At 39.3% G+C, this 135,683-nt stretch overlaps 2 protein-coding genes across 3 annotated transcripts; one reads left to right on the forward strand and one right to left on the reverse strand.

Annotated features, from left to right (window-relative positions):
* Positions 1–7,673: 7,673 nt before the first annotated feature.
* On the forward strand, positions 7,674–32,986 carry LOC150076705 (uncharacterized). Of its 2 annotated transcripts, none has more exons than XM_090386225.1 (2): positions 7,674–7,726; positions 31,765–32,986. In XM_090386225.1, exon 2 carries the CDS (start codon positions 31,783–31,785, stop codon positions 32,731–32,733), a length of 951 nt encoding a protein of 316 aa, XP_090242351.1. In that variant the 5' UTR covers positions 7,674–7,726; positions 31,765–31,782; the 3' UTR covers positions 32,734–32,986. The 2 variants fall into 2 exon arrangements, with proteins under 2 accessions (XP_090242351.1, XP_090242350.1); XM_090386224.1 differs by lacking the exon at positions 7,674–7,726 and adding an exon at positions 17,916–18,008.
* A 71-nt stretch (positions 32,987–33,057) lies between these two features.
* On the reverse strand, positions 33,058–104,813 carry LOC150076706 (regulator of G protein signaling 7-like). Its single transcript, XM_090386907.1, has 16 exons — positions 104,611–104,813; positions 78,011–78,153; positions 57,732–57,828; positions 57,086–57,136; positions 55,959–56,065; positions 47,394–47,442; positions 46,989–47,053; positions 46,746–46,822; positions 46,406–46,487; positions 44,957–45,040; positions 40,484–40,545; positions 40,165–40,278; positions 38,729–38,932; positions 37,193–37,411; positions 36,796–37,008; positions 33,058–34,508 (listed from the first exon to the last, which is right to left on the reverse strand). Exons 2-16 carry the CDS (start codon positions 78,077–78,079, stop codon positions 34,346–34,348), a joined length of 1,656 nt encoding a protein of 551 aa, XP_090243033.1. The 5' UTR covers positions 78,080–78,153; positions 104,611–104,813; the 3' UTR covers positions 33,058–34,345.
* Between the last annotated feature and the right edge of the window lie 30,870 nt (positions 104,814–135,683).

Here is a 135,683-nt window from a genome sequence, read left to right on the forward strand (position 1 = left end):
ATCTTCATGCAGAATTTGACAAATCCTCACCTTAATCATATCGAAATCAAAATGATGACTGATGAGTTTCACGTGAATTGTTTCCTTATTCATATGCAATACATCCTCCATCATTTTGAGGGACAAACAACGATCCTATCTTTTACAACATTTTCCCGAATTTTTGCAACTCTCTATTCTCATTTCCGAGTAGTGGTCATCACGATCATCCTCACGTCCGTCTTTGAGATGCTTATACGATTCAAACACACTTAACGAATTTTTAATATTTTACTTTAACCGTGCTACAACAACAACGAAAACTTCCCGGAACCAGATATTAAAAAAGCAATAAATATAAGCGAAAGTTCCCATCATGTTAAAACCCTGGTTATAGTTTCTGTCAATTAAAGTCTAATTTAAACAACGTTTAGCTTCGTTTCTGATTTTTAAAAATTGGGTTTATAATTTTCCACGTTATTTATTTTTTATTTTATTATTATATTTTTCCGATCAAACGGAATTCCACTAACGAGCTGTGCATAGCGTGCATGTCATGGATTGGCCCTAGATCAATGGTTGTTAATGTAATTGCCAAATGGAAACGTTTATTTCCATTTGGAAATTTCAATTTGGATATGCTTGGATAGACATGAAGGAACTCAAAAGGGTGGTATAAATAGATCCCATCAATTCTAATCAAATACATACTGTCAATCAGGAATTCAGGGAGATGACTGGAACTGTTTAGTAAAAGGATGGTATGTAGGGATCTGCATGTGCTTAGATTTTGCAGAACTTCAGCAGTGGTGGAGGGCAAAGGATCAGAGGCCTGTTCCATGAATCTCATAGGGGAGTGCCCAGAATTCGTAGTATTACCACTGAGTTGCACAGTGTATTTGCATTGATTTGTCTAGTGCATAACTGATCGTAATTGTTATGGAACAGAGAATCGTACCATATGTTTTTTGAGTCTGAAATGCATACGAAAACATAAGAACAAGGTGTAACAGTGTAGTGCATCAAATGTGGCCAGTTTGGGACTGGCAGATAACTGTAAAACGTTATTTATCAGATTGTGTTGTCCCAACAGCGAAGTTTGTTTGGTAGAGGTTCTCTCACAGTCTGTAGTTTCTCATAGTTTGCTATTGGACCTTGTCATTGATACAGTTCTTTGCTATTGCCAAGAATTTAGACCTGGATGAAATAATCCAAAGATTTGATGCTGTAAAGGCTGGGACGAGTTAATCTTTGAAGTTTTAGAAGTTTCACCTCAAAGAGGACAAAAGCGACAAAGCAAAGTTGACTGAGGATCCCACAACTCTTTGATCCGACTTCTTTTAGAAAATATACTAAAGAGCTGTCAAAAATTGATCAAGGGTCAATTATACCTGCAGGTAATCGATTTCGTCCTGTCGGATGATAGCACGGTCCTTCCTTCAGGTTTGCAGCCACCTCAGGTCTCATGGATAGCAATGTGGCTGAGGTAGTCGATCTCAGGCGACGGTTGCATGGTTTTTTCTCCCGAAACTCGGCTTTTTCGTCAAGCAAACAAAAAATGGACCACAGAACATACGCAATATTGCTTTAGTCGCTGATTCTCCTAAAACCCTACTAAAACAACAAAGAGCAGCTTCGGCTGTGGAAAGAGAGAGAGAGAGAGAGAGAGAGAGAGAGAGAGAGAGAGAGAGAGAGGTCTGTGTGCTAGGCAACCCAGGATTTTAGCATTTTTTTTTTTTTTAGCATTAGTATTAGTAGAGGCATTTGATGCAAGAAAGCAAGCTTATGCAACATCAGCCAAAAAATATAAATAAATAAATAAATAAATAAAGTAAAATAAATAAATAAAAAATAACCACTTCCACTTCACCCCTCTGTTCGTTCGAAATACCTGTCCAGCTGAGCCTTAAAATTATTTAGGCTATCAACTTCCACGACAAGGGATGGAAGTCTGTTCCACCAACCAACCACCCGCTGGCTAAAGGCAAATTTCCTCACGTCTATCCTACATCTGTCTTTTCTCAATTTGAATTTATGCCCTCTCAGGTGATTATTCTGAGCAAGAGGAACAATCCCATCAGCATTGAGCATGCTCAAACCATTCAAGGCTTTGTACACCTCTATCAGATCACCTAGCTGGTGCCTAGTCTCCAGAAACTGTAATTTGCAAAACTTAAGCCTTTCTTCGTAAGAGCACTCCTTTGTTCCATTCACTAATCTTGTTGCCCTTCTCTGTACTCGTTCCAGCAGCTCTACATCCTTCTTGAAATGAGGCCTCCAGACCTGTATACAGTACTCTAGGTGTGGCCTGACCATTGCCTTATACAAGGGAATAATCACCTCCTTATCTCTGCTAGAAAAATTCCTATATATCATTGACAATACACCATGAGCTACTCTTGCAGCCCGTCTGCACTGCTCAGAGAACTTCATATCTGCCTGCACAACCACCCCCAGGTCCCTTTCATTCTCTACCACTGTCAGTGTAGTACCACAGAGTTGATACGTTGCTCTGGGGTTGCTGTTTCCCATGTGTAGTACTTTACATTTGTCAATGTTAAACTTCATTTGCCACCTCGAAGCCCATCTGCTCAACCTTTCCAGATCCTGTTGCAGCAGCATAGTGTCAGTAGTGTCCTTGACAACCCTGCCAACCTTCGTATCGTCTGCAAACTTGGACATTAAGCTTGATATACCATCATCAATATCATTTATAAATACAGAAAACAATAAAGGACCCAATACTGAACCCTGAGGGACTCCACTAATAACATTAGTCCACGACGAGCAGTGTCCATTGATTACCACTCTCTGTCTTTTCCCCCTCAACCACCCCTTTATCCATAGCAGCAATTTGCCTCCAATGCCACACTGCTCCAACTTGTGCAGCAGTCTTCCATGTGCAACAGTATCAAAAGCCTTTCTAAGATCCAAGAATATAATATCAAAGTTATTCCCTGCATCCAGTTCTTTTGTGATTGCATCATAGTATCCAATCAAATTGGTCAGGCAAGACTTCCCCTTAACAAAACCATGCTGTGTCCGAGCTATAACTGAAGTCTTGTCTAGATGATGCTGCAGTGGTTCTTTAACCAGTGCCTCCATTAATTTTCCGGGAACAGAAGTTAAACTCACAGGTCTATAATTACTTGTGTCAGCCTTTGATCCTCCCTTGTGAATTGGGGTCACATTTGCACATCTCCAGTCTATGGGTACCTCCCCTGAGTCCAAGGAAGCTCTCATAATTATGGCTAAGGGTTTGCTTACTTCCTCTGCTGCCTCCTTTAATATAACTGGATAGATTCCATCCATCCCCAGGTGCCTTTCTTGTGTTTATCTTCAACAATTTCTCCTCCACTTTACTCTCAGTTATTACAAGATTCTCTAGCTTACTGCTAGAGTTGAATACACCTCTGGCATTCCCCTCGCTGAATAACTCGCTGAATGATTTATTTATCCTCTCAGCTTATCACAGAGGAAGACCCTTTCACTAAATGCATATTTTAAAAAATGAGAGATTCAATCCATAAATTCAACCCTTCGACATCAAATTTGACTCTCTTGTATCAATTAAGTTGCGTATTTTACTTTTTTTATCATTTGTATCTTAACTTCTGTCCAACAGTGTGCTATATAGATTATGAAAATCTCGAAATATTGGATGAGTTATTAGGATTATCTGGTATTCCACTAAGTGAACAATGCGTGTTAGATCACAAGTAATAGTAGATGCCTTGGTATGTCTCCCAGCTGGGTCAGTAGGCCAACAGTAGGAACACAGCAGCCAGTTGGAGATAGGAACATTAAACATGAAGCATTTTATGGCTTATGGTTAATTTTCTATGAGTGACTTGCCAACAGTTTCGCAGATAAGAAAATACTCATTGGGGCAGATGAAATGGGAGATGCAGTGAACATAATTTGTTATAAACATTAAATTGGTCTTTGTAAATAAACACTCAGTCCGTGTCAATTCGAATACGTGTTCGTTGCGTAGTTTTACTTAATCAACCTCTTTTTAATAGTATTTTTTAAAACTTATTTCTATTTAAAAGCATAATTGAAATGAAGTAATGATAACTGACACGAAGAATTGGCATGCTAAGCCTAGAGCAAGATGGGGAAGAGAAAATACTTCGAAGTAAACAGGTTTCTGTTTGCGGAGTGGCTCATTAGCCAGTGAAAGAAATGCGCAGTCATATAATCCCCCTCCTCAACCTCCCCCATTATGCGACGGACGTGCAAGATATAATTTGCCTTCTACAGCTAAATCCTGCATGGCCCACTAACTTCCAGAGCATTAGCCCTGTTTTCTAACTCCGTTGTAATTTGCTGGCAGTTGTAAAGTTATTGGAACTCGCCGAATGTACCAGGGATGGGGAAAGAAAAAGTGCATTCTTGGTGATATTTTGGTTACCGAAGTGTAAAAAAAAACTTGGAGAAGGCATTGCTGAATCACCTTTTACGGGTGATTAACCACAGATACTATGACGTTGTGGCACTTTCTAAACTACGAAACAAAAATGAAACAAAATAGTATTGCCCAATAGCTCATTAATTTTTGCAGAAATCAATCAACAACCAACACTTGCTTATCTGGAAAAAATACTCGTGTCAGTTCAAGAGACATGTTTTATTAGTAGTATTAGTATTAAAGTAGAATAATGAGGCAAACAAGGGAACTTATTTTGCGCCTACCAAAAAATAAATAAATGAAACAAAACTCGTATTATTTCCATAGTTAAATAACCAATTCTTTCTTGAACTTTACCAAACCCTCTGCTTCAAATTCAGTCTAATAGATAGGGATCATGACCTCCTTCTCTACTTGCAAATTCTGATAAATCATAGATGGAAATCTATGATTCATCATCTGCTCTTCTTGCCGCCTGTTTATAATATTCCTGGAACTTGATGTCTGTATAGTAATCGTAAAATATTTCTCATTCCAAACAACCTCTAATTCCTCTCCCTCTTAACTATAAACTACTCCTGGGCTTCTATTCCCCAAGTGCAGCACTTTGCATTTTGCAGCATTAAATGTCAGCTGCCATTTTCCACCCCTTGTAGTCAGTCCAAATCCTTTCAAACCAGTTGTCTCTGATAGTTCCCTCCCAATCTTTAAGCCATCAGCAGACTTTGGCAGCTTCCCTTGTATTCCCTCATCAATATCATTTAGGAAGATCCGAGCACTGATCCCCGAGAGACTCCACTTGCTATTCTAGTCCACTCTGAAGAATACCTATTTTTAAACCTATCCTTCAAGCAATCCTTAATTTACTGATGAATCTTCTCCTTTACCCCGAGCTGCATTACATCTTTTGGTACGGTTCTCAAGCGTCAGAGTACAGTAAGTAATGCACACGCACGCACATGGATCATGGTTCAACCTCTTGTGACTGCCACTTCTATGATCTAGTGATCGTTCAGGAGTATTAAAAGAACACTTAAATGTGTATTACATTGAGTCCATGGTTCTAAATTAAAATACTACAACTCGAACCTTTGGGGACTCTATGACCCCAAAGATCGTTTTGCCATTTCATTATCATCATTTAGCTCCACCATTCAGACTAATAAAACAGTAGATCTGCTCCCATTTTTTAAACAGACCAGAATTTTCTTTTCTTTTAGTTCTTCCGATTTTACTGGGTTATTGGAAACACATTCAAGGAACTGCTGATTTCTCTCCTTGCTACTGACATTACACGTGGAAGCCAACACCCATAATGACAGGCACATCGTTATTTCTGTGCGCGTGACCCTCCATTAGGTTTCTTTCTGCACGTGTCCATCCCTGTCCAAGGAACTGGCATTTCCTCGTGTTTCCCACGCATTTATGTTTTGATTTTCTTCTTTTCGGAGCAGTCTTCAGTGACCCAGTTACGCGAAGACCTTTCATACGGTGTGTACAGAGAAACAAGATGCTTCGGATAACCTACTACACACATACATACATACATACAATAATAATAATAACAAAAAAAACATAAACCCCTTTGAGTCTTCCCCACTAGATCTTGATACAATTACGTCTGACTGCGAAGAACCGGTTGGAGTGATTACTTAGCCAGGAAGAGGAGTGTCCACTATTCGCGCACCATACAACAGGCCGGCCCTGTTCTCTAATTTCAGGCTTTGCATCTCGGCCAGATGATGTGAATGAATGCCGTGACCTCGCTCTACACCCTGTTATTATTCCGAATCATCCGCAGAGCGAAAGTAAAAGGCAGTGACCGCGTAGGTGCGTAAACACAGCTTTCTGCTGACTTTCCTGTACTTCACGTTTCATGCTGTTCTAACCTCGTCAGTAGCAGGGACTGGCAGTTGAGACAAGAATAGAAAAGTAGTCAGAAATTGACAAATATTATTGAAATAAACACGATGATGTAACTGCTGCACGAGCTGTTGGGGAAATCGTCTGCATCCCGATGGACCAAATGACCAAATTAGTACTCGCGTTCCCCTCCCAAATCCCCCCATCCACATTTTTCGATGATGTACTCATCATTAGTGAAAATAAATTGCAGATTTTGTGGTTCCATTGTATCATGCATGACCGTTTCGCTTTTATGAACTGGAACCGCTCTCGGTCAGTATTCATTGGAGGATATGCGTTTCACAGATCATCTGGTAGACAAGTTTCAGTCGAGCTTACTCTTGACAAGTGATGCACTCAAGAAGAAGTTCCGATATACGCTCAAGTGTGTTGGGCCAGTGGCACGCAGTTTATGCAACGCTGAGTTTATCACTCGGTGCAAGTGTCCGATTGGCTGAGCAGAGACTGATCCATGACTCTGTACCATCAGCGGTATCAGTGAAAGTGTCATTTGGACATCTTTCTTCGAAAAAACACAGAAGCAAAAGTAACCAGAAACATAATTATGACCCGCATCAACAATCAACACTCATAATTGGCTACTGCTTTCATTAATGTAAAATATAAATACAAGAAAGCAGTTCTCGTCAGAGGGAAAGAAAGAAATAGAATATTGAGAGTGGAAATAGCTCTATCCTGTTGGACAATATGCTAGCGGTATTTAAAAAAACAAAACAGTGATCACTGGAAGTTTAATGCTGAGCAACATGGCATCTTTTAAAATTGTTATGATCACCATCCACCCCACACCGGGTGGAAAAGAAGTTAGAATCCCCATCAAGGACGAGAGGAATTTTTATGAGTCTTTCTCACAAAATGATTGAGTTACTCAGTTTAGGGGAGGGTAGCATGGTTTTTTTCTTCTAGTAACTTGGGGTTTTTCATCCAGAAAACAGCAAATCGACCACAGAACACAGCAATTCCAGAATGGATGACCGTGGATTAGAATGGGAAAGAGACAAGAAATTTACCGAGACGTTGCATCTTTATTGGATTAAGGGCGCGAACCCATGAGCATCCATTGGACCCTTGTTCATCCTCCTGTAGCACGTTGCTGGAAAGTGTTTGCCGCCAGATTATAGTGACCGATCGTGGCCCAGTGGCCTACACTTGGCCCGACGAAGCCACGTGACAGAATCCGCCGCTGTCCCGCTAGTGTGCCGTAGCCAGCAGGCAAGCGCTGCTTTAAGTGGGTTAAGAGAATACCTGGGACGACGAGGAGGGGTTTCGCACAACTCGTTTCTGGATGATTCGGGGAGAACTGCGCATGCGTTTAACACAAAAGGAGAAGCGAGGAAGAACCAGGAAGGTGGAAGAGCAGATGAGTGCTCTCTGTAGACTGTGAAGGTTCGAACCCAGGAAACAGAGGTAAGTGGAAAGATTTTGTATAAATATATCGTTAGAATAATTTTGGAGTTAAAGTGTGAGAGAGTAAAGGGCTTTAGTTGATGTATGTACAATGTGGGAGGTGGAAAGTTGCAAATCAATCCTTATTTTATAAATTAAGGGAAATCAATGATGCTACCTGAACCACTGATTATTATGGATAATCCACTGGTTATTATGGAATTTAATGAAAGCCTATTGCAAATATAATCCGAGATAAGTTGATAAAACTAACAATCAATGGAATTCGATGCAATTTAATAGTATTTGAGTGGATTGACAGAAATTTCTGAATAAGCAAAATATAAAACGATAATTCGCTCATGCGGACGGACATACTTCAAGGTAATAGACGTTTATGTATTTTCGAAATACACCTGAAAAGTGTTAGCGAACTGAGAAAGGGGAATCATAAAATATTTTCATCAGTTGCCGTGTTAAATCATTGTTCGCCCTAGTTGGTAGCTGGTAGAATCCCTATCCTCCTGACACCTAGTGGAAAAGACCTAAGTTCGAGTATCGTCGATGATGTGAAGAATTTTTGTGCGCCTTTTTCACAACGTGGCCGAGTTAGTCGGTCTCAGGGGAGGTTTTCTTGCATTTTTTTCTCCTGGAAAGTCGGGTTTTTCATGCAGAAAACAGTATACACGAAGCAATATGGCCTTAGTCGCTGATGCTCCTAAAACCTACAACAACAACAACAACATCATCATTATTCATAGGGCAGAACTGGCTAATTGCAGCACAACGATCCTGGCCCGGTTGGACTTTTCTTTACCTTAAGTTGATTTTATTCTATCGTCAAAGAAGGGAAGGGATAGTGAACGTAAAATGTGCCACTGCGTGGGGCACTTTATTATTTTCGAGAAAGGAAACAAGGTTCTTGGTAGCTACAGGACACTTACAGCAAAGTAGGCCTGAAAAGAACCCCAGGATATAACGGTAGATAAATATCACCCGCTATAAGGAAACTCCAGGACCCCTTAATGCATCTATGAGAGCTATAATTTAAAGGAACTGACAAGTAGAATTCCTCTCTACAGCTGACTGTAGGAAATGCTTTCATACAGAATCTGCCTGGTCGATCTTATCTGAAGTGGAGTTACGATTTGCTTCCTGAAATTATTGCTCAAATAATTCATTTTAAACCCTTTTGATCTTTGGCTACATAACTTTTTGAATACTGAATATAAATAAAATTAAACAGCGTCTTTTTGATAAACAAAGCAGTTTATAAATTTAAAATAGATCTATTTTTATCAAAATTAGTCTCAAAATTTAAAATGTGGGCCCACATGACCTTTGCTATGTTCAGTTCAGGATCTGCAACCTTTCAAAAGTGGAATGTTAAATGCATTCTGTGTTTAGTTTCATGTGCTAGTAATTTTTTTAATCAAAAGGTCTGAATATAAGAAAACGATCTATTCTTATCTCAGGATTCAGAAAGTAATTGAATCTATGATTTAGATGGATGATAATTACAGAAAGAAATGATTTCAGTCTACTTTAATCAGTTTCCAATTCGAATCCTCTAAGTTATTTTTGGGATTGTTATTTTCCGATTGTAAAACCTTGCACTTCTCAGCAATAAAACGCAGTTGCAACTTAAGTAGCCATCCCCGAAGCCCGTCCAAAAGTTCCTGGAGGAGTGCTGTTTGTCACTGGTCATTAATCACTTTCCCAATCTTCGGGTTACCTGCAAATTTTGACGTCACTCCTTGTATTCCTTCATCGATATCATTTAAGATTATCAAAAACAGGAACGGACTACCTGACGGACTGCGCTCCTAACTTTATCCCATCCGTACCATAGCAATCAATTACAACACATTGCCTCCTCTCGCTTGACCATCCCATGTCCCCATCAAGGTTCAAATGTTCAGTTAGAGACATGGGTGGTATTGTGCTATTCTCCATGCTATTCTCGCTTTAGACCAACTAAATCACAGCCATGTGAAAAAGGCCCATAGAAATTCCTCCATCATCGATGGGACTCGAACTCAGTCTTTTCCAGTCGGTGTAGGGAAGACCACGATCCTACCAACTATGTACCCACGAGGCCTTCCAGTACAATACGTGAACCAACACCTCTCTTACCTCTCCAGTACTTGGTTACTAATACAGTATAAAATTTGATACTTTTCTTCTGAGAATTTTCATTTATTATTTGAAACCCACAAGTTAAAAAAAAAGTCATCTATTGAAACATATTTTTCAAAACTCCTGGAAAGATTTACTGGACATCTCAGTTCGAAGACAGTTTTTTTAAAGCTGTTTGTTGTCCAACAACTTTAGGATTGTCGAACGTTTTTCCATGATGCCGATACGATGTAACCCAAGTACTTTTCAAATCCCTCTTCTCCACTTCGACTATTGAAGCCGCTATAGGTTGGCGTCAATACTTTTGACAGAAAGTAATCTTGTCACTTGTCCAACGACTTTTTTTATTGACTTTTGCATCGATCCAGGTATAGCCTTCAAAAAATGCCTCAAATTCTTAGCGAACTTGCATGCTGAGGTTCAAAAGTTCTTGGTTTCAGTGGTACTTCAAGAACGCTCGATTTTACAGTGATGGCAGAAAGGAGTTTATCGGAGCAGATAATGTTGCCTTCCTGCAGAGGGTGATTCAAAAGACCCGAAACCATTGTATACTTTCATTGTAAAGTTTTATTTTGCCGTTTCGTCCTTTGAAGGAACTGTTAGATTTTTTTAATTTCTGATTCGATAGCTTTTAATCCTTCGTGTGAGAGTTGTAAGTATATATACCAAGTCCAAGCAACTCCACTCCAGAGATAAAAATCTGTGAAATTTAAACTAAGAATCGTTCAGTGCATAGATTTTGAAAATGGCTCCTGGAGAAACTACACTCATAATGCATTCGTAAACAAAGTTATTATTATTTTCTTTATTTTTTCTATTTTTCATCCAGCGACTGTACTGATACCAGGTGTGGTGTGGTTTTTATGTCCCGTTACCATTTAGGAAAGTCAGAAACTCTGACTTTCCTTCAGGTGTTCAGGATCGTGGCTTTCTAGAGTTCCATGTAAGGGTTCTCTGGGAGGCCTAACTACCCGCATGGTGCCAAAGAGTGGCACCATGCGGGTAGTTAGTACAGTGATCGGGATGGTTGTTACTTGTTGCATCCTTGGAGATGTATTTCATCATTACTTGTGGCGTCCTTGGTGATGTATTTCCTGGTCGTGGATGGCATGCATCAGTTGTTCGGTTTCGGGGAGGAGCGTCCTGCTGGTGTGCCATGCGTAGGAAGACTTCTCATGTACTGTATGCAGTGGTAATTGAGATCATTGAGTATCTGCTATGGAGTGCCTTCTTTGCTCATTTTTCTGCCTTTGTTTCTTCCGTGAGTGAGGGGTGTCTCATCGTTGAGGTTGAGCGGTGTGTGCCACTTGTCTATTTCCCTTATGGCTTGGTAGATTGGTGCTGCGTTTTTCTGGAAATAATCCTTCACAATTTTAATCGCTTTATTCCGTTATTCGATGAGGTCTGTAAAACCCTTTCTTCCTTCTTTACGGGCTATGGTCAGTTTCATAACAGTCGTCTTCGAGTGGTGTTGGAGGCTTTTGGTCATCATTGTCCAGGTCCTTCTCGTGATCTCTCCAAGCTAAGTCTTAGTGCACTCTATGATTCCGAAGGAATACTTTAATATTGGAACTGCATAGGTGTTTATGGCTTTGAATGTGTTCCTCCATTTAGCTTTGCTTTTAGGAGGTTTCTGAGTCTGTGATGGTACTTCTCGGTCAGGCGAGCCTTGATCTTCTGAGTTCTACATGTTCAACTTGCACCATCCCCAGGTACTTCTAGGTTTCTCCCTCTGTCATGGCTTCTATCTGTTTACTTATATTGAACTCGTAGTTTCGTCCGAGTAGATTTCCGTAACGCAATCTGGGGATTTTTCTAGTTGTCCAGTTCGAATTCCATCCTAATGTCAGTGATGAACTCTTCGTTGGTGATCCGGAGTAGCTGTTGGAGTTTTTTCTCGGTTGCTGCGTAGAGCTTGATATCGTCCATGTAAATCAGATCGGAAAGGGTGTACATGTTCCCCTTTCTTCTTTAAGGGTATATCCGTATTTGTTAGTATTAAGCGTGATGGTGGACGGCTAGACAGAAAGACGGTGGACACAGCGCATCTCCCTGACGGCGCATCTCCTGATGGGAATCAGTTTGGTTGTGATGTTCCGCACCTTGACGGTGGTCTTTCATTTCGCCATGGTTGCTTATAGGAAGTTTGTCACTGTTGGGTTGACTTTGTAGATAATCAGCGTCTCTGTCAGCCAGCTATGGAGTACGGAGTCGAAGGCCTTACGATAATCGATGTAGAACTCGTTTACAGGTTGAGATGCTTCTTGTAGGTTTGCTCCATAGCTGCAACATTGATGTTCAGTTGCTCCTTGCATTGTTTGCTCATTTGAGTTAAAGTTCTGTTGTTCAGCCATAATGTTCTGGCTCTCTAAGTGGTCCGACATCTTCTGTGCTCTGCCTGAGGTCAGGATCTTGTACACTGTTTTTGCTCCATATTTCACGGAAAAAAGCACCACAAACCCGGGGAAGTACAAACCGATCAGGTGATCGGTTTGTAGTGTTTTTATCCTTAGCCTTCAGAGAGGTGATGCTTGAGTCAGAGACTGAGGAACTGTATCAGGGTTCCTTATCATCTGGGGGATCTGCTCCACTATGTGCTATGCTTGCAGCTGGAATTCTTGTACGTTTTTCGATGTTACCTATTACTACTGTTAGCCAGTTGAACTTCCTGTGACTTTCTGATCGACGATGTATTTCTTCCTCGTGAATCTCTCATTCTGTCATCTCTTCTATGTCATTGATTTTATTCTGTTCTAAAGTCTATCCACTCTTGTGACTAACTTCGCTGTTCCACAGGTTGTCCCTTAGCTCTTCGAGTGCCTTCTGGGCTTAGGGTTCATTGCCCTCCGTCTTCTCTTGTCCGATATTTCTGTAGAAGGCTCGCTGCTTTTCATCAAACGTTTCGTTGGTTGTTTTCCTCTGAGTACTCTCCCTATACCAGCAAAGTATCTTGCTGAGTGAAAGGAGTTCCACTTGAGGGTGTTCAGGTATCCTTTGATCCTCTTATTACAGATCTCGTGTTTGCAGTGGATGTGGTCATTCTTGAGGATAGTCGTCACTTTTCTGACTAGCCTCTTGCCTTTTTTACCTCGTTGGTACTGGGTCAGTTGGTTTATTTTCACTCTGTTGATTTATTTTCACTTATTTCCACAAAGACGTATGGTGTATGTCTTTGTGGGGTTTATTCCCTCGAATTCTGCTAGAGGCTTCCTTCCTGTGTGGTCACGAGTGCAGTTTTGTAGAAAGCACTTCCAGTTGGTTGGACTGAATGGTCTTGCTCTTCCCTTGTGGTAACCATACAGGGGACAATGCCACCTGCTCCACTGTCTTCTTCGGGAGGACTGTCGCCTACCTTTCGAACCACCCCTTCAAAGGCCTGAACGCGAGTCATTGTATCTTGTGCCACACTCGATGTAGTATGTTCAATATTTCTACTTGTCTGCTTCATCTAGCTATGGAGAGAGATCTATTTAGCTTTGGATTTATGCATCCAATGGAAGATGGTAGTTATTGGGAGCGGACAACCAGATGACACTACTCTATACTTCTTCAATAACTTCGACCTTGGGTAAGCAGGTCCGGTGAAGCAACTTTCGCTATTTTTTTTCGCCTCCGAATTCTAACTCAGGTACATCATATTGGTGGTCCAATGTCGAAAGAAAGATCGGGCCATCATTATTATTTATTCCTGAGCGGTAGCACAGTGGCATTATCATCATCCTTTCCACACCGGGTGGAAAAGGCCGAGATTCGAATCCCGTCAATGACACCAGAACTTTTATGGACTTTTCCATTCCGTGGCTGAGTTAGTCGGTTTGAGGCGTAGATAGCAATGGTTTCACCCCGGGAAACTCGGATTTTTGTCCAGAAATTCAGGAAAACTGTCAAGAGAACACACAATTGACGAATATAATAAATACTTTTGGGTAGTTGAACTAATGTTCTGGGTGACCATTGTGTGACATTTATTTATTTTTATTTATTCAGTAATTAAATTACATTGGATCCGACACAGTATTAATACGCTAGGAGGCAACTATAAAAATTATGCAAAAAAAGCATAAATGTGGAAACATGTCTTATGCATGCAACACGCCACAGAATCTGTTATAAATATGCACACTGGACTTCGAATAGACAATTACAAAAGTGGGCATGCAAGATGACACGTTCAACAGAATTACAACGTGGAATGATGGATGCAACATAAGCAATCGCTCTGTATGAGACATCGCAGTCACTGTGGGGATCCCTAGGTCAACGGTTAGAGAAGTCATATGCAAATGGCAGAGGAATGGGACTGGATCTGCCAAAAAACGGCCCGATAAACCCCGAAAACTAACAGAACGAGAGAATTCTGCGAACTGTGCACGCAAATCGTAATTTGCCATTGTCTCAAGCCACACACACACACACACACACCCTCTGTGAGAATATTGAGACTAATGTCAGCGACGTTAGTCCCAATACGAAGAACACTTCATGATATGGGTTACAATGGTCGTGCAGCTGTTTACAAGCCGTTGATCACCTCAACAAATGCTAGACACCGATTAACATAGTGTAAGGAGCGCGAATCCTGTATATAGAGCAGTGGAAAATAGTCCTATGGACAGACGAGTCGAGGTTCGCACTCTACCAGTTTAATGGCCATTCCTGGGTGTGGCGAATGCCAGGGGAACAGTTCCTTCCTGATTGTATCTTCCCAACAATGAAGTTTGGGACTGCTTTTCATGGTTTGGCTTGTGGATGTTGGCTTGTGGTCATTATCGACAAAACCATTAATGCTGTGCAATACCAGGACAGCCTGGACAATTATGCACTTCCAACATTATGCCAATACTTCGGGGAAGGCTCATACCTGTATCAAAAAGACAACGCTCCATGACATACTGCTCGGGTCGTAACAGAGCGGTTTGAGGACATGGGTGTGGAAAAGTTGGATTGGCCAGCCCAGAGTCTGATCTGAACACTATCGAGCATCTGTGGAATGTATTGGATCGTCGGGTACGTGCACGTCGAGTTCGCCAAAGAACAAGGCCGAATTGATGGCTGCGTTAAAGGCCGAGTTGAGGAATATATCACCTGATATTTATAAAAAGCTGGTTGAGAGTATGCCGCGGAGATTGAAGGCCGTCATAAAAGCAAAAGGTTTCAGCACAAAATATTAAATGATTTTGTGCTGAAACTGTGCAATAAAAGTTCTTTTTTGTCTAAAGGCAGGTGTCCGGATATTAATGGTAGGGCAGTGTATATCTCTTAATGCGTACGAAACATACAAATCTACCATATTCAAATATCATTCGGCAAGAGTTGTTTTAGAGCAGCTGTAGAGAGCTGGATTTGTCGAAAACCAACAGTCTGCATCCACAATGGATTGCTCACCGATGTCATTTATCAACGACATCGGCTAGCAATTATCAGTTCACCGATGCCATTGAAAAATCTGATTGTGTTGGCCACATATTACCCAAACAGTTTTTCTGATCAAGGGAACAGACGTATTTGCCTTGATTGCCGGTCTGTGATTTTTTATGTTGGTCTTAGATAGTATGATGGGTCTATGAATGTCCAGCGGATCTAATCTTTCGGTTATACGTTTAACGAGAGTGACTATGTTCTGGATGATAATAATAATCCATGGAGTTATTTTCCAGAGTAAAAGTAAAGCCATCTTGGAGATGGAGAGGGAATTTCCATTTATTCAAACAATCTCAGTATTCAATATTCCAACCCATCTGTACTGTCAAATATGTTGGTGCGGTCGATTCACAGATCTCTGGGACATAAAGGCAACCTATGTAACTCTAAATATATGTTTCAATTAATTTTATACATATTTCGGAATCCAACTTGGTCCGAGCAATCCAAAGAGCAACAAGAAATTTTATTCTTTGCTTCCCTAAAACAATATTGGAAGGAAAGTTTTCCATCCCTTACCAAGTCGAGGTCTTTGTTAGAATCAACGTTCCAAATCAAGACGCCACTTATAGTAAAAAGCTAGAGAATTCTTCCTATTCCTTTTAGTCGAGGCCCTCAGCCCAGATTTCGATGGACCTCTTTATATCTCAATTCACTTAATAACTTCTGACGTCCGAAATTTTTGTCACCGCATTCTGGAAGACTGGTGAGTGACTATCTTAACATAGAACTAGTATATGTTCATCTGACAATAGTAGAAGATGAAAAAGAAATAGTGTTCCCTCTCATCTCTCCCTTCTGACATAACCAAATACATTTATATCAAAGGTTGCCATATGAATCAGTTCCTATCTATTATGGTAACTATCGACACCAGAGAAACATTTACGCACTCTAATCATTGGCTGCCATCTTAAATTTTCCATACATCCATCTGAAGTTCCAGTTTGCTTCAATATTCCTCCAAATATCTAATTTTCCCATTATCTGTTCATTTTTTTAAGTCTCTGTTGTATTTTTTCACCTTTTATTTACTTTCCTTTTATTTCGCAATCATTTTTTTCTTTCTATGTGCCGCCATCTGGTCTGTCCCATATTCCATTGTGACTCTAACGTCTTTGGGTTGAACAACCGCTAATGCGTACATGGTGTCGAGATTAATTCTGTTCTGGTAGCGTAGAATTTATTGAGGACAGAGTTTTAAAAGAAAAACTGTCAAGGAGATAAGAGAGCGAATCGTCAAACACCCCTGACAGTCTTTGATTCGAGAACTTTTCGCCCTGCCTCTGGGATTGAGTAGCGGAACGTGCCTCTCAGCACAAATTGGCGATCGCTGCGACTGGCAGTTCTGCTTCTTCCCTTTGTGAATGGGAAAATATGCATCAAGGAAAAAAAAAGGGAGTAAAGAAAGGTGTTCGTAGAAATCCTTCTCCGCCTTAAAAATTCCATCAAAGCCTAACATTGTATTCGCCAGAAAATTCAAAAACAATTTCAGGAAGACAAAACAAAATCTTTTATGCAAATAAAGGGACCAAAATGGTCACAGCTCCAGGCAGTGAAAACGCTTTTGTAGATTACAAGGTGTTGTCGTTGTAATTCAGAGAAGCGTAACCCTTCGGGGTTAGAGCCACAAGGATTTCTTCGGATTTTGAGACAAAGACGTAATTAAAGAACCTTCAAAAGATTTCTCCGAAGATAAACTTAATTAACATGCCAAAAACTCTTCGTCTCTTTCATTCATGTAGGAATATTTATTTTGCATAGATTCCACTTGCCAATCTGAATTTTCAGCACACATTATGTGAAATAAGAAAGAATTCAGTTAAAAATAAAGAAATCAGAAAGAATTCAGGAAACATTTCGAAACTCGGGTGTCTGCTCTTGCGCTGAGGCCACCTAATTACCCACCGATGAAGTTTATTGAAGTATGGATTGAAGTCTGGATATGTTTTTCATATTTTTCTAAAGTCATAATCAGTATTTCGATAGGTCAAGCAACATTTGTCCTTAGCCAGAACAAATGTTGCTTGACCGATAAATCTCCAGTTGACGATTCTGGATTGTCCATTATTTAAAATTTTGACCTACACTTTCTAACAAGATTGTTTGAAGAAAGATATAAACAGTTCTGAAACGTAAACAACTCCTACGTTGATGGAATTTCAAAAACTCGTTTATGAAGTCACGTGCTGTTTTTTTCATGCATCTGTTTCTAACGCACGCAACAGTCCCTCGTTCAGTGACGTCGGAATTTGACCTGACGAGTATCCACACCAAAATCAACACTTGCGCCTATGGTCTTCAGCTTCCGCGTTGATTACCTGCCAAGAATTCAACATTATCCCCTTCTGCGTACCCCCCTTTCCTTGCTGTATAGTTTCATCACCCCCGTATTTACCCTTTAATTCTTCAACATTCCGAAATGAAGGCCATTAGTTCATGCGCCGTCACTCTCCAATGGTTCAGGGTCATTTTTACGGATGGTTGGCGTTTCGCCAAAAAAGTTTCTACCGTCAATCTGTAAGAAAACCACATTAAGAACAGTTCCGATTAAAATATGTGAGCGCACTACAAGCAGTTTCCAATCACTGGATGGGAGATGACGTTAAAGCGCGTGACAGTGATTTCTCTACTCGAAAGCATCCTTCCGTGGAGGAAGTCACTCACCATGGTTTCTTCCCAAGATCCGTTTTGTAAGCCACGAAATTGCAGAGAGTTTAGCCACCACTTGACTGACAAATTGGTAAGTTTATTTTGAACGATAGATTCGTTTTGACATTCCTTTAAGGAAAATTTTACTGCCACATATACGAAACCCGCATTTTATTTAAATGGTCACAGACAGGGATGGGGCAGTGTTGATGACCCAAATAGCATCTGGTTTGAAGTTAGTAGCAAACTTGAAAACGCGGCTATATGTTGGGTTGTACTCAATTGTCGTGCTAACATGTCTGATAGCAGTAACTATCCCAGATCCTTGTATTTATAAGCAATTTTCTGTATTAGTTATTGGGAGTCCATTACCCTGTAATATTAGTGGGACCTTGACCTGGTCGGTCTTTAGTTTTAATAAAGCCGAAGTTAATATACTGATATGAAATCCAGTCGTTACCTGGTAACAGTATACTTATAATCATTCTCATAATAACACGTTGTTATTAGAAACTCCATCTTCTTCATTAAAAATGGTATGGTGCATTGACACTTAAATGAATATTTCCTTGGGAAAGTGTCCTGTCTGAATTCAAGAGGATTGGGCATCCTCGTTCATTACTTTGCTGATTGTTATGATCTTCTAAACCATTCAAGTTATGAGGGATGGAATTTTGTTGGGTTGACAACGACTTCGTATTATTTTATTCTTTATACCAAACAGGAACTGAATCCCATATAAAATTCGTGGACACAGAAAAATACATTATGTAAAATTAACAGTCTCTACATGTTTCTGGTTGGAAGAGATTATATCTCTTAATGTACACATTAAGTCTTGTGTAAGAAATATACACCTGTTGTCTTGCAAGGTCAAACAGTGCAACTTCTCCTTAATAATTTTGTAAAACTTGAGATCATCGATGGAGGCTGACACAACCCTGTCCGTGTTTTCCACATAATAAAATAAATCATTAATTTATAAATTGAATAGGATTTGACCAAGAAATGATCCATGGGGGGACCTATTCCATTCCTTTTCTGAATCTTTGAAATGTAATATCAACCAGAGCCATATTATTTTTCGAAAGGAATTATCACACACTCAGACTGGTGTGAGTTGACACATGATGCAATGCAGAAATTAATTTTCAGAACGCCATTATTCAGGCACATGCACAACATATCTTCCAATAATAGCCGTAGAACTTCTTTGTGGAAATGCTGATTGCCAGTTTGGTTTAGTGAAACAAATTTTTGAAGAAGGACGTCATCAATGTCCAAAAACACATTGATGTTTTTGGACATTGATGACTTGATGTTTTTGGACATTGATGACTTGATGTTTTTGGACATTGAGGACAAAAACATCAATGTGTTTTTGGACATTGATGACTCTTAACCTGCTCACGCACGCCAACGTGGATATAGGGTAAATCCTCGGGGTTGGAGGAGGATGAAACAGGTGCAGTACTCTGAAGTCTCAGTCCCAGGGAGGGCTAAGTATCTGCAACATTAATTCTTGCATCCGGATTTCCTGAACTCTAGGAACGTCCCCGACTGAATGTGAAATACTTTCTGGTTAAGAGCAACATAGCTGTGGTTTCTCAGTATGTGTATTATTCGAATACGGCTTCAAGTAATTTCTGCCTTCAAGGGTAGGAGGATCGCCGTCCTTCCTGATGGAAAGGACCTGAGTTCGAGTCCCATTGATGATGTGAGGAGTTTTTATGGGCCTTTTTCACAACGTGGCTGAGTTAGTCGGTCTCAGGAGAGAGTAGCATGATTTTTTCTCCCGAAAAAAACCATGCTACTCTCGAGAAAAACTCGAGCATGGTTTTTTTTTCTCCCGGAAAAAACCATGTTTCAAATACGATTCATGAAAAATTACAGGACACGCTGAAGGCAAGGCTCATAAAAGACTGAGCCCACCGGAACGTTTGTTTCGTTATATGCATCAGTAGATATTGTTCCAGCTCGTTGAAATTTTAATAAAATTGTTCCAGTTGAATGTTTTATTTCATCCATTACTTCATCCTCTAAAGTTCAATAAGCGCTGAAAGTGAAAGTTTGAAAAGACCAAGAAATGATATTGGAAACAGATTTCTCCACACCATCTTTTTTATATGGGACCTTAATCAAACTCAGTATTTCTCAAGAGTAACTTTAATTTGGTAGTTATAGCGAATTGTTTCTACATAACGCAAATATATATTTTTAAAAATTTTAAACTAATCACTACCGGTTATGATTTAATGACACAAAAGACATTTCAACACCACATGTTGATAATATTCTGTTATACTGGGCTAATGAAATAAATAAATGCTGCTTCTTTTTCGATGTTATTGCAGGTAACATTTATTGTTCTGGCAATGGTGTCGCTAATTAGATGGACTCTCAAAGAGTGAATTGCACTGCATATGAAAGGTTCCATGTGTAACGCTTAAGTAGGTCATTTTTTTTGTTCATCTATTCTACCAGGTGGCTTGCCAATTTGTTCTCTGATCGATATCCCACGTGGGTAACACAGTTGGTATCGCATTCCTCCCCAACCGGGTGGGAAAGAACTAAGTTCAAATCTCTTCTATGACACGCGGAATTTTAATGTAATTGCTTCTAATTCCATTTTTAATGGAACTCTGTCACAACGTTGTGACAGAGTTCCATTAAAAACGGTATTACAAGTACTGTGCGCGAGTTGAAGGCTGAAAAGATTACAGAAGATATTTGTTGAACATCAGACTTGAATTTATGTACATTGTAATTATTAGGAAATACCTGTGAAGGGAAGTTTTCAGAAACGGAAGTTGAAGGAATAAATGGAGATAAAGAAGAAGAAAGGTTGGTTTTGTGAAATAAGTTGCACAACAAAAGGATTACTGGAAGGTTGTGGTACATGTTTGGACTGATTTGGGAGAGAGTGAGAGAGAGAGAGAGATCGAATTATAGAAACCAATTCAAAAGAACAGTGCCCATGAAAGTATCTTTAGAAGAGACATATAGCAGAAACAGGACCTCTATGAGACAGAGAGAATGGAGAGACTTTGTAAGAGATGGGCCATTAATTTACGTAATTGTCCTCTTTTTTATGGAGTCTAGAAGCCTGAGAGAGAGGTCATGGAGACACCGCTTCAGATACGAAGAAAAAACCATGGTAGGGCGGATTTGAGATTTGTTCAGAGTGAGAAGTTGTTTAGAAAAGAGTGGGAGAAAGAACTCCACCCCTGGGGAGAACACCAACAGTAATGGAGAAGTTAGAAGACAGAAAGCCATCTACGATCAATCGAAATGAGCGGTTAGAGGAAAAAAATGGACACTAATTACAAAAAACAGCCGGATATCCATAAAATATAAAATTATTTAGAGCAGTCGAAAATCCATAAAGTAGGAAATGTTACTTAGAAACTTTATGCCAAATTCGATTAAAAGCCTTTGAAATATTAAGAACATCTGCTGCATATTCATTAAAATTTTCTATTGAATTTGTCCATAGATGGTTATATAAGCCAATATATCACCAGTGGATCGACACTAGCTGAGTCCATATTGGTGATCATTAATCAGATGGAAGGTTTCAAGCTAATTTAGGAGTTGGCGGTTAATAGATTTCTCCATCACTTTGGAAAGAGTAGAAGTAAGTGCAATGGGACGATAATTCAATGGGAGGGATTTGTCAACCCTTTTGAAGAACTGGCTGGATATGAGCAAATTTCCAAACAGAAGTAAGCTCAGGAATACAGATTTTAAGTACAAGCGGAGTAATACCATCAGGGCCCGAAGTTTTCTTGCGTCAACATTGTTCAAAATTCTTCTGACATCCTCTTGATGGAAGACCACTGGAGGCATTGAATGGGATATACTAAGAATGGTGGGAGGTGGCTTACCAAAATCGTCAATACTAGAGTTAGAAGAAAAGTAGGATGCCAGCAGGTCCGCTTTATTTTTAGCTGAGAAGGCAATAGGACCATTAGGTTTGTACATAGGTGTAAATTCAGATGGGGTAAAGTTGCAGCCAATAGCTTTGACAAGAGACCAGAATGCTCGACTACCTTATGGACAAGAACCATGCCCGTTCAAAATCTTTTTTGGACTGATTAATAACTGCTTTACGATTGTTGGAATCTTTGGTGTAGGCAGAAAATGAAGCTAGAGATTTGTATGCAAGTCAATTGCGATATGTAGCATTCTTATCTAGCCTTAGCACATTTATTGGAAAACCATGGTTTAGATAACGGTTTAAATTTGGAGTGTGGAATAATGTATTTCATATGCATAGGAATAATTTCGTTGGTTGGTTGGGTTGGTGTTTAATGGCGCATTGGAAACTGAGGCCATAATGCGCCACCTTTGCTTGTCGTAAGGTTTTAGGTGCATCAGCAACTTAGACCATATTTCATCGTTTAATTTCACCAAGATAAAGAAAAATAGAAATTTCGCAGAACATCCCATTTTGTATTCTTTTAATCCAAAGAACACGGGGCTGAGAATGTCCATGAGACAAAGTCTTTATTGGAGACGAGACCATCACTAAGTTCAGATTTGAGGTACCCTAGAGGACCACTCACATCGACTGCGTACTTCGAAGGGTTGCTTGTGAGAAAAATATCAAGAGTGTTGGCTGCTTTTTTAAGATTAGGATTGCTGATGTCTGATTAGGATTGCTTAAGAAGGAAACACTACAAAAATTCAATATTTTTATTAATAAAAATGTCTTTGACGTAAATTTATAAAATCTTTGGTGGAAGAGAATTGTTATTATTCAGTTATGCTTTTTATCAACCATAATTCATGAAATCATTACTACCCAAAAAACTGAGAGCCCAGTGTATAATTTGGACGTTTTATAATGTGCATGATTATCTCTAATAGTCAACTATCACAACAAGCTTTGAACAAGCTATCTATTTGATTATCTCTTTACTTACCGAACGAAATTTTCTTCTTGTTTTATTCCTTTTTGACTATTCTATGGAAGAATTCGTCTTCGTGTGGCCTAATAGCTTATCATCACGAGTGACCCAAATCTTTCTATACATTTTCTGAAATTCGCAACTTATAGAAACTTAAAATTAATAAAAAAAAACACGTATCTTGTGGCCTCCCCGTCTTGAACTCAGCGTTGGTCCTGGAGTATTACTGGTCTTGAAAACCGTTTTAGTTTAAGGTCGTCATAAAAAAATATACCGCGTAGAAGTCTTTGTTTAGTGCCACTCTTCGTATATCAAAATGATCTATAACCTAAGAAGTTTTAAGGACAAGGAAAACTGAGGTCGGAAGATAGACATGGCAGACTAGGATCTATGCCTCAAGGTTAACCTTGATCTTAAAACAGGCCGGTCAGCTGGCGCTGAGAACACTAAAGTCGTGATAAGAATGAACAGGCAGCTCAATACATAATAATGCCTAAAGCTCTAAAGATATGACTCGATGTCGTCAAGATGCTCCATATTAAACAAACAAGAGAAGAGCATTTGTAGACAGACTTGCTCTACTGATTAGTAACTGTTTCTTGCTTAATAGTGAAGCCAATACAAAATTTTAAGAAATTCTAAACGAAACACATGTTTGAAATATAATTAAGTTCCATAGGAAATACTGTAGTATATTGGGATTGAATCTTTATTCATTTCTTCTATTCTTTTACTACTTCTTAAGATAAATGCCCTCAAACATTTTAGGAAATTCAGCCCTCCACGATATATGGGTTCTCCACGTCTATTACGATATGGTAACTGATCGATTTGGCTTATTTATGGATTATTGGGTGCCTTGCGCGATGTACCACGTCTCACACCAGTGAACGTCGGACTAGATCAAGCGAACTCTCACATTCATTCACCTGGAAAAGTTTAATCCTTCTCAGTAGTTTGTGAATCTCTGTAACACGACTTTCATTGTGTTACTCAAATCTCAGCGATTAATGATATAAGAGCATTAACAAAAAACAAGACAATTAAAGGGAAATAAGACCACTAAATAATGGCATGCCTCCAACTTTATTTCACTAATATTCTATAATTTTTAAATTTACAAGACGTGAAAACATAACAGGGGCAGAATAACCTCTAAAAAATCGGCAAAATATACAATGATATTTTTAGAATAACCAGAACTTATCAAATTATGGGGCCAGAAAAAACAAAAAATAAAATTAATTACTACAATCAGATCAATACCATTGACAACTGATTATTCTTTTTTATTTAATTATGCTAAATATAATTTAATTTTATGAGTTATTTTCATATGGATCTAAATTCATATCCATTATTTTCATATTCTTTTTAGCGTTATATCAAGAAATAATTGTCTAGTTCTTCCTTGAACTTTTGCAAACTACCCTCTTCCATAACAACGGATGGAAGTTTGTTCCAATAATCAACCACCCGCTGTCTGAAGACAAACTTCCGCATATCTATTTTTTACAACCATCCTGCCTCAATTTGAATTTGTGCCCCCTCATCTGCATAGCCTGAGCAAGAAGTAGAATCTCATCAACACTGAGTTTGCTCAAGCCATTCAAAGCTTTAAACACCTCAACCTGATCACATTTCAGGTGTCTGGTCTCCAGACGCTGCAATTTGCAAAACTGAAGCCTTTCTTGGTAAGAGCACCTCTTTATTCCGCTTACCAATCTCGTTGCCCATCACTGCACTGAGGTCTCCAGACTTGTAAGCCGTACTCAAAATGTGACTTGCCAATGCCTTATGCTTATACAATGGGATAATCACCTTTTTATCCCTGCTAGCAAAATTCCTGTATATCACTGAAATACCCTCTTGAGCTGTCCTGTCTGTACTGTCAGAGAACTTCATATCAGACTGCACAATTACTCTCAGGTCCTTTTCATCTTCGACTCTCCTGGTCTATTGATTAGTAACTGTTTCTTTCTTTACTAGTGAAGCCAATACAAAGTTTTAAGGAATTCTATACAAAGCGAATGTTTGAAATATAATTAAATTCCATTTATGAGTGTAGTAGCACAGAGCTGATACGGTATCCTGGGATTATTGCTACCCATATGCAGTATTTTGCATTTGTCAATAATAAACTTCAATTGCTTCTTCTCAGCCCATCTGCCTAGTTTTTCTAGATCTTGTTGCAGCAGCATACCTTCATCGCTTTAACTACCTGCCAACCTTTATATCAAATGCAAACTTAGACATTAAGCCTGATACTCTCATCAGTATCATTAATAAATACAGAAAACAACAATGGACACAGCACCGACCCCTGTGGGATTCCACTAACAACATTAGCCCACGAAGAGTAGGGGCCATTGATAACCACTCTGTCTTCTCTCGTACAACCGTCCCTCTATCCGCCAGCACTTAAATCTGTATGGAGTGTAATTTGCCTTTAATTTCTTAAACAATTAGAGGTTATTCTCAGACGTTTTATCGAACTCCTTCTCTACCACTTCCTCAGTGACTATAAAAAAGACAGCAGAAGTGATAAATTATGGTGGTATGATTTACATAAAGTTTTTAATTTTCTTTACATTATTACCCGTTAATTTGATTACACATTGATCTGATTATACATTATTACACGTTAATTTGATTCCACATTTCTTATTTGTTAAGGTTAGAAGATACCCATCTAATTTAAGAGGAGCTAATATACATTTGTGTTCAAAGAAAGTGCATCACCTAGGAATTTCACATTTCTAACCCTTTTTCGCGACGGTGTGTTACATTAATGACTAGCATCACAAATAGAAATATAAACAAATATTTTTAAAGATATTTATTAATAGTTAAGGTAAAGCTAAGTAATATTTGACAGGTGCTCTCAAAATATTACAAAATGTGCATTTGCATCCTTTATACAACAGTTTTGGTAAACACGACAGTTATGGCTGAAATGTTATCAGAAGCCCTCAATTTTCTTCAGTTTATCATTTTAAATGGAAAACAAAATGAAAAGTTCACCAGGTACAAACTAATATTTAGTTGAACCGCCTCTGGCCCTGATGACAACAGCACACCGTCGAAGCATTGACAAGATCAATTTCTGAAGATAATCAACTGATAGTTCGTGGTTCCAAACACGAATTATAGTTTCCTGAAGTTCACAAAGGGTTTTCGGTTTCTTTCTGGCAACTGCAGATTCCACACGATGCCAACAGTTCTCTATAGGATTCAGGTCCGGGCTGTTTCCTGGTCAACTAATGGACCGTTCTTCCAACCATTTTTTCACCTGTAACAAATGTAAACACATTACTGTCAAACCTCAGAAATGAAGCTAAAGTACTACAGAAGTGCCTACTTTCAATTTTCGCCCGATGACAAGGAGCAGAGTCGTCCTGAAAGATGCAGTTATTTGGCAGGTTGAAGTGGTCTGTAATGGTTGGCAGCAATTTTCTTTCCAATATAGCCAGGTAACCATTGGCATTTACGGAACCTTTTATAAACTGCAGGTGACCTACTCCGTGATACGAAATGCACCCCCATATCATTTGGCTGGTAAGGAATTTCACTGTAGACATCATACAGTCTGGATGATATTCTTCACCATGTCTACAGCGAATCGTTTGTCTCCCATTAGAGCCATGCAGGTTGAATTTCTTCTCATCCGAGAAAATAACTGACTTCCACTGCTCGGGGGTCCATTTGACATGCTTCTTACACCAAATTAATCGGGCCCTTTTTCATTTTTTGTGTGAGGAGGGGCTTCTTCTTAGGACGCGTGTCAATCTTATCTGATGCAATCTGTAAGAAATATTACCATATACTTTCGTTATTCGGACGACAATTACAATTTTAAGGGGTGATGCACTTTCTTTGAACACCAGTGTATATAAGTTTGAGAAAATCTTCGATGAGTTGTAGATTGAGAACAGTTGCTAGAATCATAAGTAAATTTTTAATATTAAAAGTAATATTTAAATATAAATTATATAAAATTTCATTAATTTCTAAAATCATATAGTTAAATTCTAAAATTATAACCTAGGCTGCAGTATAATTCTATAATTTATAAGTAAATATAATTTTATAAAATTATGAATAATTTTTTATTATTTAACATTTAAAATTTATCTGTTAATTGTTCGAATGTCGTGTGGTGGCGTGCTAGTATCAAACGTTCAGTGCAAACGTAGCGAAGAATTCCTATTGGAATATCGTTTATAATTTGATTTCTTTAGAAAAATAATAGGTAGGATAACATTATTTATTTTCAGTTGTTTACCTTTTTCCATATAAATTAAACTTACTTAAATACGTAAATAATGAAACAGATTTTATAAATATGCTAATATTTTCCATAACAGTGATTAATTACTTCATCTGGTAAGCTAGAAGTAGGCTTAGGTACATTTGTAAACAAACTTGGCATACGTAGAAATTAAACAGCCCCTTAACATGTTTGGTAAAATTCTATTTTGTGAATTGTATTATAGATAATAAATTGTATTTATTATCTGTTTTATTAACAAAGTGCTTACGAAAATTAGGAAATGGAAGTACAGTATAAAAATTGGAAAACGGGATTTTATTGGTCATCGATTCTTGTTCAAAGTACGTTGTCTGTTATTAAACTTCGTGAAATGATGCCACGAAAACTTCTAAGCTTTTTCATCAAAGTCTGAGCACTGAACTATGGGAAGGCAATCGAATATTTCCAGAACAATTGCAAAATAATGCTTTGGCGTGTGTACGCTAGCAAGCATATCCTTTACAGGATTAAAATGTTCCCAGAATGTTGCTTGTATTAAAAGGAAAGGAAAGCCTTGGTAGCCTTGTCTAGGAAAGGCTACCAGATAGTTCTTGCTCACAAAAACTGAAAGGACCAATCGCTTACTGCTATTCCCGGCGACCTGCAGGTGTGTTTGAATTTGCAAATAACTGTTATATGACGAGCAATAAATAAAATTAAGTTAAAATTGTTGTCATGTGGATTCGAACCACATGACCACAAATTCATGAACTCTTGCGTTGGCCACTCGGCTGCGTCATTACACCAAGTTGAAAAATAATGTAGACACTATTACTGTTATCAGAGTTTCATTTCTTGGAGAACAGCCAAACTCCTAGACTTGTTGTGTTACTATAATATTCCTGAATTTCTTCAAATCAAATAAATAGTACATAAATTCCTCTAGATACTCCAAGCTTCCCTACTTAGTTGCCATCTTCATGCTGCTGTATGACCTTGACCCGGTCAACTGCGTATTTTTATAGTTTTTGGCATTTTATACACATGAATGGTAATGAATACAGATGACGTATCCAACCAGTCATATATACACCTTTCCTATAGGTTCTCAGTTATTTCTAGACGGCTTTTCTTTTGTGATATGAGTTCCTGGAGCGATTCCATTGGGAGATACTCGGAGATGTAGCAGAAATTAACTGCTAATCTTGAAACAAAGGTTCACAAGTTGAATCCATGCCTTTAGGACCTCCTTGCCGTTAAGGAAGTTGGTGGAATCCTCTCCAGTAGATTTAGAGTTTCTGTAATCGTTTATTAGCCGATTACCGCAGCGATAAACTGATCTCTGTGTAAACTGACGCTGCCTAGAACGCGTGTGCTGTTTCGAGCATGCGCGATGTCGAGAGACAGAGGTTACGAGCAATGTTTTCATAGTGAGCGTTCTGTTGATTCTCTGAGGATTTTAAGAAAAAAAACCTCTGAGGACAGCTTTCGTAAAAGAAGTAACTTGGAAGATTGATTGAGAAACATTTGAACAAATCTTATCCATGCCTCCCTTGAAGAATAGAACAAGGTGTTGGAATTATATTTGTTCTTTCAAGTGTCCCGGAATCTAAGAAATTTTCTCTCCTCACCTCCCACTAGTTCATATTGATGGGGAGTGTAATTTCAGGGCAAAAGGCTGTAGCCACCGCACCAACCCTGACCCCATTCCTCAGTGTTGGAATGTCAGAAAGTGGGAGTGTAGGAAGTCGGTCATACGGAAATGGGGAGGGTGTTATAAAGGAGTAGGTCAACTTAAAGATCTACGAAGTGATTTAGAAAGTGGCATTTTTATCTTTTAAACAATACGCCCAGCAAAGGTGTTTGGAGTCCTTCGCTGAACAGTCGCCGATGTCGTGATCGAAGACTTAAACGTTGGACAGTCCAGGCACTTCGATGGCGCAATACGACAAGCATTAACGGGAAATTGATTAACGAAAGCGGACTTAATTGCCTGCTCGGTGGACCTTGACATGGTTCAACTGTCCTTGAAGCAGGTAAGATATTGATACTGGGATGAGGTTGCGTTCGGAGTACCTCCTTCACAATGTGTGTTGTTACATCACAGTCAGGCACAGTCGGATTGTTTTCGTTTGGTATGAACTCCACTCAGATCATTAGGGGATTCAGTTATTGTAAAACAAACCATTCCAATATCTGTGGTAATATTAAATTACAAAAATGTGGCTCAGTAATATTAATGGATCGAAACATTTAACATACTGACGCAAGAACCTATCTTCCTCTGCCTCCCATAGGTCACCGGGGGGGGGGGGTTAATGGGTAGAAGGAAAGGATTTGATCTCACTCAACTCCAGTGGTTCCCAAACTTAATTTCAGCACCTTCCCATAATTCTAACATCGAGAAAAAAGTTGGGAAGGATTTTGACCATTAATTTTGTTTTCTGGATAAAGAGATACTCGATAGCAGTTCAGAGAATGAGAAAGGAAATTTCTTTGGACTTGTGCGCATGCGTGTGTTACTCGACTAAGCGGGAAGAAGTGTAAACTAGTTCTGCTGAGAAAGAAATCTTGAATAGGGTTTATTGCGCCTGTAAGGAAGGAGCGACCCAGAGACAGCACTAGCCATATTAATTGATCAAAAACAAAAAGAAAAGAAAAAAATCGCGGCATGGTTTGATTGTTTTCGTGCCTTGTTGAATTGGTGTTCGCACCTCATTAAAAGGACATAATGGCCTTTTTAAAGTGACAAGCACGACAGCTGCACTCACTATCCGACAAGATCTGGCCCTCACTTATTTACACACAATAAAATTACCAGGACAACTAATCTGAATACGTCGCAAAAAACAGGAGCACGGCTCGATCTCAATCTTTGGTAGTTGCACGAAGATGGAATCCATCCAGCTGTATTGGTATGATAATGTGAAAACTCCTGTAAGCTGCAACAGCGCCTCCTGGAGCGAGGTGACAAAGGCAAACACACAAAACTATCGTATATTCCCATATAAGTCAACCTTAATGCCGGTTATAAAATTCTAAATTTGAATTAAAAGCATGTTGTTGTTGTTGTTGTTGTAGCGTTTAGGAGCATCAACGGCTAGGGTCATATTGTCTCGTGTATACTGTCTGTAGATTGCCTGTGTTCTGTGGTCAATTTTCTATTTTGCTGGATGAAAAAGCCGAGTTTCCAGGAAAAAAACATCATGCAACCCTCACCTGAGACTAACTAACTCAGCCATGTTGTGAAAAAGGCCCATAAAAATTCCTGACGTCATATATGTATCGTCTTAAATTATTACATATATGTAATTTCCACAAATATAAATAAAATTTCTGTTTATACTCCGGGACGACCAAACCAGAAGAGTTCACAAGATAGAGAGAATGCAAGAAACAGCACCGTATAGAGGTCACGCAAGCTTGAACCACGGTCACTTAAGCACTTGTGCTCAGTATCCTCACGTGTGACCACTCGGCTACTGGAATTCCTCTGACAAGAATTAAATGGTTCGGAATATAAAAAGAAATATATTTTTTTTACAAATCAGGTTGCTGTTCACCCAAATTTCATTCTGCCCTTCACAACAAGTCCAGGTAACTTTCTGCAAACACTCACCATCATTTCCTACCAACCGGTCTGAAATAGTGTTACTGGCACACGTGAGTACAGTGTGCATCCCGAGGCTGCAGCTCACCCATTGAGCTACTTGAAACATCGGTGGGGATCTTATCTGTGACCTTGACATCACTGAAGGTCGCATTTCTTTGATGTTACCTTAAATGCTGTCATCGATACATATATTAAGGAGCATAAGGTCTTGGAAAGAACTGTATTTCCAACTTAACTGATTCTGCCATCTATTGGCAGCTTGGCAAATTGACTGAGAACATACTCAGTCAATTTGCCAAGCTGTCAATATCCAGTTTATTCATCCGATGAAAACAGCGTAAAAAAAAATCAGTTCCTCTCAGAAAAATTTTGTCCCCGGTGAACATTTTCTTAATGGGAAATCTGTAAGCATTTCCACGTGGCTTTTCAATTACTAATGACGCTGCAACCTCAGTATAGCGCATTTTGCTGCTTTATATTAACACTTTTATATTTTCCATCGAGCATTTCATCTTGTGGCCAATAAATAATAAAATTTCGGATTTTATCCCGTGGTGACCACATAAGGTCCAAGAAGTTCACAAAATAGAGGTACAAAACCATTACCGTATTTAGCAATCACGCGAGCTTGAACCACGGTCACTTACTGAAAGCACCTACACTTCTGTACTCTTGTGTTGACCACTCGGCTATAGTATGAGTACCGGCTCTGATTAGTGCCTCTTCCAAGGGTCCCAACACGTTGGGACCTGGGTATCCTGGACAACAATCCACCTCACAGTTTCTTTTCCTATTTTTATACCTTGTCTGATTGCTAGCTTCACTCAGTTCCTCAGCTGCCCTGAAATCAGAAATCAGTCATCAATTAATATGACTTTTCTTGAAACTGTAGATGGCTACCATTCTTGCAAGGTCAAGTTTTCATGGCAGAAAAAAAATAAATTCTGATTTTTAAAATAATTGTTTCGGTGTATATCTGAAGTAGTATATCTATAGTTTAAAAACTTTATTTAGTGAATAATTCTAAAAATTAGAACTCAGAGTAATTAAGTGTTTTATTTCTTTACAGGACAATTTCTTGCCGACAATGGTGGAGATGAGAAAAGTAGTTTCTCCTGATGACCTTCTCTCCTTCCGGGGCCGTCCGTCTGTCTATTTTCCTGCTGTAATGGTGGAAGACGATGTCACCACTTCCTTCCCAAAGAGGATGACATCTGGTGTTGGCGTCGGAAAGGTGATCTGTGGAATGGTGTTAGGAATTCTAGCCTGCTTGGCGATGCACGTGCACGCTGCACCCATGTGGGTTTACGGTGGTATCTGGAGCAGCCTGTTGGTGCTTATGACTGGGATTGCGTGTCTGATGACCGTTAAACATCCCCAAAAGACGTGGTTACTCTCCGTTCTCCTTTTCATATCTGTAGTGGGTTTCTTCAATGCAGGTCTTTTGGCGACCTTCTGCGGTCTTGGGCTCGTTCGGGCCGATATTGAAGGCTTTGGGGGAGTGCTAACGTGGCGAAAGATGGACAGTTTCTCCACATTCAGTGGCCAAGTTGCTCTGTTGGTTGTGTCCACTGCAGACTGCCTCCTCAGCCTCGCATGCTGTGTCATCGCCAGCCGTCAGTTGTGTTACTGCTCCACTCCCTCTCTATCGCTGCTGCCAAAAAACCACCAGTGCCTCTTCCGCTGTCTAAACCAGCATCTAGATCCTTATCCTTCCAAGGTGCCGAAGATCTTGATGTGCCGTCCACAAGGAACGTTGCGGTCCCCCGACATTAAACCTCTTCCAATAATGGGTTCCGTGACTTCGTCGACTTCTGTGCCCTCCAACCTGCCCTTGGTGAAAGCTGATATGGAGGAACTAAGAAAAGCTAAAGATTTTCTTTCTGGAAAAGATTATCTTCCACCTCCTATAACTCCAGTACCCAGCGAAAATGCACCATCGGATATAGATGATAGCTACCTGGCTCTGGACAAGCAGCTGGCAGAAGAATACATCGATAAATCCTTCTGCTCTGATCGAGTTCAGGACCTCACATAGGACCACAGATGTATTCACCCAAAAGTGTAAATATCGAGTCACTACAGTGACAGACCATGTCTTGGTAGATAAGGCACTTTACAAGGATTGTACATAGATCCCGATGTATATAGACACACAGACACTGATGTATATAGGAAACATGTATAGACAAATCTCTGAATGGGTAACTTTTTTTTTCTTCCTTTTTTTTTGCAAAATTAATGCATTGTGTCATGTGTACTGTTATATCATTAAATTCTTAGTTGTGATATTTTGAAATTTGACTTATAGGATAGGCGTGCGTGCTTATGTTGATAAAGAGAGAGAGATAAATTACACATCTGAAACATCTGAACAGACAAATTTATTCACATGCCAAATATAACCCCTTCTGTCTCATTTGCTATCTACAAAGTTTAGGAGGCTGCTGCCACCTAACGGTGATGTTATGAATAAACAGCCGATTGGAAGGCACTAGAAGCAAGCACTAACAGGACGGCAACAGCTGCATCTAGAAGCCAAGTACAGTCTAACCTCTTGACCCTCACTGTACAAAGGGACAAAAAATTTAATAGGGTGTCACCTTTTAATGGAGGAGGGAACTTCAGCTAAGCAGATTTTCGGAGCAATGTCAACTGCAAAAATACAACTAAAGGAATTGGAGACTAGCGCTACCTACTGATTTAAAGATGTACTGCTAAAGTTTGTGATGTACAATGGGCTCTAGGTGACATTGATTACATCCCTCACATTTAATCCCCAAAACAACCAATTCCTCGCTTATCTCGTCCTCCCTGTGATAAAATTCCTTTAATTTGGTTTAAAAATGCAAATGGTGTAGAAAATTGTATTATAAACTTCATGTTTTCGAGATTTGGAGATTGTTGGCTCAGCTTACTGCACAGACCGGACTTGTCTTGCTTTGAAAATTATTGTTGGAATCTTAGACTTTCAACAGGAGGAAATCCTCTTGTTCAGTTTCCTCTTGATAAAGGTAAAATCAGGATCAAAAATCCATTACTTTGATATCTACCATCTCCAGATCTGGAGATCCGATACTTTGATGGAAATGGAATTCGATGTGATTTCCGGGCATTGGTTCTTTAAAACAGGAAACCCGTAAAAGGGACATTATGCCGAGCAATCCATTCTTTTGAAGTTATTCGTTCAGTGGCAAAAACCCACAGTTGCTTAGTTTTACTTTTAGAGAAAATGGTTCTCCATTGAACTACCAAATTCCTGTCCGAGAAGGCTGGGTTTACCACCGCTCTATATTGTTATTTATATCTTCTTTCAGTTCAAGATCAGCAGTGAGTTAGGGACGAATATTTCTATGTATATACAGGCGATAGCAAGCTGCACGTGTTATGGCACCTGTAAGTTTTAGGGTGCGGTACAGAGTGCCACGTGGCAGTTAGTGCTATAAAGAATAGGGAGCTTGTATTTCACAATCTTTACCATCCTACAGAAACAGTCAGCTCATTAAAGAACTGTCTTTGAGGGGATTATCAGTTGGGGAACAGCTTCAGGGATTATTAACAAAAGACACGAATTTAAAACTGCCGGCACGAATATCAATACGGTGGTCCCTCGTTTATAGGAAGTCCTCTGGAACTTCGCCAGCCAATCTTTACTTGCTTGACGACTTAGCCACCAGAAGCCTAGGGACCGGGAGGGACAGGCTCTTTCCTAGGTCGCCATCGTCGCTTCCTCCACGACTCAGGCAAGGAACTTGAAGAGTGGTGGATTTCTGGTGAGATAAGTCCTCACGAGACACTCCTGGAGACGATCTCCTGGAACAAAAATACAATGAATGACTTTCCTCAATCATTTCAAAGAATCATTATTAGTAATTGGTGGTTACAATTCTGGAACACATATTTATGACATTATTTGACAATGGAAATATAATTGCAAGTAAAGATGAAAAGAAACAAGTGAAGAAAGTATATTGTTAACAGGAGATTTTTTTTTTTTCCAAGAAAGGTTCAATATAATCTAGAACAGAATACTGATAATTCTGAAAATTACCAACAAATGCTGAAAACACAGAACACCACAGTTTTGAAACTTTAATCACTTTTCTTGGGGATATTTTATGTCTCCGGCATTGTAAACTGCTGTTCTGTGACAAATTCCATTATGGAAAGAAATCTGTTGGAGAAACAGCAACCATGTTTGAATAAAATACGAATTCGTCGAGTACCAGATATGCAAAATCATTAAATACAGTGAAATCAAAAGCTAAGGAACAAACGAAAACTTAAATATATCAAAAATATTTTAATAGGATCATGTCAAAATGTAAGTGAGACATTTGTCGTGATGAATATCAGTGGATATTAGCGAAAAAACTGGATATATTTTTCCATTTTAAATTACAGTTATGCAAATGAGTTCACAATCAGCTCAAAATAGTTCGTTGATAATCCGCAGGAGCATGCCCTGACAAGCTATGTGATCTCTGTGGACAGCAACACAGAAGTGATATCAACTCATTGTGCTGAGATTTGACTATTCTGTTTGCGCTATACTCCCTATCCGAGGTATTGGTACACTATGTGAGGATATGCATCATGGTCCATTAAAAAAGTCTGGACTAATTGCTTTTTAAAAAGAATCTCATCTGGATACCTTACATCCTGAGGGTTTCTCGCGGTCCTGAGGTCGTGCTGGCTTTCGAGATTTCTGGTCCAGTAAATATATTGTCGACTCCTACTCAACCAATTCTGCAACTTCATAAATTCTCAATCCTCAAAATTTGAATTTTGAGGATTCAGAATTCATGAAGACACAATCAAGGCTAGTAACTCCATTACACTAATCAAGGATGATATCCTCCACAACATCTTGATCACAGAAGACGACTGAAACTCAGTAGAAGAATATGAACAATGACTCCACTAATGATCCTGATGACATACCAACCTTATTTTGGAAAAAAGACTGTCACTACTTTTAATCCAATCATACTTCATATTTTCATCTTATCTCGCACACGTCGAGTACCCATATCATTTCAAACAGGTTAATTGATCAGAATCAGATTGACAATGAAAGTCTGTAACTCATTACGGACTTTCCATGAAATATTGATTCTAATTTGCTTCTATCTCTCTGCTAGTATACATCTGAAGCTCTTAACAATCGGTTTCAACTGGCTATGTTTATTATTATTATAATTAGCCATATGGTGCAAGGAAGCCTGAGGCTTTTGCTGCACCAGCCAAAAAAGTTTTTTGAGTTACCCTTGAGAGAGAGAGAGAGAGTATTATCCAGAAGTAGAAGGGAATCACCAAGAAAGAGATGAATGATGATAACCAGCTCAGGACCCTGGGTGTGCCAAGTCCATACTCACCAGATGACATATCTAAAGTGTTTGATAAAGTACCTCATGGACAGCTAATTAAACCCTAAAATTAAATCCTCACAACTAATAACTAATTCACGATTAATCCAGTGGTAACAGAAACCTTGAGGAAACTTTTCTCTAGAAATGAGAAATTTGATGTCCTTCTAAAAATCACTAGCAAAGCATCCAAAACACTTGAATTCATCAAAAGGAACACGTACAAGCTTAAAATCTAGATATGCTTGGTAGTAACCACAATCACTGCCAATATCCTTCTGTCATTTTATATTTGATATAAAATCCTTATATCAAAAGTTTATTTAACAAAATAAAAAGTCCAAATGAGTCTTTTCTGCTATCATCTAAAACTTCGAAGAACCAAAAGAATTGTTGTTGACATCACCTTCCATGCAAAGGCAATCAATGGAATCTACGTAGCAACTGATATCCTGAGCAAAATCAAATTCCAAGACAGATCAGGAACGATGAAAGTCTGGTTTTATTCGTTCTCATCTGAATTCAGTGATTCGTAGTAATGGACCAGTCTCACTATAAGATGTATTTGTTGGTATACAAATACATCTTATTGTGAGAATGGTCAAAACAGGCTTACAAAAAACTAACTGAAAACAAAACTTCGATTAGTTCACAAATATCGTTTTGGATTCTCACAAGAGTTTCGATGATTGGTTGCGATGAAATAAACTAGAGGTACATTAGTCCCTTACCTGCTTAGAATGAGGCCTCCGACTGTCGGTATCCCGAGGTCATGTAGGTCACTCGTGCTGTGCGAGTGCCGGCTCGAAATCGAAGGTTCGTCTAGCTCGAGACTGCGCGTCATATGAGACAGATCTACGGAGCTCCCAGAAAGATTGGAACGTCTTTTGTCTTCGGTGGAAGTGGAACAAAACTTCTTTTTGCTGGCCCCGAAGTTGAAGAATCTGAAACACAAATGGGGTGAACAATCAACCATTCTGAAGTGTAACGTCACCGTCTGCCTAACCTTTTACAGGATTGACAGGATCTTAGCCTTAACACCGACTGAATAAGATTGTACGCTTAGCCGGAAGATGGCGTTGTTGTAGCAAGATCTAACTTAGTGCATCTGCGAGTAACATTTCTTACCGTTTCTTCTGGGATGGCTGTAGAGCACTGAGCACGAGGCTTCGGTAATGTTCGGAGCGAAGAAATCGAGGGTAGGTATCCTTTTCCATGAGGGAAAACACGTGCTGCTGGGCCATATCGAAGGTGTACCGGGACGGGTTTTGCATTCTCTCTTGTGTCACCTCCACCGTCTTGCTGTCGAGATTCACCTCACAGGGGGCGCCACCTACGACGAATTCGCTGTAAAGAAAATAAAGTCGGCACCGCATTACATTACTGGCGAAATTACAGCCGAATTAATCAATATACGTCATAATGATGAGGTATATTAAATTACGTCATAAAGATGATGTGTGTTCAGTTACGTCACAATGATGAAGTATATTAAATACGTCGTGATGATGACGTGTGTTCAAAATACGTCATAATGATGACGTGTGTTAAATTACGTCATAATGAGGAAGTATATTTTTTCGAAAACCAAAAAAAGCACACATGGGTTATCAAAATATGGAATAATGTGTTGATTAATTATATTTATTTTATAATTTCATCCATATAGCACAGCAAGCAAGTCCTAATACTATGAACTTTGCCAATAATAAGATATTTATAAATGATTAATGATTATAAATAAAATATTTATAGTTCTTTATTTGCGATCGATCAACTGGTGACCCTTGGGTCAGTAAAATGCAATCGAGCTGGAAAAAATATCTAAAATGATTTTAATTATATCTACTACATACGAAAAAGTATGGAATGTTATTAATTTTTTTTTTGTTAAGTCGTTTAAACAGAAAATGAAAAATAAAAGGCCTACAGCAGAGCCCTGTGGGGCACCTTTAGTAAGATTAAAACTATTGGAGGCCTTGCCATTATTAAGATCTAACTATTTTTAGCAGAGGCCTTCCTTGGAACCGCACAATTCGAATTTCATTACGAGTCTATTATACACCATAGAATGGAATGCGTTGGAATAATTGGAAACCATTCCATTCAAAAGAAAAAATATATATTAAAGTAGCACGAGTTTTTCGACGAGAGAATCAAGCAAATTTTGGCATCATACTTGCTGCAGATGTCTGACAGAACAGGGTTAGCTCGTAAATCAACATGGATGACGTTCTTGGAGAAGGTTTTCTCTGAGCTTAAGTACCAATAACCATGCAATACGAATCTTAATTTACAATAACCATTGGAAAGGTGCCAGTTATGCTTGCCTTTTCTCTCATGCTCTCGCGTGACTTGGGGAAATGCGTCACACCGAATACCACTTCACGAGCGTAGTGGCCTTTAGCAGGTCTATAAAAATCACTGCGCTACATGAAAAGCATTTTTTCCAGCGAAGAAGGGGTGTGTCTGCTCAGGTCGGTTTAGATTTACACAAGGTTAAACTATGGCTCCATTGATATGTTAATTCAGTAGACATTCTGTAGTAATCCCGTTAAAAGCCCAGTACATAAAAAAGGTGTTCCAAGGTCGCTTCGTCTGTAGCAGGTGCTCCCACCCAAGGTAGAAGGGGGAAAGGGGAAGGAATTCATCAAAGGTACCTACCTGTAGATTTCTTTCACTTTTTGTTCTATGTTTCGCTGTGATCCTCGACGTAGTTCTTGCACTGCCCGCCAGAAGAGGATATTCTCGTGACTGTACTCCTTCCGCAGGTAGAGCTCAAATTCTTGCTGCCCTCGTGGATCTGCCAACAACTCTTCAAGACACAAGACCCAACGCCGAACCCTCTGTTCTGTGGGTGTCTGAACCCTGAAAACACAAATACGACACACAAGTTCCGATTACAAAAACAGCAAGCAGTTTAAACATTATGTCGTATTATTTTGGGTTTTTAAAATAAATAATCAAGGTACACCAGAATATCAAATTCCATTTAAAATTTACCGAATTATGGGATCTTAAAAAAAGAAACATGGTTGCGACTTAACTTTAGACACATTGTACATAGACTGGCCAAAAAAATACGAACCTTTGTAGAAAAAACCGCTTCCATTGGTGTCGAGAACGTTGTGATTGGACAGTGGAACAATAGAAGAAAGTCATGTGGTCAGATGAATCATGATGCACTTTGTTTTGCACTGCTAGTAGGCAGAGAGTGTGGCGAGAACATCGCTAAGCGATGCACCCTGCTTGCCTTGTTAAGACAACCCAAGCATCTGAAGGTGGTATCATGGTCTGTGCCACCAAACATGGAATGTTTTGCTGGCATAGACTGGGTCGGTTGATATCGGTGGAGGGTCGAATGTCATCCAAGAGTATCTGAATTTTGTATCCCATCTGCTGCACCCTGCGATGTTACACTTTTATCCCGAAGGTGGTGGTGGTGGTGGTGGTGGTCACTTTATGGATGACGATGCAGCAGCGTATCGTGCAAGAATGGTTTGGAAAACATGACACGGATTTGTACCATCTTCCCTGGCCCCAAATTCCCCTGATCTCAGTCCTATTGAGAACGTTTGGGATATGACGGAGAGAGCTATTCGGCAACGCAGTCCTCTTCCCTCAGCTTTGCCCGAGCTGTGCGATATTTTGCTGGAAGAATGGTTACAATTAGACCAAAAAGGTATTAACACACCTTATAGACTCCATGCCACGTAACACACTTCCTGTTATTATAAACAAAGGCGGCCCGATTCGATATTGAATAAAGGTTAGTATATTTTTGGCCAGTATGTGTATTAGGAAGGAGCCTCCGTAGCCGAGTGGTCGGTAGCCACTCGGCTACGGGGTTCAAGCCCCTGACTGCTAAATACGATCGATCTGGCAACCCGCACTGGACCAGCGTGGCAGATTATGGTCCATTTCCCTCAACATGAATTGTTGAGGAGGCTTCCATCCTGCAGTGGGTTGATAATGGCTGCAGTTTACCTTTACCTTACTGGCCGTATTATCTAGTATAGAGGAATTAGCTTATTGAACAAGACAACTGCAGACACACGCGCAGAAAGCCAAAAAAAATTGCTGCTGTAAAAAAAACTTACATCTTTCCGTTAAGTGTCCAAAACAAGACGTCTTCGGATATCCAGGGGTTGGACGGCTGCACTCCCGAAAGGAAAGCATCGAAGTCTGCATATTCCTGGCAGTGGGCAATGAGGCTGCAAAGACATGGGTTAAACTTACTTAGAAAAAAACGTCTAAGAAACTTAGACTTCTGTTGTTATAAGGGCTCAAACCCATTTATTCAGCAAACGTTTACACGCGGATTAGAGACCACACATTCTGTACTGAAGCATTTGGAACGAAAGAAAAAGAAAATAAGAAAAGAAATTTAAGAATGGTTTTATTCAAGAAAACACTCACCTGTCCGTAATCTGGGACACCTTGACCCTTGGTTTGGAAATTAGTTGCGTTAGAATACGTATCTGAAAAGTAAATGAACCTGCAGTAACTAGAAGATTACTGTAACTTTAGCAAAGAAATAATTATTTACCAATTAATTAAACAAATAATGCATTTCCTCTTTCCACGAGCGGAAACTCTTCTAGAAAGGGTTCAAATAATTACAACCACATTGGCGAGGGGTGGCTTAGGGGTGGACTGCAAAGCTTGGCAGACCACATATTGGAGTGGATCTCAATAAGGTCCTGAAAAGATCGGTAAAATGAATGGTGGTATATTTTTGCTGATAGGAGAGATTAGTTTCAGAGGGCAGAAATATAAAATCTTAGGGAGGTAACAAAAGACTGGATCTCATGAAACTGCCTTTGGTCAGCGTGTGTAGTGTAAATTACCGCTGGGTAATTATCAAGATTACGTATTTCTAAAATTCCACAGCGTCAGCCCAGCTACTTAAAAATACTGAACCTAAAAATATACCAGATGGTAATAATTACCACCCAGTTAGCGCAATAGTTTGGTTTAGATTCTATAATGTATACCAGCTGGTACCGTTTCTTCAAATTGGATATTCGTGATATTTCGGTACGGTTTTATGGGAGAGTAAGGGGGAATTGATCTGTTACGCTCTGAAGATTCAAAAACACTTTTTATTTATTCTAAAGGGAATAGATAAAAAGTTTTAGAAAGAATTTGAAAGTTTTAGTATTTTTTGTTTGTGTTACTTAAAACTTTCGTAAAAAAGCCAATTCCTTTCATTTCAATTCATTTTTTAACTCTAAAAATTAATTTAACTGGATGAATGGGTCAAATTTTACTTTCTCTTTCAAGAAATTTTGCATTCTTGAGTAAACTAGTATGATAAACAAAGCCGAGTGAATGAACCTTGTACAGCAACTAATTAGCGCTTCGTTTTGTTGGTATGAAGATTGCATGCGCATGATCAATGAACCTCAGATGAGTGAAGTGAGAGGTTTCAAGCCCAGAAACATTCCCTCGGTCCAATGGAGCTTGCCATCACTTCCAAACTACGAAAATTAAATTATGAAATTAAAAAATTAGCATAATTAGGAAGTTCTACAGAAAACGGATATGCCAGAGGCCCTCGTAATACTTGGCGTAGATAGTCGACACGTTTTTTTTTTTTTTTTTTTTTTTGGAATTTCTCAAAAAAATTCCTTCAGCTTAAATGTCAGACTCCTATGTTATAAATAAATATCGGTTTTATAATTAAATATAATGCGAAATTCTGGAACTGTTAAAAATGATCATAAATTAAAATAAACTTAATAAAAAATCTTATGAAAACACAAAAAGGCATTAGAAACTACTACTTACCAAGCGCGGATTGAAGGCTGAATAGGTGAAAGAAGATACTTGCTGACATTAGACTTGAATTCCAATAGATTTTAATTTTCAGGAAATACGTACACTGAGTGATCACTGAATTATGACCACCTATATAATACTTCGTAGGGTCCTCCTTTTGCCCGCAGTACAGCAGCTATCGACGTGGGCCGTGGCATTGCTTCAACAAGATGTCGGAAGGGTTCGGGAGGTAGGGCCAAACAAGCTGTGTGTAATGCGGTCAGTAATGCGCGTATGGAGGTGATTGGTGTATCTAGACTCCTGATATGCCTTTCTATAGTGTCCCACAAGTGCTCTAAGGGATTGATATCGGAGGAGTTCGGAGGACAATCGATATGGTGGAAGTCAGAACTGTGTTCCTCAAACCATTCCTGCAGAACAAGTGTCCAATGGCTCGGCATATTGTCACCTTGGAAGACACCATCGCCATTCGGGAAAAAGTGTAACATAGCGGGGTGTATACAGTCAGCAAGCAGTTGACGATAGCGGAGACCACTGATTCGTTCTTCCCATTTTGACGCCAGTCCTGGTACACTTTTAACTGCGGCTGCTCTCGAGCACCCCACCAATTCAGCCGTTTGCTACGTAGCTCGACTAACTGCCCACTCTCGTACTTCACGTAGTCAACAGTCGCATTCAGTTTTCATAGGAGTGGTGATAATTCAGTGATCACTCAGTGTACTTGGTGGTTGTTCCAGAAAACGGAAGTTGAAAGGATAAATGAGGAAAAAGAAAAGATGATTCTGTGAGTTTGAAGTTGGACAATAAAAAGGATGCTAACTGGTAGCGGCACCTGTTCGGACTAGCTTGGAAAAGACACGGGGAACTATAGAACCTAGCCCATGGAAATAGCTATGGAAAAGGAATGCAGAAGAAACAGGGGGGGGGGGTCTATGAGACGGAGAGTGGAGAGACTTTAGAGATTGGTCATTAATTAACCTAACTGCGCTCTTTTGAATAGAAACTTGAAGCTGGAGAGAGGTTTGGGGGGGAAAACCCCGCCAAGATGTTCCATAGGGCAGATTTGCGATTTGTAGATTGAGTAGCTGTTTAGAAGAAAAATAACGCCGAAAGCGATGTAGAAAACACATTTTTTTAGATGCAGAGGAATCAGTATTTGTGATGGCGCTTATGCCAAGAGAGATTAGAAGTTAAGTAATCCCGAATCGAGGTATCTGACCTTGTTTAGATATCTTTGTCATTGAAGATAAGTAGGAACAGGAGAATCGTTTTTGTGAGATATAAGACAGGACTGAGTTTTAGAAGGATTGAAATTTGTAGATAGGTACCCATCAATATGATGGATACCCACCTACAGAAAACAGTCTCCAATCTATAAGTGGAAGTTTATTAAGAAGACATTCATGCCAAACACAATCAAATGCCTTTGAAATGTCAAGTGTAACTACTGAGTTCCACCAAAGTTTTCCATTGAATTTGTCCATAGATGGGTAATATCAGTTAGATGTCGCCAGTGGATTTAAACTGACAGAATCATATTGCCGATCATTGATCAGTTGTAAGTTTTCTAGACAGTTTAGGAGTTGAAGTTAATGGATTTCTACATCACTTTAGAAAGAGCAGAAGTAAATTAAATCGGAAGATAATTGGATGGGAGGAATTTGTGACCATTTTTGTTTTTTTGGAATGGGGTGAATATGAGAAAATTTCCAAGCAGAGGGAAAAACACCAATAGAATAAGAAAGTGAAAAAATTCCACACAGAACAGGAGTAAGCTTAGGAATACAGGCTTTTAGAACAGGTGGAGAAATACTGTCAGAATCAAGAGCTTTTTTGGTGTCAAGGCTGTTCAAAATTCTTCTAACGTCGTTTTGACGGAAGACCACCGTAGGCATTGAGTGGAGTGTACTGGAAATGGTAACAGGTACTTTACCATGATCATCAATACAAGAGTTAGAAGAATAGTAGGATCTTAGTAGGTCTACTTGATATTTAGCTGAGGTAGCAATAAAACCATCAGGTTTAACAGAGGAGGAAATGCAGATGGACAGAAATTGTGGCCAATAGCTCTGTCAAGAGACCTCAATGCTTGACTACCGTACAAGAGGAAGCAAGTTTGACCTCCAACAAGTTCCAACAATACCAAGACGTCCAACAAGAAGCAAGAAGCAAGTACTTGTCTAACAAGAATAAAGTTTTATACTCTTTGCCTGTTAAAAATCTTTTCTGGACTGATTATTCTGGACTGATAATGGTTATTCCTTTGGTGTAGAAGTAAACTGAACCCGCAGATTTGGATGCAAGTCAATTACGATAGTCTTATCTTGAACATCCTTGGTACATTTATTGGAAAACTAAGGTTTATTTAAAGCACAAGATTTTATGGTATAGTGTGGAATAAAGGATTTCATCCTTAAAGAATAGTTTCACTAATACGATCCAAGCAAACATTGACATCAGAAGATTTAAAACAATAATCCAATCAAGGAAAAGAAGAAAAGAAAATTTTGCGATAATCCCATTTTTCATTCTTGAGTTTCTAAGAGAGAAAGTCGAGGAGTTTCAAGTAATTAGTCGGGTTGTGAGAACGACAGAGACCACAGATCAATTTGACGGAATAGGGTAGAGAAACTTTAAGACAGAGAAGATCGAAAAAAAGAAATTACTAATCTCTGACAGGGAATATCCGGGCGGACAATAAGTACAATTTTGAAGAAAAAGTAATCATATAGCGAATAATTCTGACAACTGAGATGAGCAGTGGTCGAACTGGACGCAAAACATTTCAGCACTGCAAGCCTCCAAAAGCAAAGTGGTGGTATTGCACCAATTGATGATAGTCATCGTATTTCAGGAAATGCACACGGTGGTTATAATCAGGGTTACTAAAGTCCCACAATCGTGAAGGTGAGAGCAAAAGATTTGGTTGTCGCAGAACGACCACACTTCGCCAAAATTCGGTTCACTTGATTCAAGTTTTGAATATCAGTTCCATTAGCGTTTTAGACTCCCATGTAGCAAGCCCATGCAGTAAAATCCCGTTATAACGCAATACTTTAATTAGTCATTCTTTAAAACATGTTTGGTTAAAAAAAAAGAAGCCCTCACCTCCCGTTTAAGATCTTCTTTCGTTTTTCTTTTCACCTTCCGATGTGCATGTGGCGTCCTCTCTAGGCAGCTAACAGAACCAGGCTGTGAAAAGAGAGAGATTGGTTAATTTGCGAAATTCACACACACAATCATTTCACGATAATTTATATTTAGCCCTTTAGAAAAATTTGTGGAGCCATCCCAAATTTCATTAAATTTGAGCAAACAGAGATCCAACACTTATTTTTTGTTTTCCGTATACAAAGTGTGGCTAAAATGAAACGAGAATCATTTATTACCAATGCCTTACTGCTGCTTTAAGTGATAACAAGAGATGAATCCTGGGTCTTTCAGTATGATCCACAAACCAAACTTCAAAGCATACAGTGGCAAACACCCCTCCTCTCGTTTAAAGAAAACAAGATTGTTTCGTTCGAAGATCAAGTCTATGCTTGTTGTTTTCTTTGATTAACGTGGTATAGTTCATCATGAATTTGTCCTGCCAACTCCGACTGTTAATCAGACACTCTACATTGAGATTTTAGGGAGACTTCGTGAAAAAATTCGAAAGACCCGCCCAATTTATGGTCGGACAAATGGTTTTTCATCATGACAATGCGCCCTGCTGTTCCTCTGTCGCAGTGAGAGAGTTTTTAACAAAAAACAAGATCGCAACATTGGAGCACCCGCCTTATTCTTCAGATCTAGCGCCGTGCGACTGTTTTCTGTTCTCAAGAATTAAAATCCACCTGAAAGGAAAATGATTTTAGGACTTAGCAGACATTCAGAAGAACACAACAGCAATTAAAGGCAGTATCTTCCGAGGACTTCCACTGCTGTTTTAGTCCTGGAAATCGCGACTGGAGAGTACTCTGAGGGAGCTAAACATTGAAATTGTTGTATATAAAATAATAAATGATTTAAAAAAAAAAATCTTGTTTCTTTTTAGCCGCACCTATCGCAGAGGATGTACGTGAGAGTTTCGCTTTTTTGTTATGAGTTTACTATATATATATAAATCATGAATTATTACTACTTCCTTATATTAATCACAGCAGAAACCACTCCGTTGTGAGGTTCGTGTACTAAAGTGAAAGCATCAATTTTTATATATTATTAGTTACTTAATGAACAATTATCATTAACAAGATAATTATTAATATTTCACTTCTATTAATCACATGAAACATTTTTAAAAATCTAAAATATTTTATATTTCTTCGCCTGAAATATAATGCACTACTACATTAACTAGGTTATTTTTGATTCAATTAAGGCGGAAATCCGCAGCCAGTGGTCAGAGGATTTTATGAAGTCTGCTGGATAATTGCACAATTATTGCAATAATGATTACATTTTTAAATATATTGCAATTATCTTTGAACTAATACATGCTATGGAGTTCATGAAGATCTTTGTTGCAAAATATTGAATTCTTGGATAGATCTAAATCTGAATTCAACTTACTGGTGGTCTGTGGACCCTCCAATAGGCTCTCTCCTGACTATCGAGGACAATTTTGTCTCCTTTCCTTCGGTCCCGGGCCAAGCTGAAAAATATTGTCGGAAATTAATATCAGAACTACTGTCATATTATCAAACATTATCAAAAATATTGAAAACACTCAGTTCAGGAGGAGGGTTAAAAGGAAGGAATAGTCGTGAACACATAGGAATTCACTTTCAAGTCAGAAGACTGCACAGGGACTATTCTGGATTAGACGCTAATCTCTGACCTATCACAAACACTGTTATATCGGCTACAGAGACATTACAGGCAATTTAAAATACACATAGCAGTCACTTACTTAGCCTGTTCTTCGGCCTGCAAACAGATAAACTCCCATTTATGACAAAGCAACTTCTTTAAACGAGCTAGTGCATCCTGGAAGAATAAATAAAACAGGAGCATATAAACTCAAGCGGTGAATTAAATGAAAAATAATTTGTTTATTGTTTCCAAATGATAATAATGACTTCCATGGAAAACTGATCCCGGATAAAATGGCATAATTATTTACAAATTATCCAGGAAGTATTTCGATACTTACCTGTTCATATTCCTCCAGTGCATGCTTTTGCTTGTTCTTCAACGCCCTCTTTACCAGATAAATAGCTAAAAACACCACAAATTGCAATTAATTAGTGGTGTATACTGTTGACTTAAGATCTACAGAAGTAAAGCAATCTATTAAGTAACCAATACATAAAGTTGGCCATCATCCAACACACGGTGGTGGCAGTGATGGATGGGCCCTCTAGAACTGAGTATTTACATTATCTCCCCGCAGCTAGTCATCAGAGAACAATTTCCACCTATCTGAAGCACACCTACATTGCCTTGAACTCCAGTGAAGAATATCCATCCTACACTACCCTTACAGATTTCTAGTTTACCGTTATCCCCAAAAACAATCACTCCCCACCCATTTAACAAAGGGAGTGGAGATACTTACCATAGTCTGTGTTGTCAGGCTGGTGATGAGACGGCCAGAAATATGGACACTGCAAAAGAAAAAGAGAAAATTGTTAATTTTTTTCAATTGTCTCAACGAATAAACGCATGAAAGCACCAACAAAATCTTTATGCACCCCATTAATGCGCATGGGTGGACTGTGAAAAATCCAAGAACAGTCAAACATACATGCACATAACTTAATAACGTATTGAGTAGTGCAAAAGCGCCATTTTAAAACCTTTGGCATCTCTCATATTGGAAAATATCTCTACTGGAGAAGCGTTGTTTATTCGAAGGTACGCGACTAGGCAACTCCTGAAGAATTTCAGTATTTGAGATGTTATAATAATAATGCCATTTTTGCAAACTTTATCTGCATTCCGTTTGTATTTACTGCGTATTAAAATAATGCTTTTACACCCAATCCAATGCACGTTATTGATTTGTTTAGAGCATTACTGATGTGTTTAGCCTAGCAACAAGAAACAGGCCTTCTATACAACTCACCGATTTTCAGAAAGGTTCAGATATCTTTTAACCATCGGTCTCCCGGTGAGCAGCTGCTCTAGTTTTTATCACTGCTTTGCTCTCTGTGTGATGACGTATAAAACTAGTCGATAAAATATGGAACAAGTTTGGAGAAATTTTAACATTATTATCATAACTCAATTTCTCCCTTGAGGCGAAACCCATTGGGGCAGCCATTGGTAGAATTTGTGTTAAATGCTTAGGTATAGATTGGTCTTCCATGGGCATGAGGTTCAAAATTCACAGGGCATTCACCCAGAAAGTTTATATTCAAAATGCTTTACTATTACATTCGAAATTTATTTAAATATCAGATTCACGTATTTGCCTAACTTTCAGAACATTACAATTTGAGTTCTAATCAAAGGTGCAATACTGTGGCAAACTGGTTGCTTCGGTGGCTGTAGACTTCAGTAGCACTAGAACTGTAGTTCGAACCCAGAGGTTTGGGTAAATGTTGTTATGTATTACAGTCAGCAGACTGAAGTAGAGTAGTCTTTGTCGGGATGGTTATAACTTATAAAATGACTTTCACAGTTTGGGTGCATCAATTAAAGGTAGACCAAACCTTAGAATTCAACGGCAATATTATATTTATTTTTTAACCTCCAAAAAGAAGGATATGCTCCAATCCGTACATTATGTTTGGGTTAAGTTGCTTTTAGGTAACTAGCGATACAACTAAGACACAGGATACCAGTAAGCGCGTCTGTACATTATATGTATTATAAATTAAGTCGCGAGTGACTTAATCTTTGCGTAAAACGGGTTCTTCAAGTCCAAGTTTGAGTGTATGTTTCGGGATTAAAAGCTTGAAGTGTTTTATCATAACGTATAACAATTTTAAAATATAAACCAATCTGTAATTATTAATAATAATAATAATTATTATTATTATTATTATTAAATCTCTGATTATTATATATTAAATGTTTGATTGCTACTTTCTGGAGTTCCTTGTAGGTGTTCTCCACGAGACCTATTGCTGCTAGGCTACTATGTAGAGTCTTTGGTACAATACCGGTGGTTGACACGATGATTGGGATGGTTGATACTTCTTCCATTATGCCACATCTCCTTGATCTCATGTCTCAGGTTCGTGTACTTCCTAATTTTTTTTCGCATGGGTTTTCTGGACATTGCTAGTGTTGGGCACCGCTACCTACCTACACCGCTATGTAGGTAGGTAGGCTACCTACCTACGTTCAGGTAGGTAGCCTTTTCCATCTTGTCCACAAGGGTTGTCAGGTCTGTTGTGCGGGATGGTCTTATCCGTTATTATGGCGCGGTCCCAGTACAGCTTGTGGGTTCGGGTCTCTAGTACTGCCTGATGTTCGTACTTGTAGTATGGTACACTTTCTTTGGTCAACTGGTACTTCCTCGCTAGCTTCTGATGTACTATCCTGGCTACTTGGTCGTGTCTATGAGTGTACTCAGTCTGGGTGATCACCTTGCACCCCGCGGTGATGTGTTGGATCGTTTTTGAGGCCAGGTGGCATCGTCGACATGTGTCATCTGATATTCCGGGCTCCTTTGCGATGTATTTTCTATAGTTTCTGGTGTTGGTTACCTGGTCTTGGATGGCCAGCATGAATCCTTCAGTCTCGGGGAAGAGCGTCCCGCTTGTGAGCTATGCATTGGAAGCAATGTTATCGATGTGATCTTGATGGAGGTCATTGTAGTGTCTGCCATGGAGTGTCTTCTTTGCCCATCTTTCTAATTTCGTTTCTTGTACCGTCTGGGCGGGAGGGGTTTCCTCGCTTAGGTTGAGTGGGGTATACCACTTATCTATCTTCCTTATGGCCTGGTGGAGTGATGCTGTGTTGTTCTCGAAGTAATCCTTCAGGTTAACTATCGATGTTTTCTGTTATTCTATCAGGTCTATCAGGCCCCTTCCTCCCTCTTTCCGAGGTATTGTTATTCTCTCCACTGCTAACTTCGGGTGGTGGATATCGGGTGGTGTTGGCGACTCTTGGTCATCATTGTCCTTGTCTTTCGCATGATATGTTCTAGCTCGGTGTTAATCCAATCTATGACCCCGAATGTGTATGTTAGTACTGGAGCTGCATAGGTGTTTATGGCTTTAACTGTGTTCCCTTTGGGTGTTCATGATCGACTCTGTTTTACTTCTTTTTCTTGAACCTCCCACTCTCTCATCTCTTGTATGTCCTTCGTTTTCTTCCGTTCTACAATTTTGCTTTCAGCAGGCTTCTGAGTCTCTGATGATATTTTTCGGTCAGGCACTTCTTGATTTCCTTGTGTTCTAACTGCTCAGCCTGCATCATCCCTAGGTATTTGTAGGTCTCTACTTCTGTCATAGCTTCGATCTCCTTACCAGTCAGCAGTTGGTAGTTTCGGCCCACTAATTTTCCCTGGTGCAGTGTGTGGGTCTTGCATTTTTCTAGACCAAATTTCATCCTGATGTCCTTGCTGAATTCTTCGGTGATCCAGAGTAGTTGCTGGAGTTGCTGTGTAGAGCTTGATATCATCCATGTACATCAGGTGGGTGAGGGTGTACAGGTTCTTTCTTCCTTCTTTGAGGTTATATCCATACTTGCTGCCGTTGAGCATGGTGGATAGTGGGTTGAGTGCTAGACAGGACCATAGTGGGCTCAGAGCATCTTCCTGAAAGATTCCTCTTCTAATGGGGATTGGCCTGGTTGTGATGTTCTCGACCTTAATAGTGGTACTCCATTTCGCCATTGTTGCTCCTAGGAAGTTTGTCACTATCGGATTGACCTTGTAGATCTGCAGGGTCTATTAGCCAGCTATGAGGTACGGAGTCGAAGGCCTAGCGGTAATCGATGTAGGCCGTGTATAGGTTGCTGTGCTTCTTGTAGGCTTGCTCCATAACTGCGGCATCTATGGTTAATTGCTCCTTGCATCCTTTGCTCCTCCGCTTGCATCCTTTCTGCTATTCGGCCATTATGTTCTGACTCTCTAAGTGGTCTGATATCTTCTTAGTTATGCAGCTGGTCAGAATCTTATACATCGTTGGGAAGCATGTGATTGGCCTGTATTTCGCCGGGTTTCTTGTATCTTCATCTTTAGGCTTCAGATATGTGACTCCTCCAGTGAGAAACTTCGGGATTGTCTCCGGGTGCCTTATCATTCGAGCGAACTGCTCTGCTAGGTGCTTGTGTGTGCAGGTGAGCTTCTTGTACCAGTAGTTGTGGATGTTATCAATTCCCGGGGTTCGCCAGTTGTGGGTGTTCCTGATCGACTGTTTTACTTCTTTTTCTTGAACCTCCAACTCTCTCATCTCTTGTATGTCCTTCGTTTTCTTCCGTTCTACTTCTATCCAGGGTGCTCTGCTGTTATGTCTTACTTCACTGCTCCAGATATTTCCTCAGAATTGTTCCATCGTCTTCTTCTCGGGGGATTCGTTTCCTGCTTTCGCATCTTCACCCAGTTTCCTGTAGAAGGCTCTTTGGTCCTCATCGAAAATTTGGCTGTTTATTTTCCTCTGGGAGCTCTCTTTGTATCGGTGTAGCCTCTTGCTGAGTGCGAGGAGGTTCTGCTTCAATGTGTCCAAGTATTCTCCTATTCTCTGATTTCTGGTGTCATGTTTGCTGTGGATGCTGTCTCTCTCTTGAGGATGCTCTTCACCTTTCCAATCAATTTCTTACTTCTTTTTCCCTGGGTCAACTGACCTATCTGGACTCTTAATTCTTCTATCTTCTGCTGAAGTCTGCTTTCCCAAGCTGGCGGCTCCTTCTGTTTTCGGTTCTTCTGCTGCTGGTCTCTCGTTTCTTTTCCATTAATCCTAGTGGCTGCTATGGCAGCATAGTATACGGCTGTGTGAATAGCCTCCAGCGCTGCACCATTGTTGTCAAGGTAATGTGGCAATATTTGCCGATTGAGGTGGTCTGTTACTCTCCACGGGAATTTATTTGGCCTCTGCTTAGGTATCACGTGGGTTCTTGTGGGGTCCATTCCTTCGAATTCTGTTATCGCCTTCTTCCACTCGTCTTCTATTCTGGATAACATGACTTCGTCTCTTTCCACTTCGGCTACTGGGTTGTATTTCTTCTTGCTGTTCATCCTCTGGTTCCATGGTATGCCTCTGGTTCCATCATATTGATCATATTCCTTGTGCTTTGTAGCAGATCACTGCCACCCTGCTTGATTTTTTCCATGATGGCAGGAGCTATTTGGTTCTTCGTGACGATGGTCCTTCTTTGATCTGCTAATCGTTGTTCGGTGACGTGAATATCCGCGTATCGTTCCAACCACTTGGTATATAATAGCGATCTGTACATTGTCATATCGGTCTCTAGCCTGGTTATTTCATAGTATGCTCGCATGATGTATGTATTCATTTCAATGCTCCACTTCATGCGTTGCGTTTTCTTCCTTCCTGGGTGATCACTTGTATAGTTGCACAGGAAACACTTCCAGTTGGTGGGGGCTGGATGGTCTTTCCCTTCTCCTGTGGTAGCTTTATGGGGGAGGCGCATGATACTTTATCCTACGCCACCCTCGATTGCAGTATGAATAATATTTATCTGCGACATCATCCATCTATGGAGGTGGACTTGTTTTAGCTTCCGCTTATGTCCAGTGGTTTATTTATTTAGTTAGTTCTCGGGAATGACACCAGAAGGCGCCAATACCTGCCTCAGCTGTCACTCCGACCTTGGGGAAGGTAAGTTCAATGGGGTAACTTTCGCGATGTTTTTTTTTTATTATTATATTATTTTATTATATTTTATTATATTATTTTATTATATTTCTATTATATTATTTTATTATATTTTTATTAATATATTATTTTATTATTATTACTGTTGTGCGGGATTGTCCTAGCTGTTATTATGGCGCGGTCCCAGTACAGCTTGTTGGTTGGGGTCTCTAGTACTGCCTGGGGTTCGTACTTGTAGTATGGTACACTTTCTTCGATCAACTGGTATTCCACCTGTAGGATAGTCAGAGAGTTCTTGGTAGCAATACCAGTCACGAGGTGAAACCCCCAATCAGGGAGAAATAATATAAGAGCAATAATAATAATTCAGGAAGTCCCACAACTGGCAAACACCAGGAATAAAACACATCCAACATTCACAACTGCTGGTGCAAAAAATTCAGCTTCACACACAAAAAATTCAGCTTCACACACGGGCACACAGCACAGCAGTTCGCTCAGATAATAAGACATCCTCACACAGTCCCAGAGTCTCACTCAAGGAATCACCTACCTGAAAGCTAAGGACAAAGTCACCCCAAACTCAACAGAGTACACATGAATCACTTGTCTCCAACAATGCATAAGATTCTGACCAGCTGCATAATTAAGAAGACATCAGACCATTCGGAGAGTCAGAACATGATGGCCGAACAGCAAAAGGGATGTAAGCAGATATCTTATCGATGCAAGGAGCAATTGACCATTGACTACACGACCTACTCGACTACCCCAAGACCTTCGACTCCGTGCCCCATGGCTATCTGAGAGATACACTGAAGTTCAACAAAGTCAACCTGACACTGACACACTTCCTAGAAGCAACTATGATAAATGGAGGACCAACATCATGATCGAGAACATGAAGACCAGACCAATACCCATCAGAAGAGAAATCTTACAGGGAGATGCCCTGAGTCTACTATGGTTCTGTCTAGCACTTAGCCCACTGTCTACTATGCTCAATAACAGCAAGTGCAGATATACCCTAAAAGTTGGGAGGAAAAACATTTACACCCTCTCTCGCCTGATGTATATGGATGACATCAAACTCTACGTCGTAACTGAGAATAAACTCCAACAGTTACTCCAGATCACCGAAGAGTTCAGCACTGTATTGGGATCCAATCTGGCTTAGACAAATGCAAGGCCCATGGATTTTATCAAGGATATCTAGTTGGACAAAATTACCAGCTGAAGACCAGTGAAGAGGCTGAAGTCTCTTCACCGGTGAGAGGGAGCGACAGAGGGAACGACATACAAATATCTGAGGATGATGCACACCTATCAGTTAGAACACATCAAGTCCTCCTGACTGAGAAATACCACCAGAGGCTGAGAAGCCTGATAAAATCAAAGCTGAATGTTGGAAACATTGTCACGGGCATAAACACTTAAGCAGTGCTAGTACTAATGCACTCCTTCGGGATCATGGATTGGACCAACACCGAGATGGAGATTATGAGATCGACTAGGATAATGATGGCCAAGTGTACCTAATACCACCCGTAGTCAGCCATCAAGAGACTGACCTCAGCCCATAAAGAAAGGAAGGGAAGGAGATTGTCTGACCTCATTGAGCAAGAGAAAGAGGCAATAAGAACCTGAGGGATTACTTACAGGAAAACATATCACCAATCTACCAAGCCATAAGAAAAATAGACAAATGGCACGCAACACTCAACCTCAACAAGGAGACCACACTGACCCAGACAGAAGAAACAAAGACAGAAAGATGGGAGAATGAGATAATCTGTGGCAGACACTACAATGCCTCTATAAGACTACATAGATAAAATGGCTTACAACGCTTGGCTTACGAAAGGAAAGCTTTTCCCCGAGATCACAGAATTCATGCTGGTCATCCAAGATCAGGTAATCAACACTAGAAACTCCAGGAAGTACGTTGACAAGGATCTCGAAATAACAGATGATAAATTTCGTCGATACCACCTGATCCCAGAGACAATCCAGCACATCACCGCAGGATGCAGGGTGATCACCCAGACACAACCACGTGGCCAGGCTAATCAGAAGCTAGCGCAAAAATACAACAAACAGATCAAAGAAAGTTTACCTTATTACAAGTACTAGCCTCATGCCATACTAGAGACCTCTACTCACAGACTATACTGGGACCGTGCCATAATAACGGACAAGATGATCCCGCACAACACATCAGACATAACACTCATCAATAAGAAGGAAATGGCTACCTATCTGATTGACATAGCGTTGCCCAACACCAGAAATCTTCAGAAAACATACGAGAAAAAGATCAGAAAGTACTGAGACTTACAGAAAGTCAAAGATATGTGGCATATGGAACAAGTAATGACCATGACCATCCTGATCACCGTGTCAGCCACCGGCATGGTGCCAAAGAGCCTCAAAAAGAACAGCAATAGGCCTCCCAGAGAACATTTAGTCACATCGAACTCCCATAAACAGCGATGCTGAGCCCCTGTGGGACAGTAAGAAAGTTCTTCGACCAACAATAATAATAGTAACCGAACACAACCAACCACCCCATGCACTTGCTGGGAAAAAAACCATAAAGAAGAAAAAGTTGTTATTTTTTTTTTAATAATAATAATAATTGATTTTTGATTTTGTTGGAACCAGATTGTTTCATCTGGTATGTGGAATTTAGCTGTTTGAATAAGTTTAAAGGACACATAGTTAGAAGGGATGGGCAAATAATTTTTTTTGCTATATACTGGTGCTTCCTTGTATGTCTTTGCCATCACTAATACTAATAATTATAATATTTATTTAGTATTGCAGAAAATGTTTGAAAAGTCAAAAATCAATGGTCAAAAATGGAAAATTTTTATATGAATACGGCTACTCTCAAATTTGTAAATCGGACGCTGCAGAAATAATTCATTCGCTTAAGTTTCCAATGATCCCACAGGGAGATATTATGCATATTCTAAGAAGTTCTGACTCTTACAGTGGGGAATAATCACGAGGGAGCAACGAACCCTTTTCGTTGTAAAGAGGTATCGGGTACAGTTCATTCATCGAGACGAGATTGTGTTTGTTGAAAATCCATGGAAACAGTATCGCCTTGAGACAGCTGAGGGATTGGTCGGTTGTTTCGTATATCGAGTGAGGCTACAACAGTCACGCAAAGATACGCCTACATGGCTGATGACAAATCCTCAGAAGTCCGAGCATTAACAGAGAGCATGTACAGTACAGTTAGGTTTTCCCCCAAGAGATAACTAATGGCGAAATGGGGATAGAGTATGGACTCCCCCAACTAATGTAGAATACTAAATGGCTTTTCGTATGCATGCACAAACAAGGAAAGGTCACAGGATCCAATACATAATGGTACTTGCCTGAAAGCGGTAGAGGGCACTGTCATCACGGATGGTTAGAGACTTGGTGTCTCCCACAGGAAAGAAATATCCATGCTGGCAGAGTAGGTTGCCCAGATGGATCGCCTCTGCAAGAAGAACAACACACACTTAAGCCCCAAATTTAACCTCCCTCCCAATAAATTCTACAATAGAACAATATTCATTATATGCGATTAGATTCGAGGAAATTTAGTATTTCTTACGTTCAGTGTAAGAATTGATGAGGGCAGCAGTTTGTTTGTTTGTTTGTTATTTGGTTTTTAGGAGCATTAGCAACTAAGGCCATATTGCTCCGGGATATGCAGTGGTCATTCCCTGACCTTTCCGCATCCTCCGTATTTGGTGGTGACGGGCTCGAACCCCGGTCTAATCAAGAAGCGTGTGCTACGCACTGCTGCTCCTTCCCACCTGGCTACGGAGGCGCTGAGGGCAGCAGTGATGACTAACGTCATCACTGCTGACGTCAGTCATCACAAAAATAAAATATTATTTTTATAGTGAGATATCATTGTTAAGATCCTGAACATAATTTCAGGGCATGCTACCTGCTTTGGGGATGGCCTAAGGACAATGAGCATTTACTTTGAAACCACCTTTCATTTACCAAGCGACAACTCCTCGCTGCTTAACCAAATTACTTTCAAGAAAAACTATTTAAAATCATAAGCTTAATAATTATTAAAATAGTAAAGATCTCAAGATGTCTTCGTATATATGGCAAATATAAGCCTCTAATGACCAAACTGGGGTACCTATAAAAAAACAGGCTCAAGAAATGCAGACCTCGACAGAGACCACAAATCGAACCTGATGACGAATTACTAACGTAAAGACGTTCTTTGCCTGAAGCTATCGCAAAGTACTTCCATCAGGTCTGCGACGTTAATGTTTGCAGTTTATTGGATGTTCGATAGAAAAGCAAAAATCGAAATGCCAACTTTTCTCTATCGCCAGCAGGTCCTCCCTTTATGTGTGTGTGTGTGTGTGTTTCCCGAAGGCGCGTGGATACTTTTAAGGACATAAAATTTTTAACGCTTTTTCCACATCAGAAGCTCACTTTCTGTTAAAGAAACCAGTCAAACTGTCAAAAGAAACTAGTTGCTCACCTGCTTCTTCGATGTCCAACCGTTCCATCAGCCATTCTACCAAGTCGTACGCTGGAAAGAAACAAAATATTGAAGTTTCAATTCAATTCACTATAACCGGATATTATTTATCCAATTTTTATTTATTTATGTATTTATTTATTTATGTTTACATTTGATATCTCATATTCATGTGCTACACAAAAATTCATATAAGAAAATTCTCCAGAAATATAATTTTCCGTTATTATTATTATTATTTATTTATTTTTAAGTAATCAGTGTTGAAATAGTAGAGGGCGCTCCATTAACAATATACAGTATATCGTCTTTCCAAACTAAGATATTAGGGCAAATTAGACTTTTAATTTTGGTAAATATTATAATTTTCTATAGTACTTTATTAAATATTTGTTACATATACTTAAGTAACTAATTATTTATTTAATATACTATTAACCTGTAGTAATTATTAATAAATATTAATATTGTTGCCATAATTAATAAAATAAAATGTAAATAAAAGGGCAAAGACATTAGATTCCTTTATTTATAAACGATTTTCGAAAATCTGTGAATTTTTTTTAGAAATATGATATCATAGTCAATGGAGTGATTAAAATTTATTTAAAAACTTTTCTTACTTATTATTTTAAACGTATCTTACCCAAGAAGGCACATGGAATGGAAGTTAGAAAAAGCTTCTGACTCCTTACAGGTACTCCCGTATCTGGATCTTGCATATCGCGTATCAGCAGCTCCATCTGAAGGATAAAATTGAAACTAGTAATAATTTTTATTATTGTACGAAAATAAATATTTAAGCATGAAGCCAAAGCGCAGGAATTAAAAATGCAGCTAGTGTTTTTATTTATTATTATTTTTTTTAAATTTCTTATCCAGCCTAACTTATATTTTTAATTACATTTTCAGTTGTGTTCAAAGTTTTTTTAGTTTAATAATAAGTTATTTTTGGTTACTGCAAAGCGCAGAAGTTGTGTCGTACTAAGTGGACTAAAAGCTAACTGCAATCACCCTGACGACATTTCCGATGAAGTACGTACTGGGCTTCCTTCCGACATTCGCATGTCACTAATCCAGAACGAGTTTATCGTGTTAAAATAACGTCACGAATGGACGGAATTGTGGTAAATTATGTAAAGGTTTCTCAATAATTTAACACGCACGGTCATGTCATGTGACACAAACGACTGCTTCTATTATTTTTAGGAAAATCTCTTCAAAGTTACTTTACTTAAGTTTAATGAAATGGTTGCTACAAAAGTGTAATTTTAAGATATCCTGTATTAATTACAAGATATTAGAATATTTCATAGAAAAAATAAATAAATTTTTATAATATAATTTGATATGATTATAATATGATATGAAATAAATGTAGAATTTTGGTTATATTATATTTGGAGTCTCGAGGGAATTTTTTTCCATCGAGAGGAGTACCACAGGGATCATATCATCTCTTGGGCCTCTTTTATTCACCATCGTTGTCAATGATCTACCGCAAGATCTTGTTTTGCCGACGTTGTTGAACTATATTCACATATCAATAGTGAAGATGATGTGGTTAGCCTTTGCTCTCAACTCTTTTGCTGATTGGGTTGCTTTGAATGGGCTGGAGGTTAACAATAGGAAATGCAGCTCTATTTCATTTTCAGCTTCGAGGAAAACTAAGATTTTAGTTAACCACTATTGTATTAATGGATGTGGGTTTGATAAACATGTTAGAAATATATTAAACCCAGCGAAAAAACAAATTGGCTTCATTAAACAGCAGGCGTACAGATTTCAAGATCCTCAGTTCTCTGTGCTCCTATTCAAAACAACTGTATTTCCTGTACTGGAATTTGCTTCTCCTATATGGAATCTGCACTATGCGTACTTGACATTTTCGAAGTTTTGGCTTGAAGATCAACAATTTCAAGTTTCAAGTTGGGATTGTAGTTTTCAGCCATAGAAGAAAATTGATTCTCAAAGAAGCTTATGCCTTTTTCTGGGATCTTATATCAGCAAATCGACTTTCAAACTTGTCAAAAAGTAATTGTAATAACGAGAGACAACGATTCTTTGGAAATATATATTTCTACAGCTCGGTACAACATTCAAAGTGAACTAAATTGACTTGCTCAATTTGGGATTTAAATAATTACAAGATATTCTGAAATGATTTGATATCACCATACAAATCAGAGACCAATTTTCCTTCCCCTTGTAGTTTTAAATTAAGAGCATTTAAATAAATAGAAATATCTGTAAGATTGTAACATCAAACAACCATCCATATTTCCTTTATTGGTTTCCCTTTTTCTGTCAGAAAAATATCAAAATCATGATGCAATAGAAACGATATAACACTTTGCCATGACTAAGCCATCTCACTGCACAATGTAAAATTACATATTCGCATTCAGCTTCAATTTCTGAAGGAAACTGTTGAAACATAGGGTGATTAAGGCCATGTTATCTTATAAAATTTATAGTTGAAATAACCACATTCATAACGTGTTGGAGATTCAATACTTTCCCACAGAGCGCTTCCTGATGCACAATGCAGTGAATTACAATCGGAGGTCCAGCTCCGATATCTATCGGTTATTCTACCCATAATCCCAATGTTTTTACCAATCATATTTTCACACCGTCAGTTGTGACTCCTACCAGGTTTTTAATATTTAATCATAACTTTTCAATAGATTGGCAAAAAGTTTCAAAAATATTTTCACCTTAGTTGTTCCGTGTGTACTCTGTACACCAACTGAATCTTCAACTGGTACAAAATTATTATTAATTCCACATATGAAGATAAGGAGTTGGGCTGTGTCATTTAGACCAGTATCGTCATCCAGTGCCACACAAAATATTTCATTTGTTTCATGTTTTCCAAAAGTTCTTCGAACAAATTCTTTCCAGTTTCTTCTACCCTTCGCAAAATTGTTTGTCGAGACAAATTAATGCCTTCTATCATTGTTCGTTTCTCCGGACAAATTTCTTCCACAACTTTAACAAACAACGTTTAACAAATTCACCATCACAGAACTGTTTACTTTCAAAAGCGATCAAATGTGCAACTTGATAACTGGCACTTACAGCAGATAAATTTCTTGACTAATATGTTTTCAGTATGTTTTCTTAATTCGTTTTGTAACTTTGAAATCTTTTCTTTACACAACACTCCTTTAAATTGATCATAAGAGTTATGTTGGGAATCAGTGTCGTTTTAAATTCTATTCTTTAAAAACTGACAGTCTTCTTACACACCAAACACACTGCTTTTTCATCGTACTCAATGAAGAAATAGTCCTCAGTCCATCTTTGCTTAAAAACACGATACTCCAAATCGACTTTCCTCTTTTGGAAAATTGATACGTACATAACTGTATTTAGCAATGCACTGGACTACATGTACACACTTGACACAGTGAGCTCGACGCTTGCATGCTTGTACACCCATTGGCGCGACTCTTAAAATATTGTTTTAGTTCACTTTCCGCGTGGGCCATATAAAAATTATTCGAGGGCCGTGGGTTGGACACCACTGTTCTATGCCATATTGATCTTTACGCTCCAGCGGTGGCTACTAGACAGAAGACTAAATTCCACATCGGTAACTCTAGATTAGAGATATCCAGGAACTCCTTCTTCAAAAGAACATTGCCACTAATGAACAAATTTAATCTGGATATGGCTGTGAACAGGAAAGAGTTTCACAGAACTATTTGCAGTAGGTTGACTGGCTGACGGATGAGTTCTGGGTCAATGATCTCCTCATTAATTCGTGTGTATGTGATGATGTCTCCTGCAGTTAACCGCTCTCTGCGATTTTCTTCATGGCACTGGACTTGATGTCATGAATACCTTTTATATTTCCTTAAATTGGATTTTTTCCCGTTTGAAGAACTTTCATTGTACAAAGTGTTATTCTACTATTTATTTTTATGGTTTGTACAATCTCTGTTCTGTTACCATTTTCTGCTCTGTTGTACACTTTAACTGGGCACATGCCTGTTGTGCATATTATATGTTAAAAAATAAAATAGCCCAAAGCACTCGGCCAATCACTAGCCTCTGTATATCTGTGGAACTATTCACAAATTGTGCAACGCGAATACTATCCCTTTTATATAACGTTTCGTTAAGACATTATTATATGAGTTTGCTTGTTTGTTTAAAATTAGCACTGAGGAAGCTAAGGCCATAAGGTGTCGATATATAATGTGTGTAAATTATAGTTATAATGCGCAGTCTATAGTTGGCTTGCTGGATGAAAAACCCCAGTTTCCTGAAAAATCCATATGCGTATTGTATACAATAAAGCATGAATTCATAAAATTAATTATCGTTTAAATTTTATGTAATATTAGTGTGAGTTAAAGAAGTGTTCCTTACTTCAAATTTTAATTTTTAATTCTAAGATTTACTGCTGTCTGTAAACAGCTACTTCATTTCAATGTACTAGAGCAGATCCTACGAAGGTAAAAAAAAAAAGGAAGGGGGGGCCGGTTTGGTACACGCAATAGCACGCACCAGGATGACCTTAGAGCTTTACTGATGTCACTAAGCTATCTTTTAGCACGTCTTGACGGAACAAAAGCACGCTCAGATAACACACACACGCGCGCGCGGGCGCAGTGGTGCTTCTAAAGTAGAAATAGATGACACAGAAAGCCCACACAACGATCTCGTGTTCTTCACATCGGCTTCATAAATAAAGAACAGATTCAAAGTAGGCTTTCGGATCTGATCGTGCATTCATGACAGTCGTAAGGGACTGCCGAAGAGAAGGAATAAAAGAGAATAGCTAAGAAATTATTAAGGAACTTTTCCAGAGGCCGAAAAAGGATGGAGTCTAACACGGAAGTATCTCTCCTTCACCGTGGAAGTCATCTAAGTGTAGTTATTGTTTACGTTGCTAACAACACCAAGGAGGCCAACTCGCGCGTGCCACACTCGGCCAATCAATAGCCTCATTCTATTGCAACTGTATTAAAGAATTCATCTCGATGACGTCATAATAATGGCGTTATGTCACCGCCTCTTGACGTTGATGCACATGTTTAGAATGTGATGTTGTCGCTTAAGGAGAAACCGAAAGTCCCTGTGAATCTGCCGGACCCACCTCGCAAGGGTCTTTAGGGATAGCTATTTATATGATCGTCTCTTTAAGAACTTCAACGCCCTGATGACATTTTCTGTCTACGATGAAGGGAGTTTCTCGTGTGAGAATTGTTTTTCATGTTCGTCCCCATGGCAACTGACACCAGAATGTACTGTAGTACATAAGTTATGAACGCACTCATCAAACCCGGCCCTTCACCAGTGTTTTGATGACTATACGTTACACTTCATTAACAGCCCCCTCCATCCAGTGAGGGGGGACTGGTAATGATGTGTCGCGAATTTTTAAGCTCCAGAGAATGTCAGTGGCCTGAGACCATAACCAGATTTTGCTCAAAAGAAACCAGCACGAACAAATTATCTCTTCCTCCTCCGATTTTGTATTCCTTTTGTAGACGTTTGAGGCAGGTAAGGATTAGCAAATCCTACACGATTGGGAATCAATAATCACAGAAGCACCGGGTGGAAAAGACCTGAGTTCGAATTCCGTGGATGACGGGAGGAATTTTTATGGGCCTTTTTCACAGCATGGCTGAGTTAGTCGGTCTCAGGCGAGGAAAGCGTGTTTTTTTCTCCCTGAAACTCGGATTTTCCGTCCAGCAAACAGAAAATCGACATCAGAACACACGCAATTTACAGACAACAAACACGGAGCAATATAGCCTTAGTCACTGATGCTCCTAAAACGCTATTACAACAACAACAGTCATCACGTCTTCTACCCCTTCGTCGATGCCGTTTATGAAAATCAGAATTAACAGCGGTCCATGATCTGATCTTTTGGGAACCCCACTTCTGAATTTACACCAATCTGAAGAATATCCATTAAGCAAAACCCTCTGCTTTGTGCCTTGCAGTCACTCTGTGATCTATCTTAGAATCTTATCAATAATCCGATCATGTTTCAGCTTAAGCAGTAAGCTCTCATGGGAGACTGTGTCAAACCGTGCTAAAATTAAAATAAACTATGTCGAAATTGATCCCTATATCCAGCTCATGAGTAACTTTATCAAATAACCTTACCAGATTATTTAAACATGATTTCCCCTTTAAAAAATCATGTGGTATATCTATTTCAAATTGTCATTTATATCTAATATCCATGGATTTCACTCTTAAACATTCCCTCCCAGATTTTCCCTACCACTGAAGTCAAATAACCGATTGATAGTTATCGACTTCTCTCTTACTCCTTCAAGTGCTGGCGATATGTTGGCACTTCTACAATACAAAGGAATTTCTGCCGAGTCCAAATTACAGGGTATATACCGTAAACTCCAGGAGCCTTACATGCCTTAATACTCGAATTTTTTTTCTAATAAACAGTCATCTGTAATTTCAACATCACTAATTGAAAATGGTCACTCGCACATTTTTATTTATTATTTTTTATTATTAAGCTAACCCATCATCAGCAGTCCATCAAGTATATACACTGGTGTGCAAAATTTAAGGACCAGTCAAGTTTTCACTCGTAGCTTCTCACAGGAGTGGCCTAGATATGGGAAAAGCATACCAAAGGAACCTCGTGAGGTACAAAAATTATGAAGGAAACAACACCGACACAATAACGGAAACAAAATGGTACAGAGGGACTTTATTCAAAAATGGCAACATAGCACTGGCTGCCATGATACAGATGCATCACTGCCAAAGATGGAATACAGAGAAGAGCTGGTCTTCAGTGGAGATATAGCCACCCCTAATTTCGATGGGGCTTTGCACCGCCTGTCCATACTTAGAACAATGTTGTTGATAAGTTCTTGCGGTAACATCGCCCATTCCCCTGTCAGCGCCATCTTCAGCTGGTGAACATTTTCTGGTGGGAGTGAACGTGCCGCTAGGCGTCTCCCCAGAGCGTCCTATATGTGGTCGATGAGATTTTTATCGGCGGAGGAACGGGCAGGCCAATCCATACGAAAAATGTCCTCACTTTTCAAAAGCATATCAACAGCTGCAGTGCGATGGGGTGTGGCGTTATTATCCATGAACACGAACTCGGGGATAATGAAACTTCGGAACAGACGCACATGGGGAAGGATTACCTCAGTACGGTAGCGTGCACCGGTTATAGTACCGCCTTCCAGTATCTGGAGTTGTGTACGGCCATCCAAGATAACACCTCCCCAGACGAGAACACCTCGACCACCATATCGATCCCTTCCAGTGATGTTTGCGGGGTGATACCGTGTGCCAACCTCTCGCCAGATCTGCTGATGTGCAGAATCGCTGCTGAGACTGAATATACTCTCATCAGTAATGAATACATTAAGTAAAGATTTTGTAGTTGTAACCTTTAGAAATAGTGTTGATCCTTAAGTTTTGCACACCAGTGTATGATCACTAAATCAGAATGAAGTCCAAGCTGAAACTCTTGGCAACACACTACTCAACAGAGGAGATGCAACTAGGTGAACAGCAGATATTGGCAGTTGAGAAAGGTAGAGCAGAGCAGACTTCACCAGTAATCAGAATAGTACTCGCAAAGCCATTTCTCAGCTTAAAAGGTTTTTCGTTATAAAGATGCGAAGTACCTATTCAATTCGTCAGAAACATCAGCTGGGTTAGCTAACACTTTCCCACACTCAGTTTAAAAGGGTCCGATCCGATTCGTTTTCTTCTTCTTTGTATTCATATACATGAAAAACTCTTGTTTTCCCCATTCTTTGCCCTCTTAGCCAGGGCTTATCCCTGGCTAAGAGGGATATTAATATACAGGGCTTATATTTTCTTAATATAACACGAGAGGATGCCGAGATGAAGAAATACGGAGCTGGCCGGTTTAATAGAGCAGAAAAAGATTAAAAGGGTCTGAGAGGGGTTAATAAAATGAATGAAGGCGGAATTTTCACTGTTATAAAGAACTCCAGAACTAGGGGCTAAATTGAAATTACAGGGGAAGAGCTTTAGACTAGATTGTAGGAAGTTTTCTTTCAGCCAGCGAGTTGTTGATTACTGGAAAAAGTGTTTCCGCAGGTAGTTCAGACTGACAGATACAAAAAATTCAAAGGTCAACTGGATAGTTACCTGCATGAGTGGGGAAGTGAATAATTTGAACACCGATTAACAAAGAAAAAAGAATGAACTACAGTATTTTGGTTTAGATTAAACCAAAATTTAGGTCGCATCTTTATAACGATTATTCACCATTATGAGATAATTAATCAATTGAGGCTACTTGCACTTTCCAGAAATTCCACACCAGGATAGCATAAACAGACCTGAAGATCTAAAACAGTGAATTCCCGAAAAGTAGCCAGAATTTATAAAAATTCTGGATTTAAAATTCTGAATTTAAAAATTAATTAATTATTGCACAATTGGTTTGGATTGTTTTGAATTTGCTCCGATCTAACTCAGGCCATGGTAATGTATTTGTTTATTTTTAATCGCTCATGCAAGCTAGTCGCTGAATCATTAATTCTCGTGTTGGTAAGAGACAAAGAACATTTATACCACAGACAACAAAAACAAAGTATTAGCATTACTAGTGGTGCCCTCACGAGTAGTTCTTCTTCTTCTGGCGTTATAACCCAGGGTGGGTCTTAGTCTTCTCAATGACGTTAGTAAGTAAGCCCTCCCAGAAGTCAAACTTCTCCAACCTCAGGAGTAGTACGTACAAATAATCACCATTCTTCCATGCTAGAAAAAGCCCGGGTTCCAATCTCGTCAATAAAACGAATGACTCTTTATGGGCATTTTTTTCACAGCGTGTCTGAGCTAGTCGGTCGAATGCAACTATTGTATGATTTCAATTTTCAGAAAATCGGGGCGTTTTTTCATCACTGAAACCTATCGAAGAATACACACAATTACAGACAAATTATACTGATGCCTCATAGCTTTAGTTGCTTTGGTGCTTATACAGAATCAGTCAAAAATAATAATAAATAAAATAAAATACCCACCAACGTCATCTGTTCATCCTTCTATAATTTGTACAATCCTTTCTTTTTCAGAACCATCTCTGCAGGATTGGGGTTTAAAAAAGGGAATTCTCAGAATTCTATTACACAGTTTTTATTCCAGTCGCCACATGTGCAGCCAGCATATGGTTTCACAGACCCAAACTTATCACAGTTTAAATCAAACTAAACAGTGTCCAGCGGACCATTTTGCTAGCTCCTCTGAGATCTTGAGAATGTTTCAACTACATCCTTACTAGCTACTACAAAGGTTTAGCATACTATATTCGTAATGGATATCCTCTAACATTTCTGATTGATCTATAATCCTACTGCCAATCCAAAGAATGAAAAAGCGAAATGTTGGATTGAGCAACATGAAAGATGGCAAGCGAGATGGAATTCCTCGACCAAAGGAGCAGCAACCAAATGTTTTATACCTGATATTAAATTCACTATGACAAAAAAAGTAATCAGTTTTGGTATTACCCAAGCCTTCTTACATCAAACATATTAACTGGCCATGATTCTTTGAAGGCTCGTCTTCCTTAAGTTCATTCAAGCTACATCAATTTCGTGGCTTATCCTTTTGCCGTGTTTACCAAGATTTAAGACAAACATTACAGTACATAATTTTGTTCCTGGAAATGAAAGATATTGTATTGCAAATAAAAAAAATACATTCTTATGCACTTCTCAGCTCTACAGGAATTTGGTACACAAGTTTTTAACAGGCGATGTGGATTATTGAATTGACTTCTGGACTTACTATTTTGGAGACTACTTTTACAACCTGACTTCAAACCCTCCTATTTTGAAGTTCAGTTCTATTTACTTGGGTTTCATTATTTCCTTAGGGTAGTCAACTTTTATTATTATTATTATTATCTCTTTTTTAAAATTTTATTTCTTTTCTGGTGATCGCTGCTTCCCAATGGCAAAGTGGTCAGAAACAACACAGCAGCACACGCACACACTGCACAAAGATAGCACTAAACTGATTTTTGGCCATTTTTCAAGAGTTTTCTGTATCATCGACAACCATGGCGGAGTTGGACTAAGATTTAGGAGCCGCCCTACATAAGGCACAACACATGTCTATAATTTAAATTAAATTTATTCCAGCTACTCGCTTTAGCATTAGTTGAGGCACATGATGCAAGACAGTAAGCTTATTGAGAATCAGCCAAAAAAAAAAAAAAAAAACACCATTCCCATTTCAGCCATCCGGTCACTGCAAATGTTTGTCTAGTTCAGTTTTAAATTTATTTAAACTATAAACTTCCACAACAACAACAACAGATGGAAGTTGGAAGTCTGTTCCAGCAATCAATTACTCGCTGGCTAAAGGCAAAGCTCCGCATTCTATAACTGTCTATACTATTCTATAACTATCTTTCTTCAATTTGAATTTATGCCCCCTCAGGTTCTTAGTTTGTGCAAGCAGAAAAATCTTGTCAGCATTGAGCCTGCTCAAACCATTCAAGGCCTTATACACCTCAATCAGATCACCTCGAAGTGCCTAGTCTTCAGATGCTGCAACTTGCACAACTTAAGCCTTTCTTCATAATCGTACCCCTTTGTTCCTCTCACCAATCTTGTTGCCTTTCTCTGTATCCGTTCTAGCAACTCTACATCTTCGTAAAATGAGGCCCATAGACCTGTACGTACGCAGTACTCAAGGTGTGGCCTGACCATTGCCTTATACAAAAGAATAATTACCTCCTTGTCTTCGCTGGCAAAATTCCTATATATCATTGACAAGACTCCATGACCTGCTCTGGCAGTCCATCTGCACTGCTCAGAGAACTTCATATCCGACTGAACAATTACCCCCAGGTCTTTTTCATTCTGCACTTCCCTGAGTGTCGTACCATAGGGTTGATACGTTTCTTTTGGGTTACTGCTATCCATATTCAGTACTTTCCGTTTGTCAATGTTAAACTTCAGTTGCCACTACTCAGCCCATCTGCCTAACTTTTCTAGATCCTGTTGCAGTAGCACACTGCCATTACTGTCATTAACAACCCTGCCAACCTTTGTATCATCTACAAACTTCGACATTAAGTCTGATATACCGTCATCGATATCATTGATAAATACACAAGACAACAATGGGCCCAGCACCGAATTCCGAGGGACTCCACTAATAACATTAGTCCACGTAGAGCAGTGTCCATTTATTTCCACTCTCTGCCGTCTTCCACTCAACCATCCCTTTATCCATTGTAGCAACTTGCCCTTAATACCATACTGCTCCAATTTGTACAGTAGTCTTCCATGCGCAACAGTGTAAAAAGCTTTCCTGAAATCCAAGTATATAATGTCAAAATTATTTTTTGCATCAATTTCCTTTGTAACCACATCATAGTATCCTATAAAATTTTGAGATAAGACCTCCCCTTAACAGACCAATGCTGTGTCTGAACTATTACCGCAGTCTTGTCTATGTGATCTTGCAACACTTATATAACCAGTGACGCCATTATTTTCCTCGGAACAGAAGTTAAACTAACAGGTCTATAATTATTTGTGTCACGCTTTGAACCCCTTTGTGAACTGGGGATATATTTGTAGATTTCCAGTCCATGGGTACCTTCCATGAATCTAAGGATGCTTTCATAATTATAGGTAAGAATTTGCTTACTTCCCTCGCTGCCTCCTTCAATATAACTGGATAGATTCCATCCATCCCAGATGCCTTTTTTTATATTTAACGTTGACAATTTCTCCTTCACTTCGCTCTCCGTTATTACAAAATAATTTAGCTCCCTGTTAGAGTTTAGTAAACTTCTGTCCTCTCTTTCCTTACAGAATTCCTCATGTGTGAATGTAGATGCAAAATACTCATTCAGTTTGTCAGCTATCTGAACAGGATCATCAACGGTCGAACCACCAATATTAAGACGACCAATCTGATTCATCACCTTCCTTCTAGACTTTACACAAGTAAAGAAGTCTTTGTTGTTTTACTTTGCATCCTTTGCCAAGGATTTCTTGTAATCAGCCTTCGCTTGCCTAAGAACCTCCTTCGTGATTTTATTACCGATTATCTTATATCTGCCATAGGTTTCTGTATCACCTGATAATTTATAAGCATCCCATGCATTTTTCTTCTCTGCCATGAGCCTCATTAGTTCATCTGACATCCATTTAGGTCTAAATCTTGAACAGTATTTCATAGTTTGTATGAAAAGCCAAGTAGCTTCCAAGATTATTTCCTTGAAGGCTTCCCATTTTGAATTCGCTGTTTTTAACATCATCAGTTGATCCAATTTTTAGAATTTAAAAACTGTTTGAGACCACTGTAATCACCTTTACGAAAGCAAAAACCGTTCCGTTTACCCTTGATGGCAGTTACATCTTTAATTAAATCCTACATCAGTATACTATGATCACTGACACCTAGTGGTTCCTTTATCTGCAAATTCTTAATGCGTCAATAATCACTGCTGATAATCAGATCAAGAGTATTACTCCCTCTGGTTGCCTCTCGAACTTGCTGCTGTAGAAAACAGTCATACAATAAATCCACAAAAGTCTTGCTAGTGTGCAAGAGATCAACAATCAAGTTCCAGTCAATATCTGGAAAATTAAAATCCCCCATTACAAGACATTCTGATTTACTGGCCCACTATTTCTCTGCAAAACTGTTCGTTATACTCATCAGAGTCATTAGGCCTATAACACACTCCTACTTTCATTTTCACAGTGTTTATCACACCAAACTGACTCAACCTTGCACTGTCCACCCATGTCAACTGGATGTACCTGATGGAAGTTTGTTCCAACAATCAGTTACACTTTCTCTGAAAACAAATTTCCATACATCTATCTTGCAACCATCCTTTTTCGGCTTAAGTTTATGTCCCTTGTGTGTGTGCGTTGCTGGAAAAAGAGTAAGGATGCCATTAATATTTACCCAGTACATTTAAAGCTTTAAAGGGCTCAGTATTTCTAGCAGGTGCGTTGGTACAGTATGCTTTAATTTATTCTTCCCAACAACCGCTTCAGATCTTCAAGCTGCAGATCTGAAGCCTTTCTTGAGAAGAGTAAACTTTTGTATCCCGACATCAGTGAGCAAAAAGCAAAAGTAAACTTTGGGTTTTGCTCACTAATGTTGTTGCCCTTCTGTGCACCCATTCCAACGTATCCACATCCTTCCTAAAATTAGGCTTCCACACTTGAATACAATACTGAAGATGTACCTAATCATTTCCCTATACAACGGAGTAATTGTCTTGTTGTCCTTGCTGGAAAAATTCCGTATATCATTTAAGATATTTCTATAAACAAATCCATAGATAGAACCCTATGAGCTGCCCTATCAGCTTGTCTGCACCGATCGGAGAACTTCTATGTCATTACCTACAGATCTTTTTAGTTCTCCTCTATCTTCAATATGGTACCACAGAGTTGGTACATTGTAAGTCCGTCATAGTAGTCAATCAGATTATTAGTATTTGCCATATAGTGGATGGAAGACGCAGGCTTTTTCTACACACGCCAATACAAATAAAAATTTAAAAAAATTAAAATTGATAATAATAACCAACGATAATAACAAAAAATCTCTATGCTTGAACACAGTATTCCAAGTGTGGTCTTACAGTTGTCTTATACAGTGAGATTATGATCTCCCTATCTCTCAACTCCCAGATACCTTCCTACCCCTATTGTTTTGGGGATTGATATTTTCAAAATGCAAGGCCTTACATTTCGCTACATTAAAACATAGCTGCCATATTTTTCTAACCATCCTCGAAGCCTCTTCTAGTCTTCAAAGATCACTGTTTGGCACTGATCATTAAACACTTTCCCAATCTTTTACAGCATATGCAAATTTGACATCACGCCTTCTAACCCATTGTCAATGTCGTTTATGAAACTCAGAAACAGCAGTGATCCAAGAACCGATCTTTCGAGAACTCCACTTTTGACGTTTCACCAATCTGTAGAATAGCCATTAATCACAACCCCCTTAATCACACCCACCCAGCAACTCATCTTTGAATCTTTCCAGTTATTCCAACAAATTCCAACTTATTCAGTAATGACCTCTGATGAGGGATCGAGACAAATGCCTTGCTAAAATCCAAATAAACTGTCGAAATAGTGCCCTACATCCAGCTTATGAGTGACTCCTTGAAATTAATTAAACAAGTTAATTAAACATGAATTTTCCCCCAATAAAATCATGTATGCCTTTCAAAATGCGATTTCTATCTAAAATTTCCCTGGATTTTAGTCTTAATTGCCTCCAAAATTTTCTCAGCCACTGAAGTTAGACAGAGTGGTCAACAGTTGCTGACTGCTCTCTTAAAACCGCTACTATTTATTAGCAATCTTCTCAAATCTAAATTAATCTCTCTCTCTCTCTCTCTCTCTCTCTCTCGAATCCAATGATGCCCTCATTAAACTCAAGGGCATCATTGCCTCAACGTCAATTCACCTCAATCATTAAACTCATACTCAACCTTGGCCGCCCTGACCTTTTCTGTGGTAATATTACAAGTGAATTTGTAAGTGTTGTAGGCTGCAGTACTTTTCATCACTCCGTAACTTTCCCATCTTTTCTATTATCCTGGCCGGCCCCGCATTCGCCCATCTGGGCATCCCTCTTGTTCTTCGTTTCTTAATGGCATGTATGTGCTTATGACTTCTCTGGTTATTGCTTTAAAAGTATACTACAATTCTAATATATTCCCCCTACCTGTGCAATCTTCCCAATTATCAGATGCCATGTAGCCTCATAGACTTTGATAGTCCCTTTCTCTGAAATTAAAACCAGTCCTTTATCTTTAACTATCGCAACGTCTTTCTTCATCTTCCAAATAAAGACTGTGTGATTACTATCTGCCAAGGATGTCATCTGATTCGTGAATAATGATCAGATCCAGAATATTCTTGCCCATAGATTGGTCAAAGAAAATCTCCCCTTAACAAATCGATGCTGAGATTTCCGTAAAATTGCATTCTTGTCAGGACGATTCTTCATAACGCCTTTGAACATTGACTCCGTTATTTTTACTGGAACAGAAGTCAAGATTACAGGTCTGTACTTATTCACTTCGCCCTTGAGTCTTTAGGGGAAGACATTTTTCCATCTACCAACCAAGGTTTGCTTATCTCTTTTACTGCTTCTTTAATACAATTGGAGAGATTCTATCATCCCCGCCTTATTTACTTCTAGCTTCAACAATTTCTCTTCTATTTTACTCTCAGTTATTACAGTTTTAAGTCCCGTTTATAACTTGGTATACTTCTGGTGTTCCCATCCCTAAAAACGTCTTTACCCTTGAATATAGATGCAAAATACTTATCCAATTTGTCAGAAATCCTAACAGGATCATCATAGTGGACCAATATGGGTCATCTCTTTCCTTCTACTGTGAAATAAGCGAAGAAAATGCAATGATATATCCTGAAAATGCTTCCATTTAAAATTTGGGAATATCGTCGATGGGTACCACTGAATAGAATTTATAACCTCTTTACCACCATGCAGTCACCTTTCTATCCCTTTACCATTGAAAATAGTTACATTTTAAGTAAATTCCTCATCAATATACAACGTAAATGAAATTCAATCGTTTTTTGTTTTGCTTTGAACTTGCTCCGAGCTAACTCAGAAGGTAGTAATTATTTATTTATTGGTAATCGATTGCATGCAGTGTAGTCGCTGAATCATTAATTCTCGTGTTGGTACGAGAAGTATTCAGAAGTAGTAGTTCCTAGACTTGTGCTACGTACCTCTAAAAATAAACAATAGTTTGATTTATGGAGCAAAATAGAGGGGGAAAAGGAGTACATGCACACACTGTGCTGCTTTATGTACTCGGATATCTCATCCTTGGAAAGTAATGGTTAATTCTAGTGATCACATGACAAGCAGATAACAGTATCAATTAAAAGTAGGATACAGAAAGCTATGCACATATAATTACAAGCGAATAGAACTGGTAGCAGAGCGGGCAAGCACAAGAGTACAGAAGCACACGCGCACTGAGTGACTATGGTTCAAGTTCGCGTGACTGCTAAATACAGTAATGTCCTTACATTATAGCAGTGGCAGAATGATATGGGGTGATGGATCAAACTACACAGTCCAAGTATGAGATAGATGGACTTGAGTGTGGCGTGATGGGTAATTTGGAAATTCTACCTTACCTGGAATGGTGGAAATTATTTGGAGAGGTACCGTATTTATAGCTGCCTGACAGCTTTCCGCGTCCAAAGTGCAGTCAGTACAACAGCTGTTTAAGGAGAATAAGTGTCTAACACTTTTGGGTTGTCCTGAAACAACAGTTGAGAGCTAGAAGACATTCAAGTTCAAACAGAGAACTCGCCACAGCAGACTTACGGGAAGAGTTGAGCAAGATTCGTGGATCCTTTCCGCCACGTTTGAACGGTGCGAGCTGGTAATGACTGCGCAATAGTTTGGGTAATGTGAGGTGGACATTGGACCTCTTAATACCAATGGAGAGCATTTGGATTAAGAGAACCAATGTGCACCACAATATGGACGAAAATACCTTAACATAAAGACAAAAGTACTTTAACAGCATTCCTCTAAACAATAGCAGGAAAAATTGTGGCAGAAATGATTGAGAAAACAATATGGATCATCTTGACAGGAATTTTTTTTCAAAGGAACACAGCACGGTTTTGTAAAGAGACTATCTTGTTTACCTAACCATGAGAAATTACTACGACGGTCAGTTGGTGCTGTAAATCATTTTGACATTGTTTTCCTTCGACAGTAGCAAAACATTTGACTGACACTGACTGGCACGAGTGATTACTGTACAAGTTGGAATGTTTGATCACGTGCAAGAGCTTTAGTTGAATTACAGGGTGGTAACGCATCAGGAAGAAAAGGATTGTGATAAATGGTACTTCTTAAATTGGATATGAAGTGGGGATCCTCAGAGATCCCTGCTTTGACCGCACCTGTATCTGAATTTTTTTAAATGATACCAACGAGGAAAGTAGTGGTAAATTTTGCAGATGATATAAAAATCGACAGAGCGATTAGCGATTAGCCCCAAGTAGCCGTCCTTCAGGGAGACTTGGATAGACTGGAATGGTTAGAAAAATGGTAGCTACTCCAAATTTGCTAATATTAGCGTTATTAAAATGAATTTCCAGCAGTTGGTCACTACGGATCTCAGCCAATTCTTCTTCCTCCTCTTGCAGATTCCGAAATTCTAACGTCGGAAGGTTTCTTGCTACAAATTGGTCTCTTACCCACAAATGTTTTTTGGTATCAAGGGATGGAAAGTAATGCTCAATTTCTGGTTATACTAATTATTTTAGTATAATTCGTTTTGGTAGTCAAGGGAAACATTTCTAAATGTTTTTCATTTACGTATTCTATGTACTCAACTTTTCTTTAAAGGCAAACAACTTGTCGGTAGAAGTGAGTAAATTTTCCTATGGGCCTTGCATACTGATATTTAATTTATGAAGCTGCGCGAATAAATCTGCTAAAAAAGCTAATTTACAGCACCAAATTTCACCACTTAAATAATCACAAAATCCTGATTGATCCAGTGAAAAAAAATAGAGCATTTCCTCGTGCAACTCGTCCATAAGCATGAGCACATTTACTTTAGATAGCCATCAAACCTCAGTAGGCATCATTAAAGAAAAATGATGCAGACTCCAGTTCCTCGCATAATTTTCCAAAAATACGTATTTTTTGTGGTGGTGTTTTGATATAATTGACCATTTTAACCGCTTGATCAAGTAATATTCAAATATTATTGCAAGTGTGTTGCAATACTATTTGAATTGTGTCGTTTTACTAAGTTTACAAATCCTTGCTCCTTTGCTCATACACCTAGCGGTTGGTGTATGATTGTGCAGTTATTATGAATATGAATATTCCAAACCCCAGAGGCCTGAGGTTGGGAATATTCATATTCATATTACGATCCAGGCAGAGAAATTCTCTATGCAATGTAGATAGGCCGCATGGAGGTACCCATGCTGTCCTACAGGTGATTTATCGAACATTTGGAATATGGTAGTCATAATCCCACTGTATAAGGCAATTGTGAGACCACACCTATTAAAAAAAAAAGACATCAACTTAACTGAAAACGTACAACACGTGCAGTCACCTGTTGAGATGGAAAAAAGGCACGGATAACAGAAGATACTTCGAATATGTTAAATACAGAGGTTTCAGGACATGTCATCAAATCAAATCCCCTTTAAATACTTTAGAGAGGAATCTTATTGAACTCTATAAAGTTCTGGGGTTGAATAGAAAAACAAATGAAGATATTTTAAAGGTATTAAGTGATATCCAAGGGGCATAAATTCAAACTATGTATACAACGGTGAGGATTAGAACTTCTTCTACTTGATGTAGTAAAATTAGATACTGTGGATTTTAGATAAAAAGCTTGTGATAGGTATTAATGGAAAGGAATTTCTGTTGTTTTTTAGTTCTAACAGCTCATCTCACTCGAAATACAATCCCTCGAAAACCAGATTTTGATAAAATATATTTTTAGACTTGACAGAGGGTCGTTGACCATCTGCCTTCAGTGGTTTCAGATTAACAAATGCAAAAAGCGAAACCTTCAAGGTAGTAATAATCTCTCCACCAGGGATACTTATTGCCACCAGTCAACGACGGTGTTTGCTGTGAGTCCGAATTCTTCTGAAACAGAAAGAAATTGTTTCTGATTATGATTTACTGGACTGTTCTCAGCACCACCCGTGACTTGGTTTCGCCAGAGGCAAGAAAGAGAGAGAGAGAGAAGCAGAAAGAGTGAGAGAATGGAAAACAGTCTGCTTCTAAGAAAGGTCACGTCACGTCCAAGTGGGTCATCGATTGCTGCTTCATTTTAATTATCTGCGTCGTATGTTTCCCGTGGCATGACCCATGGAAATGGAGCGGAGGCTCCTTATCACTTGACACCATTTATGAGCCGAAAAGAATCGAGTCGACTATGATGGAGGAGTGGAATCGAATTCTTGCGGTCCGGCAAAGTGACGGGTAATCCTTCGAAATTATCGAACCGCACGGCCTCCTTTGCACGCGCATGAATAACGCGATACTTGTAGCCGTCATGTCACTGGGGTAACTGCGAAAAATCTGTCCACAAAATTCAATGGACTCACTCCCATCTAGAAGCTGACAGCCAAATGGAACAGAAATGAATATTATTATTATTATTATTTTGAATATTTGAATGAATATTTAGAATTTGCAGCAAAGAAACTGTTTGGAAATTTTCCGGGATAAAAAACCTGAGTGTCAGGAGTCATCCAATTTAATTGTTTTTGATGCTGTTCAGTTTTGAAGGCGATTTTCTTTTAAATCAATATCGGTGATCTTTCTTTTTTTCCTTCTCTTAACTGTCTCCATTATATATTTGACATGTGTGGTACGCTTACGATGATTATGTCGCGAAGACAGGTAATAGAAGGTGAGCAAAAGCGATGAAATGCCTTTACTTAATTAGCGAGTGGAGATGAGCAGCAAAGCGAGCGAGAAATGTGGAGATTTGATAGTTAATTACTTCAAATTTGCAATGGAGAGATGGCAACATTACAAGTGACACATCCCTTCGTATGCATCAACACCCTTTCAACGTCTGAGCGACTGCTTTCATTAAGACCACAACGTGAAATACGTGCACAGGTGGTGCAGCACAAACGTTAATTAAAGTGCCTTCGAAGGGGCTCCGCGGAAAGTGCACGATCGTTGGCCATTATATCATCTCATCTGGTAGATTTCGCTCTATGGACAAAGTTGTCATCTTCAACACACACACAAAAGTCTACACGAATTGCTCGTGCATTTGCCCTACTCTGTATGCTCAGATTGATGTATGCTCGTGCATTTGCCCTACTCTGTATGCTCAGACTAAAACTTGTCCTGTTGTACAAACAACAGGACAAGTTTTAATTGTCTTAATTCTTTTTCTTAATTCTTAATTCTTTTTCTAACACTACTTGAGATAATTGACATCATGGAAAGTCGGGTTTTCATCCCAAAAAGTAGGCACACCGACTAAAGAATAAATTTCCATTTTTTTAAAACTAATAAAACCTGAGGATTCATAGGTTTCACTAAGCGCTTTTCCTGTTCTTCTTAAGAGAATTAAGAAAAGAATAAGGCACAATAATTAAATTCAATTAAGTTCAGTAATAAATTAGAAGATAAACATACAAAATCTTCTTAGTTTTCATCGCGCAAGAAGTCAAATCACCCGTAGAACGCACAAACGTCACACATCTACACAAGACCTTAGTTACCTTAGCCCGAACGCAAACAACCTAATCCAAACAAACCCTTAAATTATTCTACAGAATTAGTCAGCACAATGTGTAGTTCTGCTCTCGTTCTCTCTCTCTCTTTCTGTCCACCAGAGGGCCCTGTGACCACGTCGCGGTGACTTTGATTAAATTAACAACCCTCGTAATGAGTCAACGACAATCAGGTTTCGTTCATTAAAGAAGTCTTCCTCCCGCCCTTATTCTCAGATGAAGATGACTCTGCACACTAACCTCGTTATCGGGTTAATTACAACACAAATTCCATCCCTTTTACGAGACTCCATAATTGAAGGTAACATGACAAGCACGTCTCGATCCACCATTCGTGGTATAACAAAGAACACCTTTAACCGCGGTTGACAGATTTAATAACCTATTTTCTTTCCAGAGTGTCTTTTGAACTTACCATCCCTAACACAATTTCTCTTTCGAATTTCCTTAACACAAAGTAAGTTCCAAACAGCTCATATCCGGAGTTAAAATATATTTTTCTACCATTTGGGGATTGGTCTAAATAACACATAATGGAACAGCTTTTAAAACGAACTAAATCTCCGATCTTAATCGGTATCGAATCCTTAAAACCATGAATCCTTTTAGCGCTTACCTTGGCAAACACTGGTTCCCGGCAAGTACTTCTGCTATCAGTAGGATCCATGATGGTCCCTAAGGTCATGCTGAGTGCCGTGGTTTCGGGTTTTATCAACACCAGCAATTCACTGCCAGGTCAGGACGAAATACATGGACTACCTGGAAAGTAATTTGACACAAAATTAGCATTTGAAAAGTAAGACGTGCGGTAAAAATAAGCTTGGTATTACAGATAGTTACTATGGAAACGGCAGGGAAGTGAAAAGGAGGTAAAATATAGAAAATAAGATGCAAATTCAGTCGTCAAAGGTCAAATAAATACTGGTGTTGTCTGCGTCGAGATATATGGCGAAATGTTTCGTCCACCGCTGATTCTCTTTGTTTGCACCTCGTCAGAAAGCAGAGGAGTAGTGACAGGGCGAAAGAAGAACCACTCCAACATCTGGTGCGTGTTCCACCCTTTTGCTAGCCAACCAGTGACAAAGTCCTCCAGGAAGTGGTGTACAGAATGCACACTCATGAGGTATTGATTGCACTAAATATAGGACGGGGGGATCGATACTGTTTGCCTCCGAAGAAAGGACGCAGCCGTGGTACTAAGTGGTCACAGAGTTAAGTGTGTCGGGATGGCAAAAACCAACGCAGTTCCCGCGCGCGCTAAGCAAAAGGAGCTTCACCTTGAGTCGCATTCCAAGGAGAGGTTACGTAAGAAACATCGAACAGCTGCACGTAAAGCTACCAAAAGGTGCTCAAGAAAGGTGGAGTTTCCGAAACATTTTGGACAATAACTTCTTCTCAAAAAAAAGAGGCCAACAAATTATTGGATAACCCAGCTAAACCCAGGAAGGGTTCCCGCTTGGGCAACGAATTCAAAATTGAAATGATCGTTATTAACTGTTTCATTCTATCTCAGTGGGGAAAGGACAGGGTGGGGGGAACGCTACACCGGACGAGTTTCTTAGCAGCGCAGTTTGGGATCGACCACGAATGATTTGTCGAGTGGATCTCTTCCAACGTCAAGGCCACAGAGCTTCTACACATCGGCGAAGACTAGCTCACGTGGATGTTGCGTAGTCATGGCAACGAGAGCGGTGGGGAGGAAAGTGAGGAAGGAAATATCTTTTAACACGTAGACAAGAAACAACGTCCTCGGAGTTTGCAGTGATGAAATCCTGTCACGCGATAGACATTACGACAAGAGTAGCGTGCGTGGTTTAGCAAAAGCGGTGAAGAATCCGAAAGTCTCCACAAGTGAATCCACATTTAAGTCTGCATCGAACTGAAGTCAACAAATCAGACTTTTCCTCTGATTACTTCATTACAATAACAGTTCGATGCATGAAAAAGGTATAAAATAAATGCCAATGTTCTAAATTTATTTGCTGAGATTGGAAGAACTAGTGCAATTTAAAATCATCGGTATGCCATGATTTTAAATTGTGATAGCTGATAATGAAAGATTTATATAAAGTAATTAATAAAAGTAATTTGTATAAATATTAAATTGGCCTGGAGTAGACCCTCGAGGTACACCGCGTTTGCTGAAAATGAGTGGATTGTTGCTCCTTTGCCATTATTCTATAACTATGATCTGTTAAATAAGTTCTAAATCAGTTTAGTTTAGGATAATCTCGAACAGCATAAAAATTTAATTGTAATATTACAAATTTAAGGTTCACAGAGTCGAATCCTGTGGAGAGATCGACATAAAAACATCCACCAACATTCCTTTATCTACTGCAATCGATAGAAACTACCAAAACGAGCAAAGGTTAGTTGTTCCCAATCCCTCAGGCCTCAAGCCATGTTTGGTCATCAGCTTTTTTATACCTTTCTCTCAGATTACATTAGATGGACGAGGATACTTTCTGATTGAAAGTATTCGTGTCCATCGGGTCACTCAGCTTATTCCTTGGTCTGGCTTTCTATAGCGAGTAATACTTTCCATCTACAATTTGAAAAAATATTGCAGAACTAAAACAACTCCTTGTTTCTTGGATATGGGTCAATCACTTCTGAGGATCCATGCAGAAATTTCAAAATTGACCTTTTATCGTGCTACAAAAGCTTTTTATTTGTTTTCTTTTTTGATTCCTGAAAACAAGAATGTCTGATGGCCTGCATTAAAGCAAAGCCCTTGGTTGACGTCAGGGTACTGATGCATGACGAAATTATAAACACAGTTGCAAAACATGCTTACATAAAGGGAAAATAGGGAAAGTAGAAAGACAGATGTGCTGGAACGAAAACATGAAACAGTCGAAGCAAGTCGCCTATGCATGACAACGCATGTCCGCACAACGCACCTCACGACAACGAACTGGCAACCTTGGACTGGGAAATCATGAGTCATTCTCCTTAGAGTGCACACTTAACACTTGAACTATCACGTGCTGAAGTATTTTTGTACAACCGGCACGGACGTCTTCCAGAATGACAATGCTGTTGCCCTCCAAGTTGAGAAATACTTCCCGTCATGATGGAACGAGCTCAAAGTTTCGCCTCCCAAAAGGGGAATTCTTCATGTCACTAAATAGAACGTCCGGCGATAGAATACACAATGCCGTACGAAGATTCACTGATGTCCCATGACCAGAAAATGAGAAAGTCGATATCATTCAGATTAAGTCCATTTACGTTGTCTTCTGGCTACTCTAAGCATCACAACGGCCCTCTTAGCAAGTCTAAAAATTGCACTTGAAATCATCAACATAGTCAGAGGTCTCATATACAAGAAATGCCTTGTATCTTGTACACAGTGCCACTATTAGCCCAAGTCGCAGTTCTGACACGACGCCACATGGAGTCAAGGAATTGGAAATTGACACGAGTGTCGTTGGACCATATTCATGTGGCAAAACCGTCTTCAGTTTTTGGAACGATTCATGAAGAGAACTGGGTTAACAAACACGCTTTCTCAATTTATCCACAAATAATTAAGAGAACTGATATCGTGGAATTGGGCTGTCCAGGGTACATGCTTAAAATCTTCCTAATGTCCTTGAAACTACATTCTCGTACATTTGGAGGAGTGGATGGTTGTATTATCATCCTGAAGGTACACCTGTCCACAGCAATAAATATGCGACATTGCCGATTTATATCTTCATCAGCAATGATGTTCAGATATGCTCCGGAGTTCAAGGTTCCCCTGAGATCAAAGGGCCTAGGGATACCCACAAAACCCTACACCATTACACCTTCTCCAGCACTGTCGTACACAACAGGATGATTCCTGGCACTAACTGAGCCTTATTTTGGCCTCGTTGGTAGCATAGTTGGTAAAATCACCATCCTCCCCACACCGGGTGGAAAAGATATGAGCTCGAGTCCCGTCAGTGATGTGAGGAATTTTTATGGTCCTTTTTCACAACGTGGCAAAGTTAGTCGATTTCAGGAGAGGGTGGCATGATTTTTTCTCCCGGAAACTCGGTTTTTTTGTCTAGCAAAGAGAAAAATCGACCACATGCAATTTACAGACAGTATACTATGTATAAATATAGTGCAAATGCATCAGGAATACATAGCTGTATCTGAATAAATCAGATTATTAATAAAACGGCATCGTTTTAAGTTATATCTCATATTGTGAATACCTTCACAACGAGTTGCCATGATATTGCACTACTTCGAATAAGTAACGCTTCACCTAAGGAGAAGACTAATGTTACTTATTCTCAGATGGATACCACCACCCAGACGGCACCGTTTCAGGGCTATTTGATGTATGTATGTGAATATCTACTCGAATATCCACTTGTCCCTATTAGACTTAGAAAAGCAAAAAAGGTAGAGGGAAAGTTATAGTAGGAGTGGAAGAGGAAAAGAAACAGTGTAGAAGAATGAAAGGGACAGTAACTCCTTCAACTCACACCACTCAAAAACTCATAAACTCCTCGAATAGGCAACGCTTCCCCAGTGGAGAAGGCTGTTGTTACCTATTCTTGGAAACTCCGGACATCATCAAGCTCCCCCTAGCAGCACTGTTTCAGGGCTATTTGGCCCTTCGTCAGTGAGTGGGTAGGTACCCAAGTGATGCAATGATGGCAAAACAGTTATGAAGTATAACTCCACAATATGAGAGATGCCTGATGGTGTATCATGTATTTAGACTCAAGCGTTTAGGGCATAAGCCTCAAGCTATGAAGGAGTCTAGACTATGTATAAATATAGTGCAAATGCATCAGGAATACATAGCTGTATCTGAATAAATCAGATTATTAATAAAACGGCATCGTTTTAAGTTATATCTCATATTGTGAATACCTTCACAACGAGTTGCCATGATATTGCACTACTTCGAATAAGTAACGCTTCACCTAAGGAGAAGACTAATGTTACTTATTCTCAGATGGATACCACCACCCAGACGGCACCGTTTCAGGGCTATTTGGCCCTTCTTCGGTGGGTGGGTAGGTACCCGAGTGATGCAATGATGGCAAAACAGTTATGAAGTATAACTCCTAGTATAACTAATAGTATAACTGAAGTATAACTAATAGCCCTGAAACGGTGCCGTCTGGGTGGTGGTATCCATCTGAGAATAAGTAACATTAGTCTTCTCCTTAGGTGAAGCGTTACTTATTCGAAGTAGTGCAATATCATGGCAACTCGTTGTGAAGGTATTCACAATATGAGATATAACTTAAAACGATGCCGTTTTATTAATAATCTGATTTATTCAGATACAGCTATGTATTCCTGATGCATTTGCACTATATTTATACATAGTCTAGACTCCTTCATAGCTTGAGGCTTATGCCCTAAACGCTTGAGTCTAAATACATGATACACCATCAGGCATCTCTCATATTGTGGAGTTATACTTCATAACTGTTTTGCCATCATTGCATCACTCGGGTACCTACCCACCCACCGAAGAAGGGCCAAATAGTCCTGAAACGGTGCCGTCTGGGTGGTGGTATCCATCTGAGAATAAGTAACATTAGTCTTCTCCTTAGGTGAAGCGTTACTTATTCGAAGTAGTGCAATATCATGGCAACTCGTTGTGAAGGTATTCACAATATGAGATATAACTTAAAACGATGCCGTTTTATTAATAATCTGATTTATTCAGATACAGCTATGTATTCCTGATGCATTTGCACTATATTTATACATAGTCTAGACTCCTTCATAGCTTGAGGCTTATGCCCTAAACGCTTGAGACAGACAGTATACATGAGGCAATAGGGCCTTAGTCGCTGATGCTCCTGAAACCCTAGAACAACAACAATGACATTTTTCTATTGGTAGTGTCCAAGGTCAGTGGTTTTCGTGAAGTGAGTTGAGTCTGTTAAGGAACTATGCATCGCTTGCACAGTTGCTTAAGTTCCACCCTTTGTTTAGCGTAAATTTTTGAAATAAGTTTTGTTTCTAAAGCAGTGTTAGTTGTGTTCAATTTTAGTGAGTAAATTAACGTCCACTGAAAAGAACAGCCAACAGATGGGGAGTGGCAACGCTTTTGAAACATCTTCCATACTACGTTTTTCTAGAATTTTCCGAGTTGATCTTATCGAAATTGAATTATTAGATCATCTGTAATACTCTATTATCAAGAACGTCAGGCACGTTTACGTAGCCCTTCCACTTCTCCCGCCCTTTTAAAAATCTCTTTCTTAGCGATGGGGGTGTTTTACAACCTGCAGGAATTTGTCCGTGCCAAGCATCACGTTCCGAACAGGGCAAAGCACGCGATACCTGAGGGAGCTGTGATGTTGCACGCGCTTCCCGGCATCTGCCAGCCGCACCAAGCCACTCCTGTTGGAGTTTGTTTCGCCATGCCATCCATCAAGTCGACGCCCACATCTACCAATCCACATCTGTAATTTAGTGTCGCACCCACCATCCTCTGTCATAAAGGTCAGACGGCAAAAGAACGCACTTCTGTTAGATGTAAGCGCGTAGAAGTGTTTAGAAATGTGCAGGTGAGAGAGATAATACTCTGCGGGTGGGGTTGGGGACACGGCTTTAGAAAAACAGGGTTTCATCGTGATCATTTGGATTCAAAGGTCATCTCTTTGACCTTTGAATCCAAATGGGATTTGAAAAGGGAAGAGGTCTACACCAATTTAGTATTAGTAATGCCAAACAATGCAAGGAAGAGGACTTTTTCTGCAATATATAGTGGAGGACAAAATAATGGAAACATCTGTGATAAGAGTTACAAGTATGCACTATTATGGTTTCGGGACCCTTTGCTTTTAAAATAGCTTGTATTCTACGTGTAATAAAACCAAATAAATGTTGATTCTTATGAGAAATATTTGGCTATTCTTCGTAGAAAATTACAAGCTCCTTGAGTGATGAAGGTGGAGGAAATCTGCTTCTCACTCTCCTCTCTAAATATACCTACAGTGGCTCAATAATGTTTAAGTCTAGTGATTGTGTAGGCAATGGGAGACGCTGAGCCTCAGTTTCATGCTCCCCAAACAAAAGTTAGCCACATCTAGCTATGTGTGTTGGAGCATTATTATCTTGAAACAATGTTTGCACTATGGGGTGAACCTGGTCACTCAGAATATCAAGGTAAACAGGAGCAGTAATTCACCAGTTCAGGATGATGAAAGGACCTAACGAATACCAAGATATTGCTGTCCAAACTATTGTTGATCCTCTTCCTCCATGTTTGACGGTTGGCACCAGACAGTCAGGATGATGCACTTCCTTTGGCAATCACCAAATTCTCCCTGATGTTGAAAAAAGTTTGAATGATGATTCGTCTGAAAATATAAAATGTTTTCAATCTTCAAGTGTCCACTTTTTGTGCTCCTTACACCCCTGCACCCTTTTTCTAGCATTACCATCAGTAACGAATGGCTTGGCAATAGCAGCTATGTAAAAAAATTCAGCTTTAGAAGTTCTTGCAGAACTGTTTTCTTGAAACTGTATTACTGAGACTCACATTAACTTCTGCAAGCGTTTCTAGGTACTCTTAGACGCCTTTTCGGTGTCTGACCGTCTCCTTCAGTCAGCTTCAATTTTCTTCCACAATTTTTCCTATCGGATTGCGAATGGATTGATTGCTGAAAACGAAGCTGTTAAGATGAAAGTTGACATGCAGCAGACAAGAATCGATGACTTAAAAACTATGCCCACATCTGCTCTCTTTGAACGTAGTTTATCCTGAAAACTTATCTGAGAATATTGCACAATCCATTTCCAAAATTTATATTAACAAAACAAACAGCTCGCAATCTGCTAATGCAAAGACGACATTTTGCAGAAAACCACAACATTTATTATTCTCAAAGGCGTCTAAAAGTTTTACTCTTATTCTGTTGTTAAAGAACGTGTTGTCAAAACCTTAAAGAAAGATTTGAAAGAAGTTAAAGCTCTCCAATTTTATTAAAAATAAAAGTATAATTTTAGAAACTAATTCCAGTAAAGATTCAGACACCATCTCGTTCTCAAAGGTTTTGTCTGATGGCGATATCACTCCTAAAATCCCTAAGAATTAAATCCAACCCTGTTCGTATTCAATATTGAACATGATTTAATCAAGGAGGAAATACTTGATTTCTCCTTCAATAACCTGACAGACTAATTTTACAAATGAAGAAATCTCACAAGCGATCACTTTCCAATTTAAGACTAGCTCCAAATCAAGGAACACTTCTAACGGGAGGGGTTGGCTTTACCCCATATATTTTTTTCAGCTATATCTACTCTAGATAGGTCATTTATTGGGCGGACTGCTTGCCGATTTTATTCTTGACTCGGCGCACTAAGGCCTTAGTTGCTAATGCACCATTAAAGGCCAAAAACCAACCAACCGTTTAAGCCTTCCATTGCTGTGACGAAGTGTTATTGTTGTCTTGCTTTCGGGCACACTTCAGGCACTTGTAAATAGGAAAGCCCTTGAGGACAATGTGGCAAACAAGACATGTCTCTAATGTCCTCAATAGCCTCTTCATAATCTCATACATCATTCCTCAACAGCTCTTCATAATCTCATTCATCCTCAATAGCCTCTTTATAATCTCATACGTTACTGTCTTAGGAATCCTTTGGAACTCTTTGGAATCATTTTATTCTTTCCATTTTCTCTGATTTTCCTGGAGGAAACCTAGAAGATTCTGCTTCTCTTACGGCTTAATAACTTGCACTGAAGATTAAAAACATCACCTTTATTATAATTCAGAAATATACGCATAAAAATAAATTAAATATTAACTGTACATCTTGGCGGAACAATGTACTCTCTTCTACTCGGAAACTTGAGCAAAAAGCCAGAAGAAAATTTCAGCGTGAACGGCGTACTTGACCTCAAGAACTCCTTAACAGATTACATGAAAATACAAAATCTCAAACAAAAGAAAATACATAAAAATTGATTTATCAAAGTAAATTGCAATTCTAGCGTAATATGATCCGTATCTCTGAGAGTAATAATCCTTGGGGGGGGTTATTTATAATATTGCTAAAAATATGATGATCTTAAGTGACTCCATTACCTTGAATAGTGTGGAAAGTCTTACACTAACCGAGTTCATAAATACCATCTGGGATCAACTGCTGCCAATGATGATCTTTCTCTTGACACTTCATACCATCTATCTACTGTATTTGAGAGTTAAACCAAAAACACCTTCCTTTAGAAGAATTAGGAATTACTTGTCGATCGCTGTCATCACTAAAAGCCAGACAATTCACAGATCTTCCTCCCGGAGTTTACCCCTAAGCGATCAATTCCGCGTCTCTTCACTGGGAATCTCGTTCTTGATGAGTGGCTGCTTATGATGACCGATTTTAAGAGGTACAGCAATTGTGATCTTGGTTAATGGAAACTCAAGGTCTGATTTACAACTGCATGCTAACAAAGTACTTCTTGAACTATTAATGAAAATTATCCTCAAGCAAACCCAAGGATATCGTTTTTAAACATAAATTGGACTATTGCAATCAACCGGTTGTAAAACTTGACTACAAATCACTTCCACTTGTCAGAAGCATCAAAATTTTAGCATTAGCATTAGTAGAGGCATATGATGGAAGAAAGCAACCTTATGCAGCATCAGCCAAAAAAAAACCACTCCCATTTCACCCCTCCGTTCGTTCGAAATACCTGTCCAGCTGAGCCTTAAATTTATTTAGGCTATCAACTTCCACAACAAGGGATGGAAGTCTGTTCCACCAACCAACTATTTGCTGTGATAATTCCAATTATAACTTATATTGCTGCCAGTCTTTAGTTTAGAGGTAGCACTTAAAATTCTACAAACTAAGTTATCCACTATTCAGCATTGTTTTCTTCTTGTCCTTCTTCACATTTGCCAAACAACATCAACACCATCTCTACAGATTCTGGGAGCACTTTACCACTGGACCTGCATGTTGCATTTAGAGGTCATTGTTTATATCCGCAAAGGCATTTCTATGGAATTTCAGAGATTCGTTATCAACCGTCAAGTTGATCCCAAAATCAAACGAATCCAGATGCTGAAATATATCATTGGATATCTGGAAGCTGGAATTCTACAGAAAAAGGAGCCATCATTAAAAAAATTCGTTTCTACAGAAATCTCCTACAGAAAATTGTCAGGTATTTGCAACTTTGTTTCCCAAAATGAAACTCATTATTTCTTAGGTCTAAAGAAACGGCGAAGAACTTATTTTTAACTGCAAAAAAGAAGAAATTAAATACAGGACTTGTCTGGTTTTGTAGCGAATGATGCGCAATAAAGAACAACCACTTTTCTGCTGAACATCGCACAGCTGTGGGAAGACAAGCAGCTGCAACCCATTCGCTAATATGACGGTCGATATTTGTTGTGGGAGATCTTTTTCGTGTTTCTGTTAGCTCGAATTTCATTTAACGAGAGGCAAACCTGAATTCTGATTGTCCAATATTTAAAAGGTTTGTTTTTGCCTGATTATCGTGAGGTCCGTATATTATGTCTGTAAATCGTGCTGTGCGCTTTCTCTTGTCACCTTATGTACACACTATAATGCCAAAAGTAGCTGGACGTGTTTAAAAGGAACCCTATTGATACAATATTTGATGCTGTCGATCCATTTTGGTTTTAATACCCATTGTATCCTCGTTAGTAGGCTCAAAACGAATTTTTGATAATAGGAAGGTGGTATTTTGGCCCATTCCTCTTTTAACACATCAATCAATTCAGCAACTGATTGCGGAAATGTTATTGAGAGTAGACATCTGAGGATTTAATTAACAAGTGCAGAGCAATGTTGAGAAAAAGTCGCGAATTATGATTGAAATTGAAAATGTCTGCAATTCTGCCTTGACACGATAGCGAGGAGTACTTGATAATAGCCAATGTCTTATAATGGGGGATTTTAACTTTCCAGATGTTAACTGGAACTTGTGGATTGGTCAATCACCCATTAGCAAGGCTTTTGAGGGTTTATTCGATGACTGTTTTCTACAGCAGCATTTTAGAGAAGCAACAAGAGAAAGCAATACTCTTGGTTTGATTATCATCAGCGATTCTTCATGCATTAAAAATCTACTGGTAAAAGAACCACACTCAGGGTGGCAGTGATCACAATGTGCTGATGTGGGATTAAATTAACTACTGTCAAAGGCAAGGGATATTGCTTTGACCGTAGTTAAGGAAGTATTCAGGGAAGCAATGGTAGCAGCTATTGGGCTTTTCATACCAAATAAGGAATACCGTTCAGGTATTTTTGAGTTGGTATGAATTATTAGAACTAAATTGATGTCAGATGAGCTGATGAGACTTGTGGCAAGAAAGAAAAATGCGTGCAATGCGTATAAATTAATAGGTGGTACAGTAGCCTCTGCTAGATGTAAACTATTCTGCAATCAAGTCACAAAGGAGGTTAGGCAAGCCAAGGCACATTTAGAAGAAGTTTCTGCAAATATTGCAAAGAACAGCAGCAAATTCTTAGATTTCAATTGGACCACTGGATGTCAATGATTAAACTGTTCATGACACTGCTCAAGTTGCTGACAAACTGAATAAGAATTTTGCATCAACATTCACACGTGAGGAAAAGGGATGGCAGAAGTGAGTCAAATTCGAGCGGGGAGCTAAATTATTTTGTGATAACTGAGAGGAAAATAGAGGAGAAATTGTTCAGCTAAACATAAAAGAATGCACCTGGAGTGAATGGGATTTATCTCTCTAATTATATTAATGGAAGCAATAAAAAGATAAGCAAGCAAACGTTTTTCCGTGGTTATGAAAGTATTCTTGGATTCGCTGGCGGTCCCAATGGACTGAATAAAATGTTTCCCCAATTCACAAATGGTGATCAAAAGAAGACATGATTTATTACAGACCTGTTAGCTTAACTTCTTTTCCTAGAAAAATAATGGTGCCTCTGGTTAAAGAAGTAATGCAGTGCATCTAGAGAGGAGTGCAGTTAACGTGCGATAACGTTTGACTAATCTGATTTGATAATATGATGCAGTTCCAAAGGAAAAAATAAGTTTGATATCATATACTTGGATTTAAAGAAATTTTTTGATAAATAAAAGACTGCTGTACAAATTGGAGCAGTGTGGCATTAGGGGTAAGTTACTGCTATGGATAAAGGGAGGAGTGATTGGAATAAGATAGAAAATGGTGGTTATTAATGGGCACTGCTCATCTTGGAGGACTAATGTTATTAGTGGCGTCCTCCAGGTTCAGTGCTGGGCCCATTGCTGTTTTATATACACACACACACTGACCAAAAAATTATGATCCTTCATTCAATATCGAATCGGGCTGCCTTTGTTCCAAAAACAGCAAGTGTACCGTGCGGCACGAATTTATAAGGTGATTTAGTACCTTTTTGGCCCATTTGTAACCATTTTTCGAAGAAAATATCGCATGGCTGTGAAAAACTGAAGGGAGAAGACTTCATAGCCGAATATATCTCTCCAACATATCCCACGCATTCTCAGTAGGACTGAGATCGTGTGAACGTGGGATGGTGATGGAAATCAGTACGATTTATACCTGCACGATGCGCTGTTGCATTGTCATCCATAAAGTTACCATGACCTTCAGATAAAAATTTAACATTGCTGGGTGCAATAGATCTGATACAAAATTCAAGTACTCCCTGGATGACACTCGACCTTCCACCGGTATGAACCGACCCAGTCCATGCCAACAAAACATTCCCCCAAACAAAGCTCAGCCACTCTAAAAAAAACAGAACTGTTTCTCACAAGACAAGAGTCTCACTCAGCATCCAAGGCCACAGACTTGACGTGTGCATAGTCGACATCACCCCTCCCACAGTTAAGAACACTTTACAAGAGGTCTCCAACTGGATCATTAATCAATGCCACCCCCAAAGCAACATTACTTGCGTGTGGAGACTTTAATATTAGCTCAGGCCAACACAGTCTTCACAGATCTAATCTGGCTGCAGCAGTCTGACCCTCCAGAATTTTGCCCCTACCAGAGAAACTAACCTGTTAGACCTAATCTATGCAACAGACACCCTCACCTTTGACAGCCAGCCTGAAAAACCCTTCATGTCAGACCATCTACCAGTAGTCCTCATTCTTCCAATCACTTCCAAGACAACCTAGCAACATTAGGCTCCTATTAAGAAGACAGCGATTAGCCTTTCACTTCTCAATTCACAGAAATGCTGCTTTGCAGTATCCATTTTTCCTTGGGAAGTCCTAAACCGATGTCACCCACAGCTTGGCTTGCACTTTCTTACCTGCTGGCTGAAGTCTATTGCTCGAACTGCAGCGTCAAAAACAGTTCCAATCTCTTGTCGGAGAAAAGCATGGTGGACCCAACAGCTCATCCTTGAATTTCAGAATAAACAAAGGCTACGCGAAAAATGGAAAGCAACATCAGACCCACTAGACAGGATTGCATACTCAAGGACTCGTGCCTAGTTCAATAGAGGCAAATATAAAGGCATGAAAGCCTACATCGACAAAACAATCAAGATCGGGAAGGCACAGTTTAAGTCAAGGCATGATAAATTCCCTTAACAACTTAATCCGATCGAATGGCTAGACTACCTCACAAGATTTAAGGCAAAGTCAGTATCACACCTTAAGAGCATTCACAACAGTTGTCAGCGAGATGCCTCACTTCAATCTTCATTACGAAAAGAGAGCTTATCCAGGCCATCAATGATATGCCACCAATGTCTTTCACCGGATATGATGGGGGTCCCACAATTCATCCTTAAGAGCGTTAGTGTTTTCATCATTGATGCACTCCTAGCAATCCTTAATGGAATCCTCACAACGCAAAGTTTTCCAACAGCCTGGAACCAATATATTGTCCGACCAATCGCCAAAACACAAGGCGTGACCTCAGTTTCACAATTCAGGCCAATAACGAAAGCCTCATATCTCCTAAACGTCGTGGAAAAGCGCCTACTTCCCATCCTAACCAACCAGATTCTCCCACGTGAGTCACCATTTATTCCTATGCCTTGAAACGCAGGTCCACCGTTACCAACTTGCTGGCAACCACCAACACCATTCTGGGGGGGGGGGCTCTGCAAGATAGGGCTGAGATGGCAATTGCTTATCTGGATATCTAGTCTGCATTCAACAGCATAGACATCAGGCCCCTCCTGCAACTTTGTGAGGAAGGATACCAGATCAAAGGCAATATACTGGAATTCTTGAAGTCGCTACTTACGACCAGGATCCTTCACCTGACTGTGAATAAAAAATCATTCACAAGGAAAGTATCCCCAGGGCGGAGTTCTTTCAGGGCCCCTCTTTACGGCTGCCGTCCACCCATTCCTGTGCCAGAAAACAGAATATATCAGTTATGCAGACGATTTAAAGCTCCTCTATCGGATCCACGGGACCGTCCAACCTCATTCTGTTTCCGAAACCATCATTAACAGCCTTAAGAATACATATTTAGCACAGTTTTCTCTTAATATAAATCCAAATAAATCCGCACAAATGGCGTTTTCACTTAAACCAAACCATACGCAACTAAACCTGGAAATCCATGAGTGCCCCATCACCCCAATAACCACGCATAGAGATCTCGGCGTTATCTTCGACCCTAAACTCAGCTTCAAACACCATGTTGTAGATATTCACAACAAGGTCTGCAGATCTAGATGGCTTGTCAAACAATACCTCCATCATGTCACAGAGCCTGAGTACACGCTCCAATACATATATTGGTTTCTGCAGCCAGTCATCACCTACGGATCGGAAATCTGGGCGTCAGCAACGAAAACCACTCTAAAAACCATTGCTTCTGATGAGTACTGGCTTCTTCGGTGGATCCTCTTCAAGCATAAACTGCCACCCTTCACACATACTTAAGACATTGCCAAAGTAGTTCATTACAGAAAAGTCATGGAACGGATCTTCGCCCTCCGCTTACTCGTCACAATTTAAACGATAGCAGGTGAAATCAATACGCCAAGTTTTTGGTAGATGAAATTGGAAGATCCCCCCCCTCCCCCGAAACCCTTAAGAGCTCCTCTCTGTGCAGTCTGTGGCGTGGAGGCTCAAGATAGGCGATAGATTCCTGCCCATAGAGATGCTCCACAACATCCAGGAGATGGATGCGGACTACAAAAAGTTCATAGAGGACAAATCCTACAGAAGACGCATCATGAGGGAACAGCTTTGTCTTCAGCTGAGTGACTACCATCGTTTTTTTTATCGCGCATGTTCTTTCATTTCCCATGTTAATATAATGTATAATTTTTATATTATACGTTTTATGTAATTTTTCCTGTATTGGTTAATTTTATATTAAATCCCTAGCATTGTCGCTGTTATGGGTATTATTGCATCAGGCATCCATGTTCACTGCCTGCAATAAAGATATTATATATATACCACCTCCAGATACTTGGATCATCTTAACAAGGCAAGCAGGATCCATCGCTTCGTGAGATTCTCGCCGCACTCCAAGCCTACCATCAGTGCAAAACAAAGAGTATCGTGATTCGTCTGACCACATGACTTTCTTCCATTGTTCCATTGTCCAATCACAACGTTCTCCATACTACTGAAAGCGAATTTTTCTGTTTTTCTTTGAAACAAGTCGCTTCCGAATAGGCAGGCAACTGGCAATGCCCAATGTCTTCAATTCTCTACGAATGGTACTAGTTCATCCTATTTTTCCATAGTCCTCCTTAGAATAATATGGCTTCGCTCTATTGTTTTTCTGCCACAATTAGGCCTTTGATACATGGAAGCATATCTTGCTTTCTTGTCATAAAAAGCATTCGTGATGGATGCTTTGAGAAGCCGGTTATGTCTTTCTGTTCTTAAATTGTGGCTTCTGCTGAACGTGTACCTATACAGGAATTTTTCCAGTAGGGATAAAGAGGTAATTATCCGATTGTAACAAAACATTGGTTAGGCCGTAATTTGAGTACTGCATACAAGGCTGGAGGCCTAATTTTAGGAAGAACGTGGATCTGTTGGAATGGATGCAGAAAAGAACAACAGGATTGCAGAGAGAGAAGAAAAGTATCCAGACGCTGCAATTTTGCAAATTTCAGGGTCTGGATACTAGGAACTTGTATCCTAGGAACAAGTATCCAGACTGGGTTGAGAAGATTGGGTTGAGGACTTTTCACTATTATTACTAATTAGCACAGATGAAGAAGAAATATAACTAACCAGTCATTGATATATATACAATTATCATTCAAAAGCATCAAAAGAAAGAAAGAAAATATTGATTTAATGTGATTTTTGAACTGTTCGTGTGTTATTTTGTAAGTTATGATCTGTCACCCTTCATTTTGGTTTTGTATTTTGGTAAACAAATGTTCACACTTGTTCCATTGCAGCAGCTCAAGACCGGTTATTCGGCCATGGTGTGAAAAGAAGTCCAAAATAATTTCTCCTGTCCAGGAGGGATTCGAATCCAGATCTTTTTTCTCCACGATGGAGAAAGATACCGATTTCTAATTACTGTCAACGACTGGGCTTGGGAGGATGTGGTTCCAGTCCCAAATGCAGAGAAATGACAGGCAAAAAAAAAAAAACTTTTGGGACTTAACTATCGAAACAAAACAAACCTCTGTGATGTCTGTCTGATGCCATTTTAATCACAGAAGGTTAAAATTCTTTTAATTTTTCTTATTTTGATAATGTTTATAGGTTAAATTATGAATTCATATATTTAGAAATTATTTTATGGAAAGTTGAGGTACATTTTAATTTGGAAGTTTAATCCTGTTGTGTAGACCTCTTTAAGCAAAACAAAATCAAAGCCAGCAGGACTAGTCCCAATCGCAAAGGTGATTCGGGGATGGGGAATTTATCACCTTCGCATTGGATACAAAAAAAAAGATCTAGTTACCACTCTCTGACTCCAGGTACATATATCTACGAAAGAGGATATACAAAAGCGATTACCTTGTCCAATATAAATAAAATCTTGTCTGTAGTGACGTCAGATGGTGAAGACGAAGTCCTTTCGTGAAAGTACTCGTAAGAAAGATATTTTCAGAAAAGAACATTACATGGATGGGCAGATCTTTTTCTAGAACATACACTGGACCAACTTCCAAATCACCTTGAAGAAATGGCCACAGAGACATTAATATCCACTGTTTTCTCTTTCACCTCATGCATTTTTCTGAGCAGCTTATTCTAACACCAATCGCATAAGAACTTTCAGCAACACCATCCCTCTCAGAACAGCTGCGTCATGTTTCTTGTGACGTCATCGCAAGATGAATATTAGAACATTCTTCTGACACCGCTGTTCAATACAGTTGCTAATGCAAATGGCATTCACAATTTAGTTATATTTGCGGCAGCCAATATAACAGCGCGCACTTAACGATTTGCTGCTTTGCATTGTACGCGCAGATTCTTCTTATCAAACATAAGAAAGAAAATTGGAGTCCACAGCACCCTAGTGTAATAAATCGAGAGAAAACTTGCGAATTCCTAATTTAATGTCCTAATTTAGGGCTCTTAGGCACCGATTGGGAATTATTTAATTAATTAATAAATAAATATCACTAGCTGAACTAAGTTTAGTTATAATCTCCAAGTGTGTAGTAATTATCAATTTGTGACCTTTACGAGTGAGCCTTGGAACTACACGCGCTTACAAGACGATTATCGTAAGCAGCTCCGCATATCCCAACTGGCTGAGTTTGCTCCACCTGGAACAGCTCGAGGGCCGTCTTTGTCTTAATTTTAAGTCCATTCCAACTGTCATTAGCATTTCCATTCTCATTACAATAAAGCAATTCCCTGACCACATTCAATGTCGTATTCCATTTGCACAATCGTTGAAGTCATCGCAACGCTGAATAAATGTTTGGACTCGGATACAAACATTTGGATACAAAATAACGAAGTTATTTTGTATGCAAATGGTGAAGATGGATTCTCTTTTCCTGCAGCCGGAAACAAATATTTAGAAATCTTTAATGAATCAGCATTCAAATAAGTTGTATTTTTACAAGTGATACTTTGCAGAAGTTGCCTTAGGGGCTTGACATTGGGAGGATAATTCAAAACGTGTCGGACCCAGATCACCATCTTCTCCATCCAAAAGAGGGCAGTTAGATTAATCATTGACTCATCTCTTACAAAGTCTTTCTACTATCTCTTCCACTGTCTCTTCCAAACACGTGCTGCAGCCAGTCAGCATTCACTGTCCAACTCTAAATTCATTTTACATTTTCTGGAACATCATCACTTCACACATATTTCCTGAAAATTACAATCTATAGAAATCCAAGTCTAATCTCAACAAGTATCTTCTTTTATCTTCTCAACCTTCAACCCATGCATAATACTAAGTACTACAGATTCTAATAACTTTCGCATTTGGGGTTTTTATAAAAAGAAAGGTACTAATTGCTGAACTGTTGGCCTATCGAGAAAATAAAGTCTCCATTTCATTTCAATAGCGTTGGATGAGATTAAAGATTTGGATCTCTGAGGTCAGTGAAGCGTTTTCACTCCCATGTCTTCAAATGAAGTCACTACAGACTCTTCCTGTTCAATGTCATGCTGAAATGGAAAAGGGCCCTCCCCATACTGCGACGACAAGAGCCGAACAAAACAGTATTTATCATTGAGCCCTTCTCCAGGTGAAAGAAAATTTTCGTAGATCTATTTTGCAACCATCTCTCCTCAATTTGAATTTATGCTCCCTCATGTGTGCAGTCTTAGCAAGATGAAGAATGCCATTAGCATTGACCTTGCTCAATCCATTCAAAGCCTCGAACACGCCAATCAGATCTCCTCACAGGTGACTAGTTTCCAGACGCTGCAATTTGCAGAAGTGAAGTCTTTCTTGCTAACACCATCCTTTTGTTTCCCGTACAATTTCGTTGCCCTTCTCATTGCACTCCTTCCAGCAGATTCATATCCTTCCTAAGATGATGGTTCCAGACCTGTGTTGTTCATGTAACAAACCACCGAAATACTAGGAGCATATAAAATAAATTTTAGCGAATTTGAAGTATTGGTTAAGTCATCAATTGCGAACTTTATAAGTTCCAATTGATGGCTTAATACCCACCATCCATACGTCAGGAATAGATATAAAAAACGCAACTGCGTTCAGGGGCCAATCAATGAATATATTAAATGGATCGAGTTGTTGAGCACAGCGAAAGAGCAACACATTTTTAAATATTGAGTTTCATTTCGAAGAGTTCCCTCTACAAATCCGGCTGCGCAGTGGTTAATATATTATTAAGAGACCTTGAATGTCAAATTTTAATATATCGCCGCCTGGTGAGAAAGCATGTGAAGCTAAAATAATTGGAGAATTTTATGAATAGGAACTGCTTCTGTAATGTTTTAATAGCTGCTGGTCATTGTGTTTCCAGTGCGACAGTTGACGTACTGCCGTTAGATTGATGATGTCAGTGTGAGGCAGGGGGAGATTAGACCATCTTTCAGAACAGCAAAATTAAATCAAGGACGCTGCTCTTATTTCGTGAAAAGATCGCCGCCGGGACAAAGGGACCGGCGCTTTAAACTGTTGGTAGTTGGTGCAGCAATTTGGTTTCTGAAACGTTCCCGTGTGGATTTCTCCAGACATCCGGGCTCTTTGAAGTTCTTGGCAAGCCGTATTTCTTGAGATATGTGTGTGAAAACCCCCTGGAGTCACCTTGTTCTGTTTATTAGCTCGCCGGGATGGCGCTGCAAAGAGATTTTGTCCTTTAACGATCTCTTATCAGAATAAGGCTGTTGTGGAGTGACGTATATAGCCGTTTGCAAGCTCGGGCCATGAATCCCTTGAGGAGTTAAGAAAAAAAAGGGCGGACTGCGCTAAATATCGTAAAAGATGAATTGGACACACATGCCTTCGTTTCTCCTGTTGAACACACAACAAAATTCTGGTTTTTCTTCATACTTATGCAACAATTTTCAAATCGGTTGTGTTTATCTGCGTTTCTTTTATAAATTTGGATTTGCTGATTCGGAATCACCAAAAGAAAAGATCAAATTTATGAACCAAAAAGTTAAAAAGTATAAGTCTTCTTTGAATAAATCAAAAAACAATTTCTTTTAACATTTAAAAGGAATTCTGGTGGTCAGAGTGAGCATCCTGAATCAAGACCCAAATATAGTGGCCCATCAGAGCTTCAACCCACCCTCCCTGGTATCCTTCCTCCATTGACTGTATGTCCTATTAGAATTTCTCCCTGGTTGTTCACTAATGTCATCCACATTTGGTATGAAAAAAAAATTCAAGTGAGAGTGCAAGCAATAGAGCTTGATTGACATTCTGAGTCCCATTTTTACATGAATTTCACTCAACTTATCAATCACTAGAAAACCCAGCTTTTTTTGATACAGAGGTAGAAATACACTGGTGTGCAAAACTTAAGGACCAACACTATTTCTAAAGGTTACAACCATAAAATCTTTACTTAAGGTATTCTTTACTGGTGAGAGTAGATTCAGTCTCAGCAGCTATTCTGGACGTCAGCTAATCTGGTGAGAGGTTGGCACGCGGTATCACCCCGCAAACATCAATGAAAGGGATCGATATGGCGGTCGAGGTGTTCTCGTCTGGGGAGGCGTTATCTTGGATGGACGTACACAACTCCAGATACTGGAAGGCGGTACTGTAACCGGTGCACGCTACTGTACTGAGGTAATCCTTCCTCATATGCGTCTGTTCCGAGGTGCCATTGGCCCCGAATTCGTGTTTATGGATGATAACGTTACACACCATCGCACCACAGCTCGGATATGCTTTTGAAACGTGAAGACATTGTTCGTATTGATTGGTCTGCCCGTTTCTCCTGATCTAAATCCCATCGAACACACATGGGACGCTCTGGGGAGACGCCTAGCTGCACGTCCACACCCATCAGAAAATGTTCGCCAGCTGAAGATGGCGCTGACAGAGGAATGGACGATGTTACCCCAAGAACGTATCAACAACATTGTTCTAAGGACAGGCGGTGCAAAGCCTGCATCGACATTAGGGATGGCCATATCTCCACCTGAGGACCACCTCTTCCCTTTGTTCCATCTTTGGCAGTGATGTATCTGTATCATGGCAGGCAGCCAGTGCTATGTTGCCATTTTTGAATAATGTCCCTCTGTAAAGGCCACTCCTATTGGGAAGCTACAGGTGAAAACCTGACTGGTCCTTAAATTTTGCACACCAGTGTATGATATGCTTATATCAAGAGTGATTAGAATTCAGGGTAAATAGAGATAATTGATCTTGTCTGGAAATTTGGGTTTTATCGTTTTATTTTATGAAGATAAGCACGAAGTAGTAGACTCTTTTTTGAAGATATAAAACAAGATTAAGTTTCAGAAAGGTTGAAATTAAGTTTTTTTTCTTCCTTGAGAATTACCTGAAGATTGGTATTTCAGGATTTGGTGGTGGATATTCCAGAAGTTTAAGCTTTTGTGCAGAGCTAGGCTTCTCAAACAGGAAGATGGAACGTTACTGCTATCATCAGCAAAGTTTTGGATTGGATTCCGAGACAGTGGAAGAAGATCATTAATGTACAAGAATGGGATCCCAAGAAAGGTGGGATAAAGATTCCGTGTCCCGTAGTTGACAATTACGGGGCACGGGTTCTACCGTTTCTTTAACGCATTCTTCCAAGTTTTTATAAACCAGTTGAACAAACTAAATCTCTCTTTAATCTGTATGGAACGGTAAGATCGAATTTTAGTGGAATCAAAAGTACTATACTACCAGCCAGCATACACGGGTTAATCAAAAGTTCGGGGAATAATCTTATAATTTTTGAACGCACAGAGAACGCACAAAGAGTGTGAGTGAGACTTACATTCAAGATAAACTCGAAAAGACAACCACAGCAACACATGAAATGTCCCATTAAAGTTCATTGAGGTGATGCTCTGAATGAAAAAAAGAAGTGACTCTGCAACTTTTAGCCTACAAAAACATTCCCGTCATTCCACACCCACCTTATTCTTCTGTTTTGGCCCAATGCGATTTTTATCTATTCCCAGTATTAAAACAGGACATGAAAGAAAAGTGATTTCAACAGAATCAAGAAATTGAAAGAATCACGAACACTCCTAAGTGAATTCACAGCAGATGGAAGAACTATGTGGTTGCAGAAGAAGATTATATCGAAGAATATCAACCTCAGTCCTCAATAATAATGATGCACTATCGCAATAGCTGTTGATCTTTAAAGAACTTGAATAAGTACGAATGATTCTCACGAGATCTAACAAATGAGTTTGGGAGTTGAAAAGTCTCCTAAGAGGCCCAAGCGATACTTTACACGACACTTAGTTCCTTGAAAGCGCCAAAAATAAATTGTGACTTGAAAGGAATTCGTCGATTCTGTGTTACTCGGCGTGAATACTTATCCGAGTGCAGTCCCGGCTACCGACATCCCTTGTAGAACTGGCGTTGTAAAATTGGAAGGAATCTCCATCGACCGTCAAATGAGTGCCGAAGTATTGCGCTAACAAAATGAAAAATCGAATTTTTACTTGTACTGAAGAGCCGCTTTTCTCTGGCGAACAAAACCAGATCACAACCACCGTTACACGACGAATAATCGATACCCAACCCGAAACAACACTTTCCAGTTGCGAAATTGGAAAGCTTAACAATTCCTGTATAATTCTAATTGAAAAAAAATATATAAAGCTTCTACAGAAAACTAATTAAGAGCTGTATGTATAATTGGAATCACTTCTAACCATCCCTTCAATGTTAAAATGAGTCTACCGACTCTAAACCATTTTTTAATAGTTAGTCACAACAAAACGGCATTTTGGTCCATTCCTCCTTCTAATAAGAGTCAGTCCAGATACTGATTACAGCGTATTAGCCTGGCCAGAAGTATAAATCCCAAATCACCCTAAAGATATTCACTGGGGAACCAGGATACTAGTGGAACTGCACACCTCCGTGTCCTCAAACAAATCAGTACAGGCTGTGGAGTATGGTGCTTTATGATGATGAAACAGAAATGGATCTTTGGAGTCTGACGATAAGAACTTTTTTGTGCATAATACTGAAAGCTGCAATTTCCTATGCTTTTGAAATCCCTAAACTGGAGTAATATTAGCACCAGGAAAGTCAGGAATATTAGAACCATGGGCAGTTTCGGACAATTGAAATATGGAAGAAAAACCACTGAGATTATCGCATCTAGAATTACAATGTATTGTGATGTCAAAAGGTAGATTTAAGAATTCGAAGAGAACATTGGGATCTTAAATATGGTTTTCTGCGTAATTGGAAGGCTGGTGGTAAGGAAATATCAATCGGATTCTACAAAAGTTGATATGCAGGCTGGAATTAAATTTTAATACTTCTCTTTTAATCATGGCGGCATTAGATGGATGGTTTCGCACATATATGTGTCCTAGAATTTCATTAGCGTACATTTACCTTTTCAAAAAGTACTGAAAAATGAAGTCTTTTAATATGCCGTGAACCCCTTAGCAGCAAATATTGAACTAATTGAGTTAGACAGGGAGCGCATATTCAGGGACCGTGATGATGGATTTTTACCTCTATTGTCACCAGATGATAGCAATGCCACTCAGGTTCTGTAGCACCCAATCAGGCGTTTGAACGTGGGGACCGGATAATTCGTCAGCAAATTGTGGTTGATGGATTTTCTTCTTGAATATGGTGTTAGCCCATCTTTAGAACATTCAGCATCAAGAAGTTTGGCTATGCAATTTCTTCAACAGGACAATACATACTACTGTTGTTGTCGGCAAAGAGTTTCTCTGCAATGTCGAGATGCTTCCCTAGTCTGCTAAGTCGACACTCTTCTCCTGTTCTACATGTCTGGGATATGACAAGACTAACTGAGAGCGTCAATGACGAAAGGAAATTTTATGAGCCTTTTTCACAACGTGTCTGAGTTAGTCGGTCTCAGGCGAGGGTTGTAGTTGGGTTTAAGGAGCACCAGCGACTGAGGCCATATTGCTCCACGTATATTATCTGTAAATTGCGTGTGTTCTATGGTGGAATTCCTGTTTTGCTGGACGAAAAACCCGAGTTTCTGGGAGAAAAACCCATGCTATCCTCGTCTGAGACCGATTAACTCAGCAAGATTGTGAAAAAGGCTCAAAAATTCTTCATGTCATCGACGGGACTCGAACTCAGGTCTTTTCCACCTGGTGCGGGGAAAACGGCGATCCAACCAACTGTGCTATCCATGAGAGCCTCAGGCGAGGATAGCATGGTTTTCTCTCCCGAAAACTCCAATTTTTCGCCTAACAAAACAGAAAATCGACCTCAGAATACACGCAATTTATAGACAGTACACACGAAGCAATATGGCTCTAGTCACTGATGCTCCTAAAACCCTACAACAACAACAGCCAACTTAAAGCCATTCCCGAACCAGCCAAAATCGTTGCGCATTTGAAGGACAGTTAACTCAAGGAATCCGTCATTCAAAACGGTTGCGAAATCGCTTTCAGTCATACAACTGGAAGTTGCGTCAGGTAAAAAAAAAGACTGAGGTTAATCAATGACCCATCTTTTGCAAAGTCTCTCCACTCTGTTTCTGCTGCATACCATCTTTACAGATACTTCCATGGGTAGTATTCTTCTAAATTGGGTATCTATAATTGCTCCTCTCGCTTCCAAACCAGTCCGAATATATCTACTAAAAATTACAAAAATCTAATCAATTACAGAATTCTTATAAATCCTTAGACAATGTGCAATTCATATCGGCTGCAACTGAGACAAAAAGAGAAGCGCATACCAAGCAGACAAACCAGAGGAAAAGATTCTAGTATTTATTCACGAAAAATAATTGGACAATTTTTACAGTCTAAGGTGTAAACTCTAAGAACTAAAGGTCTAAATAGAAATTAAACTTGAATGCAAAGTTCTACATTTGGATCATGATAGTCCCAAGTTAAATTTATCAACTGGAGGAAGGATAGTTCAATCAACACTGTCGAAGACAAAAAAAAGATCTTGGAGAGTGCAGGCTGATAGAACGCAAATGGATGCTGTTAATAATACGTAACAGAATTTTGCCATTAGCCATAAAGAGATTATTAATCCGCTGTGCAAATAAGTGACATAGTATGTCACTATGTAGAAATGAGTGGTCAGTGGCCAAACCTTGAGTACACATCTGGAAGCTTAGAAAGAAGAGTGGTTGTGGATGGAATGAGATATTTATACAAGAAAAGACTAGAGTCTGCAAAGCTGCAAGTTGCAAAGTTCGGAAAGCTGCAAAGTTCGGAAACTAAGCATGTTTTTGATGTTTATTTAACACCTCAGAACTTGGACACAAATTACTAAGAGGGAAACCCAAAGAAATTTATTAATAAATAATCATTACTCATGCTTTTATTTTCAATTATATTGAATCAGTCCATATTTCTTCATTTAACCTTGTTTAACGCACGAGAACGTACAGTAGGTAAGAACAGGTACACTGGTTGACAAAATAAATTAACAGAAGACGTAGAAAAATTGCTACCATAGAATAATAATGAAATGAGGAGACAGCGAGAAACTTCGGACAGGCATAAGGGACTTTATATAAGAATTAAAAAAAAGGTAACATTACAGAAGTCGATACAAGATGCTCGAAGACATGGTCACGTGACATCAGTATGGCGTATGATCCCCTCCAACGGATAAACAGGCCTGACAGTGGTGAACCATGCTCGCTAAAGGGTGTCTATAAGGTTTTATGATAATTAATTCCATTCTTGCACCAGCGCACACCTTAGCTTAACAACTGACCAAGGAGTCAGCAGTTGGCGAGCAATGCGATGCTGAAGGGCATCCCACACATGTAGGCTGAAACAGGACCCATCAGAGAACAGAACTGCACCCCATTTGTCACGGCTCCAAGTCATATGTTCATCGCACCATTTTCGACTAGTTCTGCGATGGTACAGTTCATGTTCAGGATTAATGGGATACAAACCACTGGTTTCCTTGAGTAGAGTCCACTTGAATTGAGCCTTCTTAACCGAGTCGGGTTGGAAATGTTTTCACCTGTGGCCACAGCAACCTCAAGAGACAGTTGATGACAGGACATCGTTGGGTTCCTTCTTGTTGATAGAGTCAGATAGCGGTTTGTTCTCGTTGATATAGTCCTCGGGCAACTTGGCCAGCTCTTCTTGTAACGGTTCCTGTCTCCTGAAACTGCTTCCATAGTGCCAAAACGGCACTGCGTGCCACTTTAAGCCAATGTGTCACCTCCGCTGCGACTGCCCGGCATCAAGTCGTTCAACGGCCCACCATCTCAAAGAATTATCTAAACGACGATGAGTGCCATCCTGAGTACTTACAGATGTAGCTAATCCACTGATCAAAGCAAAAAATGGGAATGAAGTGATGTGGTCGCAACCCGTGTTCATTCCAGAGATTTCCCCTTTATAAGATTCAAGCGTTTGCTAATTCCCTTCCCTTAAAATCTGGTGTATTCGGTTTGCTATCTATTAATTTAAAATTAAAATTTTATAAATTTTCTTTTGGATAGAATTTAAGAGCAATGAAATCCTAGAGTCCAGTGGTCCAGTCCAGTCCAGTATACACTCTAGGATTAAGAACAGTACGATGTTATTGTATTATGATTTAAATCGCATAAACAGATATAATAAATATCGTGGTACGTTTTCAACGTAGTTGGATAACACCAGGATTCATAAATACAATTCGAAACGTATAAAATTCACAAACATTATTTACACGACACTCTTAAAAACATAAAACTCTAAAGAACATAATTTACACGTTAATGGAAAGAACTCTCCATTAACAGCAATAATCTGGAGAGAACTGCTAGTAAGATTAGCACTCGGCCTGGGGGAGTCTCCATCTTAGGGTCATCAACGGATCCTTTAATCACTCGATGAAATGATACCTTAATTAGGGGTGGTCAGGGTGAAATGGTTCTTTCCAATAACATTGAAAGACTGGGGCAAGAAACTACAACTCACCTGTGAGCGGATAAGAACACACGCTTGGAGGTCACCCGACTGTTTCGTATAACTACTTGCGTTCCATGGCAGCCTGCCACTTACCCTTACGTAGACCGGTCCCCTCACTTTGTACGTAGATGGGTGCGTGTCACAACCCCGGGAGTCACGAAACTGGCGACGTCAATCCCGTGCACAGAGAGATTCCCTCACCCTCTAACTGTTGGTGTGCAGTTGGGACTGTTCCAAGGTGCCTACCTGATGGGGAATTTTTAAATGTCACGTGAGTTATGACTTACCTCCTTCCCGGCGTCGAGATCCTTCCAACGTCAACCCTGAATGTTCGTTTGGCGTTCGTAATCCGCTGGCACGGGGGAAGTGCGACACCCGACAACGTCCGAGCTCCCACTGAGAACGAAGCTAAATGTGCTCCGCAAATATCGACCGCCTCGGTAACCTCTACGGCCAGCGTTCCGAGTTACAATGCGGATGGCGCGAGTAGAGCGAGACATCTACTAATGCCAGCAGCCAAAAGGATGCAGACGGCTGCGAAGTGGAAAAGGCGAGACCTGGATGGATGCGAAACGGAACAGAAATGTGTCGGCTGCTCATCAGCAGACTGTCAACCCTTGCCAATTGGATTGACAGTCTCTGCAGGGCGCTGCAACACGAACTCTCAACTTCCCCCAGTCTTCACTGTGCTCGAGAAAAGTGCAGGGGCCTAGAATGCTCCAATAACGCACCCCAAACGATACTCGCGCAGTACCTGGCTAGAAATAATGCAGATTATTTGATATTAACGGAATTGATAAAAAAGAAAAAAAAAGTATTTGCTGCAGTGTATTCGGAATACGACTGACACTGGAAAAAAAAACACGCTGCCCTCGCCTGAGACCGGCTAAATCGGCCACTTTGTAGAAAAGGCCCATAAATATTTCTCGCGTTATTTATGGGATTTGAACTCAGGTCTTTTAAAGCGGATGTAGGGAGGACGTTGAATATACACAAGTGCTCCCCATGAGGGTTACACAATTTTTCATCCACTAATTATCAAGCAAACCAACCATAATATGTTGGTTTCATTGTTTGTTTTTGCATCAAAAACAAGCAAACGCGAAACAAGCTGACCAAATACCCAATCGAAAAATTCCTGAGAAATGCTAGGACATTAGGAAGGACAGGGAAGATAGAAGGGGCGATAGGGTCATGCTTCTTATGAAAAGTTGCCTGAGAGCGACGAAAGCTTTCCCGGATTCAGACGTTTTGCATGCTAGTATAGAGTCTGTATGTGGGACAGTTGGAAGCAAAGGTATAATGAGAGTGGGAGTACAAGCCAGGTGATTGTGAAGATTATGATGAGAGCCTCTACATGCAAATGGAATGGGCAAGTAAGCGTCAATGTCTTATTGTGGGTGATTTTAATTTGCCTCTAATTGATTGGAGCAAATGGGAAGGGAACTCCACATGGGGGACAAAATTTTTAAATCAACTAGATGATTGCTATTTGTACGAATATGTCAGGGGAAAGGACTAGGGAAAGGAATAGTCTAGACCTCATCATCACCCATGAACCAGATGACATAATAGGGCTGATAGTAGAGGAACAAGTAGCAGTACGGTTCATGGCCAGTTGGTACATGGCCTCTATTAACTGGGTAGATATATCACAGAGAGCGAATACAATTGAATTATGGTATACCTTTAAAAGATTAATCACAGAAGACTTGAATGCTTATATACCATTAAAAAATACTCCACGAGGAGGGTTCCAAGTTGGATGAATAAGGAAGTTGCCAGGTTACTTGAGCAGAAAAAGACGGCATGGAAAAGTTACAGAGCAATAAAAAGAACTGAAGCCTATAACAGCTACAAGATTCTCTCTAATAGAGCCACCAAAAAAGGTTAGGTTGGCAAAGGAAGATTATGAGAAATTGCTGGCAAAGAGAGCAAAGAGGGGGATAAGAAATTCTTCACATATATAAATGCAAAGAAAAGAAGGACAAACCAGATCGGACCCTTATGTAATAGACGTAGGATAGCATTAGATACCCCAGCTGAAGTTGCAGATGAACTCAACAGTTACTTTGCATCGATATTTACAGAAGAAAAATCCTTCACGTCAATGAGAACTTCTGGGAGTGAAGTTGAAAAAATGTAATTAATGATGTTGAAATTTCACACGTTTATCTATTGAAAAAACTTTCGAGCCTACAAGCCAGTAAGGCTCCTGGGGTTGATGGAATATACCCTATAATCTTAAAGGAGGCGGCAAGTAAGTGCATTGAACCATTGAGGCTAATTATGAGAGCATCACTGGACTCGGGAGTGATTCCGTTGGATTGGAAAAGTGCCAATGTATCTCCAATACAAAAAATTACCAGCCGGTCAGTCTAACTTCAGTAGTAGGGAAAATCATGGAGACGAAGCTCAAGGGTGGAATTCAGAATCACTTAGATAGAAATGAAATTCTGAAGGCTACTCAACATGGTTTCGTAATCATGTTTTTACAGGGTCACTCGAGAGCTGGACTTAGGTAATAATTTCGATCGCATCCTTAAAGAAGTCCTGTACGTAGAAAACCTTGCTAATGAAATCCTGTAGTGTCATTACTGCTAGGATGGAAGCAGTGATTTTTCAATTTGGTAAAATAATAGCGTCGAAGGTCACATTCAAAAACAACCAGTTATTTAGCAGAAGAAAGCCCTTATCTTTGAAATACTTTTTTCCTTCCTTAATTTGAATCTACACTTTAAATTTTTTTCCAAATTTGAATTTGAATCTATTACTCAAAAATTTATGGTTGTTGTTATGTTTTTGTTTTAAATTACAAATGCTGTTATTATTTATGTTTATATGATAAAGTAGGTGAACCGTTTCTTATTTGGCCTTGCAAATTACTATAATCAAATTATATTTCTAATTGTTTCAATCCTGCCGGGATTTTCATGTACTAGTGGATTCTGGAAAGACTTTGGTTATGGAAAATCTAGAGGCTGACAAGACTTTTGCGCGATAAGAGAAAGGCTACAATGAGCCAAATCCCACCCCAATATAACACTGGTAGTTGAAGAGGCATTTCAGAACCCATAACAGTGGTATCTTCTCATGGATGAGGTACTCAGTAGACAACTGAAAGCCAGAAAGTGTTGTGCGTTGTCTATGAAGTATTGTGTAGGGCACCTGGTGGGACCCCACGTTGAAGTAGAAAAGAATAGCTGCTGTAGTGAAGGTGGCAGCTATAAGTTCAGTGGAGCTGGAGTTCAACCAGGCGTGGGATTTAGTGTGGGAGAGCCCCTGGGTGCGGGAGAGAAAGTCACCCAGCAAGATTGCCGGTGGTTGGTCGTCATTGGTCTGCTCAGGTCATGCAGCCTTGGAGTCGTACCCAGCAAGCTGGGTTAGCAGTTCCACTTGGGAAAATGTCCATGTAAGGAGGTTTTTCTGTTGGTGGTAATCCTACCTAACGTATGCTGGGTTAGCGTATCCTACCCTACAGGAGGGTTAGCAGGAAGTCATGTCTGGTTGGGTTGTGTCAAGACCTCCATGTCCATGAAGGTTGTTTTCAGTTAGAGGATAGCGATCTAGTTCTGTTATTGTCAACTTACAGAGGGAAGAGAGTGTCCTTTAGAAAAGTTGCAGTGGGCTCAAAAATACCAAAAATATACAGTGAAGGATTGGAAAAAACGTAGCCCGGTGTGAGAGATCCTGGCTTCTCTGTTTCACGGTGATGGGATGATCAGATTATTGCAAAAAGCAGCCTGCATTGTTCACACCCGACCAAGACCAGAAATGCAGGCAGATGGAAGTTGTGTAAGGCTGAATTTGGTCATTAGCTGCTCGGCTGTTGTAAGGTTTTAGGTGCATTAGCAAATTAGACCATATTTCGCCGTATATAACACGCTTGTCTGTAAATTGCGTTATGTTCTCTGTTATGCACCATTTCACAAAGCCAGAATTCTACACAACTTTGAAGTAGAGATCCACACCCATCCAATTTCATTAAACGAAGGGAGGGAAGCAATTGAGTCGACACAGATCAGAGTGTGTGGCACGCTTTCAAAATTTTGATGAGTCTGTACCACAATGAAACTGAGCTTTTCTCAAGGCTAAAAGTGACTTCCTCGTTTTTAGATGGATTTGTGTAATGAAATGGCCACGCGCAGTGTATAATGTAAAACATATTGTATTACATAATGTCATTTTATATCAGACTAGACCAGCAAAGCAAAATATTTCTATTTTGCTTTGGATAGGTGGAATAGGACCAGGGTATGTCTGCCAGGGGAAAAAAGTTAATGACGTTGTAGAGCACATATCTTTTAAGGGCACAAAAGGTGATATTGTTGTACACGTTATCACTAATGACATTAAGAGTAAGAGATCTTCAGATTTACTCAACAAGTACAGATCAATGTTGGAAAAAAGGTCGTGAGTTAGTGTCTGAAATTCTGCCCAGACACGATAGGAGGGAGTATATGATGAGAGCCTTGTCGATCAACTCGGCCCTGGAGAGATTGTACAAGGCTCAAGGAGTAGAATTTTTCTAAGCCTGGTCTGTGCTTGTTGACAGGAGAGGCTGCTTCTACAGGGATGGGATACACTTAAATAGAAAGGGTGCGAGAATATTTGCTGATGCTATATTGAAAAACTGCTCGCTTGGGGAGGATTCACAGACTAATAGAACGGTAGTCACAGGCAGAGGTGAAAGTGATTCTTGCACTGCTTCTATTGAAATGAGAAGCATCCTGGAAAGAGAGGTATTGGGGATTTAAAGGGCTACCGGGAGTCATTATGGAACAAGTAGATACATGGGCTGTGTTAGGGTAACTAAGAGTAAGAATAGGTGCATGTACACCAATGCTAGAAGTATAGTTAATAAATTTGATGAATTTGAAGTGCTGGTCAAGACATCAAAAGCGATTATTGTTGGGACAGCAGAGACGTGGCGTCACACAGATTTAAGCAACGCAGAATTGGAATTTGGGGAGTACAATGCGTACAGAAAGGATAGACAGGATAGAAAGGAAGGAGGTGTCATACTGTTAATTAAGAAACACATAAAATCAAAGAAGTGCATCCAATTGATGGTGGACAATGCAATGTTGAGTCTGTTTGGTGTGACATAAGCACTGGGAAAGGAAAAATGTTATAGTCCTAATGAATCTGATGAGTATAATGAGCAGAGAAATAGAGTGGGCCAGAATGTCTTATAATGGAGGATTTTAACTTTCCAGATAACGACTGGAACTTGTTGTTGGCCACTCGCACACTAGCAAGGCTTTTGTGAATTTTTTGGATGACTGTTTTCTACAGCAACATGTTCAAGAGGCAACCAGAGGGAGTAATACTCTTGATATGATTATCAGTAGTGATTCTTCATACATTAAGAATTTGCAGATAAAGGAACCACCAGGTAACAGTGATCACAGTCTACTGATATCGGATTTACTCAAAGATGTAACTACCATCAAGGGTAGTTAGGAAGGTTAGGAAGGGTTTTTGTTTTCGTAAAGGTGACTACAGGGGTCTCAGACAGTTTTTAAATTCTATGCAGTGGGATCTACTGATGATGTTCCCAAGGGTGAATTCTAAATGGGAGGCCTTCAGAGACTTAATCTTGGTGGCTACTAGGCTTTTCATACCAACTAAGAAATATTGTGCAAGGTTTAGGCCTAAATGGATATCAGATGAATTAATGAGGCATATGGCTGAGAAGAAAAATGCATGGGATGCATATAAATTATCATGACACAGAAGCCTATGGCAGATATAAACTAGTCTTTAATCAAGTCACAAAGGAGGTTTGCAAGCGAAGGCAGATTATGAGAAATCTTTGGAAAACGATGCAAAGAAAAACAGCAAAGAATTCTCTACTTATGTAAACTCTAGAAGGAAAGGGATGAATCAGATTCGTCCACTTAACATCGATGGTTTGACTATTCATGATCATGCTCAGGTAGCTGATAAATTGAATGAGTATTCTGCATCTACATTCACACATTAGGAGTTATTCAAGGAGGGGAGTGCCAGAAGTTTATCAAACGCTAACAGAGAGCTAAGTGATTTTGTAATAACTGAGAGCAAAGTGGAGGAGAAATTGTTGAAGTTAAACATAAGGAAGGTTCCTGGGGTGGACAGAATCTATCCAGTTATATTAAAGGAGGCAGAAAAGGAAGTAAGCAAACCCACATCCATAATTATGAGAGCTTCCTTGGACTCAGGGGAGGTTTCCATGAACTGGAGGTGTGCAAATGTATCACCAATTCACAAAGGGGGTTCAAAAGATGACACGAGTAATTACAGTCCAGTTAGTTTAACTTCTGTTCAGGGTAAAATAATGGAGTCACTGGTTAAGGAAGTGATTCAGGATCATCTGGACAGGACTGCAGTTATAGTTCAGACACAGGTTTGTTCAGGGGAAGTCTTGTGTGACAAATTTAATTAGATACTATGATGTGGTCACAGACGAACTGGATGCAAAGAATAATTTTGATATCATATACTAGTAGTTTAGGGAAGCTCGTGATACTGTGCCACATTGAAGACTACTAAACATATTGGAGCAGTACGGCATTAATGGCAATTTGCTGCAATGGATAAAAAGATTGTTGATTGGGAAAAGACAGAGAGTGATTATCAATGGGTGCTGCTCTTCGTGGACCAATGTTATTATTGGAGTCCCCCCCAGGTTTCGGTGTTGGGCCCATTGTTGTTTTCGGTATTTATCAATGATATTGATAAATACCGAAAACAACAATGGGCCCAACACCGAACGATGTTGGGTATTTATCGGTATTTATCAATATCATTGATAAATACCGAAAACAACAATGGGCCCAACACCGAACCCTGGGGGACTCCAATAATCAGGGTTAACGTCTAAGTTTGCAGCCAATACGAAGGTTGCAGGGTTGTTAATGACAGTAATGGTAGTACGCTACTGCAATAGGATCTGGAAAAGTTGAGCAGTTGGGCTGAGAGGTGGCAACTGAAGTTTAACATTGACAAATGCAAAGTACTGCATATGCGTTACAGTAACCTCAGAGTAACATATCAACTCGTTGGTACTACATTCAGGGTAGTGGAGAATGAAAAGGATCTGGGGGTAATTGTGCAGTCAGATATGAAGTTTTCTGAGCAGTGCAAAAAGGCTGTAAGAATAGCTCATGGTGTCTTGTCAATGATATACAAGAATGTTGCTAGAAGAGATAAGGGGGTGATTGTCCCCTTGTATAAGGCAATGGTCAGGCCACACCTTGTGTACTGTATACAGGTCTGGAGGCCTCATTCTAAAAAAGGTGTAGAGCTGCTGGAACGAGTAGAGAGAATGGCAACGAGATTGGTGAGTGGAACAAAGGGGTTGGTGTTGCCAAGAAAGGCTTAATTTCTGAAACTTGTAGCTTCTGGAGACTAGCCACCTACGATGGGATCTAATTTAGGTGTATAAAGCCTTGAATGGATTGAGCAAGCTGAATGGTAATGGGATTCTTCCTCTTGCTCAGATTACTCACCTGAGGCGGCATAAATTCAAATTGAGGAAAGACAATTGTAGTATAATAGATGTGCAGAAATTTCTCTTTAGCCAGCGGGTGGTTGATAGTTGGCACAAACTTTCATCTGTTGTAGTGGAGGTCAGCAACTTAAATAAGTTCAAGGCAGAACTAGACAAACATTTGGAGTGAATGGATGGGTGAGATGAGCAGAGTATTTTTTTTTTTTTTTTTGGATGATGCTATATACGCTTGCTTTTTCTTTTGGAACTGCTAATAGTTCTTATATTGCCTTCTGAATAATTTACTATTCGAAACCCTGAAAGGAACTGTGAGATTGGGGCATTATTATTTACTCTATTCAGGCGGTCCCAATCCCACAGTTACTTTCAGGGTCTCGGATAATAATTGAACTGTCCAACAGGGGCAGTGCAATTTCTGTTAAATCCGATGAGCAGGACGAACTACATGAGGAAATGATTTTAAAAAAATTCATTAATGGAGAGCTGGGGAACTATCGTGATGCATGCATCAATTCACACTTTTCTGGCATTCTTTTTGTGGGGACAGCATCGCCGAATCTCTGTAGAACTGTTTTATATATTCCTGGTTCACTGTCTGGAGCTTTGTACAGAGAATGTTTGATGATATTATTATTTTTATTTATTTATTTATTATTATTTTTTTTGATCAACTTGTGACGATGAATGAATTCTGGGTACATCACAATGATCCAGAAAGAAAACGGAGAGCAAACAATGGAAATATTAATTTTCGTCAGCCCCTTCCAAAAAAAAGTTAAGGTTCAATTGTCTACTAGCAAGATCATTTTGTCAGTCTTCGGAGACTCTAAAGGTATTGTCTATGCAGATTACCCCAAAGACAACAAAAGCCCAAAAGACAACAGAATCTCTGGACAGTACTACAGAAAGTTAAGGGATGTTTTCAATTTGAAGAGACGCGGAAGGCAATCCAAAGGTGTCGTCTCCTAACCGACAATGCTTCTACACGGCTGTTGTGACAGAGGACTTTGAAATCGGCTGTGGCTCTGAAAATCTGTAGCACTCACCTTATTTTCTGACTTCTCACTCCCAGACTTCCTCTTCCCTAAATTGAATAAACCATTTCAGGGCCACAGATTTCAGACCGATGAGGAGGTACTTAATGAAGTGGAAACCATTTTCTGCTCTTAGTGAGGAGCAGTGGTGCGTTATACCTTCATGGAACCCAAGACAAAATGGAATTTAGGGGCCCCATCTAAAGGAAAAACTAATAAAGAACATTTCCAATTTCATTTTAACAAACAAATTACATGACATAAGAACTAAATATGAAATTTCATCAAAACAGGTCAAACCATTTTTGAAAAAAAACATAATTTTCAACTTAATCTTCGAGTGAAGTTCCTTGACTTTGGCAGTCAATGAACTTTATGCCCGTGTGTGTATTATGACTGTAAATTACGTGTGTTCTCTGGTCGATTTGCTTGTTTTGCTGGACGCAAAAATCCCAGTTTCTGGGGAAAAATACCTCGCTATCTACTCTTGAGACCGACTAACCGAGCCACCGAGTGAAAACAGTCTATCGGGATTAGAACCCGGGCCTTACCTTTAAAACATTAATCACAGAAGCCTTGAATGTTTATACATCATTAAAAAAATACTCCACGAGGAGGATTCCAAGTTGGATGAATAAGAAAGTTCCCAGATTACTCGAGCAGAAAAAGACTGCATGGAAAAGTTACAGAGCAATAAAAAGTACTGAAGCCTATAACAGCTATAAATTGATCTGCAATACTGCCACAGAAAAAGGTTAGGCTGGCGAAGGCAGATTATGAGAAATCGCTAGCAAAGAGTGAGGATAAGGCATTCTTCATATATATATAAATGCAAAGAGGAGAAGGACAGACCAGATCGGACCCTTATGTAATAGACGTGGGATAGCATTAGATACCCCAGCTGAAGTTGCAGATCACCTCAACAGTTACTTTGCATCGATATTTACAGAAGAAAAACCCTTTACGTCAATGAGAAATTATGGGAGTCAGAAGTTGCAAAATGTGTAATTAATGACGTTGAAATTTCACACGTTTATTTAAAAAAAAACCTTTCGAGCCTACAGGCCAGTAAGGCTCAAGGGGTTGATGGCATTTACCCTATAATCTTAAAGGAGGCGGCAATAAGTGCATTGAACCATTGAAGCTAATTATGACAGCATCACTAGACTCGGGAGTGATTCCTTTGGATTGGAAAAGTGCCAATGTATCTCTAATTCTTAGGAGCGATTCTAAGAGTGAAGTGGGAAATTCCCGGCCGGTCAGTCTAACTTCAGTAGTAGGGAAAATCATAGAGACAGTGATCAAGGGTGGAATTCAAGAATCATTTAGATAGAAATGGAATTTTAAAGAATACAAAGCATTGTTTCGTAAAGGGAAAATCATGTTTAACTAATCAGGTTAGCTATTTTGACAGGGTCATTCAAGAGCTGGATTTATGGAATAATTTTGATGTAGTTCATTTGGATTTCAGAAAAGCATTTTACTTTATAAACGGTTACTTTATAAGCTGGAACAAGTTGGAATCACAAGCAAATCCTTAGATGGATAGCTGGATGGCTTCAGGGCAGGAAGCAGAGGGTTGTGATAATTGATTATTCCTCAGATTAGATTGATGTAAGAAGCGGCATTTCCCAAGGATCAGTATTAGGACCAGTGTTGTTTTTGATTTTCATAAATGACATCGATGAAGGGATAAAGGGCGTGATGTCTAAATTTGCAGATGATGTAAAGATTAGTAGAGTAGTTAATGATCACCGCCAAGTAGCGCTTCTTCAGAGTTAATCCAGCAAGGTGTAGGGTATTACACCTGGGTAACAATAAACCCAAAATTACTTATACACTGGTCGGATTTGAACAAAAGTCGATAGTGGAGGAAAGGGACTTGGGTATTACGATACAGTCAGACATGAAGTTCTCCGAGCATTGTAGACTGGTAGTAAGGCAGGCCATGGCGTCCTATCGATGATTTATCGAACAATTGCTAGTAGAGATAAGGAAGGACGTCATAGTTCCATTATATAAGGCTATTGTTAGACCACACTTGGAATATTGTGTTAAGTATGGAGACTGCACCTAAAGAAAGACATTGTGCTTTTTGAAAGGGTCCAAAGACAGGTAATTCGCCTGGTGAGATCGGCAAAAGGGCATCCATATGAGGAAAGACTTCGAATATGTGGATTGCAGAGCTTGGAAACTAGGCACCTGAGAGAAAACGTAATTGAATTAAGGCTCTGAGAGGAATAAGTACAATGAATGAGGACGAAATTTTCACGGTTATGAATGGTTCTAGAACTAGGGGACATAAATTCAAGTTACGGAGGGAGATGTTTAGACTGGATTGCAGGAAGTTTTATTTTAGCCAGCGAGTTATAAATTGCTGGAATAAGTTGCCAACTTGGGTGGTAGGCTTCCTTCATCATGTGACCATTGCTAATACTAATACACTGTGGGGGGAACAGAGGCCGTCCAGTCCTAAATCTCGCATCACATAAAACTATAAATGAATTATAATAAATGGTATACTAACCTTTTGGCGATACTATTGTTTGTATGTAATACCGAGGCAACTCCTGTCGAAAGAAATCTTATTCTGGCTGTGGGCGGAATTGATCCTAATCTCGCCCAGGGCATATAAGTTTGAATTACTCTTTGTGTCCTTGCCATCTCTTATAACAAACTGATATTTATTTATTTATAAATTAGAGTTCTCAATAGATAATGAAATTTTGCCCTGATTTTTTGAAAACTTCTTGCCTTTTATATATTTATTTATATGCCAAAGATCAGATGAATCGATTTATACTTTAGGATAAGGATTTTTTTTTTCAGAAACACTGCATTTTAGCTTTTTATTCATCCAATAACATAGTACAGGTAGCATCTTTCTGTCCATGTATTCTGTGGCACCATCTTGAGTTCTTGATTCACTTTATTCTTTGTCATAGAAATCTGATATTATCAGTTTTAAACAGAATTATTCGTTTTTATTTAATTAAGATATAATAATAACATCAGGGGACCAGAATCTGCTCTGAGAAAAATGACGTTCCGAATCTCCATCAACATTATGTCCAATTGAATGTACAGTAATTGAGATACGAGTTCGGCAACAAAAAGGATTTGGCAACATTTACAAAGTAACTTAAATAGATGGTAGTGCTCTGCTAATAAGATGGCCGCTTGTCCCAATGATTTAGTCGCTAGTGTTCTTGGTCTAATTATCAATGATCGAAGATTATGTATCAAAACTGATATTGTCTTATGGGACATGCCATTCAATTTTAACACAAGATTTGGCAATGCAACACTCTTCAACAAAACTTGTGCCCCGAAGCCTCACTGATGACCAGGGAGAACAGCAAGTTCTCGGACGTCAGGATCTTGGTCAATGTCCTGTCCACACTTTGTTTCCTCCGTTATTGACGTTGGCGAATTGTGGGCGAATGGCTTTGACACGAAAACAAAGGCTCAGTCCTCTCAGTGAAAAAGCCATCTTCTCCAAGGCCCAAAAAAAAGGCAAGAAAATCTAGAGAAAAATTATCTTACTATCGTATTTTTTGTTGAAGAAGTTGTTGAAGAACACAATTTGTGTTTCCTTCTAATGAACAGAGAGAATTTCCATAAAAAAAAGAACTAAATCATCCTCGTATGCAAGCGATGAATAATTTTGGAAAACCTTTAGCAACCATTGGTTGAGAACAAGATTCCAAAACATCCACGTAAGACTTTCCGAAAAACTGTGTGAAAATTTGATGTATGTAAACCTTAACAGATCTATCTGAAAAATAATTCCTAATAAGTTTGTATAGGTTAGCAGGGCAGTTCAGAGTTATAAAGCGTTCGAGGGCGTTCTCCCACTGAAGACAATCAAAGGCGCCCCCGAAGTCAATAAAAATTTAAAAATTGCCAGAACGTATTTAGAAGACGATTCATTAATGAAATTCAGAAGAGTAGCAAGGGCATCTTCAACACCAACTCCAGAATGAAACCATAACGATTACTAGAATAGCTCTCTGTGTCCTGAAGCAAAGCTAGGATTCAATATGAGATCAAACGTTCTAGGATCTTATCAAAATTAGATAGCAAAGCGATAGGTCTGTAATTATATAATTGCAGACATAATTGTCTACAATGGTCTGTAAGACCGGGGAAGATTAGGAGACTTGCCAGGGTTCAACAGAATTCTTAAGGTGGCAGATTTCCAGGAATTTGGGAAAACAGACCATTGTAGACATTTATTATATAAATTTAGAAGAACATTTGGACAGCAGGAGTGAAGTTTTATCAAGAACTCCCCTTCGATAAGATCTTCGCCAGGACACCGATTAGGTTTAATCCTGGTGATGGCAGAAGAGAATTCAACATGGGTAAAAGGAACAGCAACCGACGAAGTAAAGTAATTAAGATTAAATGATCGAATATCTGTATGATAGGGCAAATCTAGAAGGGGATCATCAAATAAGAAGAGAGCATCCAGAATTCAATTTACAGTATCAGTCCGAGAAAGAGATTCAGTGTTATTACTGAAGACATAACACTGAAGAGATTCAGTGTTATGTCTGAAGACTTCCATAGGGATCTTCAGTCATGCAGCCTGCAAAGCTTTCCATAGAATTGGAATAAATGTCCATACGCCTCATTTCCCATTCCAAACATCCCACAGGTGTTCAACTGGACTGAGGTTGCGGAATTTGAAGGCCAATCAAGATGGGTGATGTCTTCATTGTGTTGCTCGAACCAGTCGTGCACAATGTGGACCGATGACACGGCGCATCAGCACTTTGAACCGAAAGTAAGCTTTTCACTTGTCCAACCACTTTTTTTAATTGACTTTTGCATCTATCCAAGCATAGCTTTCAAAAAATGCCTCAAATTCCTACCGAAATTGCGCGCTAAGGTTCAAAAATTCTTGGTTTCAGTGGTACTTCAAGAACGCTCGATTTTACAATGATGGTAAAAAGGAGTTTATCCGACCAGAGAAACTCCGACTGTGTCAGAGTTTCCATTATTGGAATGATATCATATTTATTTATTTATTTACAAGCGAAAAATATTGAATAACATAAACAATAACACAAAAGATGGGGAGTTTGTTCAAAGATCTGATACCAGATTATAAGAGAAGACATGCAATGCCCTCGTGGGTAGCAAAGTTGGTAGAATCGCAATCATCCCCACACCGGGTGGAAAAAACCGGACTTCAAGTCCCGTCAAAAACGTGAGGAATTTTTATGGGCTTTTTTCCCAACGTGGCTAAGTTAGTCGGTTTCAAAGGAGGGCAGCGTGGTTTTTACTCCCGGAAACTGTTTTTCATTCAGCAAACAGACCTCAGAATACACAATTTAGAGAGAGTACACACGAAACAACATGGCTCTAGTTGCTGATGCTCCTTAAACCCTAAACCCTACTTGTTTGTCTCATGTACGTCTATCCAGCTGACCTTTGAATGCAACTAAGTTAAATGCGATACAGCTAACATATTTCTGTGATTCTGTTCTATGGCGCCATCTACTGTTCAGTATTCAGTTTAATACAAAACAGAAATGTACTATATCAGGGGCCAAATAAAATGTGTGTGAGGTACACGCGGGCCATTATGATTATTTCATTATACACCATTATTATGGTGTATAATGAATGATCGGCCAGGATTACTGTGAAGAACCTTAGAGCATTTTTAGAACTGAATATCTCGATAATGGTTGGTTCTGAATTCCTGAAATCACATGCGATGTTGGTGGAATAGGAATGATTTAAATTAAGTGCTGGACTGTCCAGGTAAACCAAAAGTTCATGTGGATTTGAACAGTAATAACAGACTGATAATCCGACTGAAATCTTAGAACTAAAAATCTAAAATTTTAGTTTGGACAATAACAAATCTCTTTTGCATTCCTTCGATCGAATATTGATTGAACTATGACTAATCATGTCTTGGTAGTCAACAATAGCTGCGAATACACTGCCCTACCATTAATATCCGGGCACACCTCCATGGATGGGAAAGCAGGTCCTATGCATGCAACACGTCACCAGAGCCATCTATAAATATGCACACTGGGGTTCGAACAGACAACTGCAAGAGTGGCCATGCAAGATGACTCATTCAGCAGAATTACCTCAACAGTTCAACAGATCACCTCAACAAATGCTAGACGTCGATTAACATGGTGTAAGGAGCGCGAATCCTGTCAGCTCTAAGTTGGATGAATCTGATTCATCCAACTTAGAGCTGACAATTTTCTGCTACTGCTATGTCTTGGAATAAGAATGAATGGGTGGAGGAAATAGAGTTGTTGATTCCATTAGAATCTTTAAAATATTGCTGAGAGTTACATTTGGCGTTTCCAATGTTTGAGACGACTTCCTTCATTATTATTAGGACATCTCTAGTTAGCAATCTGCCTTCGTGAAACAGGTAACATTTGTGACAAAAAAGGACAGATACCGTTCATTGCTAAGCGCAGAATTAACGTTTATTGCTGTACGAATTGAAAAATGATAATTATTCATATTTGGTAAGAAGACAGAGATGAGATAACCCTCAGTGAGCAGTCAGAGAGAAAACTGGATGCTCAATTGCAAAACACAGTTAGTAATTTAAATTTGGTTAATATGCAGAACAGCCATAGCTGGTTGCAGGCATGTTGCTTCAAAATGACTTGATTCAGTTGCAGATGAACTCTGAAAAAAAAAAAAAAGGATGTCATTGTTCCTCTGTATAAGACAATGATGAGGTCCCATTTCGAATATTGTGTTCAGGTCCGGAGGTCATAGCCGAAGAAAGACAGAACTTTTACAGAGGACTCAAAAAAAGATAACTAGACTGGACTGATCAATGTCTTTAAAAAATGGTGTAGAAGGTGCGGCTTTTAACGCTTGCCGAAGAGGCGTCTTCTGGTTGGGATCTGCTGATCGAATCTGTACTTCAAAGAGTTCGTTCCACTTCATTCCTTATGCTCCAATGGACTGAGGTCTCATGAGTGGGGGAAAGTACCTCAATACGTTGGATTCATGCAAATGTTCCTGAAACCAGTCCCGTACAATTCTGGACTTGGGATCTGGCAAATTATCCCGTTGGAAGAACCTTTTCACAGATGGATATACTGCAACTATTAAGTATCTGGTGACTGCTTGCACATTCTGAAAGGACTCTTTACCACTGTACCGCAATTGATATTTGACTGACCAGAAATATTCGTTGGCAGGATCTTATTTGGTTACTGTAACACTCTCAATACACCCGCGAGATATTCATATCGGTGCACCGACCACCCACCGACTGTTATGCAATTTTCAGAGTCGTCTAAAGATTCACATTCAAAAAACACTTGCTTTTATGTTCCTTATTCCCAAGTAATCCTCACTCGCGAAACTTCAAAAATTCTTCGCTCATGTAACTGTTGAACTTTATTAAATGATTCGTCGACAAATTAGTTCTTATGGTTGGTATAATCGCTATCCTCTCCACACACGCTGGAAAAGATCTGAGTTCGAGTCCCGGAAATGGCGTGAGGAATTTTTATGGGTCTTTTTCACAAAGTGGCAGAGATAGTCGGTCTCATGCGAGGGTAGCATGGTTTTTTCTCCCGGAAACTCGGATTTAAAGTCCAGCAAACAGAAAATCGCCACAATTTACAAACAACATACACGGAGCAATATGGCGTTAGTCGCTGATACTCCTAAAACCACACAACAACAACAACAACAACAACAAGATACTAATACAAAATATATACGCATAAGTAGTGCAATTCGATGAACCCAACGAACACATAGGCAAAGAATCTGAACTGGCAGAGCACGCGCTGGAGTGCTGGTCCATCCACAGCTGACCTTTGAATGTAACTAAGTTATCGGTCCCAATAATCATGAAGGTAATTCGCTGCTAAAAGAAAACGCTGTATATTATCTTCAGTGGTCTTCAATGATAAATGCGGTACAGCTGACATGTTTCTGTGATTCTGCTCTGTGGCGCCATCTACTGATCGCTATACAGTTTAATACGCAACAGAAATACAGTATATTGTACAATAATTTTTGTTGTACAGATGCTGAATAAAGCATATACAGCAGAGACCGGATTATTGTTAACAACTTGGAATATTTTTAAACTGAATAAATAGGAAAGATTTAAATTAAGTGTTGGACACTTCAGATAAACCAAACGTTGATGTCCACATCAACTTTTGATTGTTCATAAAAGTATTAAGTTAAAGAAGCTCTGCAAGATCAAAAAATATATATAATAAATAAATAAAAATAGTAAAAGTTATTTAACAAAATAATAATAATAAAAAAATAAAAATAAATAATTTAATAAAATAGAATATATAAAAATATATATAAAATAAATAATAATGGTAAAAAAATAAATATCAAATAATAATCATAAAACAAAATTTAAAAAAATATATATATATAAATATATTTTTAAAAAATTTAAAAATAATAATAATAATAAATAGACAAATAAATAAAAAAATTATTCCGCACCAGGCCACAACAACAAGTAGCAGCAAAAAAAGTACAGTTAAAATACCAATCTATCAAAACAATTTACAATCTAGATACAGAAATCATAGGTAAATTGGATTTTCTTCTCTTAAAAAACAGCCATACTCTTGCAAGGTAAAATAAGAAAACTCCATTAAAGGGTAAAACCATTTTTCAATTTTCTTATCAATAACAAACCCTTGGTATAAACATCTGTGTAACCTCACCTCTAATATCAGCTCTAAATTCAAGTTCCCTCCTAGATTTCCCAGGGACACACAAAACAAGATAATCTGCAAATGCTACCTTGAGAACAGATGGAATATCTGGCTCCAACCATTGATTTAATACTAAATTCCAAAGTACAGGACCTGACAGAGACCCCTGGGGACAGCCTCTATTAATTAATTTGTCAAATTGCAAATGTTGAGATTTTAGTATAATTTTCCTAGCCTGCAAATAATTTTGAAAGACCCTGTACAATAAAATAGGAAAATGCAAGCTGCTTAATGGCATAAGTATGCTCTCATACGAGACACCATCAAACGCGCCTTCAAAATCTATAAATATACTAAGTACATACACTGTGCTGCCGCTTTATTAGGTACACCCCTGCTGTGAACACAAATGGTTTATCCCACAACGTTGCAAGTCACATGGCCACAGTTGTGGACATAAATGCAGCAGAACAGCCTTTCCAGTATCAGTTAAGCGTACAAACCGTAGCAGGAATGGGGAAAAGGAGTGATCTAACGGATTTCAAACGTGGCATGGTATTAGGTGCAAGACGTGCTGGACAAAGCATCTCTGAAACGGAAGTTCTCCTGAACTTTTCATGCACCGCAGTTTCAAGGGTGTATCGAGAATGGTGCAACGAACAGAAAGCATCCTCTCAACGGCACTCCTGTGGAAGAAAATCGCTTGGTGATGAGACAGGTCAAAGCCGGATGGCTAGACTTGTGCAAGCAAACAGACGGGCCACAATGTCGCACATCACGTCAGAATACAACCTTGACGCGCAGAACAAAATATCGCAAAGGACCACTAGTTGTACTTTGTCGCGAATGGGCTACAACAGCCGACGGCCACATCGCGTACCTTTGTTATCAATGAAGAACAAGAGAGCACGCCTCCTGTGGGCACAGCAACATCAGCACTGGACTATCAAGGATTGGAAAACAGTTGATTGGACAGTCTGACGAGTCGAAGTTCCTGGTGCATCATGTTGATGGAAGGCTCAGAATTTGGCGAAAATAACATGAATAACAGAAATTTGATGAATCTATGTAAAACAACAGAGAAGAAATACATGATGTTTATTTTTATCGACTTTGATGGCGCTTTCGGTACACTCTGGTGGGAGAGCGCCAAATTTGCAATAAAATAACATATGCTGACGATTTAGTGCTATGCATACCAGGCAGGTCAAGGCTTTTGCTAGAAACACATGGGAAAGAATCCTGGATGATTTGCTGGAATGGTCTAGAATAAACAAAAAATTTCTGAGACGAAAACAAAAATGATGTTCTCAAAAATAAACTGGATTATAACAGACCTCCTAAACTTCATATCAACAATTCCCAAATTCCTTATGTTTCTCAAAATAAATATATTGGCCTCTTAGTCGATAATAAATTTTCTTTTATCCCCCACGTAAAGAACTTAGCTGAAAAGGTGAAGAAGTTTACTGCCAATGTGATTAGGCTCTCAAGGGCTGAATGGGGTATAAAGCACAAAACTTTGGCATTATATTATATTTTTGCCAATTGTAATATATGTGGCTACCATATGGTTCCCTAGGGTTACTCACGTCACAGTGAAGGCCAAAATTCTATCATTGCAGAGAAAGATGATATTGGCAACACAAGAAAGGTTTGGCAACTCAAATCCTCGATATTGTAAGTAATCCGGCCACGGACATTCGGCAGGAGAAAATTAATCTTTGGACAAAATTCACCGAGAAGTGGAAATAGTGATGGCAATCCAGTGAAACAAGACTCACTACCAGGGAATTCATTGAAGATGCAACATTTGCTGTATAGTCTTAGGACAACACTAAACAAGTTGTGAAGCTGAATAATTAAAATAGTTTCTTACGCAGAATCGATGATTGTAAATAGAAAGTGTTTGTATCTATGTATATTTGTATATATGTAATAAAAATGTATGTATGTAATAAATAAATAAATAAAAAGCCTCCTTCAAATGAACTTGACTCCAGAGACGTGAAATGAGAGAATCTGCCAAGTCCTCAATCAGAAACTCTTTATTTCTCGCTGCTCTCTTGGATCAAGAGATTTTAGAAGCAGGACATCAATTGAAAGAAAAGGGAACCCCAGGTTTTGATGAAATATCTTCTACTCTGCTGAAAAAGGTTCTCAGCTCAATTCTTATACCATTGAGTATATAATCAACATCTCCTTTCAGTCTGATAAATTCCCTTCTCAATTCAAAAAAGCAATCATCGTCCCTGTTTCTAAGGGAAACCATTACAACAACTTTCGCCCAATTACTCTTCTCTCAATTTTTGTAAAATTATTCGAAAAAATTCTTCATAGCAGACTCATAAGTTTCCTTGAAATAAATCAGCTCATCCATCAACAACAGTATGCTTATCGTTCAAAAAGATCCACTGATCTGGCAATTGTTGACTTCTGTTCAAGGATCATTGATAGTCTTGAAAAGGGTCACTATGCAATAGTACTGTTCCTGGACTTATCTAAAGCTTTTGATTGCATAAATAATAATATTCTACTGAACGAACTCAACAATCTTGGCTTGAGAGGGAAAATTAACCTTCTCGTTGAAGACTACCTTACTGAACATTACCTGTACAATTTCAGAACTGTATATTTTTATTGTTATTCAGATCGTTTTCTAAGGGAACACCCCTAAAAAGCCATTGTCCTCCCTTTTTGCTGTTATCTCCCAAAAAGTGAAACATAAAATAGGGATAAATAAAGTATTATTATCCGTCCAAAATCTTAGAACTAATGTTCTAAACTTTGATTGGTCAATAACAAATCTCACTGGATTCCTTCCATCGAATATTGATTGAACGAAAACCAATCATGTCTGAGTAGTCAACAATAGCCGTGAATACACTGGTTGTCCAAAGTCAATGAACAAACACAAAAACAAATCAAAATCCTTTTATTAGACAGACTGCGAAAATTTCGATCTGAAATTACAGTTATGCAAATGAATGACCGGACAAAATGGGGTCACACAGAGAGTTTTGTGTCATCAATGACGAATATTTGATTGCATTTTAAAATGCATCCGCGTTTCACAAGGTCGATATTGACAAAATTCCAGATCCTCAGGTTGTTGAACTCCACTCAATTATTATTTCGTTTTAGTTTTATGAGCCAGTGAGGATAAATTTTATTTCTTTAATTTGGTCCTTGATACTTGGGTGTACAGATGGCTTAGTTCCCTGTCATTGGTTCACCTTTACCCTCCAGGTCAGTGTTAGATTATTTATCCGTGATGTTTGGAGTGTGGATATTCTGGTAAACTTTTCCAAAATTCATGGTCAATGGATTGTCGAATATTCACACAAATTGCGTTCCAGAGTAGCAAAGGCAATGAATCTTGCCAAGTTTAAAGCGAAATGGGATGATTATTTTGTGTTTTTTATTTTACACTTGATTATAATCCAGAATAAAACAATTGTTATACTGGATTATAATGCTTTCATCACAATATAATCCAGTATAACAATTATTCGATCACAATTACTTTTCTCATTTCCAATTGTCACTGGATTTTACAACAATAGAGATTTGACTGGAGACTATGACAGTGCAAGTTACCTTCCTTGTTTGGATGCATGGCTGCACAGTTGCAAATTTTTCCATTTAAACTGATTATAAGTCAATAAACGTAAAGGATTCTTAATCACTGGACTACGTTCAATGTTGTAGGCTGTGTTCTGTCCACTACCAATATATAACCTGATGCCAAGATGACCTTGATTGTTCTTATGGCTCTCATCCTTGTATCGACGACTACAAGCGAAACCACTAAAACTCCAGCTCTACCAGAATTGCTAGAAGAAGAAGAGGAATGTAAGTAACTTCACGTTTTGTTGAACGCTTTCTTTTCCATGTCGTGAGCATTTAAAGTGAGTAAAAATTATGCTGTTTCCTTCTTAGGGGTCCGGATCTCGAAGCCAGTGATGTGTGCTCTGAAGGCCAATTTCTCATCAGCATTTCAGCAAATTTCCGACCACTTCAAACAATGTCCTCCTCCTCCTCCTCCTTCTCCAGAACTATCAACCTATTGGGCCTATTGGCTATGCGAAATGATTAAAACATCCTTAAAGGATTGTGACTGTCAGCATACACCTCTTGCCACAACTGAGGACATTCGAGAATTTTTTGAATATATGGCCAAATGCATAAAGGAGGCAGAAAATGAAGGACTCTTCGATCAAGGCATCTCTACTGCCATTACCGACATGGTACATTATTTCCGGCCCGCATCTGTGTGGCTTAAGAATTGCTTTCAATGGATAGAGAACAGGATTTTTGATCCCGTTTTGGACGCTATACGGTGGTTCTCGGAATTTATTCGGTGAGACCACACTTTGTTCGAAATTTCCCTCTTTGCGTATTTTGGTATATTATTTACTTATGTTCTTCCTAGATGAAGGAAAATGAATTGTAATTACACTGTTTCGTTGAAAAAAAAGTCAACGTCTGGATGTTTCTTGAATTCACTTCACCCAACATGACATGAGATCTGCAGAAGGTTGGTTGGTTGGTTGGTTGGTTGGTTGGTTGGTTGGTTGGTTGGTTGGTTATTGGAAGTTTAATGGCGCATCAGCATCTAAGACTATCGTGCGCCAAACTCTGCAGAAGGGGAACGATATAGAGGTAAGAGGTAAAATTAGATGGTTGACGTTGTAATTAACATACGTATTGCAAATTGATGGCATATTCCAGAAATCACTGTAGCATCGAGGTCTTTGTTCAATGCGACAATACCGGACTTCGGGTATTAAATATTCGAGGCAAAAAGAGTCCCGAATTCAATGTTGGTAGACCCGTTGCCACGGACGTTTACAATTTATGCATTTTGGGGGTTCCAGCTTGAGGGGATGGTCTGCAAAAATATATCCTTCCATAGCACAATGTCCGCAAGATGCAGTAGGCGCAATACCGTGTTCTATGGCCGAAGCCAAGGCAAAGGAAACATTTTGTAGCAAATGGTAACTTCTTGTATTTGAGCGTATTCCATCCAAGTTAAATTCTGTCGTTGTTGAACAACTGTTTGTACATTCTTGGAGTAAATCCCAGGATCCAGTCGACTGTGTTTTTTTCCCTTTCTGATAGTGTTAAAACGAATCCATAGGCCAGTAATGTTTTAAAGTAAAGGTCTTCAATGATTTCCTCCTTAGTGTGCGTAGTGTTAGGAGAAAAGGCTCCTTCAGTGGTTTCCCACATCTGCGCCATAAAAACTCTGTGGAGACAAACAGTATCACTCTCAAAGCCAGAAAGTGTTGTTTGTTGTATATGGCATATTGTGTTGGGTTCTGTTGTGTGTTCTGGCTTTGGTCGCAGGGCCCCTGTGGAACGCCACATTGCCAACACACACCACTAGGAGGTAGCCAGGCTGACCATAATTCTCTGGCTGGTCTCCGCCATGGTCGCCTGAGCTTCATGGAGAGAGACCAAGTAAAAAAAAAAAATAAATAAATAATAAGTAAAAAAAAAAGAAATAACAATTAAATTAAATAAATAGATATATAATAAAGAAATACAAAATTAAAAAATTAAATTAATGTACTGAAGAGAATAAAAGGAGTTATAGATAGAGCGACATAGGATGTAAGAGAATCCTCCACAGGATTTCTCCCACATAAGCGGAAAATGGAAGAGAGGACCGTCGAGATGGTTGCAATGGCAGTCATGTGTCAAGAGAGACACGGAAGAAACAATTCAAGCGACCTGAGCATCAAGTCCAGTAGGTGGAAGTGGTCACAGCGTTGGTGAAGATGGTCACAGTCGAATCTGGTGGAGATGTTGAATATCTGAGAAGAAGGTGTCGATCAGTGTGCATTGGTTCCAGGACGATGTATTAGTGATCTTCTTTTGGTGAACAGATCATGGGCGATCTTCCTCCTTGGTAAGATCCTTGGGTACATCGTAAATAAATATTGTTGTGTCAAAAAGTTTCGGCCTGGTTGAAGAGATGCCAGCATCAGAAAGAACTGCAGAAGTAATGCAGGTTAGATCCTCCTCTTTAGCTGTTTCTAAAACAACACATATGCATATAAAGAGAAATATAAAGACTTGCGGTCCTAAATGTTGAATACTGATAAACATTAACCAATCAGAAAGCATGTCAAAAAAAACAGAAAACAATTTTGGCGCCCTCCTGAACTGCAGCCCGTATACAACGCCTACTTTGCCTACCCATATTTTAAATTTTATAAAAATATAAAATATAAATATATGTTTATATAAATATAAAATGTATTTATATTTTTACAGCGGTTAAACTAATTTATCAGCAAAAGATGGCGCCACAGGTTACAGAGCTGTCGCGTTCATTTTATTTCTTGTTGTCTTTGTTTTTTCTTGCTGTTTTTCTTGATGTTTACAGAGCTTAAAATACGTCGTATTATTATTATTATTAACCATATGGTGCAAGGAAGCTTGAGGCTTATGCTGCACCAGCCAAAAAAGAAAAATGATATCTAGAAATGATGATTTCAATATCAGTATGTCAAGTACAGTATTTTAAGGATCATGATGCAATCTTTGCATATTTTTAAGGATTCCTTGTCCTCTGATTGCGGGCGTATTGGCTTGACTCGAACCAGACGTTAGAGTTCATCTCAAAGGTGTACAAATGGGTTAGGGTCGGAGCTATACACAAGCCATTGAAGCTTCTGCACGCCCAGGTCTTCAAATCAAGTCACTGCAGACTATTCAGTATGACATCAACAGTATTCGATGACAGAATCTGTGTACCAATCTTCGTGCCAGTTTTTCAGCAATGGCACAAATAGATGGATAGGTAATATAGCATCTGGTGATAGCTCCCTGTCGCTAAGCTCAGCGCCTCAATCCATCTGTTGTATTGAACATTTGCTTGAACAAAGTTGCATTTATATCTTTCCCGATGCATGGACAGCAGATGCGATTCGTTATTCCTAAAACTTTTGGTACTACAGTGTATACATTTATACATATGTAAATTGTATGCCCTCGTGGGTGTTGGATGTGCCTAGAGTTTTTGCCTAGTGTTTTTGCGTGCCATGGAATCCATAAGACAAACGGAACAATTATGGATAAAATGCAGTACACTGCACCCCAATTTCCGACATTTCCCCTCCATCTTGGCTATCTCGGTCAAGTTATTTCTCTGGTAGGTACTGCCAAACTTATTATAATGTCAGAATTTAATGCCAAATTCTGGCATTGTGACCATACTGTACTGATTACAAGGGTTCACTCATGTAAAAGATTTCATCTTTGCCATTATCAGACTGTTCTTATTAAATCCCGTTTACTTCATACTTTTAGCTCTCGAAATGGTGAATCAAATGTAGACGTCACTGCTACTTCCTACACTTTTCTTCAACATAAGAACCGGACAGTTAATACCAGCATTTGCTCAAGTGACCATCGTGCGACTAGCTTTTCTGTGACTTGTTCGGCACAAACATATAACCCTCCATTTTGGGACCTTAGTAGATTTCTCTGAGACTCATCAAGTTGAATCGGTTTGATGACTGTATCAACACTGACTTCTATTTTGAAACCATAAGCTTCATCCATTAGTTCATAGTTTTTGAATTAGCTTCATATGTTAATGCAGTCAAAAAGAAAATTTGTGGAACCGGGAACTTACACTACTTCAGCAGGTGCAGCTGCTAGGCGTAATTACCAACGACATTGCACAAGCCGGCCATTTTCTAACCCCCAAAAAAAACTAAAATCAGAATATCAGGTTCTCAAAACACAATATGTCAAGATTATCACTACTTGTAAAATTAAATCTTGGCAGAACTTGCTTATCTCCATTGACAATCAGAACTCGTGGTGGCATTGATCACCTTGCCCAGAACAGTAAACATCAGGAGAAAGCAACAAATTTCATTCTCCTGCTGTTTATTGTTCCTTACCTAGAAGAGCACCATCGACATCATTTTGGATCTGCTTCCTTCTGATTTCCCAGTGAACGCATTGCCTCTTCATCAAGAAATAAGTCTGCTGGACTACTCCTGCACTACTACTTCTGAATCTCATCCATTTAAGTAAATTGAGATGAATACTGCTGTTCTAAAAATAAATAACTCTTGTTGCCCAATCCTCGACCTTCATGAAGGCATCTTTATTAAATAATTCCACAATCTCCGTTCAATGGTTCTGCTAGTCTATTCAACAAATTCTCAATGATAGTATTTTTCTCCTCTTTGGAAGACAGCTCTTCTTAAATTAATTCGGAAACATCACAAGTGATGAATTCTTTCATCCTATTGCTTTGTTATCTCAATTGACCAAAACACTTGAAAGTTTGCTTCCTATAAAGTTCACTTCTCTTTTTACTAATGCCTCTCTCGTATCAGCTGAGAATTTATTTTTATTTTGAAAATCGTACAGTTTCTATTGTTTCTGGATATAATTCCATCTCCTGCTCTGTCAATTTAGGGATCTGCTTTAGACCACTCGTGTGGAACATTGTTCTTGACCAGTGGCTCCTTAAAAGTGTTGTATCTGAACAAATTACTGTCCATGATTTACTCTGTAAAAGTCCTCGGCTCTGTTCTTGACAATTTGTCCCTATCGTCCGACCGCTTGGTATGTCAAGAAGGTTAGAGTCCAGTCTAAACTTCATTGCATTCAATATCAAATGCTTTTGACAATGTGCAGGGCCTGCAGAATTGTGTCTACTCCAATCCTGCAGGTCCTTCAAGGAGCAGAATAACCTGCAAGGTTATTCTGCTCCTTGATCTGTTCATTTTGTACATGCTGTCCCTATGACCTTCTTGGGTATTTCCATCAATGTCATTTCTAATTCCAAGGCAAATAAAACACGCTGTTAGATTCTTTTGATGCAGCGTTCGCAAGATAGTTGGTCCCCTTCCTCCAAGGACCCTGTTACTTTAAAGTTTATCCCTAACGTCACCTTTGCTACTTTAGAGAGTCAATTCAAAAGTTGTTTCATCCTTGGCTTTACACTCTCTATTTACTCTCTGGTAATGGCTCTCTTAATGCCTGTCAACTGCTGCAATTCTTGCAGCTGTCAACCTTATAGAATCATCACTCTTTTCTTGTGGCGCGCCAGAAGACTGGGAACATATTCTTTACCACTGCCATCAATTCAATACCTGGATCTTCGATAGAACCTTCCTTGCTTCGCTGTTACCGGAACTGAACCGTTCTTTGTGATTACCAGAAAAAAATTTCCACTTTCTGCAAGAATTTGCTCGCCTTGCCTTTTATAGTCAGAGATGCTTTCTCGCTCAACTGCAGGATACCACCTAACGGAGACCTACTAACACTGCTAGTATTGGCCTTTGGCATGTAGTACCTACACAGTTGTGTCCCATCTCCTCATGGCAAAAAGGGTAATGGGCAAGCTTGCCTGGTGATCACCTTCCTGGTAGCAAAGCAGCCAGAATCAACACATAAACTGCACAAATTTCTGACCGATTTACATTGAACTAACGTTTAGGAGTTAAAAACTGTTCATGGTAATGAAACTTTAAGTCGTACCATTGCGTTTCAATGGCATAAGCGGTTCAAGGACGAAAGTGAAGATGTTCAGTTCATCAAAGTGGGCGTCCATCAGCCTCGCGAAGAGGACAGAGTTGCAAAAGTTCGGCAAATTGTGGCAAAGAGATCATCGTTTGACCTTCGGAATGATGGCTGATGAGTTGGGCACAACTAAGGAGACGATTCGCTAAATTCTGCATAAAGATTTAGGGAAAAGGAATGATTTGTGCAAAATTTGTGCCTTTGGATGAGCAGACGCAACGAAAAATGTCATCGTGCAAAGATTTCATCCAGACTTGTCAAGGCAATTCTAATTTCCTCGACTGCATTTCCGCTGGAGATGAGCGTTGGGTATCTCGGTGATATCATTACCATGGCCCAAAACTGCTTCGTTTAACTAAATCTAGGATCAAAACAATACTGATGATGTTCTTCGACAAACAAGGTGCGATTTACAAGGAATTTGTATATGAAGAGCGAGACGGTCAATGCTGCGTTTTACGTTGAAGACTATTGAAGCGCATTTCCCGGGTGAGGCAGGAGTTCCCAGAGAAAGGCAGCTGGTTCTTGTTTGCACCAAAACATCCGCACCCAATCTGCACTTGTTGTGAAGACATTTCTGAAGAAACATAGCATTGTACATATCAATTATCCACTCTACCCTTACGATCTAGCACCAGCTGACTTCTTCCAATTCCCAAGGTGAGAACTACCCTCAAAGGGAAAAATATTTCAGGGTGTCGAGGACATAAAGAAGAATGTAACCACAGAACTGAACTTGATCTCCCTGGACGCCTTCGCTGACTGTTTGCAGAAACTGGTGCAATAAGCTCATTCACTCAGATGGTGATTACTTTGTATAAAAGCTCCTTCACTTTGTGTCCTTTTTATTGCACCACTCTGGGAAATTTATTGCCACAATTTGTAAGAAACAACACATATCCACACCATGTCCAGCCTAACGGCATTTCGCTGTTTTGTGGGAACCACTGCCACCACATACAGTACAATACGGTACAAGACTAATGGCATACCAATGATATCTTAAAATTTGTTTTTGTTGTTCCTAGCTGCATACTCCATACAGACTAGTAAGAACAGTTCCACCCCACCCAAATGGAGAGAGAGGGAGAGAAAATAAAATAAAAATTATCGTGACTAAGTACACTGCAAATGTAAAAAGCGAAAATCCTTTAATAATCATACTAATTAACAAGGGTTATGATACGTGAGTAAGATGCCTAAAACAAACAACCAACCTTCCTTCCTGCTGTTCAGACCACATGCGTAATCTATAAACCTTCTGATGCTGTAATAATAAAATGTAATATTACAGGAGTCGGAATCTCTGTGAAACAAATATGGTACTGTTCCTGGTGTACAAGAATCAGATCTACAATTCGAAAACTGAAATTACCGAGCATTTAGCACTCATCAAACAGTCAAAAGAGGGGACAGATCAGCTACAATATGAACAAGCCAAAGCCCAGAAAGGTAAAATGCAGTCCTCCTACCCTGCTACTCAATTGTACCCAAACTCAAACACTCAGCAAGAGACTGCTGCTGTTGTTGTTGTTGTTGTTGGAGCATTATCAACTAAGGCTATATTTCTCCGTGGATACTGTTTGTAAATTGAGTATGTTCTGTGATTTTCTGTATTCTTTTCATTACACGAGTCTGGGAACTTTATTGCCACAATTCGTAAGAGACAACACATGCATGGTTTTCGATCCCGGAAACCCAAGGTTCCGAGATCAAAAACCATGCAACCCTCGCCTGAGACCGACTAATCCAGTCACATTGTGAAAAAGGCCCATAAAAATTCCTCATTAGCATTAATAGAGACATACGATGCAAGAAAGCAAGCTTATGCAGCATTAGCCAAAAAAAAACCTCCCATTTCACCCCTCCATTCATTCCAGATGCCTGTCCAGATCAACCTTAAATTTATTTAGGCTATCAACTTCCACAACAAAAGATGGAAGTTCATTCTACCAATCAACTACCCGCTGGCTAAAGCCAAATTTCCGCACATCTGTCTTTCCTCAATTTGAATGTGCTCAACCCATTCAAGACCTTATACACCTCAATCAGATCACCTCACAGGTGCCTATTCTCCAGGCGCTGCAATTTGCAGACTTAAGCCTTTCTTGGCAAGAGCACCCCTTTGTTCCCCTCACCAATCTTGTTGCCCTTCTTTGTACTCGTTCTAGCAACTCTACATCCTTCTTAAATTGAGGCCTCCAGACATGTATACAGTACTCTAGGTGTGGCCTGACCATTGCCTTCTATAACGGGATAATCACTTCCCTGCCCCTGCTAGCAAAATTCCTATACATCATTGACAAGCCTCTATGACTTGCCCTGGCAGCCCGTCTGCACTGTTCAGCGAACTTCATATTTGACTGGACAATTACTCCCAGGTCTTTTTCACTTTCCACTTCCCTGAGTGTAGTACCACACAGTTGGTACGTTTCTCTTGGGTTATTGCTACCCATATTACAGAATAAAGGAACAGTAGCTGCAGTACCAGTAGAAGGGTATTCGGAGCGTCAGGAGTAAGGCCATATTGTTCCATATATACTATCTGTAACTTGCGTGTTTTCTGAGGTCGATTTTCTGTTTTCTGGATGAAAAACTTGAGTTTCCGGGAGAAAAAAACGATGCTACCCTCGCCTGATACCGACTAACTCTGCCACGTTGTGAAAACCACCCGTAAAAATTCCTCACGTCATCAAATGTCGTGGACCAAAGCCTAAACTCTCCTCACCATCCATTAAAATGGTTGCCTCAGAACCAGAATCTTCCCTAAAATCTCCACAATCTTGAAATCAATACAATTTTATCACAAAAACAACTTCATTACAAATCATCCCGAAGTTGTTTATGATCATAACACAGAATTTACATAATAGCCCAAACCAACAAGCCCAATAACACTATGAAGATAAATAATCTTATGACTTGCCAGGCTATTCATCCTGCTGACCAGCTGCAGTTGAGGGCGACATCACCTTCTAAATAAATATTCTGGGAGCAGTGTTGTTGGTGACTCCTTTCTGCACGACCCTGTCCTTTCTAATCCATCAATAATCCTTCAACGCAGTCTCTAGCTGCAGTTTTCATCCCAGATGCAATCTGACTACTGGAACTTCCACCGCTTCCAGATTAAAAGCTATGAACCAGCCAATTAGGACTGGCAGAAGTCTGCATTTTTCGTGGCTGGCACCTCACCCTACTGCTTATCAAATGGTAACTGCGTTAAAGGAAGATCTTTCACTGTCTGAAAATGCAACCACAAAACAATGCTTCTGTCACGGTTTCAGTGCATTGGCTTTCCGTTAGTCCGAACCATAACCTCTCCAATGGAGATGAAAGTCAACGGGAATTCATAATCGCATCCAGGCTTTGAACTACCGACCATGAGCCAATTCTTGTTCGCCCACAAGTGTCATCTCCTAATTTTGGAAAAACGGAACATAGTAAAACAAAACTTATATTAAGTCCAAAATTTCTTGATATTCAGAAATGCATTTACGCTGTCTCGGTAATACCATGGACAGTTCTTGAAAACCATGATCCTCCACTATCCAGCTCTCTGATAACCAACTGGCTGGCTATAGGAAGCTATGCAACATACAAATGGAACACCATGACCAAGCGGTCTAGAGGCTGGTAGATCTTCAATAATGTTGGTTTCAAACTAAAGCAAGAATTACACTGCAATTGGAAGCGCTCTGATGGCATGCAGGACAGAATTGCATAATCCACAGCTCGAATGCTGACTAAGAGAACTCCCGACAGTTGTATCCCCAATGGTTCGCCAGGCATCTGCAATACGTTAACAACACAGCAGCCATAGTCAACTACATTGAGACAGTAGTTTATCCACCTCTTTTATATGTGGCTGAAATTTGGGCGTCGGCCGCTCCCACTAAAATAAGACCCATCTTTGCATCAGAATTCTACCTACTAAAATGGGCCATTCAACAAGCTTGCTTCTAGTGAACAAGCAGCCTCTAAGCTATGTACTCATAAATTTGGAATTCACTTTTCAGGTCGTTTTTTGCAGCTCAGATACTTCCATTTGGATGCCGACTTCAATATGTCAGTGGAGGACAAAATGCATCGAAAACAAATCCTGAATCTCTGGTTGCCGCCAGTTCTGCCGAGAACATTGGTCAGATATTTCTTTCACCTTTCACAATCATGTTAGGCATTGACTCTACTACATGTCTGAAGACATCCTTAGGGATGTGGAGCAATGCTGCCTGTAAAGCTTTCCACAGTGTTGGAATAGATGACCGTTGCGTGACCATGCGCCTCACTTTCCGTTCCAAAACGTCCCACAGGTGTTAAAATGGAATGAGGTCAGGAGATTTTGTAGGCCAATCAAGATAAACGATATCATCAGTGTTCTTCGAACACTTGTGCACAGTGCAGGGTCTATACCATGGTGTATTATCGTCTTAGACGATCCTGTTTCTGTCCAGGAAAAAATGCAACATGGAAAGCTGAACATGGTCTATGAAATGCGGCCGATAGACCTCACCTTTGAAACTTTGGTCTATAGACACCAGGAATCCTAGTTCTTT

This window comes from Mastigoproctus giganteus, chromosome 12, assembly GCF_048544385.1.
Source record: "Mastigoproctus giganteus isolate SK-2022 chromosome 12, ASM4854438v1, whole genome shotgun sequence".
Taxonomy (NCBI): Eukaryota; Metazoa; Arthropoda; class Arachnida; order Uropygi; family Thelyphonidae; genus Mastigoproctus; species Mastigoproctus giganteus.

What these genes read in the sequence shown, in the direction of transcription:
- LOC150076706 (XM_090386907.1), bottom strand. Translation starts at nt 78,079, where the DNA reads ATGACCTTAGGGACCATCATGGATCCTACTGATAGCAGAAGTACTTGC. An exon ending in TGGACACTTAACGGAAAGAT is followed by an intron (nt 38,933 to 40,164) that starts GTAAGTTTTTTT and finishes TTGTGTTTTCAG; the next exon opens with GGTTCAGACACCCACAGAAC. An exon ending in CAGCCATCCCAGAAGAAACG is followed by an intron (nt 37,009 to 37,192) that starts GTAAGAAATGTT and finishes TTTGTGTTTCAG; the next exon opens with ATTCTTCAACTTCGGGGCCA.
- LOC150076705 (XM_090386224.1), top strand. Translation starts at nt 17,934, where the DNA reads ATGGTTTCTTCCCAAGATCCGTTTTGTAAGCCACGAAATTGCAGAGAG. An exon ending in ACCACTTGACTGACAAATTG is followed by an intron (nt 18,009 to 31,764) that starts GTAAGTTTATTT and finishes ATTTCTTTACAG; the next exon opens with GACAATTTCTTGCCGACAAT.